The sequence below is a fragment of the Pungitius pungitius genome, chromosome 14 (genome assembly GCF_949316345.1).
Source record: "Pungitius pungitius chromosome 14, fPunPun2.1, whole genome shotgun sequence".
Taxonomy (NCBI): domain Eukaryota; kingdom Metazoa; phylum Chordata; class Actinopteri; order Perciformes; family Gasterosteidae; genus Pungitius; species Pungitius pungitius.
The window spans coordinates 9,889,151-10,025,940 of NC_084913.1; the positions used below are offsets into that span (position 1 = coordinate 9,889,151).

At 41.2% G+C, this 136,790-nt stretch overlaps 16 protein-coding genes across 36 annotated transcripts in view; 6 read left to right on the forward strand and 10 right to left on the reverse strand.

Annotated features, from left to right (window-relative positions):
- The first annotated feature begins 388 nt into the window (after window positions 1-388).
- pttg1ipa (PTTG1 interacting protein a) lies at window positions 389-5,017 on the forward strand. Its single transcript, XM_037487592.2, has 7 exons — window positions 389-666; window positions 1,377-1,429; window positions 1,639-1,747; window positions 2,691-2,793; window positions 3,655-3,720; window positions 4,098-4,144; window positions 4,654-5,017. Exons 1-7 carry the CDS (start codon window positions 582-584, stop codon window positions 4,686-4,688), a joined length of 498 nt encoding a protein of 165 aa, XP_037343489.2. The 5' UTR covers window positions 389-581; the 3' UTR covers window positions 4,689-5,017.
- Window positions 5,018-6,173: 1,156 nt separating this feature from the next.
- Window positions 6,174-9,989, forward strand: sumo3a (small ubiquitin like modifier 3a). The gene is made up of 4 exons (XM_037486647.2): window positions 6,174-6,334; window positions 7,183-7,311; window positions 7,458-7,529; window positions 7,717-9,989. Exons 1-4 carry the CDS (start codon window positions 6,314-6,316, stop codon window positions 7,777-7,779), a joined length of 285 nt encoding a protein of 94 aa, XP_037342544.1. The 5' UTR covers window positions 6,174-6,313; the 3' UTR covers window positions 7,780-9,989.
- A 93-nt stretch (window positions 9,990-10,082) lies between these two features.
- Window positions 10,083-18,157, forward strand: LOC119227654 (thrombospondin-type laminin G domain and EAR repeat-containing protein-like). The gene is made up of 12 exons (XM_062557271.1): window positions 10,083-11,850; window positions 12,834-13,060; window positions 13,398-14,252; window positions 14,360-14,498; window positions 14,576-14,707; window positions 14,791-14,861; window positions 15,030-15,188; window positions 15,264-15,465; window positions 15,558-15,790; window positions 16,445-16,623; window positions 16,729-16,830; window positions 17,068-18,157. The coding sequence occupies exons 3-12, from the start codon at window positions 14,151-14,153 to the stop codon at window positions 17,219-17,221; spliced, it is 1,473 nt and encodes a 490-aa protein (XP_062413255.1). The 5' UTR covers window positions 10,083-11,850; window positions 12,834-13,060; window positions 13,398-14,150; the 3' UTR covers window positions 17,222-18,157.
- Window positions 18,158-18,225: 68 nt separating this feature from the next.
- Window positions 18,226-29,280, forward strand: usp40 (ubiquitin specific peptidase 40). Its single transcript, XM_037486702.2, has 31 exons — window positions 18,226-18,895; window positions 18,973-19,040; window positions 19,134-19,247; window positions 19,596-19,760; window positions 19,965-20,111; window positions 20,317-20,460; window positions 20,639-20,767; window positions 21,016-21,132; window positions 21,254-21,361; window positions 21,544-21,744; window positions 21,892-22,027; window positions 22,244-22,325; window positions 22,478-22,649; window positions 22,744-22,828; window positions 22,910-22,980; window positions 23,079-23,491; window positions 23,581-23,731; window positions 23,857-23,917; window positions 24,406-24,459; window positions 24,697-24,785; window positions 24,970-25,056; window positions 25,142-25,178; window positions 25,329-25,393; window positions 25,665-25,739; window positions 25,826-26,029; window positions 26,287-26,405; window positions 26,517-26,582; window positions 26,701-26,911; window positions 27,144-27,239; window positions 27,330-27,424; window positions 27,567-29,280. Exons 1-31 carry the CDS (start codon window positions 18,697-18,699, stop codon window positions 27,670-27,672), a joined length of 3,867 nt encoding a protein of 1,288 aa, XP_037342599.2. The 5' UTR covers window positions 18,226-18,696; the 3' UTR covers window positions 27,673-29,280.
- Window positions 29,281-29,358: 78 nt separating this feature from the next.
- Window positions 29,359-30,554, forward strand: fabp7a (fatty acid binding protein 7, brain, a). The gene is made up of 4 exons (XM_037486703.2): window positions 29,359-29,513; window positions 29,634-29,806; window positions 29,889-29,990; window positions 30,287-30,554. Exons 1-4 carry the CDS (start codon window positions 29,441-29,443, stop codon window positions 30,335-30,337), a joined length of 399 nt encoding a protein of 132 aa, XP_037342600.1. The 5' UTR covers window positions 29,359-29,440; the 3' UTR covers window positions 30,338-30,554.
- Window positions 30,555-31,885: 1,331 nt separating this feature from the next.
- Window positions 31,886-53,546, reverse strand: si:ch211-266g18.10 (titin). 18 transcript variants are annotated; one of them, XM_062557180.1, is made up of 44 exons: window positions 53,214-53,546; window positions 51,876-52,076; window positions 51,716-51,799; window positions 51,522-51,626; window positions 51,274-51,429; window positions 51,001-51,144; window positions 50,738-50,881; window positions 50,323-50,466; window positions 50,111-50,227; window positions 49,815-49,934; window positions 49,639-49,668; window positions 49,503-49,550; window positions 49,379-49,405; window positions 48,865-48,990; window positions 47,559-48,776; window positions 46,556-46,615; window positions 46,280-46,390; window positions 41,715-46,064; window positions 41,215-41,301; window positions 40,515-40,610; window positions 40,245-40,340; window positions 39,655-39,750; window positions 39,376-39,426; window positions 39,047-39,112; window positions 38,756-38,815; window positions 38,623-38,682; window positions 38,466-38,507; window positions 38,338-38,385; window positions 38,175-38,243; window positions 38,035-38,082; window positions 37,581-37,628; window positions 37,340-37,390; window positions 36,858-36,902; window positions 36,687-36,719; window positions 36,569-36,616; window positions 36,405-36,467; window positions 36,252-36,323; window positions 36,044-36,085; window positions 35,248-35,295; window positions 34,609-34,653; window positions 34,490-34,531; window positions 34,361-34,405; window positions 34,246-34,281; window positions 31,886-34,107 (listed from the first exon to the last, which is right to left on the reverse strand). In XM_062557180.1, exons 1-44 carry the CDS (start codon window positions 53,221-53,223, stop codon window positions 34,022-34,024), a joined length of 8,718 nt encoding a protein of 2,905 aa, XP_062413164.1. In that variant the 5' UTR covers window positions 53,224-53,546; the 3' UTR covers window positions 31,886-34,021. The 18 variants fall into 18 exon arrangements, with proteins under 18 accessions (XP_062413164.1, XP_062413166.1, XP_062413165.1 ...); XM_062557182.1 differs by having other exon boundaries at window positions 38,338-38,382; window positions 38,623-38,673; window positions 41,715-46,067; XM_062557181.1 differs by having other exon boundaries at window positions 38,623-38,673; window positions 41,715-46,067; window positions 53,214-53,545.
- A 990-nt stretch (window positions 53,547-54,536) lies between these two features.
- LOC119227894 (E3 ubiquitin ligase TRAF3IP2-like) lies at window positions 54,537-59,150 on the reverse strand. Its single transcript, XM_037487083.2, has 10 exons — window positions 59,085-59,150; window positions 58,516-58,904; window positions 58,261-58,391; window positions 57,839-57,986; window positions 57,405-57,586; window positions 56,468-56,556; window positions 56,319-56,387; window positions 56,012-56,116; window positions 55,851-55,925; window positions 54,537-55,756 (listed from the first exon to the last, which is right to left on the reverse strand). Exons 2-10 carry the CDS (start codon window positions 58,875-58,877, stop codon window positions 55,565-55,567), a joined length of 1,353 nt encoding a protein of 450 aa, XP_037342980.2. The 5' UTR covers window positions 58,878-58,904; window positions 59,085-59,150; the 3' UTR covers window positions 54,537-55,564.
- Window positions 59,151-59,951: 801 nt separating this feature from the next.
- Window positions 59,952-74,390, reverse strand: fyna (FYN proto-oncogene, Src family tyrosine kinase a). Its single transcript, XM_037487028.2, has 12 exons — window positions 74,160-74,390; window positions 68,406-68,662; window positions 66,407-66,503; window positions 65,393-65,491; window positions 65,090-65,193; window positions 64,793-64,942; window positions 64,468-64,632; window positions 63,962-64,141; window positions 63,697-63,773; window positions 62,962-63,115; window positions 62,467-62,598; window positions 59,952-61,520 (listed from the first exon to the last, which is right to left on the reverse strand). Exons 2-12 carry the CDS (start codon window positions 68,650-68,652, stop codon window positions 61,312-61,314), a joined length of 1,614 nt encoding a protein of 537 aa, XP_037342925.1. The 5' UTR covers window positions 68,653-68,662; window positions 74,160-74,390; the 3' UTR covers window positions 59,952-61,311.
- A 2,325-nt stretch (window positions 74,391-76,715) lies between these two features.
- marcksb (myristoylated alanine-rich protein kinase C substrate b) lies at window positions 76,716-79,427 on the forward strand. The gene is made up of 2 exons (XM_037487286.2): window positions 76,716-77,112; window positions 78,060-79,427. Exons 1-2 carry the CDS (start codon window positions 77,017-77,019, stop codon window positions 78,657-78,659), a joined length of 696 nt encoding a protein of 231 aa, XP_037343183.2. The 5' UTR covers window positions 76,716-77,016; the 3' UTR covers window positions 78,660-79,427.
- A 1,702-nt stretch (window positions 79,428-81,129) lies between these two features.
- Window positions 81,130-85,732, reverse strand: col10a1a (collagen, type X, alpha 1a). The gene is made up of 3 exons (XM_037485678.2): window positions 85,657-85,732; window positions 85,150-85,294; window positions 81,130-83,573 (listed from the first exon to the last, which is right to left on the reverse strand). Exons 2-3 carry the CDS (start codon window positions 85,277-85,279, stop codon window positions 81,739-81,741), a joined length of 1,965 nt encoding a protein of 654 aa, XP_037341575.2. The 5' UTR covers window positions 85,280-85,294; window positions 85,657-85,732; the 3' UTR covers window positions 81,130-81,738.
- Window positions 85,733-99,671: 13,939 nt separating this feature from the next.
- On the reverse strand, window positions 99,672-105,633 carry si:ch211-266g18.9 (transforming growth factor-beta receptor-associated protein 1). 2 transcript variants are annotated; one of them, XM_037487477.2, is made up of 11 exons: window positions 104,792-105,633; window positions 104,421-104,615; window positions 104,143-104,297; window positions 102,996-103,078; window positions 102,529-102,873; window positions 102,324-102,381; window positions 102,099-102,242; window positions 101,858-101,992; window positions 101,627-101,771; window positions 101,139-101,551; window positions 99,672-101,033 (listed from the first exon to the last, which is right to left on the reverse strand). In XM_037487477.2, exons 1-11 carry the CDS (start codon window positions 105,465-105,467, stop codon window positions 100,890-100,892), a joined length of 2,493 nt encoding a protein of 830 aa, XP_037343374.2. In that variant the 5' UTR covers window positions 105,468-105,633; the 3' UTR covers window positions 99,672-100,889. The 2 variants fall into 2 exon arrangements, with proteins under 2 accessions (XP_037343374.2, XP_037343373.2); XM_037487476.2 differs by having other exon boundaries at window positions 101,130-101,551.
- Window positions 105,634-106,431: 798 nt separating this feature from the next.
- fhl5 (four and a half LIM domains 5) lies at window positions 106,432-109,661 on the reverse strand. The gene is made up of 5 exons (XM_037486845.2): window positions 109,309-109,661; window positions 108,976-109,150; window positions 107,634-107,803; window positions 107,281-107,467; window positions 106,432-107,120 (listed from the first exon to the last, which is right to left on the reverse strand). The coding sequence occupies exons 1-5, from the start codon at window positions 109,468-109,470 to the stop codon at window positions 106,969-106,971; spliced, it is 846 nt and encodes a 281-aa protein (XP_037342742.1). The 5' UTR covers window positions 109,471-109,661; the 3' UTR covers window positions 106,432-106,968.
- Window positions 109,662-113,790: 4,129 nt separating this feature from the next.
- Window positions 113,791-120,184, reverse strand: fut9a (fucosyltransferase 9a). The gene is made up of 3 exons (XM_037486844.2): window positions 119,740-120,184; window positions 117,738-117,977; window positions 113,791-117,506 (listed from the first exon to the last, which is right to left on the reverse strand). The coding sequence occupies exon 3, from the start codon at window positions 117,496-117,498 to the stop codon at window positions 116,416-116,418; it is 1,083 nt and encodes a 360-aa protein (XP_037342741.1). The 5' UTR covers window positions 117,499-117,506; window positions 117,738-117,977; window positions 119,740-120,184; the 3' UTR covers window positions 113,791-116,415.
- Window positions 120,185-120,934: 750 nt separating this feature from the next.
- Window positions 120,935-124,534, reverse strand: manea (mannosidase, endo-alpha). 3 transcript variants are annotated; one of them, XM_037487195.2, is made up of 5 exons: window positions 124,258-124,276; window positions 122,943-123,542; window positions 122,484-122,593; window positions 122,290-122,366; window positions 120,935-122,121 (listed from the first exon to the last, which is right to left on the reverse strand). In XM_037487195.2, exons 2-5 carry the CDS (start codon window positions 123,445-123,447, stop codon window positions 121,488-121,490), a joined length of 1,326 nt encoding a protein of 441 aa, XP_037343092.2. In that variant the 5' UTR covers window positions 123,448-123,542; window positions 124,258-124,276; the 3' UTR covers window positions 120,935-121,487. The 3 variants fall into 3 exon arrangements, with proteins under 3 accessions (XP_037343092.2, XP_037343095.2, XP_037343091.2); XM_037487198.2 differs by lacking the exon at window positions 124,258-124,276 and adding an exon at window positions 123,859-124,251; XM_037487194.2 differs by lacking the exon at window positions 124,258-124,276 and adding an exon at window positions 124,336-124,534 and having other exon boundaries at window positions 120,936-122,121.
- Window positions 124,535-124,959: 425 nt separating this feature from the next.
- LOC119227697 (serine/threonine-protein phosphatase PP1-beta catalytic subunit-like) lies at window positions 124,960-134,896 on the reverse strand. Its single transcript, XM_037486709.2, has 8 exons — window positions 134,660-134,896; window positions 132,064-132,195; window positions 127,938-128,168; window positions 127,752-127,856; window positions 127,589-127,660; window positions 127,285-127,436; window positions 126,754-126,888; window positions 124,960-126,625 (listed from the first exon to the last, which is right to left on the reverse strand). Exons 1-8 carry the CDS (start codon window positions 134,877-134,879, stop codon window positions 126,521-126,523), a joined length of 1,152 nt encoding a protein of 383 aa, XP_037342606.2. The 5' UTR covers window positions 134,880-134,896; the 3' UTR covers window positions 124,960-126,520.
- A 296-nt stretch (window positions 134,897-135,192) lies between these two features.
- LOC119228077 (phospholipase B1, membrane-associated-like) overlaps window positions 135,193-136,790 on the reverse strand; it is a 12,215-nt gene continuing 10,617 nt past the window's right edge. Inside the window, exons 42-43 of the mRNA XM_037487377.2 lie at window positions 136,307-136,381; window positions 135,193-136,161 (exon numbers count right to left, since the gene is read on the reverse strand). Of these exons, the coding sequence (XP_037343274.2) occupies window positions 135,964-136,161; window positions 136,307-136,381 (273 nt within the window). The 3' untranslated portion in view covers window positions 135,193-135,963. The remainder of the gene's footprint in view (window positions 136,162-136,306; window positions 136,382-136,790) is intronic.

Here is a 136,790-nt window from a genome sequence, read left to right on the forward strand (position 1 = left end):
CTCAGGCACAAGACAAAGGGAGACGCAGACTATAAGACACATGAGGGTAATGGGAAACAGGTGGACACAATCAGGAATCAGGGGAGACGATTGGACTGGTGACATGAGGAAGGGCAAGTGACCTGAAACGAGAGGAAGGTTACTACTTTCAAAATAAAACGGAAATGACAAGACCAAAACATGCCGACAAAAACCCAACTTGACCTCACCCTGTGACAATTAATACCACAGTTTCTAATATAGACAAACTTTTAACGTGAATGTTATCTCAATGTTTTTTCATATTGTTAGTACAGTTATTCGTTTTTTACATTGCTGACTTGGTACGGTTGAGTATGCATTAGCCTGCTGCCTAAAACAAAAAAGCGGCACCGACGCACACACACGCCTCCCCCCTTTTGTCTTCCGTGCGTAACGGGCGTGCGTCAGGTTTCGAAGTTTGGTTCCTTAAGAAGGATCCCTTTTGCAGGTTCCGCAGCCAAAACATTTCCGGCTTTTGCGCTTACGAGTTTTCCAAATCCTCTCAGACTAAAAGTCCGAGGAATACCTTGTGGAATAATCAGCATCTTCGCGCCGTGGTGATGGATTCGCGGAGTTTAGCTGCTGCTCTCCTGCTTCTTTTCGGTTTGGCGACAGTTTTCGCTCAGACTTCCGCACCTGGCAAAGGTAGGAGGTGGAATGCGTGACTCCGAGGTTACAAAACTCCATTGTTTTTTTGTTTCACAAATCCACCGGAATATGCCATTGATTACTCCTATTTCTTTTTTATTGACTTCATTGTTTTCAGCTGCTTGTTTCTGACACTTTCTGTTGAATAATGGGAGTAAAACATGACGTAAAGCAACCAGACCACGTTCTGCTGCGCACCTGGATTATATTCCATTGTTTGAATGAATCCTCTGTTTTAAACAGTTTTTTCATAACATAATCGAGAAAGTTTGTGCCGCTAAACCTGTCAGGGGGTACAAGGTCCCAACCTTCTTCCTCGGGGGGTTCTGGTTCAGAGTAAGGAAACCTGCACCAACAAACACACCCTGCGCATAAGAATGATACATTGTTTACACTTTATTTGACGGAAACCCGACTACCATTCAACAAAGCAAGCTGTTGCCCCATGAAGTCTGCTGATAATACTGGTTTGTGTTTACTGTTCTGTCTCCATGGAAAATGCCCCAGGAGGATTAACAGTAGTTACCAAAAAAAAAAAACAGTGCGCACAGGCCGCATTCAGCTAATATTTGCGTACTTTCTCTTGTGAAGTGAAATGTTTGGTGCTCCCACAGTAACCATGTTGACTGACTTCCCCTCCCTCGGTTACCTTTTTTGAGGATGGGTTAGGTGTTCTAACTGAATTAACTCTTCCCCCACTCCCACAGCGTGCGAGACGAAGAATGGGACAAGCTGTGAGGAATGTCTGCAGAATGTGACGGTAAATCCTGCTCCGTGTGCGCGTGTGTTTTGGACCTTTAGCCCGTGGCTTCCCCTTCCACACCTGTTAAACTGGTTTGATAAGAACTGATCTGTCATCCATTCCCACCCTTTTCTGCCATTTTGTAATCTTAGTGCGTGTGTGTCCTCTAATTAGCATGGAACTGTTTGTTCAATTAGAGACCATCATGTGTTTTGGTATTTCTACAGTGCCTTTGGTGCATCACGACCAAGATGTGTGTAACGTATCCAGGGAGGACCATCCTTCCTCCCCATGCACTCTGTCCACTGAATAACGCACGCTGGGGCCTCTGCTGGAGTAAGAGGGCAGACACACACTCACACACAGATCCACAATCTCATATACATATGAGGTACCGCAATTATATATTACTTAAATGATTCCATTCAGTGTATGCACCAAAGATCATTCATTTAAAATGATTTTTAAAAAATACAAATGTAAGAGAAAGGCAGATAATTGCATTTGAGAAACAAATGACTTCTACAAGAAAAGCTGTTTATTCATATTCTGTCAATCGATTACTGACCCCACCAACTACTCATTTCTGATGTTCTTCAATGGCTCAAAGACCAATCTGGGCAGAGCTTTTTCCATTGTGTGGCGTATACAGAAAATTGTAGTCAGGCACAGGCCAAGCAATACTAAATGCTACGTTTTTTCCCCACACCAATCAACCTCATATGTGTGAAAATGTTTGGTTTCATCAACGCAACATATTCCTTAAAAAAATCACTACACTAAAAAGAGCAATTAACTTAGTTCAATTTCTTTTAAACGTAATTAGTTAGTTTGTATGTAAGATATTTATAAGTAAAGGCCATTTATACAACATAAAATAAACTGAATAAATGTATTTTAATGGCCACAGAAAATAGTTGCATCTGACGAGGTGGTATTTTTCTGTAATTCCATCCTGTTCTACAGGTAAACATAAGCAGCAACACATATCTGGCATGTAATGGTCAATTGCAAAGAACTACCGAGACAAAGAAATCACCATTGTTCACAATGGTCTAATTCAGTTGAGTATTTTCCCGAATAGTGGTACCAGTAGCCAAATTCAAACTGTACAAGGTAATAACCATACAAGTCTTATCAAGCAGCTGAAGGTCAGTGGTTGAGAATGCTCCGGTCACCTATAGTCACCGTGCAATGTACACACAGAGATTAGAGCCACTGTGCCAGCGAGAAAAGCAAAAGGCGTAGAATTAGTTTGACATTGAGTTCTTGTGTCTAGTGAACTTCCAGACGTTAATAATCACCTTGGCAGTGATTGGTGGGATTATCATCATAGCCTTTCTGGTCTGCCTGTTCTGCTGCTGCAAGTGTGAGAACTTTGGGTAAGTGTTTGAAAGAACGCAACCGCATTGACACAGTACTCGTATGATGACCTTCTGGATAAAGCTCAAACATTATTCCTGAGGTCCCGATGCTAACTGAAACCCGTCTGTTGTAATTTCTGTAATGTTCAACCGTTTAGTCATTAGACAAGCCATGCGTAAAACAATACTAGACACACTTACAATAATGAGAACTGTTATTTTAGTCAAAATTAGTTAGTGGATTTTAATCAGTGACCCCTATCTGCCATTCTGTGAGAAATAAAAACCTATCTACAGTAAATGTTTTATTATTTAGATGTTCATTCAGGTTTTGTGGTTAAGCTGCTTCCTGGGTTTTGCATGTTTAACTCCACATCCCATCTCTCTCACTCCACCCTTTTCAACTCGGTTTCCATAAATATCCGTCTAACCTTCTGAGAGCTGTATCTCGCCTTATCAGTGTAGTTAGCACACAGCAGCTTTAGACTGTGGAATAGGGAAGATCATGGATTCATGGTGATTTGTAGAATATTCTGTTTAATCTGTAGTTTATCAGTTACCCAGTTTAGGCTTCAAGTCACAGATGGTTATGCTCCGGTATACTTGTATTGTCTAGGGTGGTTTGAGGATGGTTTGCTGTGGTTAAGGCGGGAGCAAGAACTCTCTGTGAGATGAATACCTTTGTCCATGTGTCATCCTGCAATGTGATTATGATCGCTGTGTACTATATTGAGACATTTCCCTCTTGTCATGCATACGTAACATGGCCACATTCTGTACATTTCTGTCAGTTTTGGTCAGGCTACCCTTTTTAAGGGTTTCTGCACTCAAAAAACCCAAACTGTGTAATTTTATTGTGGTCTTGTGGTTGTGTGTCAGATCCAAAAGGTCAGAGGCCAAGATGGAGAAACAGGCCAATAAGACGAGAACCAAGCAGGAGGAAAGGTGAACAACAATGAACGCAATACGAGCCTCGAGCCTGTTCTGTTTTTTGTAAAAAAAAATTATTGTGACTGCATCTTTATCTGGAGTTAGCTCGTTTGTTCAGAAACATGTTCCAAGAAATATCGTCCATTTCCACCTAAAACGTCCACTGCTACCGCTCTCATGTCGTCCTCAATCTGTTGAACGGTGTCATGTTACACAATCTTCTGAATACCTGACACACTTCACATGTTCCATGGATCGTCATGGATCGTTTCCTTCATAGCACACCTCAAATTGTTAATATCAGAACTGGTTTGAACTGAACTGGAACTTGGGCATGATCAAAAACTTTGTATGCTCACTGTCACTGAGAAGAGAATGCTTTGTCTTTACAGGAGGGCAGAAATGAAACAGAGACATGAAGAGGTCAGGAAGAAATATGGTGAGAGAAAACTCTGAACTTTTTCATAGAAAATGTTTTTAGAAAATGTGCTTATGATTTCTAGCTAAAGCTTAGATGATAGAAATTACACAAATTTTTTGTAGTAAATATGAAGCTACAGCCAGTGAGCACAGGGAAGCCTGCGCATAGACTGGAAAAAGTGTGTTTGTGGGGGGGGGGGGGGGAAATGCTACCCTGTTTAAAATCTACCTCTAAGATCACATATTAATTCTTACTATATTATTGTGATTTATATAATGCCTTAATAAGTGAACCAAAAATGTGCTGGAAAGCAGTTGATGTCCCCTTCATATAGAGCCAGGCTTGCTGTTTCCAGTATTTGTTCAAAGCTTAGCAACCTCCTTTTGGTAGTTTTATATTTAACTGGCAAACATGAGTGTCACCGTTTCTCTCATCTAACTCCCAGGAAGGAAACAATAATTCCCATAACCTTAGAATACTTTCTTACATTAATGACCCCACTGATTGATTGTGTTTTGTTTCTCCAGGTCTAAGTGGGCCAAATCCATACTCCAAATTCTAAACCACGACCCTTCTGGTTTTTCCTAAACTCTGATCTCTCCTGCACAATACATCAACAATACATCATCGACATGAGAATTTGTGTAAACCATAATTTAAAAAAAGTGACAGTTGGTTTGTATGTATTTATATCTATGTATCTTTATGTAGAGATATAAAGACGGGCTCGCCTGGCTTCCTCCAGCCAATGAACAAGGATGTTGTGTTCAATGTGATGACCTAAGAGGCTATAACCAAAACCTAGAATAGAGCAGTGTTCTTCAATACTACAATAGTCGTTCCTGTTGCTCTCGGTCTAGTTGGACTATTTATTAGGGTTTACTTTATTTAGATTTTGTCTTCTAAAATCTTTTGCACCTGTAAATCCATTTTGCTCTTCTCTGGGAAGCCTATTTTTGTACTTGGATGTAAATTTCCCCCCAAATTTCCTCATTCCTCGTCAAAATCTAGGATGCCCTTTTTATTGTGATACTGCTGTATGTTTCAGTTCAATTCATTTTGGAATTTTTAATTTGTTGATCATATATTTGGATCTTTGAAACTGGAATTGTATTGCTTCCATGTTGTCTGCAATGTGCTTTCATTAAAACTTTATCAAAAGGTGAAAGTTCATTGATTACATTTTTCATGGCCTTATGCCTACCTTTGAGAAGTTTAACACTTTTCACCCATGTTCTTTGGAGGCTAAATGTTGACACCTGATGAGTTAAGATTATTTTTTATCCCAAAAGAAAATTTTGTTTCAATGTATCCTGAAGATAAATGTAATTGTGACATTGAGCAATAATGGGATTGTGGAAAGGAATTAAGTCAACACATTTCAATCTTGTTCATTTAAATAAGTAATGGAAGATCTTTTTGAATTTGGATCCTTCAATGCAACTGTTAAAACATAGCAGCTGTAATTGTTCTTTTAAAATGCCATATGGCATTAAAGCTGTATTTTTATGCTTGTGGTTTTCTTGAAGGTTGTTCAATTAGTCTTGCCCTTTTTGTTATTGGCAGAAATAAATCCACTGTTAATTCAGAAAGGACTAATAAGTATATTAAAATATGGAAGAACAATGTGCAGTCAGTTCAGAAAGGCAAAGGCCCAAATCCATTGTCACTAACATCTGTGGGAAATTCAAGCAGTTGTCCAAACTGCCGATGTCAAGTAAATGGAAAACTTAATTTTTATGTGTGTTTCTGTTACCGCTGATGATCTATTTTTCAAAGCCTCACATTGTTTCAAATTGCACTTTAATGTGAAAATATATTGTTTAAGCTCTTATTTACATAATTACTGCCATATATCTTAATCCCCTTATGTATGCAAATGTTTTTTAACCTAGTTTACCACAAATACATGCTAAATTATGAGTACTCAGAGGTGTTGATACGGTACTGCCATCACAGGTTATTCGGTCCGCGTGCTCGAGATTTTGTTATAGGTGCGCGCCCCCGTTTCCGCGGTCCCGTGTTTTGCTCGTCACGGGGTCCTCGCAGACCAATCGTGTAAGTCTAACTTAGGTCCAAAGCGCGTACCCGTCAGCGGAGGAAAAGAGAGGACAGAAGGCGGCAGAAAGACAAATACTGCTCAATTAACCGATAATTCTGAAAACAGACGCACGAAATACAGCCAAGATGTCAGAGGAAAAGCCAAAGGTAAGACAATGGTTCAGAGAGCTGTACATTGGAAGAGATGGCTGAGTCGAGCTTCTGCAAAACCATTTCTCCAATGTGCAATCTAAAAATGGCCTGGTTTGCACGTTTCTCTGAATCGGCGCAGTGTTTGTTTCGCAAATGAATGAGTGCCCGCACCGCCGTTTCTATGTACCTGCGCGCACACGCTGTAAATAGTAACCGGATTTATTCTGACTAACTCATTTAAGTCTCGAAGACGGTGGGCAAACGTAGAAATCACACCACGGTTGTCATTTGCGGATTTTTTTTTTCTTTGTCAAAACGGGACCACGTTATGTCCGCAACCCCATAAATGCCGCAACTGCAGCGGCGATAAAAGAGCGCCAATGTGGCCGAAGAACGCATGTGAAATGACCACAGTAGCCGTGCTTTTGTGGTCGCGTTTTAACGTCGCAATGTTTGTTTTGCCTCCGCGCAACAAAACAAAAGCGCTAGCATCGTTAGCTCCGCAGCTAAACTTAGCAGTCTTCTTAAAGGGCTGCCGTGTAGACCGACTAGCCCGGAGCTAACATGCTAACGTTAGCATCCGTTACTGAAGTAACGCATTGTGACCTGACTGCATAACTCCGCTCAATGTAAGTTTTGTTTTGGTCCAAATGTTGACAAAAAAGTGGAAACGTGATGACCAGCTCGTTTTTTTTCAGGCATTATGAGCCGTATTATAAAGTTTCAGCCTGAAGTCGTGTAGCTGTTATGGTACTTGGCTGTCTTATGGGCTCTTATTTTTGTTATTGTGTCGTGACTCTTTAATGAGCCCCTGATGTTTTTGCTGGTTTACATGATTTTTAACGCCTTTTTGTTCTCCGCAGGAGGGAGTAAAGACCGAGAACGACCACATCAACCTCAAGGTTGCAGGGCAAGATGGGTCGGTGGTCCAGTTTAAAATCAAAAGGCACACACCGCTCAGCAAGCTAATGAAGGCATACTGTGACCGACAGGTGAGCCTAAAGGAACGAGTTCCTCTCCAACATGCAGCTCTTTTGGATTTGCTGTTACACCTCAATCTGCTTGAGTTGCACACTCTCTACCTTGCTATCTTTGACCCCAAAATCCTCATTCATCATCTCTTTTGCCGCTTCTGCAGGGCCTCGCGATACGGCAGATCAGGTTCAGGTTTGATGGCCAGCCCATCAATGAGACGGATACACCTGCACAGGTAAGATCGTATCATCCTATTCCTCGCTGGAACCAGCATTCTGCATGATGGTAAAACGTTAACATAGCCTGTGACTATTGGGCATAATTCTTTCAATGCTTGTACTTCTGTCTCTGAATCATTTAACCCTTTCAGTTATTGTTTTTATCCATTTACTGGATCTTTTTTTTGCCTCTGCTTCTCTCAGCTGGAGATGGAAGATGAAGACACCATAGATGTTTTCCAGCAGCAGACAGGCGGGCACTGTTAAGCCCTCTCCACCTTGTTGACGGGCCACCCTCAGACCCCTCCCTCAGCCACTTTCACTGTCCCTCTCCATGCCTCCTCCGCCTATCGTCGTCGTTATTATTATTATCATTATAATAATGATAATGATTTTTATTTCTTCAGTTTTGAGATGTCCATGGTTTTTCGTCAGGTGTGTGAGGAGCTCCTCAACTGTTTATGTACCGTCTAAGCCAGGACTGAACTTTTGTGCGTGTCAACAGTCTCTCCGCTGGCCAATCAGGACATTTCCTCCTGGCCACGCAGGCTGTGATTGGACCAACATCATGTCACAGCTGTTCCTGGTTTGTCTCTCACTTCTCATTCATTCTCCAGTGAAAGCTTAGTATCCAGTAGTGTGTCACGGTTTTCATCCATCGTGATCAAATGCGAGGCTCTGCCAGTTTTTGTCAGTGGGCATGAAAATGGTTTGAAGGGAAAGCTCCATCGGAACTTATTACACACGGGCCCTTCCATTTCACTCTGCTCTAATGTGTTTTTTGTCCGAACGGTGGCTCCTGCTCTTCTGTCAAAGGGTATTTTAATTAACATCTCTCATGCTTTTGTATTTTTTTTTTCTTTTAAAAATGAACCAGGGAGCTGGTTGATTTTCCTGTACAGAAGTATCCGAGTGAGCGTTGGATAAGAGTTGAGTTGCTTGGACCGATACTCCAAAGACCAAACTTAGGTTTCATATTTGATGTACTTGGATCACTCGTAAAGCAAATTACAAGGTCGAAACAGTCACATTTTAAGGGAGTTTGTATTTTATTGATGTTATTTGCTTCATTTTTGACTAATTGAGAGAGGTTGTGGGTATCCATGGTACAGACTTTTATTCGCTCATTATGATAAATTCCTAATGGGGTTGGGGTGGGTGGTATTAATTTATCCTTTGAGATGGTAAGGTTCTGGCTGTGTAAGATAGTCTTTTGATGTAGAATACTTTGTTTTCTGATGAAACGGCCAGTGGCCAGTCCTTATGATACACTTACAGGTAGCTCTACTTGTGGGTTTTACAATTTGGAGAATTTAAGTAGTGGGTTGGCGGGACTGACTGGAAAGGTCCTTCCTCAACGCTGTTTTAGGGTCAGCTGTCTCATCTGTATTGTCCTCGTAAATGTAAGCTGATGGGAAATCTGGTTCTACGTATGTTTTGAAGAGAAGCTTTTCCAGGTGAGCAGGGAGTTCCAACAAAAGTCCGGAGGGTTTTTAAAAACGCATTCAGAAGACACTTTTCACTGCTACGTCGACTGCCGAGCTGTTCCCTCGCGTGCACCAGGCCAGAGTTTCAGGTCATTTGTTGAGGAGCCTGACCGCCGTTGTGCAAACAGTGACATCCTTAGTGGTCACAAGTGTCTTCAATATTTTACAGCTCAGGCTAGGATGCATGAAGTTTGTTGTATTTTCTGGGAGGGCAGGGAGGCCAACCAATGGAGTTGGGAGAACAGTGTTCTGTACCCACAGGGCCCCATTCTTTGTACAACAGTTGGCTTTAATTGGATTGATGGACAGACTTAGATTGTTCAATTCAGTCAGGATGTTCCGCTGTCAAAGTAAGTAGTCCTTATGCTCAACTCCTGAAACGGTGTAAAAGTGTTCAGAGTGGGTTGTGTCATGAAAGCCCCATTTTTTTAAAAAGCTTTTTTTCCATGGGCTACGTTTTCGGAGATTTGATATTGTCATCACTGAATAAGGTGTGTGTAAATCAGTTTTACAAAATGAATTTTAAAGGTTAAATTTAATATTCAACATAAATGCTTAAAAATGAACTGTGTTGCCACGTGCTGAAATATTCACTACTGCCCACTCTGTCCCCAATAAATATAAAATGACATTTAAGACTACCCATATCATCATTTCTACAGTTATTAAGTCACAAGGCCAAACTGTTTGGTTTATTGAAATACTAAATCTGGGAGTGATTACTCTGCACAAGCCAAAAGTTAACGACCCTGGTTTCTAGCTTTGCAGTCTAACAAAATAAGAGCACAGTTATCAAGACAGCCTTCCAATTGCATTTGAACAACTTGAGTTGGCTTGACCGAGATCATTAGAGCAAAATAACATGAGCTCAGCCGTGCAATGTACAAAGAACGGAGCCCACATCTTTTCATGTTATTTGTTCTCTACTGATTTGTACATTATTTGTGGTCTTTTACTACTGTATACAATAAATATAGTTTGGTACTCAGATTTGCTTTTGTGAGAATCCTTATTTAGTATTTGTACGTTTGATAGTTTGATTATACTTTAGAAATATCCACTAGAATACTCCTAATTGCCCGAGGTGGTCTCTCCGTCAGTCTTGTTTTTATATTTTCAAGAAGTATTAAGGTTTTTGAAAAGAATACAAGAGTCCAAATGCAATTAGATGCTTATATCATTATGAGCAGAGCAATAATATCAAAGGCGGATGGATATTTATATTTGATTGAACACAATGACTGACACTTCAGAATAGTAACGTTTTATTATTTTTTACAGACTTTAGAGAGCCCCCTTTTCCTACACTGCGTAGTGGTGCGTTTGTCAAGACAAGCTCTCAATTCCCCCCCGAGGCTCTGCCTGCTAAACATGTATGCAGAAGGAAACCACGCGTGTCCTGAAGAAAATGGACAGCTAGGTGGTGCCAGTTAACTATCATAGCCTAGCGTGTCTGTCCTTGTTTATCTACCACACAACACAGTTGCAAAAGACCTCAAAGAATTCTGGAATTTACTTATTTATAAAGGGCCTTGAAATGTATAAATATATTTTAGACCTTACCTTAAGAGACAGAATAACAAAATTGAAAAAACTTGTCTAAAAAGATAATGGTATATAGATCACTTCCAGGAAATCTTGATTTAGAACCTTGAATCCCATCTGACATGCTAATTTAATTGATACACTCAGCACAACTGGAACCGTGATAAGACTAATAGCAGCAGTTGGCGAGTCAAACCAGGAATAAAGAAGAGCATTCACACAAATGGACAATCTACATTCTCTGGCTGGAAGGAAGAGCTATTAATGAATGGATAGAGGAAGAGCTGGCTTTATATTGTGCATCTTGATCTGTGTGCAGTCTGTGCTTTTAATGTGGGCAAGAGGAAGAGAGACTAAGATCATTTGCCTTGTAAATGTGCAAGTCAACAAACCTCAGACAGACTTTAAAGTGATCCAATTGTTTACCATTGACAATAAAACCTGTTTTTAATAGTCACCTGCGATTTCGCCATTGTGCAAAATTGACCCTCTCACTACGTTGCTGTTGCACAGTTTCCTAATATCACTGCCCAAGGACTTGATTATTCCTTCAACTAGTGATATTTACAGAACTTTAAAAAAATACTTTAATATCACGGTCGGGTTCATGCACGTACCTCAGATAACAACTAATCGGACAACTGCTTAAATACATTAGTGGACCAAAGGTCACATACGTCTGTTGTTGCTTTTAAGTAGCCTTTCAATTACATTTTTGTCTGCTTAGGCATCTTTCATGTCATAAATATCTGGAGCAATATGACATTTTGACAGAATGTCAGTTTGTGCATGTAAGTACACATGCATGCAGCTCACCCCTCTGGCAGGTCTGTGTCATCAGAGGCGGTTGAGGGAGGATGAGTGACGGGCTGGTTAGTGATTTGCATGCTCTGGTGTTTAAAAGGATCTGCAGGTGCAGGATTCTCCACACAGATGGTTGGATTCTTCCTCGAAGCACTGAGGCATCACAGCTCTGGGTCTCCTCTTCTTCTATTTGTGAATCTTAGGTAACCTGAATAGTCTTTGATTACTCTAAACAGAGTTTATTCAGTGGGCATTTTTCTTTGGATGTAATAAAAAGGCTCACTTGGATCAATATGAAGAAAACACAGTTGTCTGGTTTGTATCGTCACCGGAGATAGAGACCAAAGGAGCAACATACAGGGAAATATGGAGAAATGTGTACAAGTTATAGCAACTGAACCAAACAGACTCTCTGTGATGACATCGCTCATATTTGTGCACCTCCTCTTCCTGGGCTTAAAGGCCACCGACACCACCTCAGACACATGGAGACGCTGCACAGGTATTGTACCATTTGAATATATTTGACTTCCTTCAACCACAGCTTTCCTGTCTACGACCACAGCTCACTTCAAAGATCTGATCTTCGCTTCATGATTATTCTGTGGATGATGTACGGCTTCATCTGAAAATCTGGGAAACCCCTGCAGCTAAAATTCTTTTGGATAATTCCAACTGTCTGTGTCTACTTACAGTGCAGTGGGAGTGTTTCTGTGTGCAGCATTGCGTGCAATATTAACTTAAATGTACCTCCACAAACAAGTACAGACACTGGATGTGGGTGGGATTCCACAGAAAACATCACAATATCAGGATAAACAAGGTGCATGTTTATAAGATGTCTCATCAATTTCTGAGCAATTCCCTTCCATATTCCTGTTGTTCATAGAGCCTGACCTTTATGTAAACCGATCCTAAAATCTCCTAAGGCTCAAATGCCACACAGGGACGCATCAGGGACAATTTATTGCTTTATTGCCGTTATTCTGAAAACTTTAAAGTTGTTTCTACTACAAATGGTATTTGCAGCTGCAGCCATTTGGCCGTAAGCATTTAAAGCCTGTTTTCGTTCTTATGATATTCCATCAACACCTGGAAGGAATTCCTTCACAAATGGCTTGGACTCTAGGATGCAATTATTTGATTTTAGTAGGCAAAGGTCAAGGTCACTGTGACCTCATAGCATTCCTGTTCTTGTGGTGTCTAAGAAAGATTTTGACACAAACATCCAAACTCAAGAGTTAACTGAGTAAAGTTTACGGGTCAAAGGTCAGGGTTATTGCAACTACACACACGTCCCATTTTATGTGAATATAATATCTCAGAAAGGCCATGAAGAATTTATTCAAATTTATCACACAAGTCAACTTAGACTCTTTAATCACACATAGATGCATATGACAGCTAAACTGTCAATTTTTCATCATGTGATGATCTGAAAACAAACAAACGTTACTGATGTCAGTAATTCCTTGTTTTCTCCAGATTTGGTCCCTCTGGATCTTTTGTCTTTTGTGCTCAAGAAGGACCCCTCCCAACTCCCAATACCAGGGGTGCACATCAAGCAGGCTGAAGGGGTGAGGGGTGTGCATTTCTCGAGCCCTCATACCTCTATGAGCTTTCCCTCTTCCCAGCTGCTGGTGGACTGCGACCTTTTCCCTGAAGAATTCTCCATTGTTGTGACATTAAAAGTTACTAGCTTTTCTCCTAAGGTGAGCATCCAAGTTTGTCGGTCCTAAATACTGTCTCTAATCTCCAATGGTGGATGAAGTACTCAGATCCTCTATTTCTATCTTAAATGCCATCGCAGATGGAGACAACACTCTGTTAACAATTATAGTGCTGTAGTCAAAATAGTACTTAAAGGAAATGTATATAGTACAACAATATCAAATGTAAATCTCATTGTTCTTAAAACAAATACAATGAAAGGTCTCATTTTAAAGAATTACAGAGCAGAGTATAGGTTGGGTGAAGTTTTATTCACTATCTAACAATGCAACCCTGCCGAATACAATGGGGCTGAATGCTTTCTTCATTTTATTTCAGAGAAATGAATACATCTTTTCCTGGATGGGGCCAAAGCGTGTAAAGAAAAAAAGAGTGGGGACAAAAGAAGAAAAGAACAACAAAGAGGACATTTTGGAAAGGACTGCAGAGAGTTCTCACAGGGAAGAAGAACAACGCGGAGAGAGGGAGAAGAAGCGGCGAGTCAAGAGTGAGGAAGAGCGGGGGCGAATCCTTCTGGGACTCAGGTTCTCGAAAAAGCGCCTGCACTTTCTTTATAGAGGTCATGGAGGGGTTGTAGAGCGCTGGATGTTTCGAGGCGCTGGACTGGCCGACAACCACTGGCACACTCTGGTTTTGGGTGTGGGCAGTCATCATGTCCGGCTTACAGTGGACTGCAGCAAAGCCCAGGAAATGCAAGTTCTCTTTTTTTTCTTCTTGTGTAAACTGTGTCTTCAGTTCACTGGGTGGGTGCAATGTCTCTCTCGTGTCATCCTGTTCCCTTTGAATACCTTTGAGGGATTGTAGATCCTTCACAATGCAATGGCGCTACTCCAGGCTGCTCACAGCCTGCAGCTGTATCACAGCGGCCTGACAGTATGTGATAGATGTATTTTAGTGGAAACGGCCTCTGGCGCACAGAATGGGAGAAGTATCAGCTACCGTATGACGCATATATAATGCGATTCTTGTCTCAGTCCTAAGAAGAGAGGAGCCTACTTTAATTCAAGTGTCTTTAAATTACATTAAAGATGAAAAGCAGCTTAATTCAGCTATTAAAAATAATTAGGTTTTATGGCCAACAGTATCCCCTCCAGGCCTTTCCCCTCAGACCTCAACATTCAGGGATCGAAATTCAACGTTGGCAGTCGGGGGAGATGGAAAGGCTTGTATTCAGTAAGCATTATTTTTCCCTTTTATGATAAACAAGCTTCCAGACCACATGATTCATCTTTTTATCCTAAAACAGTCACCTCTTTTGATCATGATTTCTTCGTGCACAGGGTCTGTTGCGCCAGCTGGTTTTGGTGCCAGGTGTGGATGCCACCCATCAAATCTGCCCCTCTTTGAACCCCCAACTAGCAGTTCTCTCAGTACCACCACTTCTGTTCAGGGAGGGTCACGACCATGTGACTTCATATGGTAACCTGCGAACATTTTCCACCTTACATTTCACGCAGTACGATGAAAGCCATGACATACACGTGCTTGTCTCTCAGAAACAAATGAGCGCGTCTCAGTGGGCTTGGAGCGCTCATGCTCCGAGCTGGTACAAGGCCAAATGTGGTTCAATCCGCTCAGGAAAGGCCTCTACCTCTGCGACGGTACCGTGTGGGTCACCGTGCTGGAGGGTGAGAGTCCAACATCCAAACATCCGCTCACAAGCAAGATCTTTTTGACAAATTGACAAGTTTTTATCTCCTTATCAACTCAGATCATAAACGACTTGACTACGTGTTGGAACACCAGGTCCTAACCACCAGCTCAGAGACACAGGATGTAGAGGTATCCTTCATCTTTGTACAATATATATATTTACATATAGTTAAAAATGTGTGCTGTCTTGATTTTTTTGTATTCTGTGATTTGCTTATCATATACATCAGGGCATCAAGGTTGTCCAAAAGGTCGAGTTGTGTATTTCTTTCTTCTTTTTATATTTGTTGAATCTAGGTGTTCCAGATAGCCGGCATGGGTCTGATGGCTGCAATGGCTCATAGGTCAGCTTCTGGATCAGCTGTGTATCTGTGGAGCAAAACAGGTTTTCGCCTTTACCAGAACATCAGCACACATGGAGCTCTGGCTTGGAGACACTTCAGCATGGGCAAGAAGGTATGAGAAAGGAAAACATAGGTTATGTAACATTAATCAAGCTGATATTCTCTGCGTTTTGTTACCTTCATCTAGAGCTTCCTGGTTGTTTCTAACTCTGTCGGCGGGCCAGAAAAACACAAAAGATCAGAGACGGACATTTCTGTGATTTACAAGTGGAGCAAAAGAAGAAAACGCTTTGTGCGTTTCCAGACTCTGCAGACCCACTGTGCTCGGGACTGGGAGGCCTTTATCATCGACCAACAAACCTATCTCGCTGTGGCAAACCACAGACAGGGTAAAAACTTTCAGAAATCTTTGCACGACATTCTCAAAATATCATACCATACCATAGTGTTTCATCCTCTTTCCTTCTTGTTTGTCTTCCAGGTGATAACAATCACACCATAGACAGTGTGATATACAAATGGAACAAGCTAACACAGTCTTTTGAGGTTCACCAGATGCTGCTGACGTCAGGGGCCTACGACTGGGAGTTCTTCACAGTGGGACCGTACCACTTCCTAGTGGTCGCTAACGCCTTCGATGGAGTGACCACCTCTCTGGATTCAGTCATTTATGTTTGGGTCAGCGGAAGCTTCCAGGTGTTTCAGACAATTAAGGTATCATACAAACTGAGAAAGGCAAAAATGATTCTGCTTTCAAAATGCACTGTTTGGAAGCCAGCACAATACATGGAAGCTGAGTGTGGGGGTGAATTGGAGTTAATTGTTCCATACCGTTCATGTTTTCCTTCAGCTGGGCTTTGATTTGTTCTGGTGAGATCTGTGTCTTTGAGATGAGTATGAACGCAACAAAGGGAAGAAAACACAAACAGGGCGAGATTAAAGTGTGATCAAAGAGAAATGGAGAGCAAAGAACGGGTGTGTCCATTTTGCCACTGGGCCTAAAATATTTTTTTGCGGTTTGCCATGATTTGCTTGAGTGAGTGCAATGCTTTGGCATGTCACTGATAGTGAATCACAGAGCCACATTTTGAGGAGAGTGTGTTGACACATTGATAGTCTCACAAGATATCATAAGGACAGGATTTAGGGGAAATCCACACCGGTACCTCGGGGTGGGTGGAAAGGAATCTTGCTAAAGCATCCAGATTTTAAATGAAATTACATTACATACATATTTGCCATTTGTTTTACCTGCATCACTGCGTTTTATTCTTTCCGCTTTGCTGCCTGTATCCTAGCAAGCAAAAGTACAAAGATCTGTTTTCCAAGTAAAAACCCCGGATGCTTTCTCTCTCATTTTCAATCTAGACGTTCTGCGCCACAGACTGGGAAATGTTTCAAATTGGAAATAGAGTTTTTTTAGTCGTCGCCAATGGACACAGACTAAATGGCAATGGACCAAGTCAATATGCCATCAACTCCACCATCTACGAACTGGACATGAATGCCCAGGTGTTCGTCCGCTTCCAGGACATTGTCACCTACAGGTACAGCTATGCAAACACTAGATATCCCAGGTGTATACAGGAAGGACCTGTAATTGCTGTCATTTCAACATATCGTCTTTACCCTATACATGTCCATCTCTCCAGTGCAGTGGACTGGGAATTCTTCAGTCTCGGGGAGGAATATTTTCTGATTGTCGCAAACTCCTTCAACGGAGAAACCTATTCTCTCAACAGCATTCTTTACAGGTACTGACCTTGCCAGAATCACCCCAAGCAGTGTGAAATAATTCATTCTGAATGCCCACTTGTTTAGTGCCGTTAAGTAGATGCTATTTTCTATTATATTCTATCTGAGCCAGAACAGTTAACACCTTGCACTTTAGAAATGTGAGCATGCACCTGGATCTAGCTAATTCTGTGTCGGGAGCCTTTGTTAAGAAGATGAAAATACAACTTTCATTTGATACTTGCTCTCTGTTTTAGGTGGCAGGGATATGAAGGATTTGTTCCTGTTCATTGGCTCCCAACGATCGGGTGCAGTGACTGGGAGTTTTTCAGCTCTAAAGGAGAATCATATCTGATCTACTCTAGTGCCAAAGCCCCTCTCTCCAAAGTGTTTAAGCTGAAAACACACTAGCCAAAAAAAGTGTGCATGTTGTTTTGCTCACTCTTTTTATGTGTGAGTTCCTGTGTAAGACAATGTTTGTAGTAATTATATTGAAATGTGTTTAGATGCTCATGTAGGAAGATAAGAAAACACAGTACATATAATTCAATAGGTAAATATATACATAAAAAGAGAATGATGTTATTTAATTAGAAAAGTTTAGAAAAATAATTTGGTAGGTGGACTATAGTTCAATTTCACCCACATTATCAACAGCGCTAGGTTAATATTGTATTTATCTCATTTTTACACGAATATTACGAGTTCAAGACTTTTACAGGAATATATATATGTCTATATATATACAGTAGAATATGTAGAGTTGTTTTTTTAATTTTCTTTAAACACATTTAATATTGATGATTTTTTTATTGACTGTTGTATGTTGTCAGAACAATTACTGATTATAACTTTATGTATGAATTATATTTAAGATAATTATCCTGAAATGGCAATAAACTAGATTTTATATGTTTATATACAAGGTAGAGTTGTTTATGCATTGGCTAACCTTCAACCACGTTTATTTCGAGCATGTAGGGAGGCAAACTATTCTTCTTCTTCTTCTTTTAACTTTTATTCAAGTCATTTAGTGGCCAATCAAAACCCTGGTGAGGTGTTTGATCGGTATGCAGGCGCTTTGGGCAGCAACTGCCATCCTTTGTAAACACGAACAACTCTAAATATTTTTTTCCTACGGTTGGCTACAGAAGACTAACAGCCCCATAAACTTCATGACTCAACGTGTCGGAGATTTGGTTTTATTGCTACAATTATTGGTGCAATAATAATAAGATAAATATAAATAAAAATGTAAGGCCTATATCATAAGGTCCCAGTAAATCACACAACTGTACATAAACATTGCTAATGATGTTCAAGTAATAAAACTACCATTAGTTATTATTTACAGTGCATGCGTGTAATACTACAAGTACCACAATGCACCGCTTGCTGTTCCGCAGAAAGAAACATGGCTGCCTACAGTTCACCTACGGTATTTGTATGTATGCCTTGTTTGTTATCTGCTTTAAGACAGACAGCGGAGGGAGCAGCGAGTGTCACACGCTGACGGCACATTGTGAAACAGAACAGTTTAATAAGTCGTTAAGGTTTTTGGTAAATGAAGCGTTAACGTTACCAAAAGCCTGTTTTTCTTTCTTTCATTTTTGCTGAGCCGTCAAGCGCTCCTCACTGTCGGACTGCGCTCGGTTTGCCTTTTTTTTCTGTTGCGTTGAGCTAACTAGCGCAGAACTCTGTAATAGCCGCTATGTTTAGCCCCGTGAAGTCTTCTTATTTCAGAGTCAGCCCGGCCATTGTCAACAGAGAACTCGGCAAGACCAAGATGAGATAGCAAGAGGGCAAACCGGAGTGACCACACGTGATTTAACTACAAGGCATAGCTCGAGCAAAACTCACAACACCCAGTACATCACTCAAACGGCATGTTTGGGAATCTTTTCGAGGAAGAGGAGGAGGAGGAAGGCTTCTCTTCGGCTTCCTCCAAGGGGAGAGTTGCCAAGGGGGGAGACGAGCCGCCTCCGCCCCGAGGAAGAAGCAATCTGTGCGGCTTAAAGAACCAAGGAGGGACCTGCTACCTCAACTCTCTGCTCCAGACCCTGCTGTTCACCCCGGAGTTCAGAGGTAAGGCGTGCAGGAAACCGGTAACTACCGGAGGACAGACAGACATTGTGTGTGTGTGTGTCTCTCTCTCTCTACAGAGGCACTGTTCAGTCTGGGAGCTGCAGAATTGGGATGTCTGGAACACAAAGACACCCCAGGGGCCAAAGTAAGTTGCAAAGTGCATTGGTATCTTTAAAAAAAACAATGTAATGTCTGTGTATTTGTGAAGTGTAATGCAGTTTTACTTGCTCCCCCCCAGGTCAGAGTGATCCCACTGGAGTTGCAGAAACTGTTCGCCAGTCTTCTGTTGGTGGACCAGCAGAGCGCCTCCACCGCCAACCTCACCAGCAGTTTTGGCTGGAACAGCGGCGAGGTCTGAGTCCATTGTCCATTCGTCAGTGGAAAAGAGAAAGAGAGGCTAGGGTTAAACTTCTCATGTAACTGACTGACCCACAACATTTGCTAAATGACATACATAACCACCTTTTCCTGGTCAAGGCCGTACATGCAGTTGTGGAATTCTAAACGGGATCTAGAGCTGATGGAAAGCTGATAAAATATTCGTTTATGAAGCAATCCCTTTCTGGATTATCACTGAAAATGTCTTGGAAAAAGATCTCTAAAGAGTGGGAACCCTGTGTTTTAAAAAGTGCCATATTTATGAAACTGGGACACATGAAATGTATTTTGACCCTAACTTTCTTGTCTTCGTTCCTTTCAGGGAACAAATCAGCATGACGTGCAGGAGCTGAACAGGATTCTGTTCAGTGCATTGGACCACTCCCTTGTGGGCACCACTGGTAGTACTTTTATCCACCAGCTGTATCATGGGACCATTGTCAACAGCATTGTCTGCAAGGATTGTGGGAACATCAGCCAGAGACAGGTGTGTCCACATGTACAGGTGTTCTTTGCCTCTTTTACTTTGCTCCATTCACAAAGTTGTATTCTCTCCATTGAACATTGTTGAAAAAAGTTTTTTTTGTCTCAGCTCATTGAGATTTAGCAAAACTGACATTATTAGAGCTTGAACCACTAAACGCTGAGCAAAAGATAACTAACCAGCTCTGTTTTTTTGGGCTTTTGTCAGGAGGACTTCCTGGACCTGACAGTGTGTGTCTGTGGCGTGTCTAGCCTGGAGGAGGCTTTGTGGAACATGTTTGTGGAGGAGGAGTTGTTTCAGGGCAATAACCTGTACCGCTGTGCACAGTGTGACAGGCTGGTCACTGCTGCCAAGGTCAGTGCCAGCCTTCAGACTTTGTCAACAAATTAGCAAAGGTTTAACTGCAGGCAACCCTTACAAGACGATGAATTTCTCTTTTTAAAACTAGCTAAACATGTTAAAAGCTTCTTTGTGTTGACACTTTTTTATTTGTTCATTTAAAAAAGAATGCACTTTGTGCTGTTCTTCACCATCCTTTCCTTATTTTGCTTTCATTCAGTCTGCCAAGCTGAAGAAGCTTCCTCCATTCATGACCATGTCCTTGCTGAGATTTAGCTTTGACTTTGCCAAGTGTGAGCGATACAAGGAGACAGGACGCTACAGTTTTCCCTTATCCATCAACCTACAGCCATTTTGTGAAGAGGTACCTGACAAGGTTTTTATATGGCCTAGATTTTTTTGATCAGGCACATTTACCATGACTTTTTCTAAATCTGATTTTTATTTTCTGGTTGTATTGCTCACTGTTAACATCATCCAGGAAGGCTTTGATACACTCTGTGATCTTGATAAGTTACCTATTATGTCTTCCTCCCCCACAGACCGATGCAGAGGACTCTGATTACTCCTATGAGCTGTTCTCTGTGATCATCCATAAGGGAGGCTGTTATGGTGGCCATTACCATGTTTATATCAGGGACATTGACCAGCTCGGCAAATGGGAGCCACCGGTGAGAAAAGTAGAAGGATAAAGAGATTAAAAAAAACAAATTACACATTTAAAAAAAAAAAAAGTAACATAAGCATACTTATATCAAGAATGAGATGCGAGTAGTGGTCAATGCTGCATTGCCAATTCACCATATACGTAGTGTTTAACTTCTACTCAGACTGGCAGTTTTTTCAACAATGTAATAAATGATCACTTTATCTCTTGAATGTGAGCTTTATGAACAGGTTTCTGTTTTTTTTGTGTCAGGAGGAAGAACGCAAACCCAAAACCCAGAAACAATCCAGAGACGAAGTTGAGCAAATGTGTGAGCCAAAACTACAAGAAGATGACCCTTTGTCTGTCATCACTGCGATCATTGCCCAGGTATAGCAACCGCTTCCTTTGTCTGGACTCTGTGTTCATAGTTATTTATTTGTTCGACCCAGTACGACCCAGTAGGACAGTCAATCAACTAATTAGGTGTTGGTCATATGTTTTCCACCAGGAGCCTTCAAAGAGTGTCCTGACGGACCAGTTGGGACAGAAACTCATGGATAAGATTGGTTCTTCCTGGAGCAAAAAGTTCAGAAAACACTATGGCCCCATAGGAAAGGTATTTTATGTTTCTTTATTTCCATGATACGTATGAATATAATACAATATAATATTCAGGTGTTATTTATGCATCTTATATGAACCCTGGTGTTGGGTTGATATCAATATTGGTTTTATCCCGGAAAATAGTTTCAGTGGGTTTCCAGTGCTTTTCTTAAATTTTGTCCCCTTCTGTTGTAGTTCCTGCAGTCCCACAATGAGGTTTTCATGTTGGTGTCTAATGGAACTCGAGTGGCACTGAAGGCAAACCCGCCAAGCCCCACAACTGAGCCGCCCGGCTCAGCGAAGCAGGCGACTAACCCTGATCCATTAACACCATCAGACCCCGGAGCTGCTGAACAACATCTGGATCTACACCAGAAGCCCGAGCCTGAACAAACGGTATTAGAGCAAAAGTCACATTGTCCAAGAATGTAGGTTCTAAAGTGACTTTGAAGCGTTTCAAATGATGAAATACAGTTTGTCTCGGTTCCCGTTGGCCGCTCCTTACATTACTTCCTCAGATTGTTTCTTCCTGTCTGTCTGCAGGGCAGCCACTGGTTTGACCTGAACGATTCCATGGTGACCTCCATCAGGGAGTCAGACATAGAGAAGCAGTTCCAGGGCAAAGAAAGCGCATACATGTTGTTCTACAGAAAAACACAGCTGCACAGACCCAGTGAAGGTAATGGACACCAGCCTTTGTATTTGTGTTGGAAAGTAAGTTCAAAGAAGGAGAAGGAGACAAAGTTGAGACGGTAACTCTATGACTTGTTTTTAATACGACAACAAATTTCTCTTTGATTTATAGCATTTAGTAATAGTTTTGCCACCAAGTACACGTGTATATATGAAGTAATAAGATGACTAATATGTGTCAAATGTGTTTCTACATCTTCAGCTCTGCACAATCCCCAATATAAAATTCCTCTTAACCTCATCCAGATGGCTCAGGAGGAGAACATCCAAATGCAGAAAATGCGGTAAGCACAAACATTTTACATTATCGCATAAATTTGTTTTTCGAGTCACATTTCAGTGCCAGTTAAAATTACTTATTTACTTATTGTGAAATTGGAGGTCACATTGAAACCGTTTTCTCATAAATTCTTAATCCCTGTTGCTTCTCTTATAGTGAGGAGTTTGAAGCCACGAATAACACCGTGGAGCTACGTCTCCACCTGGCACCGTCGTACAGGCTCGAGGGTGGAGCCCTGCAGCCACTCAGCAAAGAGATGGATGTGAGCACGTCTCTGAGTTTTGACCGTAGAAAGACTGTGGGAGATCTTCGATTAACCATCTATCAGGTAACTTGATTTCCAAAAAGACTCGCTGTTGCGTTTCAAAAAATGCTGATAAAAAGCTAGTAATAAGCGGTGTCTCTTGAATCTGTTAACACAGAAGCAGGAACTCTGGGAAGGGGACATGGCTTTGACTCTAGCCAAGAGTCTTCCCGCAGGTCTCCACCTCTACAACACCTTAACAGGTGAGACACTGAAATGCCCAAAAAATCACCCTAAAGTTCTAAACGTTTGTAACAACGTTCTGGTTGCGGTTGTCTTTGCAGACGACAGCGTCTCCCTGTACAGTGCAGGCGTTTGTACAAACGCTGACCTTTTTGTGTGGAACGGCAGAGAGGTGAGTACAGCACATTCTCTGTTCTACTAAATGTCACCAGGCTCTGACTTGACAACATGCCGAGTGTCCGACTTGTGTCCTGGATTCCATCCCTTCAGGTGCGCGGTGCCACTGTGCTAATCGGAGCGGAGTGGGAGCCAGTGCTGCTGAATGTAGTCCGTCCCAGTTTGGGGGAAGATGGGGATCAGGAGGAGGGGGGGGGCGGGTTGGAGGGTGATGAGGGAAGAGGAGGTTTTGAGAATGGGGGGCCTGGGCTTAAAAGGGAGGCCAGAGGGTTTGCAGGTGCTGCGACTCTCAGGGAGGTTAGGGAGGCCCTGGGGGAGCCCGAGGGGAGTCTGCTGTGCCAGGAGCATATGGGAGGCCCGAGAGGAGAGCAGGCGCCCGGGGAGGGAGGGGGGGCGAGTGGATGGAGGGTGTTCCCCCCCGATGATATGCAACGGACGCTCAAGGAGCTATCGCTGAAAGACGGAGACGCGCTGCTGGTGCTGGAGCCCCAGTCCTTCGACAGCAGGTACAACTCTCGTGTGTGTGTGTTTGTGCGCGCGCGTTTGTTGTTGTTTTCTCGGCCTGCTCTGCTACTGTCCTCTTAACTTCGCTCAGCATGTTTGCCCGAAACGGAGACGTCGTCACTGTGACTACACCGTCAGACTGCCGCTGGCTCCAGGTGGAGTTTGGACCACAAGGGGAGGGAGGAGGCGATGGGGAGAAAGAAGAGGGGAGGAAGATCAAAGTTCCAGCTTCAGGAAATATGGTAATCCTTCTTAGAAATATATATTTTTTAAGTGACCTATCTGGTTGGGTTTGTTTTCTCTCCCTTAAAGCGCTGCATTGATCTTTATTAAAATCATTCATGTTCAATGCATTTCTCTCTCACAGCTGCTGTGTGAGGTGAAGCAAAGGGCCATAGAGGAGCTGCAGCTACAGGAGCAGATCTCAGGCAAGATGCTCAGTGTTGCATAACTCTTTCTGCCAGAGATGTCCTAGTTATCCCCCCATTCACACAGTGTTAACTCTTGTTTCTATAACGCCGCAAATTATGTGTACTTTAACGTTTGTGTATTAAATATGCTTAACAATTTACATGTTATTTTACAGCTTCAATTAGATGTCCTTTTTAGAGTAGATTGCATTTTTGGATGATTAAGTAAACAGTATTTCGTAAATATTTCTTCCAAACGTTAAATCACCGACCATTGAACAAGAACACTGCTTTAGGCTTGGATATAGTAACATTTTACTTGTATGTGTCCTTGGTACTGGATCAAAGGATTTGACTTTAACAGGGGGAATATAGACGATAAATCATTTAAAAAGGTTTCTTGGTAACATTTGTAGTTCTTCACTGTCAGGCATCACTGTTTGAGTTTGGATTCTTATATTTTTATCCTGGTATACTTTCATACTGTTGTTTTTGTGTCTGACCAGGTGCACCGTACTGTCTGAGACATGTGGACTGCACAGGGAAACTCCTTCCTCCAGGTACCATGTCATTTGTTACCTGAGGGCAAATACAACTTTAATGGTGCAGATATCTGAGAGCTGGAAATTCCCCTAATTTTCACAACATATTAAGATAGACTTTCCTTTACACTGCCCCTCATAAAATGTTTTAAAGGTACTCCCCCTATGTGTCATTATTCTTTCATGTGTGTTTTGAAGTTTGAGAACACATTTACTCAGTGCACTTGTGTTGTCCTACCCTGGTTCACCTGACAGTGTGCGAGGAGTTGAGTGTTCGGGATGCAGGGGTGCGACTCATGACCACACTGACTCTCTGTCCGGGAAATGCCCCCAAGGCATCGCAGGTGTGTCTTTTTTATTTGAAACCTTCAATAAATCCTCTTTAACTGCATCTGCACAGGTGATTGTTACAGCTCCTTTAAGTTTCAGTAAGCCTATCCTTTGCTATAGTCACAAGACAAGAGTCACAAGCGTTTTAAAAGTTTGTGGTTTCTGTTTTTGATGAAAGATTTCCTCTTTGCTTTGCAGCTTTTTTTGCACTTCTCTGTGGGCGCAGCGCCCTCTGCTGGAATGGAGATGGATATAATAGTGGAGAAAACAAGTACTGTCAAAGAGGTGCGGAAATATAATTTGTGAAATATTATGTCCTTAAGTTACAGGTATGTGTTCTTACACAAAACATGGTCTTTTGATTTCACAGTGTCTAAAGACAGTGCTGGATGTAGTTGGACTTGAAGGTAAAACTACATCAATTCATTGTGTAGTTTATGTACTTTGAGTGTTGCTGTTGATTTAGCTCATCTCTGCCTCTGTAAAACTAATCAAATTCCTATTGTACTTTGCAGCAATATGTGGCTGTTAATATCATTTGAAATGTGTGTTTGCAGGCACCTGTTGGCACGTGAGGAGGCTCGATTGGTGTGAGGAGGTTGGCGAGCCGATTATGGATGAGGTGAGTGGAAGATTCTGGTTTGCGCAATATATCCTCCCTGAATCCCAAATGGTTTACAGATATAGGATGGATTCAGTCTCCCCTGCTTATCGTGTGCATATTTTCACTTGGATTGTTGATGATATTCAGCACCAGACAAAATGAATAACTAACAAAATGAGTTAAACTTCCTGAAGGCAAAAACCCGACATTACACCAAAGCAATGAGATATATTTGTTAATAATGAATGTATTGTGGTCTATTTCAAAAACTACAACCTGTTTTCCTCAGGACGCTTCTTTGTCAGAGCTGAAGATAAACAATGGAGAAACATTGGTGGTCACAAAAGGGCAACTTCCTCCTAAGGTATAAAAGGTTTTTATTGTGTTTGGAAATTCATAGAATATAAATGTACTTCTCTCTTTAGCCTTTGTCGTTTTCTCTTCCGTCAGGGGTTCCTCAAGCTTTATGTGTGGCTGTGTCTGGATCGCAGACACAATTCGGAGGTTTCCATGGATTTTAATCACATAGGACACACGCAGGTTGAGGCTGCAGAGGAGCTGCCTCCTCTGGCTGCCGGCAACATGGCGGAACCAAGACGTGCAGGACAGGTGGAGATCTCAGACGAGGCCACCCTGGAGGATCTCAAGGCCCAGGTAGCGCACTAACGATACGCATATAGATAGATTGAAGTTGATGGTTGTTTTATGTTGGTAAGGTTTATCCCCAAAGACTCCAAATGAAGTCTCTGGGATGCTAGTGGATCACTTTGGACTAAGAGAGCTGCTTTTGTCCATCGCTAGCACAGCATCTTTTCTTCTTACTGAAGGCTTGTGATGGTCGATGCACTCTGTGCTTCTTTCCAACCGAATGCAAATGAGTCCCTCGATGTCCTCGTCTGTTTCTTTGTCAGGTGTTGACACTGCCTGCCCTTCAGGATGTGTGTGTGCCAACCACTGCGTTCCTGCGTGTGTGGCAGCTTGAAGGGCGGCGGCTGGCTCGCATCCTCAGAGGAGGACAGCTCACACTCAAGTAGAGACGTTTTCCTGTTACGGCCTGGTCGAAAGATTAAAAAAAAAGTATTTTTTTGTTATTGCTGGTTGATATGATTGAGATGTTCTGTTGCGTTTCCCCCCCGATCAGGAAGTTGAAGCTGAGCAGTGGCACAGACCTTTGTTTGCAACAGCTACTTAAGGAAGAAGACCTCGGGTAAAGTTCAGGCTGTCTGCAGTCTTCTGCTTTATACATAATGTAGTCCTACGTCCTCTTTTTCAATTCACTTACCTTATTTTGAGATTAGTTGAATTATTTATGTCCTGTTCCCAAGTCCTAGAGACGTGATGCTGAATGTTAAAATGGGAGTCCCTGGGGAGCGGTGTTTCTACCCTCCAGATGAGCTGGTTTGGGATGCAGCCCGTGACTCCTCGCCCCGCTCCCTACGCACTTGTCTGGCTGCACACTTCGGCCTCTCCCCGGACTCGCTGCTGTTGGCCAAACACCAGCTGGACAAACACACCTGGGAGGAAATCTCAAACTGGGTGAGAGTCATTTGTCACTGTTTTTAGGTGTTTGATACAATCATTATGTATTCTACCAGTCTTGGTCAAGGAAAAAGTAGAAGATAATATCAAAGCTTCAGAGAGTATCACGAGAAATATTTACTGCAGGCAATATAGTAAAGAGTCACGATTGAAGAGTCATGGTGTCTTAAGTGTTTTTTATTCTTAAGCAAACAAAGTATTCTCATATCTCATGCCTTTTTATGTTCAGAGTCACCAAGTTTCTAAAAAGAAAAAAAAGCGGAAGGCTGAATCACTGCTCGGGCCACCATTTCACCTCAAAGATGGCGACACAATCGGCATCAAGGTTTTGATAACCCCCTTTTTTTTCAAACAATGAGTCCATTTGCTTGATTTGTTTTAGAAACACTGAATCCTTTTTTTCTTTTCTCCCCAGAATCTTTTGATTGACAACAAAAGGGAGTTCCTCACTGTGGAGGACGAGCAGGGCCAGCAGAGGCTCAGGCAGCAAGCGGAGCAACGCAGGAAAGGGTGGGACTCCTTCTTTTAATTTACTTTACTCAACCTGACCGTCATTTTGCTGTAATGCCACAGCACCACTTCAATAAGTTGTCACTATGCCTCATACAAAATCCTTTGGTCAAAACCGTTTGTTACCCTTGCTTCTTTGCAGAGGGCCGGTTGCAGGCTCTGAGGGTGTTGGACAACAGAAGACTGGCCTGAGCAAACCCAGGAAACCAGAGGTAGCGCTGTCCATCAACGTTGGGGTATTCAGATAGCACCCTGCTCCTATGGGAGCACGGACAAATCCAACCTACCTATACAACTACATGCACTTACGCACAGGTGCCGCGATGCCATTAGGACAATCCGCTTGATGTCACTCATGTCATTTTCTTTTCTTTATTTCTCCACAAATCTTTAAACGACTAAAATGATATTTTGTTGAAAGGAAGAGAGACATTTTGCTAGGCCTTAATGTGGAGAAGCCTCGATGCAGCTCTGTCCTCCCTACCTCGCTCTCTTCTCTCTCATTCTACCTCTGCTTCCCTGTCTGTTTTCACCCAAATCAACTGCTCTTTTAATACGGTTAAAATCTGTATTTTAGTAACACATTTTGATTTATGTGACATGACACACCAGCTGTCAAAATGTAGATGACTACTTTTGTTTACTTCAACTCATTTTCTGTGACAGGTATAATAACTTTATTTCAGTTTATCATGCACAATCCTCCCTCTTTATCGCCGAGACTTGAAGCAGACTTTCACCTCAATCTATTCATTTAATATTAAAAGGAATAAGCGTGTGGAGCCAAACCTCATGTAGCTATCTGGTGATGGATGAATTTAGCTTTGCAAATATATACTGTAAATCATTTCTGCAACTTTTTTGAGTTTTAAGTGTGGAACGTCTAATGCATAATTTGCATGCACCATATGTGAACTTCAGGAAAGTTAAAAAGCATTTTTATTAATGATTTTGTTTTAAATGGGTTTTTAAACTCATTTGTTTCGTTTCTACCATGAGCCTTGATCTTTGCTTTCTTGACAACATACTCAGCAATAGTGAAAATTAAGTTTTTATTACGGATTTCCAATATTTTTTGGGATATCAATGATTCTACTGTTTTAGTGGGGTAGACATTTGTATATTATATCAACAATAAAGTTTGCTGCTGATGAAACCCGTTGCTTTTGTGACCCATTAAGCCGCATGGCTCTATGAATGGACATTTTGTTCGGTATAGACATTCATGGTGGTGCTCATGATGCTTTCTAATGACTTCGGTGATCCCGATTTTATTCATTTTTATTTTATTTAGCCGCCGCATTGTGGTTGATTTTTATGTTTTTTTTTTGTATCATTGTAGAGCCAAGAATAAAGGTTTGTGTTTTTATAGAAATTTAAAGGAACAGTAAATTATCCAATTAGAAAGGTCTTTTAGGGTTTTAACGAGATAATCCACTTTAGTAATTACACCTTTTCATTAGCACCATTACCAGGGCTTAATGTCCAATTGTTTTTCAAGTGATGTTGTTAACCTTGGCCTTTTTGTCTTATGTTTTTTTAATCATCTATCAACAAATGTTAACAACTTAACACCATATATGATCACACTGTAAGCAGCATGCTGGCTTTAGTAGCATAAGTTACATCTCTCACAAAGCCGGCAGCATGGCTGTACAAAAATAAAAATTGACTTTATTCCCATGTATCAGATAAGTAAACTAGATATTCGAGAAAATAAACGTTTTGCATTATTTGTCTCGGTGTTAACGCTAAACGAATCGTATATATTTTGTATTTTCATGTTCTTTAAAGAGCCGAGATACGCGTGTTTTGTGTGTGTGTTGAGGTTTTGCGACGACCAATCACAATCTAGGAATATCTAGGACAACCAATTAGATTTCCCACTGCCACCCGAGGACCCGCCCTCTCACCCACTATTAATTTGGCAGGCAGACGCGCTGCAGGATCTATTGCACAGAGAACGGACACCGTTTGACAGTCTGATACCGATCTGGACCAATAGTATCTGCAAAAATGGTTGATGCTTTCTGCGCCACATGGAAACTGGTCGACAGCCAGAACTTTGATGAATACATGAAGGCACTAGGTAAGACAGTTCACCTTTTTACTTGAAATGAGATATTATTTAGTGTGGGAAATATTGCATTCTATTGTCTTTATGTACAGCATATTAATGCATTACTACTAAAGGCCCTTTTTTTGACAGGTGTTGGTTTTGCCACTAGACAAGTGGGCAACGTCACCAAACCAACAGTAGAGATCAGCCAGGATGGAGACAAAGTGGTGATTAAAACGCTCAGCACCTTCAGGAACACTGAGATCTCCTCCAAACTTGGAGAGGAGTTTGATGAGACCACAGCTGACGACCGACAGGTCAAAGTAAGCGGAGTAAAAACTGGTTGTAATCTTCACTGCGCTCTATCATACCTTTGGATGGTTTAATTTTGTATTCTGCTTGCAGTCTATCTTCACCATGGAAGGAGACAAACTCGTGCAAGTGCAGAGGTGGGATGAAAAGGAGACCAAATTTGTCAGAGAAATCAAGGATGGGAAGCTGGTGGCGGTAAGATTGAATAACGCACACAATTTAATGTAGTATGAAATGAAACACTACAAGTGAGAAATAACTTTTTACTTGTAAATATGATTACAGTTATCAGTTTAGTGTTCCTTTATCCCTCCATAAAGTACTTGTGTGAAGCATTTTGTATTGCCTTTTATGTAAAAATTGCATTGCTTGTTAAACCTGATTCTATATGAACTGCAAAAAAATGTTTTTGTTGATACTGTGCATTAAAACCACATGTGAGTGTTAACTGGCATCATGTAATTTAGTTTCTCTCTTCTTTGCTCCCCCAGACTTTGACTTTTGAGGGAGTCCAGGCAGTCCGCACATATGAGAAAGCCTAACTTTTCCATCCACCTCCATATGCAAATAATTTATCCACTGCAAACAATCAACCAGGTGTTCTTTTTCATATAGTTATGCCGTAATTTGCACTGGATTTGCTATTGGAACATGAGATAAATATTTTGGAAAATTATTTTATAAGATCTTTTTGTTAGAAATTCCCACTGTGAAGGGCCTAAACATTTTCAAAATGGAAAAATAAACTGGTCGTCTAAACCTTGATGTCTCAGCGTTTTCATTCGGTATTTAAAAGTCGTGAGTTCCATCAGTACCACTTTCAAACCTCTTCAGACTCTACCTTTACTAAAACAGTAACAAACTGTAGCACTAACAAATTGTTGCACTTAAATCATACTTATAATGGCACTATAACATGCTTTAAAACTGCTTATTTTACGAAAACATGTTCTTCTGAGTTTGTATCTACGGTTGAAATGCACTTATTGTAAGTCGCTTTGGATAAAAGCGTCAGCTAAATGACATGTAGTGTAATAACCTAAGTTGTGGGAACAGCACTTTCCCTGTGACGGGCGAGTTGCAGGTGACAGCTGCAGGGTGACGGGGCCGCGGCCGCAGCAGCAGCCAGTGAAACTCACAGGGATGAATGTCCTTTAGTAACTCCCAGATGGTCAGAGACGAGGAGGAGGGGGAGGAGGAGGAGGGGGGGGGGGGTGGGGCTGGTGATGTCACATGCCCCGGGGTAATCCGGTTTTAGTCCTGGTGTCATTGCGTAGAAGGCATCATTCGATGGTGTGTGGACCAACGATTGAACGCTGATGCTGGCGTGACGGATGACAGACAGCGGTAAGAGATTACGCCGTGCCGGATGTAAGCCGCTTGTACCAAGCTCTTATAGTTAAAAATGTACAATTTGAATCTCTCAATACAGTTTCACAGTGATTACACCACTTGTGGATTCGGTTCTGTGTTCATTTTAAAATTCAACCACCTATCCTCTGTCTTTCCCACGTTCTAAGAAGCCAGGCTTTCCTGCCCCGCGTGCTGTGTCCTGCCTACTGAACGCTGAATACAAGTGGCCATTCTTCTTGTCTCAATGCACAGGCCGCTGAGTTTTTGGCCATCTCTGAATAGAGTGTGACACAAAGAAACCGTGGTAACTGGAGTGGAATTCATTTGTCTGTTGCTCACTGAATGAATTTAAAACAATTACTTGTTCATGCTCTAGTTATGGTAAGCCAAAAAATGCCTACATTCCCACATAAGCAGGCAACGTTATCTTAGGTGGGCGAGCCGGTTACAAGACACGTTTGTGTAGCAACTTTCTCAGCAGCACAATCGCACTAAAAGTATAGAAAGGGGAGACATTCTGTGTTGGAGAAACCGTGAGAAATTCCCGTTGAGTGTAGCCTTTTCTGCTCTAAATGCGCTACCCGGGAGAGCCAAGGGAGTTTCCTCTTTGTGTGGAGTGACCAGTGGTAACCCCTCTCCGGCCTCATTAGGGCAATTCAGCACGAGGAACTGACCCTCTCCTTTCAGTTTGTATGGATTTACTCAGTGTGGGAAAGATGACAATTGACAAAAAGAAGCACTTGTACATGTTTTAATGTCACATTGCTACTCTTCACATAGACAAATTCATTTGGTTACGGTAAAATAGGAGTTGCAGAAGTGATGGTTAAGGGGATAAGGCGAACAATCTTGCCACTTATTTAACTATTTACAACAAGATTATTTCAAAGGGGACTCGATAAATTCCAATGTGTTGCTATTCTCAAAGGAGGAAAAAAACGTCACAAAAACATTTGTGAGCATAAAACACAAACAATCACATTTCATGCACATTACATTCGAGGACTATAAGATAAATGTACATTGATCAATCAGAATTGAGAAAATAATTATTTATTGCACATCCTAACAAGTCCTTTTTAGGTCATTAAATTAAAACCATACAAACAATATTCATCTATTGTCCCCTCAAATCAAAACGCCATTTGTCACACTAGCAACAATATCTTTTGCTCAAATTCTTGATCTCAAAATACATATGCAAAGACAGCACATTGCGATTTCGGGAAGAAGGACCTATGCACCATCAACGCATGTACTATTATTCTAATGAAGCAGATGAGGAGATTTCCTTTTGAGTGGACTTGGGCCACAAGCTCCATGAACTGTCTTCCATGCGGCATATGGAGCAGAATTTAAAGAGGCATATGTAAACAACAGCTTGTACAAGCTGAGATTCGACGTAGAAGTTTACATCTGAGATCATCGGCCCAAACATGTGACGCCATCTGCATCCATGTAGAGTGTGATCACATGATGTGCAGATATATTCACATGTGTAAATGATACATCTCAATGTTTCACTTTGGTGTCAACATAACCACAGTAACAACGTTCAAGTTTTCAAAACCTGTAAAGAGCTGATTATTGCAGCTCTTGTCATCATCTTTCATACGATTACTCAGAGATTTCAAATATATAACTTGGATTCAATTTTTCACCAGTAAATGTATTCAAAATCGATCTGAAATCATGTCACCCACTCTGTACAGAACAGGATATTTGTTTGTATGTTGTTTGTAAGGTAATACAAATCCTTTGTATGTAATCAAAGATATGCATTAATAAAATGTTATATGTTAGAAACCTGTTCAAAAGGTTGCTGCAATATAACATGTAGGCTATTTACATATTTGCGCACATTTCTGGTCTTTCAAGTGACCAGTGCAACAGTGCGAGACTATTCTTTACTTGCTCTCTAATTGACTTCAACAAGTTTGATCAAATTCAAATGCCTGAAGTCAAAGAATTGGAACCGAGTGAGCAGTTGGGAAAATCCTTTTCCGACATGTCTTCATTCATTCTGACAGGTACAGGCGATGCAATGCGCCAATGTCCGAATCAGGAGCGTGTGCACATGTCCACAGTTAAATAAGACTTTATAGGTAGTGTTTCATCAGTATGTTTGGGAGCTCTCATATACAGTGCGTGGTCATTCCTTTAGACACATTACAGACAGTAGTCAAGAACAGAAACAAGACATCTGTCTTGACAGAGAAACATGTGTAAAAACAAGATTTCCTTGAAATTAATGAAAATATATATATATAAGAATAATGGAATAATCAACAAACCCTATAAATGCCCAATTGGTTCCAGGGCTTTAAAAGCTTTCAAATACACACTAAAAATCTACCCATATATAATGCAATGAAGGAAAAAGTTGAAATTACACATGGTGCATAAAAATGTTACTGTACAGACCACTTTTCAAGTAAATGCGGGGAATCAGCGCTCTGTCCACCTTGAATCCACAATTGTGGCCATTTTGTACCTTGTTTAAAGCCCTATGTTCCTTCTTTAAAAAACTGCATTTGCTGTGAGGATCTAAATGCATGATCCTCCGAGGTAATACTCTATATAGTTCCATCATTCTCAAGATATCCAACTTTTAAAACCATTGAACACACAAAATAAATAACAAAATGGAAAGGAATGACACTGGCTTCATGTATTCGGTACGAGAGCTCAACCAAATCTGGAAGTGAAAGAAAATCGGACCGTCACATTAAATCCCCCATCATCCTTTGCTGTTCAGGGTTTTCTCATGAGAACCAACAGCAGGGCTGCTCTCAGCAGCGCAGGGTGTGACCTTGTCATTATCAGTAAAATTGTCAAAATTCTAAACCTCAGACTGGATTCAGACTGAAGCTTCAAATATGCATCGGCGAGAAGGCGTGGAAAGGAAATTGGGCCTCGTCCTCGTCCAAAAAGAAACACTGGAAGTAGGGCATCTCTTCTGTGGAGGACAATACGACATGAGGCAGTACAGTTCAGTTCACTTTGACCCTCGCCTCGCTCTGGCAGAAGAACACCGCGCATGCAAGCTACACATTTGAGTGACAATTTGCTAATGAGAGGGGGCTTTTGTACTTACCTTGAATCTGGAAGCTGTCTGATACTGAATGCTCAGCTATCAAAAGAAGAACACAATTGTAATCATAAAACAATAGTGTCACATTACTCAAAAAGACTGCTTTCCGATACAGTACCTTTTATTTCCCCCTCCATGGCAGCTTTCTTCTCGGTAGATCTTTCTACAAAAAAATGAGCATTTTCTTTGTTGAAATAAAGTTAGAATATTATCTTCAATAAAGTTAGGTCTTAACAAACAGCTGTACCTTTCTTTGGTGGCTCCTGTATCTCTTTAAGAACTCTATCAGCTGGAAATAAATAATAATTATCAGTCAAAGATTCAAAATCACTTCCTGCAGAGCAGACAGCAACTGTTGTACTGCACCTTGAGCTTTCTCCTCTTTGCTTGTCCTCTTCTCAAAGTTTTTTTCTAAAATAAATAAATAATGGTTATTTCTGTCCATAAATAAATCCTGTCTCCAGTGTACAGTAGACGAAGAAGACACTTTACGAACTCTGACCGCTGCAATCAATCACAAAGTTTCCATATACAGCATATCGTGGATGTAATGAAAGAATTGGCCACTACATAAAGGTTGTATGTACCTTTCTTTGTTGCAGGAGATTTGACTTTTTCTTTTAGAACCTCGAGTAGTAGTAAAGAAATGGACAATTAAAGGGATTTCCTTTACCTCTTGTATGAGCCAGTGTAGCATAAACACGTTTTCATTCTCGCTCCAGAACAACAATGTTAAACATTACTTAGAATGTATAAGTGGTTGTAAAAGGACATGCCCAAACAGTGAACACATTAGGATTGTTTCACCAGCATGCGTGTTCAGTCAAATAATGGATAATAAACACTCAATTCCACGCCTACGATGCACAATGCATGTTTCATAGAAAATCTGTGGTATTTTGTAAATGATTGTCTATAAACCTATAAGAAAATAGTTAGGGTTTCTTAAATTGATCTAAGTAGTTGTGAGATAAGATGCAAATGTCCTCATACTACACACAGTACCTTTCTTCACTGCAGCCAGTTTGTCCTTTCCTTTAGGAGTCTCCAGTTCTACAAAAGGGAAAGTAAAGTCAGGCTGACATTGGGGACCCAGAACTTGAGAACAAAAGCCACTATTAGCTTGTTCTTCAACTCTGCTTATTGCAGCTGCGGGGCCACAGCATTACAACAACAATATTGGTTTAACCTCTAGAAGCAGCTTGCAGAGGATGAGGCATCTACAACTAGAAAGCAGTTATTAGTTTTAAACAGTGAAACTCAGTTGAACAGATTCATATTATTGATTTGTACCCTATTGTGTACCCTTTTGTACCCTTTTGAAGAGCAAAAACAATGCTCACTTCACAATTAGTGGTTGTTTGTCCGCTTCTAATGCTTCCAGCTCGATGCAATGTCTTTGATAAATTCTCTAAATGTATTATTCTTTTTATTTTATAATCTCCGACATTTACAACACTGAGAATGGTCTTCGCTTTGGAATCTCAGCCCTTTATTGGCTCCATTCCGAATTATAAAAGCATTACATCATCTGTGTGTGCAGTGGTTGTCAGACTACACCTGTTCACGCAGACTATTCCTCAGCATCACTGTGTGAAAACAGCAGTTTCCAGTTTCTGTGGAGCTCCTACAGTGAAATCCTTTCCCAAAATGTTGATTTATTATCGCTCTCATGGACAAAACACTTGTTTCTCTCCTGAGCAATCCAATCAGAGCGTTTACACAACATGACCTACATTGCCTAACTAGATCACTATAATTACAATCTCACATGGATTACTCTCAAACAGCACTAATGTACCTTTCTTCACGTTGGCTGCTTTGGACTTTTTCTTCAATACTTCTGTGAGAAAAGCCCATTAATGCATGTTCATTTGTGACGATACGCTTTAATTAGAGCGCATTAAAGGATAATGTTAAACTGACTTAATAAAAGTAATAATTCAGTACATTCACTAAAAGCACTGTCCCCAAAATCACAGTGTTAGATGTAAATGTTGGATTGGTACCTTTTTGTTTGGCCATGTCCTTTGGTATTGAAGGCTCTGAGTAGATAAGAATGTAATTTCTGTTGATGTCATCTAGTTTGTTTAAGTTGTGGAAGTAGGACAACAGTTAGTGTCTAACTACAAGCCAGTCTAACTTAAATCAGCGCGGGCTACCTTTCGTCCTGAGGAGGGATTTGACATCTCCCTCCTTGGTGTCATCCTCAGTTTTAGAAGGAGCTAATTAATGAATGAAAATGTATTTTCAAATTGTGACTTTTCATCATTTTAAAATAAATTTAAAATACTTTGTCTCGTCTGTTTTTTTTGTTGAAACCTACCTTTCTTTCCACGAGGTGGCTTAGGCGTCTCCTTTGATAACTTTATTGCTGAGCATAATGAAAATGATTTTTGTTAGTTAAACTTTTACCAAATAATGATGGATTGAGTTGGCTTTACCTTTTCTGGCGAGAAGGAGCTTGGTCTCAGGTTCTAAAGAGAAAGAAAAAGAAGTGGCGTGATTAGACTACATCACATTTCTTAGAGATCTGATTTAATATGTCGGATCTGAATATTTTACGGTTTCCTCCTCTGAAAATGAGAAAATGCATCCATACAACTAATGAGCACCTTTCTGTGAGGTTTTAGTCTTTCTTTTTTCTTTTAGAGCAGCTTCTATAATAAAAGAAAGGAGAGGAAATGTCACAATTAGCCTATTTAAATAAACAAGCTTAGAAAACTGATCACAAATGGCAAGTGGCCAAATTGACTGAGAAAATGATAGAAATGAAATGGAATCACTTTTCACGTGACACTAATGTAACACCATATTCATATCAACATTACTGTTTTGAGGCATTACGAGGAATTAAAGCATGAATCTCTAAGAGAATTTCATCAGCGGCCACATCCTTATAAAATAACCATAGAAACACATTCCTGCTGCATTCCTTCTTTTCTTTAGATCAAAATCTTCCTTCAAAATCACATGTAAGAGAAATACACAACACGATTAATTCTAATGTATGAAGTTCATTCAAAATCAACAAAATTAACCAATTAAATAAAACCAAAAGACACATGGATCGTGCACTAAAAGGAGATAAACCAGCCTTTGGTGGGAGTCAGTGGCTCGGCCTTCTTCTCCCCGAGAACCTCAGCTTCTAAAACAAATAACAACAAAAACGGAAGTTGTCCATTTGATTGTAGCCCGTTTAATACTGGCACAGTTTATTTACACACTCAAACCACATAATAACATAAGATTTTATATTTCTTTTATTTCATAATAAATAATATAGTAATTTCGACATAAATTAGGTATGAGTAAATTTGATAAAATTCGGTAACTACCTTTTTTTGTTTGTGCTGGTTTGACTTTCTGTTTTTGAGTTATAGACACTATGAATGAGAAAATATAGATGTGTTAAAAGTAAAAAAAGATGAAAGCTTTGGTTTATTTAAAATTTTGAAACGCATCAATGGATGTTGAGCAGTCGTCCCTTTAAATATCAAAATACATAATGGTCAACCTATGAAAAGAATAAAAGGGTAAAACCAAAAGATACTGTATACCTTTCTTTAGTTTCACAATCTCCACTTTATCCTTTGCTATTGATACATTTTTGTGCAGTACTTTTGCCGCTGTTAGAAAATATTTAAAGCACAAACAAACTACAAGGACTAGTTTTGTCTTAATTGGAGCAGGTCCTTCATTCCAGAAAGTTAAATACAACCAAATGTCATTTTCCAAACCAAACCTAATACCATGATTTAAATCTTATGTAATGTTTAAAATGTACCTTACCTTTTTTTGCAGAAACTGCTTTGACTTCCTTTTTTGGCACTTTGACCTCTGAAATAGTGAATAAGTGTAGGTTTAGGCTCATCGACAACCATCTGAAACATGGAAGAATCTGATATTATGTAAAAAAACCAAAGCCGTACCTTTTTTCACAGGCACTATTTTGACTGTGAGTTTGACCAGAGACGCATTTCTGGGAGCGACTTCTCGTTCTGCAAGCAGCCAAAACATCAAAATCAAATGACACACACAGTATGTTGTTCCAATTTATTATTATAATATTATTATAACATTTACAAATGATACCTCTTTTCATGTCAACTGCTTTGGCCTTTTCTTTTAGAGCAACAGCTTCTGTGCGTCAAACACGTAACCGGTTTAATCTCCATTCTAACAATCATTTTCCTTTTTGCTAATTGAATTGTTTGTGTTACCTTTCTTAGCAGGAGCTGCTTTCGCTTTGTCCTTTGAAACGTCTTTGTGACAAAATAGGATAGAGAGGTAGGTTAAACTTTATTTTAGTTAAATATGCATTGTGAAATCCTTAACTTAACTTTTACAATTTTTACAAAATTACAAGCATCCTTTTACCTTTCTTCGTGGGTTCTGGTTTGGCCTTCAAGTCAGAATGTTTAGGAATCTCTATTATTGCTAAACATAAAAGATATATTCAGAAAGGGTAAAATATCACAGTTGAGATTTTTTTTATGGTCTATTATCTCACCTGGTTTTGTAACATTGAGAAGTACTTTAATCCTCTGTGCAGCCTTCTTAGGTTCATCATCTGAATTAAAAAGGCAAAGCTGATCAGTGAACAGTTTCACACAAAAAATACTGCAGAAAGAGATAAAGCGACATATTAATCTTTCCTTCATCCGGGTCCAGTCAGGACTCTCTGTAACGTTCTATGATTATTCACTTCTAAAGTTCGACTGATAATTTACCATTATTAATTGCTAATATCGTGATACTATTATGAGCTTTGTTACAGGCTTCATGGATGGTTTTCCATTACCTTGTTTTACACGCGTAGGTTTGATGTTTTCCTTTGGTTCCTTTACGGGCTCTTTATGAGCTGCCCCTGGAAAAAGAATTCAAAACCTTTAAGATTACGTTTATATAAAGATCCGTTTTTATGATGTTGCACTTTCTTTGGATATGTAACGTGTGTGCATCTGTTGTACCGATGAAATGTTTTTGACCAAAAATGTGTATTGTATCTAACTGAAATATGGCTTATTTGTAATGTTTAATTGTTGTGTTGGTTGGTTTCATTATTGAAATAAGACATTATTGAGCAACTAAACTAAAAGCATCAGCATCAAATAAAAACATTCCTCATACCTTTCTTTGCAGATTCTTGTTTGGCTTTCACTTTAGGAGCTTCAGGAACCTCTATTATTGGGAATAATTTGAAAAATGTAATTATTTACTCATTTTATTTTCCGTTGAACGTGTATTTTATAGGACTTTATGCACACAGTAATTCTAACAGACGGTTTGAGTCAAGGAAAACATTCAGATTCTTGACATGTCCTATTGATACACATCAAGCGGTTTGTTGATGACCCCACTGTAGGTAGAAGTTACCATGTGGTGACAGTGAGTTAGTGAGTTACTTACTTGTCTTTGTGACATCCATGTGCTCCTTTTTCAGTTTAGGAACTGACTGCTTCTTTGCAGTTCTTAAGCCATCCACTGCCCCCTCGGGTTCATCAGCTGAAATGAACAGCAGTACTGCTTCATTACATTTCTACTAATATTGGGTGTCAAATTGTACCTTCCAATGTTCTTGGAAAAAAATTACAGATGATGGAATTTTAATGTGATTTTTGTGGATGACTATAGGAGACACAGAGCAATTGTGAGCAATTGACCAGTAATATTGTTTTCGTGTGACGTTCTCTCTTTAAGTCCTTTTCATCAACTGGGCTTATGGAAAAAAATCTACCAAACACAAGAATGAACCACCACTGTCAAATCTAAGGACAACACAACCGAAGATGCTGGAGTTTAACAGTTACTTGATATTGCTATGAACTTCTTAAATGCTTTGTTAATATCCCATTTCCATAATAAAACCGTCCATAGTGCGATTCACTTTTTAAGAATGTGTGATAAAATAGTTTTAAATACTGCTCCTCTATTAATTCATGATATTTTAAAGATTGACTGTTGATTGCCACCGTAGCTTTAAGTTCACATTAGGTTACCTGTCTTTGTAACAATCTTGTGGTCCTTTTTCGGGATAAGAACTGTCTGCTTTTTTGGAGCTTTCAGGACCTTGACTGCCCTCTTGGGTCCATCAACTGAAATGAACAGCAGAAAGTGACCAACAAGGACATTTTCAGGTTAGGACAGGCTCTCGTTTTGTTTTTATTTAACCAACTTGGTTGGACCGTATCACCGAAAAATTCATCAATTACTAACACTAATATAAAATATCACTGTGATCAGAACTTTTACAAAGTGTATTATCTCACCTTCTTTTGTGACATTACGGTGTTCCTTCTTCAGAACAGATGCAACCTCTTTCAAGACTACTTTAATCCTCCTTGAAAGCTTTTTGGGTCGAACGCCTGTAAAAAAACAAATGAAAAAAAAAGTTTATTATTAATTATACTGAGGAAATTTGCTTGAACAAAAGTAACATACAAATCCATTTAGCTTTCTTTAAGGTCAAGTTAGGCTTCGCTTTGGGACTAATATTTGCAAACCTTTTGTTGTCTTGTATGATAAGAGTTTTGAGCAAGAATTTGATATATGACACTTTCTTAGATTGTTTAACGTTTTATCTGGGAAACAAATACAAAGTTTTATGTTTTATTTTCATCATAACATTAGTGTGCATTTTCATCCTTGAGAGGTCTGATAAAAGATTGGCAAGATTTTGGAGCATCCACACATCTAAATAAGAACTGGTTCATTTTACACATAAACTGACAATTGACAAAGAAAAAAAAGGCATGTTCTTAGCTTTATAAAAAGGGAAAATTCAAAAATTATTTAATTTGCTCATGTTAAACTTTAAATTTGTGTTTGTAGCACTTCTTGTAATACCTTATGTTAATAACGACATAACTGTAATCTAGGACTGTATCACTAAAAATCATCAATTACTAATACTTATACTAATACATAACATCACCGTGATCAGAACTTTTGCATAGTGTATTATCTCACCTGCTTTTGTGACATTAAGGTGTTCCTTCTCCAGAACCTCTTCCTTGACTACTTTAATCCTCCTCGCAGCCTTTTTGGTTGCAGCGTCTGAATAGAAATGTAAAGCTTTTTGACCAGTTTAACGTAGAGAGGAAGTATACAGTAATTGAAAAAATTACTAAATTAATTTACACTTCTTTAGGCTCAATTCAATATGCTGTATGCTGTATGCTATCGTTCCTGTAACAATAGTATAACTCTCATCAGCCATATTTGTACTATGTGTTTAGTTTTACTTAATTGTTGCTATGTTAATCCACTAAACTAAAATGGTGAACATGCCGGTACTCCCTACACTCCCAGGCCCCTTTGTTCCGTGGGATCTTTTATTCATTATACACGCACAACATCAGTATGCAAGAGTAGCCATAGAGAGATGTTAGCACGATGTGAGCGTTTCTGTCAATTGTTCAATCAGCTGCACCATCGTGTGTTACACGGAGACGTTGGCATGTGCCTACCTTTGGTAGTATCACCAGTCTGGACAGGTTCTTTGTCTTTATGGGTCTTTTTAATATTTTTCTCATTGGAGGGTTTTGTTTGTTCTACGTTTTCAATAGATATTTTCTTTGATTCCTTTTGCTCTTTGGGCATCACGTCTTTCTGGTCTTTGGAGGGTTTCTCTTGGTCTTTTTTCTCTTTTTCTTTTGTAGGTCTCATTATTTTTTTATCCTCCTTTGGTGGCTCATTTTCTTCCTTCTCCTTTGAATGTTTATTCAATTCTTTCTTTTCCTTGGAAGGCTCCCTTGGTTCCTTCAGTTCATTGGGTTTCATTACTTTCTCTATTATTTGATCTTGAGTTTTTTTCAGTTTCAATTGTAGCCCCTCTTTGAGTGATTTATTTTCATCTTTGTGAGACTTGATTTCAACTTTTTCTTCTTTGAGAGGTTTTATCTCTTCTTTCTTTTCTTTGAGAGGTTTAATCGCCTTTATTTGTTCTTGAGATGTTTTTTGTACTTCTTTATCTTCCTTAAGTTGTGTCTTGGCTTCTTTTTTAGTTGGTTTATTATTTTCTCTTTCTTCTAAAAAAGATGTATTGACTTCCCTCTCTGCGCTTGAGGGTTTATATACATTTCGATGTACTTTCAATGGTTTCTCTGCTTCTTTATCTTCTTTTGGTGTTTTCTTTAATCCTTTTCGTTGCATTGATAGTATCTTGACTCCTTCTTTTGTGTTAAATGGTTTATTGACCTCTTTCACTTCTTCAAATGGTTTATTCACCTTCTCGTCCTCTTTGGACTGTTTCTTGACTTCTTTCATTTCTGTAAATTGTGTCTCACCTGCCTTTTCTCTGGATGGAGTCCTGACTTCTTTCACTTCTCTAGAAGATTTTTTCACCTCCTTCTTCTCCGTAGATGTCTGGACTGTTTTCTCTTTTTTGGATGGTGTCTTGATGTCTTTTTCCTCCTTAGGTGGTGTCTTGGCTTCTATCTTTTGTCTGGATGGAGTCTTGACTTCTTTTTCTTCTTTGGGTGGTGTCTTGACTTGTCTCTTTTCTTTGGGTGGTGTCTTGACTTCTTTCTCCTCTTTGGATGGAGTCTTGACTTCTTTCTTTTCTTTAGGTGGTGTCTTGACTTCTTTCTCCTCTTTGGGTGGTGTCTTGACTTCTTTCTTTTCTTTGGGTGGTGTCTTGACTTCTTTCTCCTCTGGAGATGGAGTCTTGACTTCTTTCTTTTCTTTAGGTGGTGTCTTGACTTCTTTTTCTTCTTTGGGTGGTGTCTTGACTTGTCTCTTTTCTTTGGGTGGTGTCTTGACTTCTTTCTCCTCTTTGGATGGAGTCTTGAAGTCTTTCTTTTCTTTAGGTGGTGTCTTGACCTCTTTCTCCTCTTTGGTTGGTGTCTTGACTTCTTTCTCCTCTGGGGATGGAGTCTTGACTTCTTTCTTTTCTTTAGGTGGTGTCTTGACTTCTTTTTCTTCTTTGGGTGGTGTCTTGACTTGTCTCTTTTCTTTGGGTGGTGTCTTGACTTCTTTCTCCTCTTTGGATGGAGTCTTGACTTCTTTCCTTTCTTTCGGTGGTGTCTTGACTTCTTTCTCCTCTTTGGGTGGTGTCTTGACTTCTTTCTCCTCTTTGGTTGGTGTCTTGACTTCTTTCTTTTCTTTGGGTGGTGTCTTGACTTCTTTCTCCTCTTTGGATGGAGTCTTTACTTCTTTCTCCTCTTTGGGTGGTGTCTTGACTTCTTTCTTTTCTTTGGGTGGTGTCTTGACTTCTTTCTCCTCTTTGGTTGGAGTCTTGACTTCTTTCTCCTCTTTGGTTGGAGTCTTGACTTCTTTCTCCTCTTTGGGTGGAGTCTTGCCTTCTTTCACCCCTTTGGGTGGTGTCTTGACTTCTTTTTCTTCTTTGGGTGGTGTTTTGACTTCTTTCTTTTCTTTGGGTGGTGTCTTGACTTCCTTCTCTTCTTTGGGTGGTGTCTTGACTTCTTTCTCCTCTTTGGGTGGTGTCTTGACTTCTTTTTCTTCTTTGGGTGGTGTCTTGACTTCTTTCTCCTCTTTGGGTGGTGTCTTGACTTCTTTCTCCTCTTTGGTTGGAGTCTTGACTTCTTTCTCCTCTTTGGATGGAGTCTTACCTTCTTTTTCCTCTTTGGGTGATGTCTTGACTTCTTTCTGTTCTTTGGGTGGAGTCTTGACTTCTTTCTCTTCTTTGGGTGGTGTTTTGACTTCTTTCTTTTCTTTGGGTGGTGTCTTGACTTCTTTTTCTTCTTTGGGTGGTGTCTTGACTTCTTTCTGCTCTTTGGGTGGAGTCTTGCCTTCTTTCACCCCTTTGGGTGGTGTCTTGACTTCTTTTTCTTCTTTGGGTGGTGTCTTGACTTCTTTCTCCTCTTTGGGTGGTGTCTTGACTTCTTTCTCCTCTTTGGGTGGTGTTTTGACTTCTTTCTTTTCTTTGGATGGAGTCTTGCTTTCTTTCACCCCTTTGGGTGGTGTCTTGACTTCTTTTTCTTCCTTGGGTGGTGTCTTGACTTCTTTCTCCTCTTTGGTTGGAGTCTTGACTTCTTTCTCCTCTTTGGATGGAGTCTTACCTTCTTTTTCCTCTTTGGGTGATGTCTTGACTTCTTTCTTTTCTTTGGGTGGAGTCTTGACTTCTTTCTCTTCTTTGGGTGGTGTTTTGACTTCTTTCTTTTCTTTGGATGGAGTCTTGACTTCTTTTTCTCCTTTGGGTGGTGTCTTGACTTCTTTCTGCTTTTTGGGTGGTGTCTTGACTTCTTTCTCTTCTTTGGATGGAGTCTTGACTTCTTTCTCCTCTTTGGGTGGAGTTTTGACCTCTTTCTTTTCTTTGGGTGGAGTCTTGACTTCTTTCTCCTCTTTGGATGCAGTCTCACCTTCTTTCTGCTCTCTGGGTGGTGTCTTGACTTCTTTCTTTTCTTTGGGTGCTGTCTTGACTTCTTTATCCTCTTTGGATTGAGTCTTACCTTCTTTCTTTTCTTTGGGTGCTGTCTTGACTTCTTTCTTTTCTTTGGGTGGTGTCTTGACTTCTTTCTTTTCTTTGGGTGGTGTCTTGACTTCTTTCTCCTGTTTGGATGGTGTCTTGTCTTCTTTCTGCTCTCTGGGTGGTGTCTTGACTTCTTTCTTTTCTTTGGGTGGTGTCTTGACTTCTTTATCCTCTTTGGATTGAGTCTTACCTTCTTTCTGCTCTTTAGGTGGTGTCTTGACTTCTTTCTTTTCTTTGGGTGGTGTCTTACCTTCTTTCTGCTCTTTGGGTGCTGTTTTGACTTCTTTCTGTTCTTTGGGTTGTATCTTGACTTCTTTCTTTTCTTTGGATGGAGTCTTGACTTCTTTCTCCTCTTTGGGTGGTGTCTTGACTTCTTGAAGTCGTCTTGTTACCTTTGTCCCATTGTTTAGTTGAACTCTGACTTCTTTCTGTTCTTCAAGTGTTTTCTTGAAGTCTCTCTTATCTTCTGATGGTTTCTTGACCTCTTTTGTTTCTGAAGTTGGTTTCTTGACATCTTTCTCTTTAATTGGTGGTTTCTTTTCCACTTTCTCCTCTACAGAATGTTTCTTGACTTCTTTCTGTTCTTTAGATGGTTTCTTGTCTTTTTTCTCTGCATGAGTTGGTTTTTGAAGTTCCTTCTCTCCTTCAGATGATTTATTTACCTCTTTCTTTTCTGGAATTGTTTTCCTGACTTGTTTCTCTTGTCCAACGGATTTTCGGACTTCTTTTTTGTCTTGAGATGGTTTCTCGACTTTTTTATGTTTAATTGATAATCTCTTCACTTCTCTCTCTTCCTCAAATGGTTTTGTGACGTCTTTCTCCTTTTTACGTGGTTTACCAACTTGTTTCTTGTATTGTTTCTCTTGTCCAGTGGGTTTCCTGAACTCTGTCTGTTCTTCAGATGGTTCCTGGATCTCTTTCTCCTCTACAGGTGGTTTCTTCACTTCTTTTTCTGCTTGAGTTACGTTCTGGACTTCTTTCACTTCGTGACATGATTTCTTTACCGCTTCCTCTTCTTGAATTTGTTTCCTTACTTCTTTTTTGACATCCCTTTCTTTTTTATATTGTTTCTTGACCTCTCTTTCTTTTTGAGGTATTTTTTGGACTTTTGATAATTTCTTTATCTCTTTCTCTGCATCAGTCACTTTCTGAATCTCTTTCTCTTGTCGAGATGGTTTCTTGACTACTTTGTCTTCTTTAGATGGTTTCTTGTGACCCTTTTCTGTTTCAGATGCTTTCATAACTTCTTTACTTCTTAGTGGTTTCTTTGCTTCTGTTTTTACTTGAGTAGGTTCTGTCACTTGTTTTGTTTCTTTATCTTCTTTGTGCTTCTTCACTTTTTTCTCTTCTTTGGGTGGTTTATTAAGTTCTTCCTTTTTAGTCTCTTCTTCTAAAAGTAATCATCAAATTGTCAGTTTTTAAAGCATTCAAAGTTAACAGTTACAGACTTGTAACGTCTAAACAATGTTAGCACTAACTTCTTTTATGTTATTTTGAAATATGTTACAAACAAACACATGATCTGATCTCAATGTTTTGTGTGCATTATAATTTATATTTATTTATTTTTTATCTATAGTATTTTTGTATTTTTGACCTTACCAGTATTTTTTAGCTTCAGTGGTTTGGCCTCTTCCTTAAGTTTTTCTTCTTTCAGTTTTATCTCAATGATTTCCTCAAGTTTGGCTCCCTCTTTTTTCTCCTCCTCGAGGTCTGTAATCAACAATACATCTTCTTTCATGTATCAGGTATTTGTATACATGTGTTACATTCTTGTTTTTACTAGATATGCTACCAAATTAATGCATTATATGAAAACTTTATATAAAATGTTGGGAATTAGTAAGAAAAGAAAGTGCAAAATACCAATAGAATTACCTTTGACAAAAGCGTCTTTAACTTCTTTTTTTGCAAGTCTTTCCTTTGCCTCTTTGAGAACTAAATTACATCATGAAAAGATATATAAAAGTGAACAGAACATTTGACAGTGTATTCTGACCAGTAATTACTCTGCATATTCTTAGCCCAGGCGTATTCGTAGTCACATGACAGGTAATCCTCACACAATAGTTAGTTATTCAGTCATATATTTTTGATACATAATTCAAGATCATATCATAAATCCCAATGTTATTTAGTGTCCAAATCTAGAAACCCATGGCTGCTTCCTCAGCCTGTTAGCTCCATCTAGCTGCCGCCTGTACTACTGGCTCAATGCCCAAGGCAGCGGCTGTTTGGTCTAAAGCACTGTTAGCACCTTTGAAAATAGATCTTTTCATGAGTCATGAAAAAAACAAAATCCAATCTGAAGGAGCCCTGTACTGTTAGTCCCGAGATTCTCTTTCGGTCCTGCTATTCACACCTGTCATGACAAGTATATTTATCGAGTGCTATAATTTGTGTCTTAAAGAAACACACCATCTTATTGTGAAATATGCTCCTCTTTCCTGTTGTCAGATGAGGAGAAGAAGGATGGAATGTGATACTTGTGTGTACAGAAAGTACAAAGATTTACAGAGAAATCAACATTTTCTAGAATGAGTCTAGACGCTAGAGATATAAACGGCAAAGGCAACGCTGTTTCTCAGATGAAGGAGGAGCCTACCACCTAAATGTTCACATTGATTGTTGTTAAAGTTTAGTTAGTATAGCTATTTAACTTTGTTACACTCAACATACTTACATGCAAGTATTAAAACGATTAAATTCAGTCAATTGGTCATTCAACAAACATCTTATTGGTTCCGTATAACTTTTGTCACATTGCAAAGACGATAACGAGAAAATAAATACCCACACTCACTGTCCAGAAACATTTGCATTACTTGATAATGAAAAAAAGGATGAAATAGATGAGATGATAATGTTAAAAGCGTTGTACCTTTCCCATGTTTGTCAAGGTGTTCCTCTTTGTGAGCAGCTCTGGATCCGACTCTTCTCAGTCTCTCAAAGCGAAGATGAACCTTCCTTTTTTGTTTAAGTCCAGATCTCATGCTTTCAATCTCGTCACTGTTTTCATCACGTTCGTTGATGATGTCGGAGTTTTCGTCTCGGTGGTGAACTGTTGTTTCCTCTTCTTTAACGTTGTTGGATTCAGGTATGACACCTGTATTATTTAGCCTTTTAGATGATATCATTTCAAAATCAAGACGTTGGGTAAGACGTTCTTCATCTCCTTCGTCCACTTCCACCGTCTCCACTTTGAACAGATCTTCTGCTTCCTCCTCTTCTAAATGCTCGTTATCTTCCAGATATTCAACTGCATCTTTAGTTTTTGTCTCCTTCTCTTCCTCCTCCTCCTCCTCTAATTCTGCCACAAGTTCTATATTTGTCTCCTCCTCATCCTCTCCTGCATGTTCCTCCATTTCCACTTCAATTTTACTGTCCTCTTCTTCCTCACCATCTAATACTAAAATCTCTTTTTGTTCCTCCTTGTCCTCAATCTCTTCCTCCTGCACCACCAACACCACCACGTCCTCCTCCTCCTCCTGTTTTTCCTCCTCTACCACAAGTCCTGTTTTTGTCTCCTCCTCCTCTTCTATGGCGTGTTCTTCAATGTAAGTATCCTCCATCTCCTCAACTTCCACTTCAGTTTTTATGTCATCTTCTTCTTCACCATTGTCTACGAAAACATCTTCAGATTTTTTCTTCTCGTCCTCCACTTTGTCCTCCCCCCTCGTTTTTACCAAAATGTCTTCAGATCGGGTCTCTTCCTCCACCTCCACTACCAAATCTTCCATTTTGGTTTCCTCTTCTTTTAATGCATCCTCTTCTGTATGTGTTTCTTTCTCCCCTTTTCCCAAAACATCTTCAGCTTTGGTCTCCGCTTCCTGCTCCTCACTTGGTTCCTCTACTTGTTCTTCTTCAATAGCTTTTTTAATAATATCTCCACCTTCTTCTCCTTCAGCATTCACTGCTTTTAAGGCATCCTCCTCTTCTGTACCAGCACCTTCCTCCTCTTCCTCCTCTGTCTCTTCCTCATAAACCGCATCGTCCTCTGTTTGAATCTCCTCATGTTCCTCCTCCTCTCTGTCCACCTCGTCTCCTTCATTGATGGCTGGTGGTTCATGTCCTGTTTCTTCAAGGTTGATATGTTTCACTAGTGATGTGATAGTAACAAATTTAGTGCCTAATATCGACCTTGTATCAGACTAATGAATGTGACTAGAGAAAAAAATGATGAATACCATCCTCCTCCTCCACGTCTACTTCACGAGTAACTTCAGTGGAAACGTCTGCATACTCCTCCTGAATCTTTGAGTCTCGGGCTTCAGCAGCAGCAGCATCTTTGGCAGCTTGCATGATCTCTGTAACTGTACCATCAACCCATGAGACCGGGTCTTATCTGACCTTCACCGTTGCAAAAGCAGTTCCAAACTTTTTTTCAAGCGCAGAAGATGGGGTGAAATGATTGGAACAATGGCCATTCATAACATTTTATTGTACACACCATATGCTGCAGTTAATTACGTTTCTTTTAAACTTTTAAATTAGCTTACTTTCACACATTGTGAGAAGTGTGGTCCATTTGTCAATACGTTTTAACATTTGACATGTTTCTCTACATTTGTGAACATACTTTGGCTTCAGGCAAAACTGTTTTTTTGTATTTTTATTGGATTTGTTAAAGAAAAAAAAAGAAAAAATCTAGATTATAACTTCTTCCAAAAAACATTGTAGGGCATGGTTGTATTTTCTTACCTTTTTCAAAAGATGGCAGAAATACCCCTATATTTCAAAGAAAATATGGTAATTAATGAAAATTGCTTAGTTTTGAAGAAGTTAGTTTAGTGAGAAAAAGGATAAATCTTCTATCCTCACTCACCTTTTCGTCTTAACATTTTCACATCAGATGGGCGAGATACAGCTTCATCTAAACAAAGAGAACAAATAGACATGTTGTGCTAGTAGTATTTAGTAAAATACTTGTAAGTAGGTGAATAACAACAAAAAAGTGAAACCTTTTTCAGATACTACATTGACGGGTTCACCTAAAAAAAGAAAGAAGAACAAGATAAAGTCAAGGTGTCACTAGATTTTGTATTGATATATGTAATAAATACTTGTCACTATACGTATATGTGTAACTGAACCTTTTGTTAAGTTATTAAAGTATTTATTATTATAGGAAGTGTACCTCGATCAGCAACAAGCATGCTCGACATGTAAGCCACGAACAAATCTTTCTTGTCCGAGGCATCCAACAATGCATCTTCAACCACTTTCATGGGATCAATGGAAACTTCCGGCATGATGCCTGAAATATCAGCACAGTCAGTTAAACATGCTCATTGCAACACTATAAAAATCCATCTTTTGATTATTTGATATTAATTACCATACGCATACATGTGCGAATTCGAGTAATAAAATGAAATGCAAAAGAAGTGAACAACCAGCAATAGTCGCCATGTGTTAAAAATGTTAAAAGACCTTGTTGACCGATCAGCGTGGAGACGTAGCTCACAAGGCTGTTTATCTGCTCTGTGGTGATTTCTGCTGTCCTCTTTAGAGCTGACATTGGGCTGAATCCCACAGCATGCTGGAGATCTGATCAACAGAAAGGTGAAAAGTTAGCAAACTACAGTAGAGTGCATTGTAGAGGCAAACAGACATAGGGTAGATTATAAGATCAAATACTGAACCTTTTACTGTGTCCAGTATCACGTCAAGGACGGCACAGAGCACATCCTGGACGTAGCCCGTTATTCCACTCAGAACGTCATTAGAAACACTGAAGATATTTCTGCCAACAACCACAGGGTCCATGAAGCTTATGTCGGTGGTTCCTGAGAACAACAAAAACACATTCAAGCCGTTCAGTAATTCAAACACTGTTTGTTACACGGACAGTCAAAGAACAATGGGAAAAGATTGTTCTATCGACTGATGAACAATTATTAAGACAAAAATAAAAATAGTACACATCCCCCAAAAGTTACTGTGAGGTAATATTGATTAATAAGGAATTTAGGCAACAAATAGGAATTCAACATTACAGACATTGTGTTCGATATGAAAGTTATGCATGAAAAAACATTTAAAATATAATAGAAGTACCTTTTGTTATATCCAGCACACTGTCTACGATGGCACAGAGTATGTCCTGGATGTAGCCCACTATTCTACTCACGGTGTCATTTGTAACACTGAAGACATTCCTGCCAACTACAACCGGGTCCATCGAGGGAGTGTCCACGGTTCCTGAGGAAAATCAATGGAAATCGCATGAAGACAAATACGTATGCTGTTTGAAAATGTTGTCTTCATGATCATCTGAGATGTTACATGTTAGAGGGATGGTAAACGAGGAGAGTAAATACCTTTCACTACATCCAGAATTGTGTCCAGAAGGGTACACAGCACATCCCGGATGTAGCCCCCCACTCCACACACAAACCCATTAGTAACATTGAAGACACCTCTGCCTACGACCACAGGGTCAACGCAGCTAAGGTCAACTTCTCCTGAGAAAAACATGCGAGGGGAAAAATTTATTTATGATTAGTTTATTATCATGTTATTTGTTGTGAATAAAGCAGGGAAGACATACACATTCCTCGGTCACAAGTATGCATTAAATATGGAATACGCACCTTTATTAATACCCGATATAGTATTTGATGCGGTGTCTACAATGGCGCACAATGTGTCCTTGAAGGTGTCCACGACTCCACGCATGAAGTCATTGGTTGAATGGAAAGCTAGTCTGCCGATGATCACAGGGTCAACGTAGCTGAGGTAGAAGTTCCCTGGGGGGTAAATTATTACAGCTATTGTCACAGCACATGTGTACCATAATGGAAGAATCTTTGATACTTTGAGTCTGACGGTATTTTCCTACCTTCCTCATCGGAAAAGTAGCGAACAAATCCATCTTTTGCATCAGATATTTCTTCAGCTGCGTAGGTGGCAGCGGACATGGGGTCACTTAAATCAGGCGCACATTCTAGGGATTTAAGAAGTCAAACATTTCACTCGTTGCTTCTACACTGTGGAAAATGAGTGCCGTGCATACGCGCTGTCTCTCTTATGCACCTTGAAACTTATTGAGCAGACTGGAGACTTCCTCGACAGCGTCGTTCACAGCTTGCAGGGGGTCCGAAACGATTTGCTGAATGTCTGAGATTAATGACAGGATTAATGATGATTAACGTGTTTGATTATTGAAAGCTAAAAAGACGCACGGGTGACTTACCAGGGATCGCCTTGTGCTCCACAAAGTCAAACATCACCACTCCAACCACCACCCAGGACAGGAGAGCAGCCAGAGCCACCAGCAGCTCCGCGGACACTTTCAGCTTCCCGAGGAGGCCCAGACCTTTGGACTTGACGGAGCTCGTCTGTGGTGGAGCTGCTCCACTGGACCCACTGGCTGTGGAGGAGGAGGAGGCAGCTCCTTCATTTGGAAAAAAAAAGCAAAGAGATACTTCAGTCATTCTGAGACATCATCAATGCAGTGATGTTGTTCACAACTTTTGCCGCTTGGTCCTCTGCTAGATGGGACCAAGGAACCTTATTGGTAATTTATTCAATTTGTAATGTTTTCTTATAGGGTAAAAGCCATTAACAAATAACAAATGAACAGTGGCATGCAGCTGGTGTTGCATGCAGGTATTTCAACAATATAAAAATAAAATGAAAGACAAAGACACAGTCACAGGTCAATCTGGGACATCATATGTTATCTGATTATTTTTTATTTTTTAAATCAACATAGTAGTACTAATACACATACTAGTCAGTTTACTAGTCAGTTTACTGAAATATATGGATCTTATTTCAATTATTTTTCAAGTTGGGGATTTGACACATTACTCAGTATTGAATTTGCATGAATGAATCACTAAATATGATAGTTTAACAGTAATTGATGATAATTAATAACAGTAAAACTTTGTTTGTGTTTATGTCATTATTGTAGAACATTGGATGAATAACCACATTGCTCATAGAAATACATTGATCTACAAAATAGATTTTTCAGGCCTATTATTAAGGGCATGGTTCAGTAATTAGTGAAGTTTTGATGGGAATCTAAAAAAAAAAAATATATATATATATACATATTAGCAGTTCTTGGTGTACTTTTTACTTTGAATAGTACCGTGTATCAAAATAGGAAGTCCCTGTGGCATCTTCACTATTATAATGTCCCTCCATAGCCACCTTTCCAGTTTCATTTCTACAAACTGCAGCGAAACCATGATACGTGACGGGTATCTCCTCTGTGATCAAATGACATGCACCGCCTTTGCATTGCAAGTATTAGCCTATTAATTAAATGGCAAAAACGAAGTTGGAAACGAGAGGTCAGCCCCAGCAGCAGTCACGTCTGTCATAGGAGAGGACCGCTAATTCTCTGGCTACATGATATCCTGTATTTATAGCAACCGACTTTCAACACATTTCCCCAAGACGACACAACCTCCCCGCATCGCCCTTTATTTATTCCACAGCTCAAAGATGCTTTCAGTTGAGTAATATAATAATAAGTATGTGTTGATCATTTCTGTGCTAATGTGGGTAGACATACCTTCAGCCATGGTATTATAGTGACAATTTCAGCTGTAATCCTTTATGTTTGGAGCAAAGCCTCCTCGTGCAAAAGTGAACGGAAAATCACAGCTTCAGTTGGAGTCCAATCAGCATCCAGTTATTACGTGGCAAAGTCAATTATTCCATTTCCACTCGGCGACCAAAATCTTCTTTCCTGATGTGTGTAATATACAGGTTGAACTTCTCCAAAATAAAAATAAAAAGAGAATCACGCTTGAATTGTTAGATTTTGGAGCTGCCCGTGTGGCAGCATTGCAGAGGGGGCTGTGACAGAATACCCCCCAGTGTTATTGGTGCCTCACATGGGTATACTGTAGGTCAGAGCACAGCACAGGGAGGCTTCGAGGTAACTGTATCCACAAGAAGGTTCCGGGTTATTCTTAGCTGGGGCTCTGCACACCAGTTGCTGCGACGGCCCTTTTTTGGCGGTTGAAGTGTTGTGTGAGTGTGATCAGTTAGCTAAAGCGGGCTCCCTTATGACGGACTATGCTGTGACTTTTTATGACATTTTAATGGCATAATACAGGCTCTGTTTATTATATCATCATACGATCATTTACCATTCATACAATTAGGTTTTATTCACAATAAAATGGGATACTTTGACGTTTTGACATTTGAATGATGCTATAGAATTACTTTGAAGTACATTTGTGGTATACTTTACTATGACTTCTTAATGACACTCAGTATTGTGATTTCTTATGACGCACTCTACTATGTCTTTTTTTTATCCCTTATCATTTTTTATTGATTTATTGACTTTTTATTCAGTTGAGGACTTACCACCTTATGTCACTTTTTGACAATGTTACCACCATTGTACCATTTACAAACTATAAGTCATTGTATATATTGTTTTACATACTATAATAGTACTTTTAAAGGAACACTTCAACATACTACACCATGTCTATTTGATACTTTCATTTTGTTTTCCATATATATTATATTTGACATACTTTTAAAAAACTTTTTAACAGATATTATATGTTGACATTTTTCAACATATTATACCATCATTATTTTGACATACTATACAATGTATGTTTTAATGACATTTTAGACGACATACTGAACAATTACTTTGTAAAGTAAAGTTTGTGCAATGTTTTTATCATTAAACATTTTTATCAATAAATTCTTAATGACAGACTGTACTATATTTTCACAAAGTCTTCAATGATACTACTCAGTTACATTTTTGTGACATTGTTTATGACATACAACCCCAATTTATTTTGTTTATATTTACATAATAGACTATGTAACATACTCTACTATCTCTACTCTACTATTTATTCCTTTACTAAATATGTATTTTTGTGCAATTTTGTTGACAGACAATGCAAAACTTTAAAATAAAACATTCCATTTAAAATTACTATTGATTGAAATTATTTGATTTTGTTTCCATTGAAAATGGTCTTGCGGTATCCTAGTTCAAAACCTTGTCCATAGCAAAAGTTTAATACGCAAGTTGCACAATACACAACATAAAAAACTCATCAAAACAGGGCAAGTGTGTCTTTACAGTGTAGCTGTGGCCAGTGTTGTGCCTGAACGCGTTCATTGAACGATAGTTCATGAACTCGTTCATATTTTGGGCGAACATGAACTTAACGTACTGTATTAACGCCCGATGAACGTCACTGTGAACTCGTTCATTCTGGTGCCTGTCTTTCAGGTTAACATCGTTCAATAGGGTGCCAGATTTCTATAGAAAACACACCGTAAACGCGCCTTAAAAAGTAGCGGAAAAAACACCCAATCTAGCAACACCAGCCTCCAGTGTCGCACTGTGCGTCATCAAAAAAAAAGAAATGCATGGAGGCGACAGCTGCGAGTAGAAAAGAGGCGGCGTATAATAATTGAAATGAGTTTTATGAAGTTACTGACAAGGTCGGTGAGGATGGGGGGAATCTGACCTTTCTTTGCAAACATTTGCACCTTAATGATAACTGTCGTGTTTTTATTCCTTATTTAAAAAAGACCATTCAAGCAGCATGTGTTTGAGAATGTACTGTAGGGATGAACGCTGCAGCTGCTGCTAGTGTGGAGTGAATGGACAGCAACATTAAAGCAACAAAAGGGAAATGCTGTCCCCTCAATGCTAATGTAAACCCTGGTTGGATAAGGATTCAAAATTGGATATGAAGATTAAATCTGATTCATAGCTTCAGTGTTAAAACTGATACAATAATTGCTGTCTGTGGTTCTGGGCTTTGGCAATAATTTTGAAAAATAATAGCTTGCAGCAACATATGGGAAAAAAGAACTGAACTAGTTGGAACGGTGAACTTAGTTCAAATATTCACATGAACTAGTTCATGTAGAAAGTGAACTTTCCCAACACTGGGCTGTGGCACTGGGGGTCAAAGGTCGGATGCTGAGGGTGAGCTCCAGGGGGACAGGAGGAGGAATGAATCTCTCCTCGTTGAGCAGCCGCAGTAACAAATCCTCAGAGTCCTGCGGCCAGCGGTAAACACGCGTGTTCTGAAGCCAACATGGAACATGCTCCTGTGTGAGGAACACATGCAGGTTATAAGAAAGGTTCGTTGGACATCAATGGTGTAACGATAAAGTAACCGTTGAGATGAAATTATTTTCTGACCTGGGAGGCGTTGGGGAAGAGAAGAGGTATGAATCTAAAATTCAAGCTGCCCTGGTGGATGAATTCATGCTGCATCTGTAAAAATTAGATAAAACATTTTCGCACATGGACAAAATAGCAATTAGTCAGAGTCGTTTCTAGTTAAAAAAGTATGTTCTCACCATGGAGTGAATATATTTAGTGTGTAAACCATGGCTATCCACTACGGATCCTTCGATGTCTGCCTTGTACTTTGGACTGATGGCGATGATAATCATGGCAGATGGCTGTTAAAAACACACACACACACACACACACACACACAAACTCACATTTTGGACAAAATCCCTGTCTATAAGAAGAATATATGAAAATAAAACAGACCAAAAACATTTTGTCATATCCTGTATTCTTAGTCATTGATTAAGTGGTAATATTGCTTTTTGACAGTGTAGCAACAACAATAGAAAAATGAATATCAAAACTTACATGTTTCAAGTAACCATCCATCCACCAGTTGATATCCACTTGTCCGATGTGGTCGTCAAAAATGTAAATCTGTAAAATTGATGTCACATATTTAAGTGAGCTGTCGAGTGTTGTTTCACTGACTTTTGAAAGAAGAGATATGAACTCACTGCTGGTCGAAAACCCTGTTTTGTGAGGAAGTTTCCAAAGGGGACGATCTCTGATGAAAGGTCCAAAGAATACGTCACAAAAACGTTTCCTGAGAAGAGAGGAGATCATAAAATAGAAATGAATCTCTTTTAGTTAATTAGTAACCTGTTTGCCTTAATGACAGGCAATAGGAGAGCCCTGGTTCATTTACTATAAAAGCTAAACTAAAAGCATACTATATGTCATTATGATACACGCATTACTAGTTTTGTCCATATACTGAGATTTACTGTGGAATAAACATCTTTATGCAGCAAAATAAATTGTGCTACAGGCAAGATTAGTGTTGTATTGTTTAGTCTTTCAGCGAGATGCCAAACAAGGCAGACAGGTTTCTAAAGGCAACATGCATCTACTTGCAGTTACTAAAGTCCACTGATACCTGCAAATACAAGTCCTGCACAATAATCTCTTCGCAATAATCAGGACATGATCCCACTCATTCTTTAGTGACTTTACTTTGCCATGTTTGGTGACATGCTAAAGTACATCACGCATTTTTATGAATTGCTTTACCATTCTTTTCTGTCATTTTTCTGACTATACTGTAATTTGAATGAGTTCATTAATTACATACTATACTATGACTTTTAGCTACATATTATGCATTGACATTCTCATGATACAGTTTTAAAAGATGGAATTGTTTTGTAGGTACATTTTACATGGGACCTGATTTAAAGTAGCGTCACTCCCTCAATCGCTTTGAAGAAAACAGACACAGAGGCAGCAGATTACTTGTAATTTTAATAATATGTCATTATTTTATAGAACCAAACTTAAATAACTTTAAAAAAGGAGAATAAAAAAAGAAATAACAGTAGTTTATTGTCTTTATTCGTTCTGCACGTATTGTGTGTTAAATGGCGGTTAAGTGAGAGCATAAGAGGGACTCACGGCACTCATCGGGCAGACTGATGGGTCTTCTTCTCTCGTAGGGATGTGAGAAAGACGCCTCCGGCTTCATCACGTTGACTTGTGACACGCCCTCCAGTGGGGGGGCGGAATACTGGGGCACGTTGACTGAAACATTTCCCGGAGCCATGCTGTCAATCATAAAGTTGCCACGACGTCCGAGCCTAAAGCCATGTCAAAGAAAAAAAGAGACAAAAGGCTCCTTGTTTAAACCGTGCTGACGTGTAGCCTGCGTGACGTGCAACGTGGTTGGAGTTCCTGGTCCCACGCATTTCTCACAAACGTTTAATACTGAGCTTTAGAAATTGTGTTCTAAGTAAGGTTACAAAAGGACCGCACAGGTGAGTTCCTTTTGAACCGATTGTTTAACTGGAACAAGGTCTAGTCTGCATTTCAAGTTAAACACTTGTCACTACCAGGTATGTGTGTCATCCCTGTGTCTCCTGGGCGGACAGGAAGCACAGTGGCGATGTGCCTGAGGAGGGTACGTGTTGAGGGGACCGGGGTTGTACTGCATATCTCCTGCAGAGTGATAATACCTGGCATCCATAACGCAACGGGGGTCTGTGGGCAGAGTTTAACCACACGATGAAGGCAGAGAACGAGGTCGACCAGCTCTAATACATGTCAACTCGGCAAAATGAAAAAATAAATAAATCATACAACTGCTGTTGATTAAAGTTTCTGAGACAAAGCCATTTTGGGTACTTGTATTTAATGTGATCACTCTCCAGCCTTTATGGTGACCTAGTTTTGCTCGAGCACAACAGTTGTTAACAGATTTGAAACATACAGCTTTGTTATAGATTGAAAATCCACGTAATATATTTTTTCTTACCGCAGTTTTTCAGGTAATGGTGAGGAGGTAGAAGGGGTCTGTATTTTGGCACCTCATCAACAGATATCAGAGGCAAGGGAGGCTCAAGATCCTCCTCATCACTTTGAAGATGAGAACTGCTCAAGTCAGCCCTCAAAATAAAAGAAGGAAAACAGATGAATGATTTAATCCCTAATTGATTCAGGTTATATTCTGTGCTTCCACTGAGACGAGCCTTATGTTGTATTTCTGTTTGCAGGCTCCGTAGTTACACACCGGTCAGGTCCACCGTCCCAACAGGAACTCTTTCCTCTTGTGTTTCTCTCCGATGTCTCTGCAAGACGAGGGTGATGATCGAGATTCACAGCGGCGGAAGTATCTTCTCTGTCTCCTGGCTGCCTGTGCTGCATTAGCTCCACATGCAGTGCATCAGCAGCTGGCTGACTCCGACACTCTTGGTTCACTTGTCCACCTCTACATGGTATTTCTTGGCAGAAATAATCTGCATTCATGTAACAGGTCGGTAGGGATCTATCAAAAGGCAGATTAGCATCAAATATTTGGTTTACTGTAACTTGATTGGAGTTATTCATGGTGAAAAACCATTTTAGTTCTGGTCCTTTTTCAGATTCCTCCATCTTGACCAGGTTAGCTCCAATAAAGTCCTGCAAGTAACAGAAAAAGAAATAATTTCGTTACAGGTAAAACAAAATTGCAGGTACATTAGCACTAATAATTTCAGATGTAGTCGATTAGTAAAGAATATGGCATGAAAACATATTCTTGCATACATTGTCTGTTGTATGCACAAGGAATCTGAAAAGAGCAGAGTAACAATGACATACCTGCCTTCTGCTGGATTCTTCACACTCCTGCGCCTGCAAGGGCGTCGATGTGCACAGCCTGCTATATGCAAATTCTCCACTGCTTAGCTGCATCCAATCAGAGGCAAGGATGTAATGTGGTGTTTGTGTTGCTCAGACATATTGGCTGGGAAGGATTATCTGGGGATACGGTTCAAAAGTGGAGGCTTGTTCCTTAGAATTCTCTGTTCCACAAAAAGGTTTGTTAAAATATTGCTCAGTTAGAGAAATAGCAAGGAAACAAGCAACAATAAAGCTATATTCTCAAATGACTAACAAGGCTATATTCAAACAATTCCTCAAACCAAGATAAAAAAATTAAACCTCTTACACCTGCTGCTGCTGCTATCATCATCATCATTACTTTAAACATGATTCATATTACTGTCATCATAAACCAACATGACCCTTTCCTAAAGTCTTTGTGCTTTCCCTCCCAACAGAAGCCTCTGTGGATGGTGGTAGTATCTGATGGTGGTTGTATCTGATGGTGGTTGTATCTGATGGTGGTAGACTTGTTCTGCTACTTGCAATCATTTGTATCATTTCTGTTAGAGGATTTGAATGTATTGTACATCTTTTACATTGTTGATTCTGTACATATGGCATCCATTGCAGTCAGTCCATCACGGGAGAGGGATCCCTGCTCTGATGTTCTCCCTAAGGTTTCTTCCCTTTTTCCCCCATGAAAGGGTTTTCCACTTTTTGGGGAGTTTTTCCTGTGCTGATGTGAGGGTTTTGGAACAGAGGATGTCTCATGTGTACAGGCTGTAAAGCCCTTTTGGGCTATAAAAAATTTAATTAATAGAATTGTGTTCAGTGTCAATTCTCTAAAGTGAGTAAACAGGATGGTGGGGGAAAGATTGTTTATTTCAAAACTAAACCAAGATGTGTACAATAACAGACAGACAATAAATAATGTAGAGACCAAAACATGTTCTGTTTATCTACTGAATCAAGGGGAAAAAAATTATACAAAAACTTTTTTGCTCACTTTTCCACAAGTAAAAAGCAACTTAAATACGCGTAGAAATAGCGTATCGTCCTGGAATGCACACAGTGGGAAGTTTGACGCTTGAGGATGATGTATCATCTAGAGCTGCAGATTTCTCTGTAAAAAAAAGAAAAAAAAGAAAAAGGAATCACAGAATTCTGTATTCTTAACAAGAAGTTTAGAAATGTTTAGCAAAATAATATGTTTGGTCTCGTAAACATTTTATTTCCAGATACACATTATTGAGGGACAAACACAGATAACTTCCTTCTTCCTGTCAAGTGGCAGTTTGTTTGTTGTTTGGCTGCTCAAGAGAAAAGACACAAATTCTTACACAGCCGGCTGCCTTACAATAATGCAACACACATTTTAAAATACTGCCAGTATAATAAGCAATCAGCCGAACAATAACTGCAATTGAAGAGAGCGGAAGCCTGCTTTTCAACTACAAGGCGCTGAACTAAAAGTCACTTTAAGCCGATCTAGGACTCATTGGCAGCAGCTGAAATGGGATGAGTGCACCTAGTATTAGTGCAGATGCCATACATGTTTGGGTGGAAGAGTCCATGAAGCACTAAGTTAGAGTTAGATAGCATGAAGGCATTCCCTAACAGTATAAGAATATTAATAAACATTAAAAGGCAAGAACAGGTGTTATAGTACATCTAAGTTCCTTGAGAAAGGGAGAGCAGAATCCTCATGGTCACCTTGTAAAAAAGGTTAGTGGACACCCAGAAAGATTTCTGAGATGCTTCGTTTCTAGATGTATTTAACTCTTACCTTTCCTACAATTATTATGTCACGGTTATCTGTGAGCCTCACGTTTCTCTACCAGTAAATCTGAAATTACTTTGACCTCGGAATTCAAAAAAAGAGGGAAATGCACACGTTTTCAAAATATCAAAAGTAATATAAAATGAAACAAATAAAAGATAAGTAGACAAGCAATTGTATTTACACTACATACAAGTTACACCACGTTCATCTTTAACCCCTCCGTTGTCTCAGCGCCCCGTCCCACTTCCAAATCATCCTTTGATTTGATAGTCCGTACACTGTCAAAACAGCAGTTGTCCCAGTTTGTAAGAAGCTTGGAAGTCGAGAAGCCAGTCAATGAGCTTTAAATTGTTACAGCCGCGGGATGAGAGCGATTAGGTGGAGATTGGCTCCCTCTGGTGGTAGGTAGAGGAAACAACATGAGGTGAGGGCAGCGGTTTAGAGGTTATCCCCCGGCTGGTACTGAGGCTCGGTGGCGGTGAAGTAGTCCTCCAAAAAGGCCTGCAGGTACTCAAAGGTAGGCCTCTCCTCCGGGTCCTTCTTCCAGCACTGCACCATCAGCTCATGCAGGGACGGGGGGCAGTCCTGCGGGCACGGCATTCGGTAGCCTCGCTCCACCTGCTCCAGCACCTCGCGGTTGTTCATACCTGGAGCGAAGAAGACGGAGAAATGATTGCAAATGAGTCTGAAAACTCAAGAACCTCACAGCCCTTTGTCTCTTTGACCGCTTTCCTCATGAGCTTCATCATTTAAAATAATCAGTGCAATGAAGAAGTGGACCTTTGAGTTTAGATTGTTTTGGTATGAAACCTTATACTGTAATAGAAAGCACTGGGAACTAGACCCCCATAACAATAGATCAGAGTTTAAAACGTTTTTTCTTACAAATGCACAATTGAAACCCCTGACTCCACATTGTATACGATATGTATATATGCTACCAGTTAAAAAAAAATTGTTTTAATCTACCATTATGATGTTTCATCATTGCAATGATGCATATCTCTGAAATGTATTGCGCTCATTGTTTCTCTAGTAAAATATTACATTCTTTAGTATTCCATTTGTTTGTTGCTTTTTGGAGTCGGGTACCAAAGAAATTCACTAAACGTTTGAGTATGCGACAAATAAACACAATTGAAGTTCGATTTACTTTCATCCATTATCGCTCATTTAACCTTAGTACACACTGTTTGTTGGATTCACACATTTGCTGCTTAAACAGAAGAAGTTTGTGAAAAAACATAATCAGAAATAGGAGTATAACTATATTAAAATAATTTAAATGGTTAAAGAATTTAACTTTTTTTTTCTATTCTGATGTTCTGTAACTGTTTGCAATGCCTAACATATCATATCAAAATGTGTATAGCACGTAATCAATTTCACATGTTTATAGTCTTCTGTGAACAATGCTCTGCATGTTGCGTGATGGAACATACATCATGCAACATGCCGTGCTTTTTTTAGCTTACATACCCTTTGCTAGTGTCTCGGCACACTCAAAACACTCTCACGCACTCGACATTAATGAAATATAAGCAATCCTGTGGTTGAGAGGAGGTTATATAATCCTCAGAGCTGCTCACTCGCCTGGATAGGGCACTCTGCCCTTGGTCACCAGCTCTGTCAGCAGGATGCCAAACGACCACACATCAGACTTGATGGTGAATTTCCCGTAGAGAGCAGCCTCAGGAGCAGTCCACTTTATCGGAAACTTTGCACCTTGTGAGAAATACGACGTTGTGTTTTTTGATTTTCAAATAAAGAGAATTAATGCAACAGCATTTACCAAAACGAGTAAGTAGGTCAGGCTCCTCTGCGTGAACATTTTCCTTCATCTGTGATTTCATTTGGGGCATAAGTAATAACGTCCCACTAGGGGAACAAAACTGAACAACGCCATTATCTCTCTCAAAGTCAGTTTGCAGAGGACCCAAGATGAAACATTACATATTTACAATGCTAACAGATGAGTGTCTGAACACGTTAACACAGTCTAGAAGTCCTCCTGGTGTACAATCATTTTACACAAAAACCCAGATGGATTTACCAAAGAGCCAACTCGACTCGACCAAGTACTCCTACCTTGTCTTGCTGTGTATTCGTTGTCCTCGATGAGCCTGGCCAGACCAAAGTCGGCTATCTTACACACCAGACTTTCTCCCACCAGGATGTTGGCAGAGCGCAGGTCTCGGTGGATGTAGTTCATCCTCTCGATGTACGCCATGCCCGCAGCCACCTGGGAAATTTAGTTATTTTTTCCAAGTTCAAACAATACTCAATGACCAGTACCGAGGTGAATTAATCAGGGCGAAGCAATATTTGGACATAGATTAACAACCATTTAATGAGCCCTAAAAAATGGCCCCACAATAGGGAGCATATCTCTTAAACAAAAACTCATTGATTTTTCATCTCTGCAGTATAATTACTTATCGACCCACAGGAGTGATGAATTACATCTTCAGAATAAAACAACTGTAGTGATTTGAGTGCTCTAAAGCGAATTCTAAATCACTAATTTAAGATTATTTGTTGTCCATATTGTCATTAAATTAATTGATTGCAGGCCAGCCAGACTGGTGAGTTTAATCTTTTAAAATACTCCCATTTCGGCGTGCTACAATTAGTGGTTGCCTAATGAAACTGTAAAGCTTTACTTAAGTTCAACATGGAAATGGCAGTAAATGTGGCACACGTCGCTTAAATGAATGAATTGGTAACAGCTGGAGATGATTACAGTTAATAAACCTCAGATCTCTCTGGGAACAAATCCACAGTGTACAGCATCAACATTTAACACCACCTTCTGCAGCCTACCTGAGCTGCCATGTCCACTAGATTTGGCAGTTTGAGGCCTCGTCCTTCTCCATCTTTAAGGAACTCAAGCAAACTCCCTAAAACACAAATTGAGAAGGAGTTGGGCAATGCATTCTCAGACTGTCATCTGCTATGAAGTAGGACGCACCCCTGACTGTCCATGCAGAAGTATAAATAATGTACCCGCTGTGTAGGCTGGAGCACAAGTGCATGTATGTAATATTCATAGTGTCTTTTTGTAGTGTCAGTTCAAAATAGCCTCTACCTTTGCACATGTACTCAGTGACGATGTAAATGGGCTCTTCGGACACCACCGCATAGAGCTGCACCAGCTTATCGTGTCGAAGCTTCTTCATGATCTGAGCCTCCTCCAGGAAGGACTCCGGGGACATGGTGCCGGGCTTCAGGGTCTTAACCGCCACCTTGGTGGTGCCGTTCCACGTGCCTTAAAAGAAATAGAAAAATTCACCATTTGAAAAATATGTCCCACTGTCTGACAAAGTGATGCGAGGAAGAAGAAGATGGGAAGAAGAACATGAAAGTAATGAATCACCTGTTTTAGTTTAGCTGACATCATATGAAGTTCTATCACCTTATTGTAGTCCAAATAGATAGAGATGAAAGCTCCTAAAGGAAACGACTAAAGGCAGACGCTCCTCCCTCTGGGTTACATTAACTGGCCCTTAGTTTGAAGTGCTCTGAACAAGCAGTATGGTTCACAACACTGTCCACAGCCACTGTGGCAAAAGAGGACACCAAAAAGATACGCACCCATCCAGACTTCTCCAAACTGGCCGTTGCCGAGTCGCTTGATGAGCTGCAGTGACTCCCGCGGGATCTCCCACACGTCTTTGGTTTTGACAGACAGGTCAGTCAGACGAGGCATGCCTTTGTGACACGGTACGATCAGTCGGCAGCACAGCCCCGCAGCCCTGGCTGGATCGAAAGCACGCCAGTTCACGTTTTAAATCATGTTAAAACAGTACAAAACCACATGGCAATGCCATTTTAAGGGAGAGGCGAGCAGACACTGATACACCGTCTGGTGACAGAGAGTTTTTTTCCCATCCAGCACAGAACTGTGGCAGAGCCTTACCAGAATAGTGCTGCACGAGCTGCTGGAGTGTCTCAAACTGGGCTCTGGTGGTGATGTAGTAGCCTCCGCTGTCCAGCTTGCGAATCTTGTAGTGTTTGACGTGGTCTCCCTTGACGTCATCCCAGTCCTGGATGGAGAGAGAGTAGGCCCCTGCAACAGACGCAACACAATGATTAGTATTGCATGCAGCATATTTAGGGCAATGAACATGGAGAAACTGCAAAGTTAACAACATTTTCAACTTTGCGTATGAATAGAATGCGTGTCAGCGTGTTGGATGCAGCTCGGGCAGAGAACCTTTGGTCGTTTCACTCTCACGGATGAGGAAGGTGCCTCTGGCGTTGCTGTTAGAGAGCAGTTGCCTCTCTGCATCCTTTCGGCCTAATTTACCAAAGTACCAGCTGCAGGAAAAAAAACAGGAATCAAAATATGTAGTGAAATATTTGTTTTTAAATATTGTATTTGTTACTTTACTGTACGTGTGTCTATGCCACGGTTTGCAAGACGGGTGAGATGAGCTCCCACGTGTTCAAGACCTCCGCTCTTGAGGCTAATGAGGCTGCGTTGTGTGCTCATTTAAAAAAAAGAAGAAAAACTCACTCCTCAGCTTGAATCGAGTCCACCGGAGCCACATAATTGCTGGGAATATAACCAGTCCCACCCGTAGTGAGAGAACGGGCCTCCCACCAGTCGCCCTCGCTGAGGAGAGAAGGGTAAAGAGATGGAGGCAGGTCATCCTTTTACACATTATGCACACAGGCACAAAAGAGCACTCAGCGGCAGATCAGATTCATTGTCTGTCTTGTCTCTGAGTGGAGAGGACATAAAAACAAACTACAAAACAGTTAGTTTTTCTAGTGCGTGGGCCCCTAAAGCTTTAGTGAATCATCACCACCTGAAATCATACGTACAATTATGAAGGCACATATCTTTTTTTTTTTTTATATCATTTTAAAAAAGGGAGAAAAAAGGGGTGTGGAAGGTTGGTCTGGTTAAAAATGGTATTTGTGTAAGGGGAAAAACAAATCAGTATGGAAACACTCTTAAACACAACATCAGCACCCAGATGTCCGTCCACTGCTGCCACAACCTCAAAGAGCAAAAATTACACAATGGTGGCAGAATAATTGCAATTTATGTCAACAAACACAGAAAGTGAGGATCAGTTAAATTGAACTTTGACTCTAAAGGGATTGGATGAGTACAATGTTGCCTTCAATAAATGTACTGACACACCACATACGTATTGTGTAGAAGCAGGGGAATCCTGTCACTATTTAACAGGACACTTAAGTTACACTATGCAGATGTGCTGTATGTCGGAAGGTCTTAGAGTTCCATGGAAATAATGAGTGTACGGCTGATTATATGAGACTTGGATAGTTTTGCCACAGTTAAACATGGCTCCCATTTAATCCCCTTGATAGAAGTATAAATTCTTTTAAATACATCATTAGCCGGGGCAGGTCTGTGACAAAAAGACCCGCATTCTCGGTTTGTGTAATTTCAGTCCAAATTTCAGCATTTAGTCATCCTCGAAAAAAACAAAAGGCAGAGAGTGGGAGATAACAACCGCCACCCTCAATGCTGTCATGCAGATGTTTTCACACTTACGTGCTGTTGAGGATCTGGAACCTCTCCCCCTTTCTGAAGCTGAGGTCATCCTCAGTCCTGGCTTCATAGTCGTAAAGAGCCACAAACAGAGTCACCCCTGCAGGGAAAGCACAAGTGACATGTTCTGGTTAAGAGTAAGAAGAGCTGAAATGAGTGAATGCATTATTATGTTGGGCTTTTTATTGTGGATCGAAAGTTTGTGTAGTCCCTCTGTCTGGCACATGGATTGCTGCCCTGATCATTTGTTTCCTGCACTAGTCTAACTGCTAGTCCAACAGAGCATGCCTGAAAACGACTCCAGCTTAGGTTTAATGATCTTATAACAGGCTTTCTGCAAAATTTTAAACAATCGCATTACCTAATTCATTTGGTAGAAATGCATTTTTGCAGTAACAAATACACAGAGAGAGTTATCACCAACTACAGTTCTCCTCCACTCTACGAAGCATTTTAGCAAATGCCTCAGCAGGCAGCTGTTGTTGTTGTTAACAGAAGCTCAGAAACCTAGTGCACTCTACCTGCACAACACCACATGGCAAACACACACGGTTACTGACGAGCTGGTTAACAAGCTGCAGCATTTACCAGATGAAGAGATTCATATTTCCCTTTGGAATAGGGTGAAAATGAATACAGTTAAAAAATGTAAAAAATAGAACTTAAACCTATATTTGTCAGCAAGATGAATTAGTCAGCTTGGGTGTAGAGTGCTTATCCAACGTTGTGTTCCACATTAGTTTAAGACCCATGTCTGCTGCATTGTGTTGGTCATTTTAAATTCGTATTGTCGGGTAAAAAAAAGTTTTTTTTAAATTGACTCAGACTATTCTTTTCAAGGAAACCTTTAAAGTTTAAATCTTGTTCAGACCATAGAAAAGATTAAGTCCGGCTTAAAGCATTATCAAACAGAGCACTTTGAGGAACAGTTTTGGCTGCCAACACACAATCAGATGCATCGGCTGTGATCTGGAACGACACCGGAGTGCCTTTATCTCTCAATAAGCCTGAGACAATAAACTGATTTTCTGATTTGATCTGAAATGTTCCTGGACAGCGACGGTGCTGTAATAAAGTCCAGCTTGGCTGTCAGTGCAGTGACCTCTGAGGCACCGTACAATGACCAAAGTCCTCCCTGTCAATGGGGTCAGTGGAGGATTTTAGCTCCACTTCATCCTGTTTGGAGGGTGTTTCTTCTGCAGTCTCAGATGTGAATGTTGTATACTGCTGCCCTCCAGGAGGAATTTTGTTTTCATGTGAGCTGAGGATGCTGACTCTACATATGCAGAGCAGTGTTTATCTGTGCTGGGGAAATAAATAAGTAATAAGTAATCTACATCAAAGTAAGGGATGCTTTTGATTTGTAAATCACACTTCAAATGGGTCTTTAAAATCCTAACTGAAAAAACTGTAGTCCATTTCCACATTATTCAGCCAGATATTTGATTTGGAAATGTGCTTCTCTGAGAAAGCAGTGATGGTTTAGTCCACTCTGTTTAACTTCCAGGCAGTTGACATACATCTTCTGCTGGAACATGGATTTATCTCAGCATCAGACTCTCAAAGCATATAAAAATAATCCCTTAATTAAAAAAAAAAGAGTGCAACCTTATTTGAGTTCATATGAGAGTGAAAACAAATCATGCGTGCTGGTCGGTTAACATCGAAGACATTTTTAATGAATATTGGACGAGGGCCAGTCAGAGAGTGGTCTTCAGAGAAGTTTACAGCTTTGCAACTTAAGACAGACATTTTATTTCCCTTTTAATTGTCATCCTGTACGGCAGCTACATATATCAGAGTTACGATGTCACCCTGTCTTAAAGGAACCCTTTGACATTTTGGGAAATGAGCTTAGTTGCTTTCTTTCGGAGGGACGGAAGAAAGGTTCAACGCTCACTTTACAAAGTTAAAGACCAGAAGGCTCGACGCCGAAAGAAGTGTCATGAAAGGTTTTCGTGTTACACCTCACAGAGGAACGCGAGGTGGCGAGACTCCTCACCTGTTCCGCCGCGCGACCGAAGCGTCCCGGACTGCGAGGAGGTGTGGACTCCTCCGAACACGGCCACCCCCTGTGTGGCGCCGCTGTGGAAGTTGTTGTAGTTGGGGATGGTGGTGACCCCGAAGCTGGGGTAGTGCTGCGGCGTGGGGTCGGAGCCATAGCGGTACCCCGAGTTGTGCGAGACGCTCGTCTCTCGGTCATCGGTAAGTTTTGCTGCTTCTTTATCCTTACATTGGACACAGCCCATTCTCTACTTTCTGTGGGTGCAGAGAGGAAGACACGGATGAAATCAGTACGTGGGTGAAATAATAGCTCAAAAGCCGTCTCCGTTGGGGAAATTATGATTCAATGTTCCATTTTTTCAGAGCTTCCTCTGAGAGTTACAGTGTCTTCTTTCAATTAGGCTGAAATTAAACACGATACTTTAAACTCCATTTCTAGTCATACTTGGGAACGTAGTGTGCTTTACTCGGTCACTGTTGTATATGTGCACAGATAACTTACTCAACACTGTAAAAGCCTTTCATAGCATTACTTATCATGGTTTACTTTTGCATCTTGTTGCACCACCACACTTGTGAGAAGGTTGTACGCCCAGCCATTGCATTTACAAGTTGGTATGCACTTTATTTATGTTTTTCTTTACAAGGAGCCACACACACACACACACATCTACATATTCAGTTAAAATGCAAAGAGAGGCCCTTTACTGCAAACCGCTGCCTGGCTCTCCACCGAGTCTCATGAGGAGGAGCGGCCGGCCTCACTAAAGTAGAGATAAACCAGTTTCTGCAAGAAGTGAGGCAATCGGCTTTGCCAATTAAAAAAAAGAAAAAATAAGAGCCTTACCGTCTTTAAAAGACCTAGTTTAAACTAATGCCCACTTCGGCTCACCGTGCCCCCCCCCCACCACCTCCTTTTAAGCCCTGCGAGCTCACGAAGCCACGGCTAAGAAGGGAGCGCTGACAGCGCTGTTGTCTTTCATCACTACTAGTGGCCGGCCCTCTTTGGAGACTAATTAGAAACACACTTGTTTACAGTCGCTGTGGATGGAGAGGGGAGGAGCTATAGGGCGAGCGCCAGTGCCGCAGAAGACAGAAGGGGAAACTATCGCACTGCTCTTAAACCTCGGCTAAAAGATTTAGATCCACATTAACAATACAGAGTGTTCGCTCCTTGGGCTGTGCTTCTTTTCTGCCAAGAACAAAGGCCATAATGAAAAATAAAAAGTTTATTTACTGGTTTTAGCTTTTAAATGACCTGGATTTCTTAGTTTTCCAAGAGAGCAAACTAAATAGTTTGAGTTGGACAATTGAAAAGATATTTCAAGATGTCAGATGGGAGAGGTGTAAAGTTTTTGTGTTTGGAAATCTAGTTTCCAGCCCTTCGTGAGCTGCTGAAGAGCATCAGAGCTTAATGCTTGAAAAGGAAAGCTACAGAGGATATGACCGAACGGCTTCAGGCCTGTTTTACATTTACCAGCCAGAAACCCAAAGGCCTACATAAAAAAAAAGTGCAAACAGATGCGTCAGCTGGCCCAAGCACCTCCTCTCTGCTAGCACTGACACAGGGTATGGGCAAAGTACACCACGTAGTTGAAGTCCAAAATATTCTATTAGGACTTTTTTTAATTAAAAACTAACAGAAACAGAAGTGCTTGGATGTCAAAAAGGTCCATGATGCTATTTCATCATCCGTGGAATTAATGCTTAAGAAATAACGTCATTGCAATGGGGAAAACCACAGAACATCTTCAGTCAACAGGTACCTGAAAGTATGGAAAACACTCCAGTACAGAGCATTTTCAATTCCTCCAGTGCTATATTTTCTGCACACTTTTAAACTAACAAAAAAACACAGCCCCTGCAGAGTGAAGGAGACTCACTGTGATCCATTACTGCCAATAACACCCCATGGCATACCCAGAAGAAGGAACGAGCCCGGCGGTAGCATTTCAGTGAAAGCCCAAAGAGCAAAGAGACCGCAGACTGAAATACGAGGAGGACTCCGACTGAGTCTCTGCTAATCCTTAAAATAACAATCTTCATGGACATTTATTTTTGCAGCTTCTATTTTCTGGTATTTACAGCAAATGTCACTACGGTATGGCAGGTATATTAAAATAAATTAAACACATGCTAAGCCTAAAACCTCCATTTAGGGGGAAGGCAAAACGAGAGAGTGTGTTTACTATGTAACATGAATGCAAAAAAACGGGTGGGATCCGAGTAAAAAAAGGGGAGATCTCAGGCCATTGTGCAGCAGGTGAGAATCATGACGTTCTTCCTGCTCTTGAGCCAAAAAGACCACAGCTTTAACAGATCTGTAAGTTACCTTCTGCCCTGAAACTTGACTATTCTGAATTGTGCACACACATATGTTCACTTTGTGGTATGGTATAGTATTATTTATATTTTTTGCACAGTATTTACATATAAAACACATGGTATATAAATCGTACTTGTGTGCATCTTCTGATGTAACTCAAGTTTCTAGATGAGTGCTATAAAAAAACGTTTAGCAGATTATTGCATCACATCTGCAGGCCTTGGTCCTTGTCTGTGTATCACATGACCACCTCAGCCACGGCGCACTATTGACAAGCCCAAATGAATGCCTCGCCTCCGAGAGGTCCAAACTGGTGACATATTGTAGCCACATGTTGTCTTGTAAAAAGCAAACATGTGGAAGAGTTGAGAGGATCAAATTAAAAGTCCACATCGTAAATGGCTCAAGATGCACTTTGAAATTTGATTTCTGGCCAAATCCGTTGAAGTGTATTAATCAACTAACCGCATGATTCCTCACATGAGGCAGTGAAGACTGGAAAGAAGTGTACACCCACTATCAGCTTAACACAAAGCAAGAGGAGAGGGTGAGTGTCACTACGCCCATCACAGCTGATGAGATCAGCTAGAAATTCATTTTAAGAAACAGCGCCTTTATTTTGATGCTGTGCGGTGTGTCAATAATCTCCAGTCACACCGAGAGCTATAGACATAATGAGATATTCTGCCAGTGATAGTACATCTAAGAGATCAATATAGTGAATTAAAAGCACAGACAGGTCAGGGTCACACAGCGTGACTAATGGATTACACACATAGTCAGGCCTGAAAAACAGACAGTTGTCTGAAAATACAACGTGTGGACGGCTATAGAATTAAAAGAACATGTTAATACATTATAGAGGTGCAATAGTCTTAAATTATAAAAATAAATAAATGAACAAAACGGACGACTAAACAGCGATTTTCAAAAGATGCCCTCATACTTTTAATTGAAATACAAACACCAAATGAATGACCAGGAAAAGCAAATTTAAGAAGAGGGAGCGGTGGAATATGCAGTCATTGTAAGTCGCTTCAGATAAAAGCATCAGCTTAATGAAATGTAATGTAATGAATACTTGACATTTCTGCTTGAAAAAAGACTAAATAAAAGGCTAGTGGTGTCACCTCCAGTGAGAACACATTAAACATCTAAAATTGGACTTCCAAATTGTGCTCAATGGGTAAGAATTCCTTTATTATCAAACCCAGATAAACTTGCACATCTCTACAAAATGAAATCCTTTTGCATTCACACGGAGCCTTTAACAAGGCAGCTGTGTATTTTTTGAAGTATGAGGTCCCTTTACATCAGATCATTGACATGCAGTATAACAAGGTCAAACGTACCACACCCAGCCCACTGATGCAACACTCGCAAAGACCTTGTTCAACAATGAAACACAACTTTCTGTTCAGTCAGTCAGAGAAAAGACGTCAAACAGGATCATTTTCCATTTGAATACTTATCAAACTCACTCCTGTGTTTGCTGGATTTGGTACAACGGTGACAATCTCTCCTTATGGCTGCCATTCTCTGAATAGTTACAATATTTGCTTGTGTTGGACAAATGAGTTCATTCAGTGTATCAACAACAAGAAAATGACCACATTTCACTCTGCTACAAGATTATCAGCACAATGAGACGCAGTGTTGGGGCTCTCAAAGCATTCTCCTCGTTCTGAATGAACAGAGCTGGTTACAGAACCCACAGCTGACTTTCATACAGTACGTGTGGGCTTAAAGCCTCCACTGTGTTTTGGTGTCACAATGTTCACAGTTAAGTATGTTGAGTCATGTTGTTAAATCACTGAGCTCATTGTAAATGCCCATTCAGTCAGTGAGATTTGTGCCTTGTAGATTAATATTATCCAAATGGGAAAAAGGGGATATTAGATTAGGTTTTTTTTTTATTGTTTTTCTAACAAACGAAGAAGATTCTTGCTGCTTCTGTTTGTCAATCTGAAATGTGTTTTATTAAATGGTTCTTTCCAGATCTTGTGCCAGTATGAGGCAATAGTCGATGTAAGAATCTGCTGTAAGTAATCACGTGGTGGGTCTACAGCATAACAGGTTTTCTGGTAAACTGAAAAGATGTTAAAAAAACTGAAGCAACAACCAGAAGAGAGCTGCAACCATTGATTGAATCAATTAAGTTTTCTGAATAATAACAATAAAATGTTGGTGTCAGATTTGACAATGTGAGGATTTGCGTCTGTTCTCTGTTTAAAGTGAATAAATGTGTATTTTGGAATGCTGAATGCTTGAATATGGCAGGTCTCTGGGACACTTTTAACCAAATGTTTATTAGATCAATACATTAAAAAAAGCCTATCACAACCACAAGGCCAAGGTGCTATCCTTAAAGTATTTCTTTTGTCTGATCCACAGTCCAAACCTTAAAAATATTTACCGAAGATGTTCATATTACCATCATGTACACTGACTGTTGCAGCTCTTGGTTCAAATAATCATTAGTTGCAGCTTTTCAGAGGCCGTGTGACAGAAAAACGACCAAACAACGTGTAAATGAACACATTTTTACTTTAACCTGAACTAGTCACCTCTGCGATGTTTGGACCTTCAATTCTAACGTCACGAGTAGTAGCTTATGTGACAGTGTGCTTTAGGATTGGGTTAAACTGTATGGAGAGAGCCTGAAGGGGAATGTGCATGCTCCATAAACCTTAATATGCTCCTGTCATACAACAATTCATACACATCACGCAGGCCGGTTGTGTAGTCACTAGTGGAGCAACGACATGATGCACACCCAAAGCTGCTGGTGCAAACCAACACACAACTACTGCCTAAGTAAATCCACATGGATCAAACTGGGGCTTGGGCTGCACGCACAGTGCGTGCATCATCCTCCGGGTGTCTGCCAGCAAGATGGATGGCTGCCCCTCCAGACACATGCGATAACCCAATTAGGACAGTTTTAATTGGATATTTAACAGCGCGGCAATGCAATTAAGCTGAAATCACACGACAATTATTTGGGGTGAAATGTCCGCGGGCCATTGAGCTGTTCATCGGGTCTGTGTGTCTGTGTGTGTGTGTGAGTGTGAACGGCCTCAATGGTCAGCTCTTCTATGCGGCGCATCCATCCCTGTTACTGCTGCAACACAGAGCCCCCTCTCCACAATCACAGCACTGCAAAACATCACCCACACTACCGGGACCGCCGCTACTCCATCCCTTTCTCTCTCCTGTGATTTTACCCCCATCGGAGGGCAAAGTTACCCGTCAAATACACGCACGTCTGCAGGATGACCGGCTGGGATGCAGCGACCCACTCCGCGCTATTCATCCCCTCCGCTCCCACTAGAACCGAGAGGAATTCATCTTGCAGCCCACGGCGCAGGGAAAAGGGACGAGGCGGTTGCACCAATTGAAATTCAACACAGGGAGGGTACTTACCGCAGGAAAAATAAAAAAAAAAACAGATTAATCCATCGGAGTTTCCAGGGGGACTTTAGTGTGGGGAACCGCGGATATTTGTCTGCTCCCTGTGACTGTTTCTCCGTCGCATGAAGGGAGAATAGCGGCGGGATTTCCGTCCCTGCCGATTCGGGAGCTGCTGTCGCCGCCGTGCGTACAGATGATGACGAGCGCGATCAGAGCCAAGTTCACAACAATAGTACGTGGCTTTCTGGTCGACCCTGTCAAAATAAAGCTGCTCGTCTCGCGTGATTTTCAGGTGAAAACAAGAGTCAAGTGTATTTTCTTTTGTCAAGCTATTAAAAAACAGAACGTATACTGTGTTAATTCCACTTCCACGACACTACTAGCATCATGTGAACCACGCTCAATTGACTATTTCTAAAGGATTTAACTTGTGTGCTTTTATTTCGACCTTAAAAAACGGCTTTATTTTCCGGTTTATATCTTGACGTCACGGCGCAGACGAGGTGGCTGATTGGCACCACCTTCCTCCAATAACAGGGGAGAACGGGTAGGAGGACTCCTCCCCGTTTTTGGGCAGACTGAAAAACGTAGCATAATTTGCTCATTGTCCGTTTAGTTCAAGTGAGTAAAGTCGCCTTCACACTAATAAAATGCTCAATTCAATAAGAAACACAGAGAAAACACCTTAATGGACCAAAACCTCTCTGCATAAAGGATAATCTTTAGCTGGAATAGAATGAACAGTAAAATACAATGATAATCAATCTGATAAAATAAAAAAAGTCACTTGGTCTTTTTTTTAAGGTGATATTCAGGGGAAACCTCTCAGTGGACACTTCAGTTATTCTTATAAAACAGTCAAGCCAATGACAATTCCAAACATATTATTTTTTCAATATTTCACAAGGTTTACAGTTAATATAAATCATCACATCTTGTAGTTGTTCAAGCACTGGTTCGACCTCAATAACATTGATCTATTTATCTTTTGAATATTAGAACATTTTGATTATTTTCATCACACTATGAAGGGGAATGTTTGTTTTTTTTGGCCATTGTTAATTACCTAAATATATTTAATATATAAAACTGAAAAAGTTAGAATCAATGGACCTGTTTACAATTAGAAATTAATGGACATCTCCAATATTTGGTAGGGTCTCATGATTAAAATGAAAATGTAGGATGGCTGAATTGAAAAAAAAAGATTTTTCTTTGTTGTGGTTAGCAAGCACAGAAAAATACATATAACTACTCCTTCAGATGTGTGTTCAAACAAGATGGGAGCAGCAAAGGGTTCAATTTGACATGACATGCAGAGAGATGTCCAAACCTTGAGCATGTTTAAGATGTTGTGTGGATTTGTAGCTCTTCAGAAGTCTATTGCTGACACAGACACACTGCCCCCTCCCTATGGGATCCTGACATGACTCAGTATTATCCTGACGGGTGAAGTCTTTATGTCTAAACGTCTGGACTGCACGGTGCTTGTTGAAAACATTGCATGCCCTGCTTTGTCCTCTGGTTTACATATTCATGGCAGCTCACCATAACAATTACAGCTTTGCATGTAATCAGAATATCACAACAATGAGCGTGGCCTAGTTAGCCCGAGGAAGAGAGGCTGAGTGAAAGACATCACCCTAATCCTCAAACCGTTGTCTGCACCTCTCCCTCATGAACTGCCTCTCACCCTACTTCTCTAAAACCAGAAGTCGTGGTCTAAAAAGGCCTCGCTGCTTTGCCTCTCCCTTGGAGCCATTTTGGAACGGTAACCATGGAGATGTGGGTCATGCAGCGACGGCAGGGAGGGGAGACTTGTGGCTGGTGGTGGAGTCAGAACACTGCAGGCTGCTGGAGCAGAGGGCCATAAACCCTCATTATATCTGGGTCACTGGGATGCTCCAGCTGCAACAAGCAGACAAGATGCTATTATGCAAGAAGTGGGATGAGGGAGGCTGTGGGCACAGGGGCTTATAGTTCCAGGGGGACGCCTGTGCACTGAGCGAAGCATATGTCAGGAGTGTGTGATGATTCAACACAAGACCAGCTGAGTTTAGCTTTTCAAAACATGGGGTTGCTTTGGCCTTTCAATTGAACATTTGTGATAAGCAAATCCAGCTGTCTTGTTGCAGCATTGTATATTGAGAGATACATGTAATTTAATCTAACATAGGAAAAAATGTAGGCTATACTATTGCAAATTATACTGTTCAATATAGTACATAGAATTAGAAAACATAAATTAAAAAAAACATGGATTATTTCGGTGTTGGATTACCAGATAAATCCTTGGAAACCAGCATAGCTGTTTGCTATACCCCATGTAGCTCGTTTTTAAAAATCTGATTCGTTATTTGTGGGAAATAAAATCAAGTTCTTTTTCCTGCACTCTAAAATGGATATAAAGACAAGTAGTTGGCCATGTTGTTGTGTCTCTCCCATTGTCCATGCCCTCCCCTCCCGCTGCATGACCCCCTCTTCGTGACCCCCCCCCCCCGCACTCCCACTCGTTAGATTCCGGACTTGTGATTGGTGGAGACGGGGTGGCTTTGTCGTCATAGCCCCAGTGCCCATTCATCAGTGGACTTGGGCGTTGTACTCCGCATCTCATTTGCGGCAGGGCCAATTTCTCCATTTACAAACTCCGCTCGAGAAAAAATTGAAAGAATTCGTTTTCCTATCCGCCCTTGCCACATTTTTGCAAGTTCTCGCACATCCATTTGCGGTCATTTCGATTTCGAGCTGATTCCTCGGCTTCGTTCGGAGAAGTAGGCGCCGGTGCTTGACTTGCCTTTTTTTGGGGAGGAAGCTTGCGGTCTTTGTTCATTCATTTGATCGGTTGGGTTCCTTTGTTGCACCAAAAAGCATGGGAGCACAAACCTCCAAAACCGCTGGAAAAGAGGAAGCCGCCGTAGAAAATCCAACAGAAGGCGAAGCTGTTGCAGCAAAGGCGAACGGACAGGTAAATTACGTTTAATGATTTGATGCTTAATTGCTCAAGGGGAATTCGTGCGGCTTTCAGAAATGCGTTGGCTCGATGGCGTGCTCCATGTTCCATGCAGCGCACCGGCACACAGGGAAAGTGGCCGCATGTAAGGTTGTCCGCAACGATGATATTCCTAATTTAAAGTAGAGCCTCGGAGTAGCTGCATTGTTTCAAATCCACGCATTTTATTGTGAAATTCCTCAAATGAATACGGGCATCGCCTTTAATTGATTTTCAATATGAATATCATACTACACAACTAATCTGTCGAATTGCTTTTGAATTTTGCACATTTCTCTGCGGCGGTAAACTGATTATCGAAACATGGCAGTTTTTTTTATTCATTTGGTCGAAATCGGGTTTGTGGGTGCTCTGACTGGCATGGCCATTTTAAAAAACTACCACGCCTTTGTTGCCAGATTCACGAAAGCAGCCACGTTGTGGTTCACACATCGCCGACAAAATGAACAATTTATTTAATAATGGCATAGGTTAGGATACGGGGAAGTATATACCAATAGACTTAAAACCCATTGGTTTACTATTTGGGCCATTAAAAGAAGGGGAAAAAATATCAAAATTCATATGTTCTATCAACCGGCTCCTCGCCGAATGCCACCTGGCGGATCCCGGCGGAACTGCAGTCTAAGCGACCAGCCTACTGCTGAGAGCCACAGATCTGTCGTCACTCTCCTAGTAACAGATGTTGCTGCAGTTGTAGGGCTATTTTCCCATTGGTTAGTGATAGTCGATGCATTTTGATTAAATTCCAAAGCACGCCAGATTTGGCAGGCAGACACCATGCGCACACCTTCATGTATTTGCCTCTGATGCATGAACACAGAATCGAGAGTGAACCATGTTTCTGAACCTAACACACCGCTATATACATTTTAACATTTTGCTTTTATTTATTTTTTCAGGAGAATGGCCATGCCAAGACCAATGGGGATGCCTCTCCAACTGCAGAGGAGGCCAAAAAAGGTGATGTGCCGGCCAACGGCAGCACTCCTACTGAGGAGGCGCCAAAAGCAGAAGGCGAGAAAGTAGAGGTTGCTGAGGCCAACGGTGAGAAGGAGCCCGCGGCTACCAACGGAGAGGCTTCTGCCAAGCCGGAGGAAGGCACTCCATCCACCAGCGAGGATGGAAAGCAAAAGAAGAAGCGTTTCTCCTTCAAGAAACCCTCCTTTAAGCTAAGCGGCTTCTCATTGAAGAAGGCCAAGAAAGAGTCTGATGAGGCAGCAGAGGACGGCGCAGCAGCAGCAGCAGCAGGAGGAGAGAAAGCGGCGGCAGAGGAGGACGCAGCCACTGAGAAGGCCAAACCAGATGAGGTTGCCGAGGAGGGAGCCAAGGAGGCCGAAGCTGAAAAGCCAAAGGCTGAGGAGGAGGAGGAGGAGAAGAAGGAGGTGGTGAAGGCAGAGGAGCCACCTGCAGCAGCAGCGGCCGACGGAGAGGAGAAACCAGCCGACGCTTCACCTGCCGAACCAGAGACGGCAGCCGCTCCAGAGGCCACCGCTGAGTAATCCTGCTGATCCAGACACCGGAATGAAGGAAGGAGGAGCCCGTCTGAAAGAATGCAAGGACTTGTCTAAAACCAGGGATTTTTTTTGATCATTATTTTTTTTTTTTGTTGGTGTTTGTTTACTATTCTGCAACCATCTCATCCATAATGACTGCAAGATCCATGGCAGTGATGGGCAGGAGGTGTACTGGAGAGTGTGCTGCTTCCTCACTGCCCGTTGATGCTTGCATGTGTGACATTGGCTGAGTGTTAAAGTATGACTGTGAGTGGGACTGTTAATTCTTTCTTTTTTTCCCCTTTCTTTTTCTTACATGAAACCATGACTGTGTTGACACGTTGCTGAATTTGACGTATTTTATCAAAGTATTTGGTGCTGGGCATTTGGATGTAGCAGCTAAAGCTGTGTCTGCAAGATTTGACACATTGTGATATTTAAAGGGAAAGACCTAAACCAAGTCGTAAATGTTGTCTTTGCAGTGCACAGTTGTTTACAACGCTTAAACTCGACGCTCCTGTGGACACAACCATTCCTGAATGAAGTAGATTTAGTTAACTGTCAAAACAGTAGGTGCTCATCACTTCCCATTAGAGGCCACCATTTCAAAACTCTGTAGTAATGCACGTTGTATAGACTTTGATATTACTGGTTTTATGACTGAGATGTACCTAAATGACTGAAGTTTTTAACAGATTACCCATTGTAAATGAAGTTTTTCTTGTTTTTCACCATTTGTAAGATTGAATAAAATTGGGAGATGTTTTAAGCAAATTTTGTATCCAGCTTTGATTATGCCACCAGAGGGCACACACATGGTCTTCACCTTTTGGTCAATATGGAATGTCACATTGCCTACAGCTTTGTTTTAGGTGTTTAATTTTCCGTATGCACTGATTAAGAATAAAGGACGGTAAATAAAGGAAGATCTGTGGAAGTTTGTAGTGTGACTGATCAGCTGCTAGAAGTTCAAATGGTCATCAGAGGTGAATTTTCAATGATCCTATAAAGAGCAAGTTTGAAAACTAGTGAGCATTTTGAAATTGACATGTAATTGTATGAAAATAAAATGCATCTTTTTCAGCAATGGTTCCATATTCACTTAAGCTGCCCTACAAATTCAGTGATTGTATTAGGAGGGAAGGGCAATGACAAAATGGAGGTGAATTCCACACTGAGGCCCCTTGTTTGCAACAAACCTTAGTGTAGTTTTACTGCACTGCTCAAAAATGATTGTTTACCATTTGTTCGTGGGTCTGGGGAGGCATATCCACAGAGGGACGCACAGCCCTCTACAGGCTAGAGAAAGGCAGCCGGACTGGTATCGGGATGAAATCCAGACCCTATGCTGGCACAGTGGGTCCTGGGTTCCTGATGCACGACAATGCCCGCCTCATGTGGCTATGCAGGCAGCACCTGGAGGATGAAGGATTTGATAGAATTGAATGGCCCTCACGATCACCTGACCTAAACCAGATAGATTTTTGGCAAAATGGACTATTCTGCCACATCAGTTAATTCACTTGGATTTTTTGATGTCTACGCCACCCATGGACGGGTTGGGATTCAAACCCCAAACACGCAGAATAATTTAACAGGAGAAATTGCTGCAATCTCCTCCAGGGTGTTTTAGTCACCCACATCTGCAGTCATGGTCATTTTCATAGCCACTATTTCCTTTGCACCCAGTTTAACCCAGTGTATTACAGCTCAGACGACCACAAACAGGGTGTGTTTTACACATAATAATTCTATGTTTGCTTCCTGGTCTAAATGTCCATCTTGGTCATGTTGTTGAGGGCTTCGCTGCCTATTTTGGCCTCTAATGTGCCTCATATGCAGTATTCCATAATTCCACAAACCACTCTTCATTCTCCATTTTAAGCGTTTCATGTTCTCCCTGGACAAATTATTACATTAAAAACTATAGAAGCATAAAAATAAATGCAAACAGGTGTGCATGCTAAAAAACTAAATTATACCAACAGATCATCTTGGGATGTGGCTTGTGGATTTGTCCAGAGGCAGCTCTCCATCTGCGTTCTTGTCTGTCCCACCTCATGTGCCAACCGCAGACCGTTTCTGATCAATGGTGATGATGAGTATGAAAAACCAGATAATCCCCTGGTGTCTTGATGGATATTTCATTCACAGTTGTAAAGCAAGGCTTCTAGGTTTTAAACTTATATGATACTGCAACTATAAGTGACACATAAAGCATACCTATATCAGACTCATTTTGAGAATCCTATGTTAGAAAGCATCAACCCAAGTGTTCTTGATACAGACACTAAATTTCAACCTTCCCAAATGATAATTATTCCGTGGTTGACCTACAACCCCAATGCATTAGGATGCATTTGAAGTTTTAATGATGGTGGATTAACAATGTTCTTTTGTGTAGTACCTACATGACATAAAAAGTCAAACTACTTAAAAAAGTGTTTCTGAGACAAAACATTTTTTAGACATCTTTTATTTTGGTCATTATGCTTTACAGGACATAATGCATATTCAGGGATACATCGTTGTTGTTGGTACTTTGTGTTCGTATGGCAGTAATCCGGTGACTCATTTCATCATAATGGTCAATTTGACCATTATCATTTCACAATATTCAAGTCACCCACAAGGATAACACTTACAACATGGTGGACCAAAAGTATTTGTGTACTTTGACTAAGATTATTGGTCACCCAACCAAAATAACAGTTACAAAAAACAACAAAAAAAGAAAAAACAGACAAACAATGAATTAAGAATCCCAAGGTTGAAGTCAATATTAAAGGAACAGAGTGACAGAAGAAAAATTCAGGACACAACACAGTTCTAATGCTTCACTTTCACATGTTGTTTCCGATAATAAAGCAAACTTTGTGGATTGCCTCCCCCACCCCTGATACCTGTTTTCATAAATTAGTTTTCTTTCTTCTAAGCACCTATTTCTTGTAGTTTTCAAGTCGAGATGATACTATTCCTCAAAGAAGGGTGAACTGCCTGTCGGTTTGAGGAAAAGTGACCAGGGAGTTTACTTAAATTTGAGAAATTTGGTTGGTTGGCTTTTGGGAACTACTGTATCAACGTATCACGTTGAAGCAATGAGGAACCCAGAGAAAGAGCAGTGGACGTTCTCAGCGGCAAAGACACCGATGGCGTCTACATCAGGGATCTGTACATAGACTGTGTCCTGCTCATCGAGCAAGAGGACAGTGCTACCGGACATCTGGTCCACGAAGCCCTTGCTGTACTCATCATAAGTGAACATAACAGGCTGGCCATTCTTGTACAAAGCCACCAAGGCATTAGCTCCATTAACATGGAAGCTGTAGGAGAAATAGTAAACTCCGGGAACTTGGCAAGTGAAGATGCCAGTCTCAGGGTCATAGTGGTTCTCAGCATTGTACACAATCTGGTCAAACTTAATAGGGGTGCCATCAGCGGGGAAGGGGGTGATCAGAGATGCAGTGAAAGCAGACATGGGGGACTTGACCATAACCTCACCCATCCCCATGCCCTTCTCAAACATAACCTCACCAGGAGGACCAGGGGGACCGGGAGGGCCAGCTGGGCCCATGGCTCCATCAACACCATTGTCACCGGGCTGACCGGGAGGACCCTGAGGTCCGGGGAGACCCTTAGCAGCCAAACCAGCAGGGCCAGAAGGACCAGGGAGACCTGGGTGTCCTTTCAGGCCGGGGGCACCAGCAGGACCTTGGGGTCCTGAAGGCCCCCTGGAACCTGGAGCACCATTAGAACCAGAGGCACCTGGCTCTCCTGCGCGGCCGGGATGACCCTTTGGTCCAGCAGGGCCTGGGATACCTGGGGAACCTGGGGTACCAGGGGCACCAACATGACCTTTGTCCCCTGTTGATCCAGTGGCACCTCTGGGTCCAGGAGGACCAGCTGCGCCTGGATAACCCTGCTTGCCTGCAAATCCCTGTGCTCCCTGATCTCCCTTGTTTCCCTTAGGTCCCTGAGCTCCAGTGGCACCAGTGTCACCTTTAGAACCAGTAGCGCCAGTTTCACCTGTGAAACCTGTTGGCCCCTGAGGTCCAGCAGGACCAGTGGGGCCAGTTGCACCTGTAGCGCCAGTATATCCTGTTGGACCTTGCTCTCCCTTTGCACCTGTTGCACCTGTGGCACCTGTATGTCCCCTCTCTCCCTTCTCCCCATTTGCACCTGGCTTTCCAAATCCTGGGACTCCAGGGGCACCAGTGGCTCCAGTTGGTCCTTGGTGGCCTTTAGGGCCAGCTCCACCAGGCAGACCTGGGGCACCATTCTCACCTGGTTTACCAGGCATACCTACACCTGGGGCACCTGTGTGTCCCTTAAGTCCCTGTGGTCCCATGGGACCTGTGGCACCATCCCTACCTGGGGTTCCTGACTTGCCTGGCTCACCGGGCATACCTGCTGGTCCTGGCTTTCCAACTCCAGGCTCACCTGGCTGTCCAGGTGCGCCCATGGCTCCTTCTGGCCCTGTCTCACCCTGAGGTCCTTGAATTCCCACCCCTCTATCACCCTTAGCGCCTGGAAGTCCAGGTACACCTGGATGTCCTTTAAGACCAGACTCTCCTCTAGATCCCCTTGGGCCAGGAAGACCTGAAGGTCCAGGCTTGCCAGTAGCAGAGAGGCCTGCAGGTCCCGGGCTTCCAGAAGGTCCAGGGGCTCCCCTTGGTCCCTGAGAGCCAGGGGCTCCAGTGTCTCCCTTCTCTCCAGTTGCTCCATGGCTGCCAGGTTTGCCAGGTCCACCTGGGGAACCAGGTTTGCCAGCGATGGAGCGTCCAGGAGCTCCGGGAGGTCCAGGAGGTCCTTGGGGTCCAGGCAGACCTTCAGCGTTCTCACCTGCGGGGCCAGGAGGGCCGGGAGGCCCCTCAGGGCCAGGCTCACCTGGGGCACCAGGCTCACCTGCCACAGACACCACTGAGAACAGGAGAACAGGAGTTGTCCATCAGTATCACTATATACAAGAACCAAATTGTGTTCCAAAGAAAAATAACTAGTAGTTAGAGCTTAGGACAAGTAAAGAAGAGTACATTTTAAGTTATCTGATTTTTATAAAAAATATTCATTTCTTTTTTTGGATATTATAAATTAATTCACAATTTATGAATTTTATTTTCATACAATTATATCCTAGAATACAGATCTGGTATTTCTGGTACCTTTCATCCCTAGTGTCAAAAAGTGCAACAGCATGGATGTACTATTGAGCTGTGAGGTTTGAGTGTCGGTGAGCTTGAATGAGATCACATCTTGTGTTCAGTCAACATCAAATATGAGATGAAAAATAGAAATGTTCTTATGAATCTTGCCGTCATTCATGAAAAATAAATGTATAAACTGGCCTTGGCTTTCTTTTAGATGTTTTTATGGTTTGCTTTAAATAAAATGTTTGATCTATTTTCCTTGCTGTGCTGGTCAAAGAGCTTCAAGAGGTAGTACCCTGCTCGTCAAACAGCGTTCTCTTTATTTGCTGCCTCGATGTGGTCACAAGTGTTTAAAGCTCAGTCGTTAGCAAACTGTAGCTGAGTTTAGATATAGCCAAACAGATGTTTCTAGTTCTGTGTGAAGCAGGCACACCCAAACAAACCACATTTCTGGGTGACTGGACTGTAATTGACAGTGTCAAACTAAAAATAATTCACTAACAGCTACTTTCTCAAATAACAATAGCATGCTGTTTCACACAAAAGAAAGGCTTCATATTTCATATTGGCCAACACTCCAACACTCAAGCCATGCCATATTTCCCAAATTTGAACTGAAGTAAACTTGTGTTTAACATTAACTGAAATGGCCATTAGATAGCATGACTATCTGGAAGGAAAATAACAGATGAACAAACTTTGAAAGATATATTTCAAATCTAACACACTCCATGTATTGAAAATAACAACAGTCTACTCCAGACTACCAGAGTGGTTACTCCAAATTGATGCTCATACAGAAAAGAAAAGGCCATTTTCCAGAAAGCTTTTCGATTGTGCATATTGCATTAGCAATCTTGTCCCAAAATCCTTTACTTTAGAAAATGTAGCCTAGAAAATGTATTGTGCCTTGGTTGAATAAAATAATTCCCCCACTTCTAGGATCATGAATCCAATCCTATGACTGCTAGTAAGAGAGAATTGCAAAGCTCTGCAATGAATAAATAAACCTTGATATTACAATACTACATCTACACAAAACTTTGTGATTGGTGAAGCATACATATTGTGGCAGCCAATTAGAAAGTCCAGCAGAAGCTCCGGTTCAGATTTCAAACTAAAGTGCAGCTTGCTGTGGCCAACATCTGTCTGGCTGCTTATGCTGCTCCTATTTGCCACAACCGGCTAGACTGTCACCAATTGCCTTTTGAGAAAGAGAGAAAATCTGACTCAAGAGGCAAATTTTGTGAGGAATAGCTTTACAAAAAGAGGGAAATGCTAGCATGTCGTGTTGGCAAAACCATGTCAAAAACGCATTGCAAAGAGAGCAGGAGGCTGTGTTCACTTACCCTGGCTCTTCACAGAGTAGGGCTGGTACTGAGGGGCGGCCTTCACCAGCTTCTTCACAACGTACCGGTCCCCATGGGCGGATGTGAAGGCCACCATGATGACGAAGATGCTTGCTACTCGTACATCCATCTTGCACGGTAAAATCTTCAAAGAAAGGAAGGAGACGGTGAGCAGAAACAATTATTTTGGTAAAAAAGTTTCAACAAGCTTTAGTTGGAAGTTATGTTACAGAGATAAGAATCTTTCACAGCTAATTGTACACACTTGGAATCTTTACAAAAACTTAATCAGCAACAAACAAAATAACATGATAAGTTAGAGTGATTGGTGTGCATTTAATTATTTTATTTAATCTAGAGCATCCTTCTTGACTTTTTGAATATCAGCCGGGATGCTCCCAGCGAGCCCAAATCTGCCTCCTTTCACTAACCTGCCAAGCACCCAAGGCCTTGACGAAGCCTAGATGTTGACTAACACATTTTGAGAGTAACAGAAAATACACATACCAGGATTCCAAGGGGGAAAAACAATCTCCTCAGCACCAGTGAGCTTCTGGTACTGCTGTATATCCTTAGGGTAGGAGCACAACTGAGGATATGCTGCCTTCCAGTACAATGATGAGGGTATTTATACTATATCTGCCCTTTGCATCATAAAAAAAGCCCCCACCATGCAAGTACCTCCCTCCTAGAGCGAGGCTGTAATTAGAAGACAGATCTGCCCAAAGCGGGCATGTCACATCAGGGTGCCGCCATGTCTTGAATATCCAGACACATGATTATCACTTATTTCCGTCTTCTTCTGAACTAGGAAATAATCATGTACAATGCAAAAATAACCAAATACTTAAACAAAGAGAACAAACATGCTATGAAGAACAGATTAACCTCATGTAATTTCCCCCCTTCTTTAAAAAAAAATCTAAATACACTTCACAGTTTTCTAGCAAACCTTTTACTTTTAGTATTTTTAAAGCATGTTTATAATATTGAATTCTTATGAAACCCAGTGTTTACACGCTACAACATCAAAAATAGTCGAAGCACTCTTATGAAAACAACACCAGATTTGCAGGGGCACCTGTGTGGGTTCACAAAGCTTGCATTGAAGATGTACCGCAGCAGCCACATCTGCAAATTTACATCTTGCGCAGCCGGCTGGCGGAAACTCGCCTTTACCGTTTCTGACTTTCTGGGCACCTCCACGCCAGGTAAACATTTACATTTTACCATAAGTGCATTCGACCAAGAAGGTACAGACCCACAACAACAAAAATTAAGAATGTACAATTCCTTCAAGAAAACTGCTTGAAAAGTGTTTTATATAAGTGCCTTCCCAAGTGCTAATGAAGTGCTACCTAGTTGAGGTATGTGTGTTTTTAGTTTGTGTTGGAAGCCCTACAGGCTTCCTGCTGTCCTGATGTCATTGGGGAGCTTATTCTACCATTAAGGAGCCAGGACATTTGAGAAGTTGTTAATTGTTTGAACCAGTGGTGGGGAAAGGTTGTCCAGAGTGCCGTAAAGGTAATAGAGATGTTTGTTAGCCTTAGATTTAAAGCAAAGTATTCTGTTTATTTCTGATGTGTGATTCAAGGATTTCACACTTTTAGTTTTTGTACATAGTCTGGGTAATATTTAGTCAGCTTGTCATTATGGCTTGGCTTATAAATGACAGGCCTTGATTACGGCTTCTATTTCAGGATGAACATTTATTCTTAACTTGTGTATTTTTGCAAGTGTGTCCCTCTCAAAACAGCTAATAAAAGTATATAAGGAGCCACTGGAAAAGAGATTTAGGCTTGTTTCTGCAGTCTTGTGAATGCTGCCCAGTGTGCGACAGTACAAATGTTTGGCCACCAGAGGACAGGTTTTCCTCTTCTACAGCAGCCTCCCATGTGTAAGGTGCTGCTGCTGTAGTGAAGGGGCCATGGGCCTGTGGTCTCTTGTTATTTTTGGTCCCCTCACTGCAAATACATCACCAGAGGTTTCAGGACTATTCCTACAATTACTGATGTTGTATTTCCTCCATCAGCACCATCCTCCAATAATACCCACCCTCCATCTTACCCTGCTTACTTTGAGATCCTCCAACTGTAATTTCTCAATTTAAGGTTGGCCACATAGGAACTGTATACACCCAAATAATCACATGTTCTCAAACACACAAGTGGTCCATGTGTAGGGTACTCTGTCCCACCCCTAGAACACTGAGCTGTTTATGGTACATAAACTGTGTTCTTCTTATAAAGTATAAATTTACATATTGCTGACAACATGTGTGTGTTTGCAGAATGATGATGACTGATTGAGGCCTTCACCGTGTTTCTATTTAAGGCGCCTACACAACACGTGACAGCGATTGGGCGAATTTCAACACGTTTGCAATTAAATATTCTTACACATGGAGCTTGTTTGAACATTTTTTTCCTGTAAATTAGACCCAATTATCAGCAATCTTCCAAAGTGCTACCTTTGCCGGCTTGTAGCACTTAATCGTGTCTGGCATGCATTGTTTAAGTTTGCTTTCCTGTCATGTAATTTGCATTCTTCTTTTCCAAATTCTTTTCAGAACTAAGTCACAAAGGACAGCTCACAGCAGACTGATAGATGAGAGACTTATGTCACTTTACATGTGCACATATCATATTTTCATTTTGTCTGTACATGTTTGGTCTTGCTCTTCCAGCCCAGCATGTTTATTTTCTGGTTATAATATGTAATGTTATTCCAAAATCTTTTCATGCTTCTGTCCAGCTATACCAGCTGTTGTAAGATTCAGATGAAATCATAGAAAAAGAGTGTGTGGAGTTAAGACTTTGTGTTTATAGGTTCAGATAATTCCAGTTTATTTATGTTTGTCAAACACGAGTGTCTATAACACTGCAGGAGAGCTCTCTGTTTTTAGTCCCCCGAGAGGATAATGTTTAATCTCTTTATGCATGAAAACGACACAAACAACAACATGCATCCTCATCTGAACCTACAAAGAGGCAGAAACATTCATGCTGAGCGTTGGAAGCGGAGTATACTTTGGCTTGAGCAAGACTTGAATTAACAGTGTAATTTGGATGTTGTTTATATCCGTACAGGCTCCTTTTATTTTCTAAACACTGCATTCGTTTTATGAACTCTGTGTCCTTGTGCTAGTGGTGAAGTGAAAGGCTGTGAAAGAGCACAGTAGAAGCCTCTCTCTGCTCATGTCATTACTGTACCGCAGCAGCTTGATGTGGTCGCCAGGCTTCATTGTAATAACCATTAGAAATTAGATTCAGGTCTTCAAGCTGAAGGCGATGACGTTGCTTTGCTCTTATATTGTGGAGAGACCCTCACTGTAAAATACGCTTTCAGTTTCATGTCACTTTATAGACTTGATGACACACCCAGAGCCACCGAGAGCACATGCAAGCTGAATGGTCTCTTGTTTTACAATCGCGTTGATTTGATATTTTGTTTTACATATTTTTTTCAATGGCGGAAAGTTACTTACTACATTTACTGCATTTGCAGTACAATTTTGTGTTACTTTCATCAAGTGTTTCTGTTTTAAGCCCCTTTTTACATTCATAGGAAAATATTGTACTCTATATCCCACAACATTCATCTGACGGCGTTTGTTATTCTCTCAATTTTCTGGTTCAAATGATTAATTTATCAAATATAATCAACTTACAAATTATAGTTGGTAATACAGATTAAGCAGTAAATAAAGTCCTAAAACGGGCACCACCATTACCAGCTGCATTGATGCTCACACATTAATGCATCATAATTAGCAGGATTGGATTTAATCAGTCTATTGCTTACAAAATGTATTTGTGTAACTTTCACGTCTGATTCCTTGAGCATAAATAGATTGAACAATAAAAACAAGCATCAGCATTTGTGACAGGGCAAAATGTTTTCTTCTGATTGCTCCGCAGAGAACATAATTTGGCATTCTGGCGTCCGTCTTGTTCTGCAGGCCTTTGTTGGCATCGTAAATAAAACCTTGTAGATTTCACTTAACTCCCCGGGGGAGCACTGCTGGACAGTGTTACGGGCAATGTTTCTGATGTTTGTGCTTATTAACTTCAATGATAACAGTCTTTAAAAGAAAAGTTTTTTAATTTTGTCTGTTTTTGTTCGCTCTACTGGCCGGGAATTGATGTTTCTGGTTTCATCGCCATGCTGACCGAGGCTCAACCCACACCCAAGAGGAAAACATAATTGGCGGTTGATGTAAGGGGACCGGGCCGCACACGTGAGTCAAGCAGGGCTAAAGATACACCATCACGGCCGGGATACAAATTTAATGTTTCAATAAACTTCACGGACCACTAAGAGCTAGTTTTAACTTTATGAATGGCAGACTTGCCGGGGGCCCTTGTGAATGATTGGTGGAGAAATTACAGGGTCGTGAAAGACAAACATGGACACAAAAGGAGCGGAAATGTAAAAGTAACTGAAAATGGGGGTGGTGGTAACCTTAAAGAGTGCTGATGTCTGGCAGTTAACTGGTTTGAAACCCCTTGATGCCGGAAAAATGAGGGGATGGATGAAAAAGAAACAGTTGGATGTCCTCCAGAACTCCAGAGGTGTGAATGCAGGTACCTGCGTGAATGGGATGCAGCGTGTTGCCAAGCAAACCTTCCTGAGGTTTAACAAACAGCAGGGGACAACTTGTAAAAACCTTACTTCAGGGTGTTTTATTTTGGAAACACTTGAAATTAACTATGTAATTACTTTGATGAGGTGGAAATCAAGAAAAATGAAAGCTTAGTGCTGCTTTATCTCGACTGTGGGATTTGATTGTTTCCATAGTTCGTTTGCCAAAAGCCTATTTCTGCAACGGCCTGACTCAGCTGCTGGTTTGAAGCAATGTTCTCAGTCTTTCTTTGGTTGAGGAGGTTGTAGCAGCCAAAAAGTAATTCAACTTGAACTATTCAGCCAGACAGGTCATGAGGAGCTGCAAAAAAGCTCAAAAAAGGTCAGAACAACATATATAGATATTATGTAGAGGCTATTCATGACATTAAAACATGCCACTTTTATCCATCATCTTGCCTTGTTCCAAATCCCATCAAATTAAAAGAAAAGAAAAACGATGACACCCTGCGTAAGGTACCTGCTTGCTGTGGGATCAACAATATCAAAGTGAAATCAAACCACCTTAATGGATTTTCAGCTCTTAAGTGTATAGGTGGGCGAGTCCTGTAATTAGGGATAATGACTAATCTGCTATATAGAGGCCGCGACAATTTCAGATTTCACTGTCTTTGTCAGGTAGCGTCAGCCATTTCACAACAAATTCCCCCCAAAACGTTCAGTGTGTGAAGAACTCTTTGGGAAAGACATTAGGATGAAAACGCCCAGCTCTCATGATGCAGAGTAAACTACATTAGAGCAGAGGTGGATTTATATTTGACTTATAATTACATTGACGCACGTACTGAACTAAGAACGCACGGGGTGTGCTTACTGTGCTTAAAATGCAAAGTGACAACCGAGGAACAATATTTATACACAATGTCACCTTCTGGAGCAGATGGTTAGCACTGCAACATAATGACTCGCCAAGAGACAAGACAAGTGTTGTTTCCTTACACTACATTTAGTTCCAGCCACGTCTGTCCCTAAATAGGTGTTGGAGCTAAACTGTCAGTTCTTTCCCACAGAATTCCCATTTTTTTTCGCCTGATGTTTGTGCATAAATACAACAACACAGGAAGTTAGCTGGTGCTTAACGTACAGTATGTCGATGACAATGCCGGGCGTGAGTGCCGTTTGTGAGGTTTGTTTTGCTAGCTGACAGCGTGTGGGCTGTTAGTCTGGCCGGAGTCAGAAGCATTGGCCATTAAACGGGAAACATTCCACATTATACTGCATAATATACACAAACAGTATCATCCTGTCTGCCCTCTGTAAAAACATCCGTCCATTAGCTCCACGCGCTTTTTGGAGGGTTGCTGGAGGCGAGCGCAACGTTGAAGTGAGTTTGTTTCTGCAACCTCCGAATGGTCAAAGAAAGGATTGTTTCTGGGCTTTTCTGTTGTTGACTCAGAAGAGTGGCTCCCTGCAGATGTTCTGAAGTTTGACACAAGACACAAGAACGTCCCGAAATAAATTGTTATGAGAAACGCACAAAGTGAAGGTTCATTCCATATAGTTTGCCCTGGGTCGGCTGGTTTCTTGTTGTGTTTACTTTAGGGGTTTTTAGGGGACCAGACTATTTGCATTATATTAAGAGACGTGCCAAAGATGGATCCTGAATGTAAAAAAGCTCACGTTGTGAGTTTGTGCAGGGCCTCACCTGGCTGGGCACTGTGGACCCAGGGAAGCTGTCTGACACAGTGTGTGTCCAGGGTATTTCTTGCCTTCAGTGTATCTTCTGAACACCCACCTGTAAGGCAAACCATAGAGTTTTAAACATGTAACCACAGGTCATTTGAATCTGTCCCTGACATTTAGACAAAACAAATCCAGAGTGCTAAAGTGTAAAAAAGCTCGGCATAAGGCTACATTTGGCTTTTGGTGGAAATACAACAGAATCACAGGGATTTAACTTTGGTGTTAGCAGTTCTAGAGTCCGGTGTTTATATGAGATGAGCTGTAAAACATTCTCTCATTTTAGCAGCTAACTCCAGCGTTCAGGATGATGCACAGTAAATGTTTGTAACGTTTGTATTCCCCTTAGCCGCCATTTGTTAAGAAGGCAGAGGCAACAAATGGTCTGAATCCTGGCTGCATTTTGTTAAATGATGTATTACATGGATGAAAGCAATGGAAATGTAATTAAAGAACACAAATCAGAAGTATTATCTTGGGGGGCTCTGAAAGAATTCACTTTTTTTTAACAACTTCATAAATATATCAGTGGTGTGTCTCCTCCTGTGTGCAAACCTCACGAGTCACATTCTTCTTAGAGTTTATCAACATCAAATTACAAAAAAAGGAAAGGCTTCCAGGTGGTCTGCAGGGCAAATGTTGCAAAGCAGAACAAGGCGTTAGTTTTTTCTGAATGAGCCAACCGTTTCCCTGCAGTGAGCCTGTTTCACTGACCCGTCAGTACCAGGGCCCAGGGGTCTGAAACACGGAAAGAGTGAGAGTCATTGTGCACACTCCAGCGCTCATAAGTCACCACCACATCAGACCTGCTAACCCGACCAATCCACATGTAAAAACCATTGCATCCTTTTAGCATAATAACTATAATGTCACTTCCCAGAGCTCTCCTGCTAAATTGCAGTACGTATAGGTTTTACTGGAATGCCAGCTTTCTGGAAGATCTTTCTAGGGCAGGCCTGATGACTATTATAGGACTCTGACCTTCTTTTTCCGACAAAGAGCTTCTGTTAATCTCTTCTATAATTCCTGCACCGAATCCCTTTTTTTCTCCCTGGATAATGCACCTACTGTAAATACCATTTTCCAAGGCTACAGGATTTGCTTCTAAGGCGCATCTCAAACCTGTAAATATATGTGTGTGTCTATGCTGACGGATTTGGAGGTGGACTGTCGTGTCTGGATGGCACGAGGTGAACTCCTCTGTCCAATGGTTCATTCAAGACTTTGAAGAGTTTTTAACTGGTGTTTTTCTCAGCTATTTACAGTTCTGTATTTCAAACAAAATCTCCAAATGGGGAGTTTTGAGGTCCTGCGGCAAAGGACGAGAGCATTACAGTCCTAATACTGGTGGAAGCTTTCTGCTGCTGTGTTTACATCTGGTCTAGTCACATTCTGGTCAGATTGCAAATGGCTCGTGGTCGAATAAAACCGCTGCTTGAATCCCATCTCATGCCAGACAGACAGGTGTCTGGAAACTAGTAGCATTTTAATGGTAGAAGCCTTCTCAAGTGGCTGTCTACTGAAGGGACAGAACATTTGATCAAACATGTTTTTCTAGATGGAAACAGGCCCCACTCAGACTGGGATGCTTCATGCATCGTATTTGGTGAGCCAAACCAGCCTTTTTTAGGAGGTTGTTACCACTTTGGTTGCTGGAGTACAACATCCAAAGCCATCTGTTTCTATTCAGAGTAATGCACCGGTTCCCTTCTCTTCTTAATGTCATATACAGCATCTTTATGTGCATCTTTATTTACAGCATCTTTGTTTTTTGTTTTCTTGGATATACTAGGCTACATGATGCTTTACATTGATCTCAGTTTTAATGGAAATGGAGGTAGGTGGGTAGCAAGGTGTATTGCTTTAAGGTGCTACAATTTTGTTTAAACTTAATACCAGTAGCAGTTTTTGGTACTTCCAAAACGTGCAAGCTGAAAAAAAAACTATAATTGGTACGGTACATTTGGCTTAAATGTCTTAACAGTTGCGTTTTTACACACAAGATCTTGTCACATTAGCATTCATGTAGAGTTGTGTTCCCTGATAATGACTAATGTAATGGTCATTTTCCCTTTTGCTCTACCAGCTCTTGAGGGAAATATCTGGTTCTTGAACTGCTGAAGGCTCCACTTTGATCTCAAGACGTTTGCTAACTTTGTTTGCTTGTGGCTTTATTCTAGCAGCCATCTGCAACAATGCAAATGAACGCTGTGAGACTGAAGCAAAACAATAAAGTAGCAGGCTATGTAAACGAAAAGAAATGAGCTCAAAGAAGGGGAAATGCAGAGCGAGGCGAGCCAGGAGGTTGTACGAAAAAAAAACACAGAATAAAACCTACTTTCGCATGATCCAAAAACACACAAAACTAGCAATGGCCACTGAAATGTATTATTTTTAATTGAATCCAGCCTTCTATACTATACTATTGTATGCCTAGAGGATTGTTTGCACTTCCTATTGTACAATCCATTTCGGCCGTGCATGTAAAAATATCGTTGATGTCTCCACCCTGTGGATGAATTGGGATACTGCATTCATCTTAAAGCCATTCCAAATTCAAAAAGATTTCACCTTAACCTCTTTTAATATCTAACTTTTCTCAGACACATTTCAGTTAAGACGTGCAATGTCTTCCAGTGAATGTCACACAATAATTCTTTGTTTCAATGAAAGGCCGCGGTCACGTACTAAGCATTCCTAAAAAAGTAAGGAATCTTAAACTACACAGTACATGATTAATATGAGATTTCACTCATGCAAAATGTTTGAAGTCAGGTATTTGATGCATTCACCGACAAATGCAAAATCTAAGATTTGGAACATGAGTTTCATGGTCTTACTCTTCTCTCAAAGCTTTTCACTTTCACCGTTACATAGCGTGGAGCCCCTCTGGTGATTGCAGAGTTTGATCTAATCTATACTGTACAAAGTGGTTAGCTTCATTGAAATTAAGCCAATTATACTCCACGCCTGCACACACGCTATACTTTCACCAGCATTATCTCACTAAAGTTTTGTGACTGTGAAACACCCCCTCCAAAATTAAAGGTCGGAAATGTGCCAAAACCTGACATTATAAGTAGGGAAGCCGTTATTGGGAGTAAAAAGCTAACCAGTGTTTCCAGTCTGCAAAGTTTGACATCAACTGAGAGCTCATGGGCTCCAACTTGTGGAAATCAAGCTTTTTCTCCTGCCTGCGAGCTGAGGAGAGCTTCTCCAGACATTAAGGCGTTCTGCTGCGATGAAATGCAGTTAACTGTCAATGACAGCAATCACTTCAGGATTAGAAAAGAGACGGAAGAGTTTGTGGACTCACACAGACTCATCGTGTCAAACAATCCCATAACAGACATCATAAAGGTATTTTCAGCTTCTGAAAGATAATCAAATCAAATGAGAGGCACATGAGTTTGATTTGAAAGGGAACAGTAAAGGGTCTGAATTCATCCAAGATTTAAAAATGAAGGTATTTTTACTTCAGTATTGCAACACACTGTGCTTTCCACAGATTTTATGGGTTTAACAAACATGCTTATTCTGGTTTACTCCTACACGATGGTTGCCATGGTTTTGTTGCTTCATTACGCAACATATAAAGCACACAAATGTTATGTTATAGAGCTGGGAGTTGGGTTGGGTGTTTAGACAATGGAAAGCTAGAGAGCTTTATTTAGGACGCTGTGATTCACTCTGCTGTCACCACAACGACGGCTGCTCTTTGATTCACTGCTGTACCCGGTCCCACGGGGTAGGGCCATATGCTGAAAGCTGACCAAACACATCATTCAGAAAATTATCCATCATAGATAGAGCTGGTGGTGCCTCAGCAGCAGGCAAAGCCAAGTGTCGATGCAAGGAGTATTCAGATCTTTTTTAAGTTAAAACTTGTTCCGTGATAAAACGTTACATGTGATTGAATTCATTATTAAAATGGATGCATCAATGTGTATGTGGCCTTTTACTCTTCAACTGGTTGAGGTGAAGCTTGGAGGCACTTTATGTACAATGAGGTAGTTCCGGCAATTGGTTCCAATTGCTGAACTGACGGTTTAAATAAATGATAAAAATCAATGCAGGAGAATCAGACATATAAGGATTTATTTCCCATAGTTCTCCTCTTTATCACCACCTGTCCCCTGCATTACTAACAAGGCAATTTACTTCTTAGCGTTTGTATGACACACCTAAATTCAGAATGAAATGTGTCATATTCAAAGTAGTCGTTTCAAACTGTAATCCCTAGCGGAGATGAGGAAAAGTTTACAGAGGTCTAGATACCATTTTTTTCCCTTTTAAAACGTGAAGTTTGCAGCTTCAACCGTTGCTGACTCAAGTGACATCACTGGAGGAAATGTATCAAACCGTAAACTGAGTTACCAGCAAGAATAAAAGACACAAATGAATTTAATTTAGGACAAATGTGAGCTTTTTTTGTTTACTTCGTGGTCAGAGAACATCCTGCATTCTTTTGAAAACCTTTTTTAAATTCATAGGGATGCTTGGTGGGTCTTGAAATACCTTCAAGCTCGGGTAGGTGTTGGTGCTCGAAACCACAAAGTGCAGAGATTTCGTGCTGCTTCTTGTCAGCTGAGAATCACTCCATTCTTCTACACTCCTTTGCAGTTTTGTCGAGAATGACTCGATGAAAGGCTTGGAATATCCTTTGTTCGATGCTTCCAAAGAGATTTCATCATTTCAAATAGAATTGTAATTATATTCTAAAGCACAGCGTACCTCTTATCTGTCTGAGCTCGGATGCAGCGTTGATTGCTATGTACAAGTTTATGATAGGTCATGGGATTTGTTTCAGCTCTAAAACACAGATTACTATAGATTCCTGCTGCAGTAGCTTTTGGTTCGCAGATTGAATGAGGCCTTTTGCAACCTTCAAGGTCAGTGGGGTTAGTGTATTTCATTCCTTTAATGTGTAGATTACTGTGAGTTCAGTCCTAGATAGCAGAGGAGGGCGTTTTTGACTCCTGCGGTCGTTATCACGGGGGCGCTGGGACATTTTTAACTCTCCGGCGTATCTGTTGTGGTCAAAGGGTGTGTTCATCTGTGGGAAGGATGGGCGCTATATGTCTAATTATGCGTCCGCCCACGTTCTCAACTTTCCCAGGGTAGAGAAACACTAACGTAATGCCGCACATGCTCTGTAATCAGTGATGTCCAACTACGCATGAGGCACGGTCTCACACATGAAGCTGGGGAAACTTTGGGGACCCTGGAATGTGGAACGCATGCCCCTCCTGTGGTTAGAGCTTTAATTATGTTTGTTCTACACAGCAGAGACCATGAAGCCACTTATGTGTTGTCATATGGATCACCTGCAGATTGCTAGAGAGCCGTCTTTTTAATCAACAAGGTAATTTATATTAAAATGTACAGGAGCAATAATCTAGACCCGCTTGTAGTGGGTTTATTGCCTTATGTGCTTTCACTCACTGTTGTGGAAGATGATATGATCTTTTTTTACTTCAGGTCCTGTTGTGAAACCAAAAACTTTACATCCTATATATTAAGGAGTTTAAATGTAGTAATAGGTGTGGAACAGTGAAGCAATACACTTCCAGATTGCCATTATTCCTCCCAAGCCCTTGGATTGCTCAGCAGGTCTGTGTGCTTCTGTTCTCAGGAATCCAAAAGGTCGATGAGATGAAAGGTGCAAGATCTGGAAATGCGACACAATGTTCCAGATTAAGAAAAACCCAGGTGGACGACCACGACTAAATCGCTTGAGCCGAGGGATTACCCTTCACCTGAAATTCCCTCACTGGAAAAGAGCAGCGTCAGCACGTTGAGACGCCAAAAAGCCTTAAACTTTTCAGCCTTTTCTTCATCTAAAATTGAGTCAAAAAATCGCACGCATGATTAAGCTAATGCAACTTAAGTTGTTTAAAAATATATATATTCACGGTTGACTTCAGGTTGTAGAAAGAAGTGCTTCCATATATACATGTATATTCGTTTATATATATTTCAAATTTACAACATCAGCCCTTCAGGCTCGGTGACACCTCCCTCTATAACATAGGATGTATATAACCCATGGCTCCGTGCAACAGGGGAAAGTGGGTGTCTCTGTGGTCTCCGTCTTCGCCCTCTGTGTCTCCTGTGGGCCAATTCAGTGACATTCTGCCAAACCCCAAGGTAGCAAGCCTTGAAAATGAGAGTGTTGCCCTGGGAGTTAAAAAAAGATATGTTTTGATCCATCCTCTTCAACTATTCATTCCCATGCTTGTTCTCCTATCTACAGAATTAGTTCTGTGGGGTAGAGTGGAAATTAAAGTTCAATCACTTAGGTTTTCTGCTACCTTACCATTATTGCCACCAAAAGGGTTGCAAATTAAGATTCTCCTTGTCTCTCTGCAACCACTTAGAGACTGAAAAATGTGTCACAAGGGACATGATGCAGTAATTTGTGGTTTACATAAATATGATAAATTATACAGAGAGAAGCTTTGTGTATTCATTTTTCCCATAGGCTTTCTTTAGTTATATCTCCGATGCAATTATTCTAATCCTGCAACAACATTTTCTTCACTTTTTTGAACTTGGTACCAACATTTGGAGTATATCTCCATGTGTTTCTATGATGTTGAAGTAAGTGAGTAAGGCTTTAAATGCTTTGCTACAAACTTGTTCTGCACATATGATGAAGGTGATACATAAATATAAAACAATTACTGCGTAAAAATGTCTTTCTCTGATACATTTTATGAAATAAAAATTATGTTAATAAGAAAATTTCAGAAAAATAACAATAGTAATAATCTACTACCTAAACATTGGATTCTTTTCTTCAAGTTGTATGGTTTCCAGGACCCTATAAGAGCATTAGGATAAATGTTAACGCAAAAAAAGTCTCATCATTATCTTTCTAGTCCAAAGAAAAAAAACTTGAGCCCAGACAGTCCACATTTTGTCTTAAATTTAGAAAAGAACTGGAATAAAATGTTCTTGTTTCCTCTCTGCGGTGGCATGGATATTTATAATAGGAGACCAATGTCTGGATAACCCACCATTCTTTCTTTCATAACTGTCCTTTTGTGCACCGTATCCACTCCCTCTCACGTGAAAAATGCAGTGACTTACCACCCTGCAGTGACCTGTAGCACCTACCGCTCATTCACTGTGAGTGTTACATTCCTATCAATGTGAGCAATGGATATCCACTTGGTATATTTTTACCTTTTGGTTGCTGATGATTGATGGTCAACATCAAAGACAAGCAAAACATGTTTGAGGCACAGCATAACTGCAAAATGTACCAAACAACATGAATGCTCCCTGAGGATGTCCTGGCTTCGGGTCGGCCCAGCGGTCACTGGTCATCAGGCACGGCCCAAAGATCAGCCAGTCACAGAGCAGCAGCCCCCACAGCCCGTCTATATAAACTGGGAGAGGCTCCTTCAAACCTCAAAATGTTAGAAGGAGGTTTTCTCTGTGCTGATACATGTCGGCTGTTCACCCAGCAGGGCTTACAATTATTTATAAGTAGATCAAATAAAATGCACATATTATCAAAATTACATGGTTAAGATAAGAAAGAGTGAAGGTGGCAATTTTTCATGCAAAGACATAAAAGACAAAAGATTAGGAATGTGGGTTTTGGGGGTTTTCTGGAATATGAGCCTGTTCATGTGATATGAGTCAGATGTTATATGTATATACACTTCAAATGAAAAATCCTACTTAGCACAGTATGAAAGATAAAATGCGCACAACTCTGAGACCTATGTGGTAACAATGAAAAGGTACCACAAAAACCTCATTAGAATAAAGAAACTGGAGAAATCTCAAAGACATAATAATTCCTAACAGCAGCTTGTGCCGAGGAGCGAACTTCACTGCTCTGACCAATCCTGCTTCAGACAGAGGTTAGGACCGCCCACCTCATTAGCATTTTAGTTCTTCATTTCTTTGTGCAAATGTGGAAATGTAGGCGAACAGAAATGTAGAAATAATATATGATACAGACCCATAAATATTTACATGAAAAAATGTAGGAAAACAGAAATGTAGAAATGAATAAATGGTATGTATTTGTTTATGACCTGTTTTATTATCAACTTTTATTAATTTATTCATACATTTATTAATTTATTTTCACATTTATTTACGCATTTAATTACACATTTATTCATTTATGTACACATTTATTTATTTATTCCTGTATTTATTTATACATTTATTTATTTATTTATACTAATTTTTTGTCCTCCATACTCCGATGTCCGATCAACTTGAAAGTTGGCACACAGGTGCTCTACAAAAAAGTCAATCATGGTATGCAAATGCGCCTAACTAGATTTTCCGCCTTTTTGAATTTTGTGAAAAACACATTTTTGGCAATTTCTCCTAAACGCTAAGTTTGAGTGTCACTAAACCTTCGGTGGATCATTATTAGTTCAATGTGCCCATGTTATATCAGAATAGTGCTGATAACTCATTGTTTTGATGAGATATGGGTTAGTTAACTTCACATGGGGTGTGGCTTAATCTTGCAGATGTTTAACTTCCAAATGACTTGGCCTGCCCTCACCAAAAATATAGCATGTGTAGACATTGAAGCTCTGAACACACCCTAATTTTTGAAGAATAGGGGGCGCTCCAAATAATGTTTTAAAATCTGCCTTTTTGGCCTGGTTTTGGCTTTTTTTCATGATTTCATGAACGATTAAACCGGATTCTTTTCAAATCCATGCAGTGTACTCTACTAGACCTTAGGCTCTAAAAATTGCATTTTGCAGGAAGAAATATTAAACCATGTGCGTAGAGAGCAATTAAAAAAAAACACCTTTTGAAAGATTTTGAAGGAAGTTGGGTCATGTATGGTATTTTGAGAGGTTGGAGCATGAATGTACATCAATGCGCAGGCTGAATAAAAAAAGTCCCTCACGTGCAACTTCTCAGTTGTTGACTTTCTATTTCCAGTTTTACGCAGGCAAATATACACAGTCTGTGGAAACCATGATGCATATATATACAGCCATGTAGGATGGGTGAATTCCTTTTGGTCATCACATTGACCACCGGTGGTTTTCATGTTAAACACCACTGTCTGATCAGTGAATAGATGCCCGTTAGTGTCTTCCCCTTTATAGCTTTTGCTGTGTACAGCGTCTCGAGGAAATGGTTCAGACATGCTGCCCTGAAAAAGGGCACAGCTTGCTTTTTTGTATCATGAAACCAGTTATTTAAACAATCTATTTTGTTTTAATTTTTTTATTTAGGTCCATGAATTACAACCTTGTGCAAAATTTGTCAAAATTAAAACAGTAAACGAGAAGAAACATCTGGTATAAGATGCAGATACCTATTCGGCTAGAAATGAACGTGACCTCCAACACTGCACAGAATCACATATTTATATTACATAAACATACAACATTTTGAATTATCCATCGGTATCTTTACGTTGAGGGAAAACCACGACAGCTTGTGTGCGTCAGCTCACCAGTGAGGTTACAGGCAAACTCTGGCTCTGCAAGGTCTTTCTGACAAACCTTACACTTCTGTCCCTTATCCAGTCTGAACTTTGTTTTTAAGGTTTGCATCTGCAGAAGGGACAGAGCAGAAATAATCATTGGAAAAATAAGAAGGAAACTAGAAATCAATGTTAATGAAATACACCCATAAAATAAAAAACTAACCCAAATGACCTTGTGTCTCGTGAGCTCCACCTGGGCCATGGCTTTTTGCAGCTGCGCCATTCGCCTCTGATGGCATGTCGCTCTGAGGGATCCAACTAAGAACTGGGAGACCAGTTGAACAGACCAGGCTTCAGGCAGGAGCTGTATGACCTTCTCTGCTGCAAGGACCCGAGGGTGGTTGTTGAGCAGATCCACGGCCGCGCTGCCGAGGTCCTCGGAGCTCAGGTATATTTGGAGCAGGGTGAGCAGCAGGGTCTGCCTGAACACAGCGTCCTTGCCCCGCCCGGCCCTGCAGCAGTAGGCCTCGGCAGCCTTGAGGTCCCCCTCCTGGTGAACAAGCACCTGCAGAGCCTGCGAGTGTCCACCGGTCCTACCCAGCAGGATGGCTTTCTCCAGCCTGAGAGCGGTCGACTCGACTCTCTCTGCAATGACAATGGTGCAGTACTATTTAGTCAAAATACTGTAATGAATTATTCATTTGTAGGGAATCCACACACCGTATACAGTGGAGACGTCATAAAATCTGGATTCCCATAGAAGCTGCTGCAACTTCCCCCTGGTCTCCCGCGAATCGGATTCCTCTTCATCTCGCAGCGACTGAGTAACATACGCCAGGGCCAGGCGGTTATGATGGCGCTCATCCTGGGTTCAGATTAAACTGTTAATGTCTCGGTGCATTCAATCAAAGAGTCGGGGATATTAGATTAGGTAGCTGCTGCTGTGCCCACCTCACTGTTCAAATCATAGATTAAGAACTCAAGATGATAAAGCATCGCCAGTGGGTACTTCTCCAGGAGAGCAAGGACATCTTGTGTCTCAAATTGAACATCTGGTGGACGCTTGTTGAAAATCTGCACAGCAATCTTTTTAAAATAAAGAACAACTGTTACTGTGTCATTTTTTGCATCTAGATTTGGATTGTTCAACTCAACCTTCTGCAGTTGAGAGTATGAAGTAGGAAAAACGCACCTCCTGGTTTCTTTGAAGAGTCCATTCTGCAAATTTCCACACAACATCTGTGTCTTGCAGTTGGCTGAGAGTCTGCACTATGTGGCCATACACATCTGAGCAGAACGGGTCTTCGTGGAGGCCATCTTCAATTTTCACCCAAGTCTGGAAGAATATAAAAGACTAAAAATAACATTTTTAAACATCTACTTTCTAATACATATGTTGTTTTTGGGGAATTGATACCTTAATTGCATCAATGTAATTTCCATGGCTTTGATAGAGGGAACCTATGGCAAAATATCTGTAAATAAAGACAGATCACACAGGAAATTGTCCATCAGAATTTGAGACCATTTTGAATACATGACTTTTCTTTTAGGATTAACTTGCAATTTTACATATTTGCGATTACATATGAGTTACTCAACAAATGATAATGTACTTAAACCTTCTGTGTTGCTCCAAAACAGGAACGCAGTAGTCCAGACTGCACAAGTTGGGAAATGCTACAAGCTGCTGCAGATTTTGAGTGTCTCCCAGTTCTACGTACAGCCTCAGGAGGGCGTAGTCCACCTCCTTACTGCACTTTAGGCCTTGCTCCGTCCCCCTGACTGCTCTGAGAAAATCTCCCAGGAAGGCCAGGTAATGATGAAATGTGTTCCTGTTGTCTCGGCAGAGCACCTGGATATGCCTGCCCTTGTTCAAATGATCGAGCTGGGATTGAAATTCCTCGCTGTGACACAACAAGTCAGGGTAGAGGCGCATGATTTCCCTCGGGTCCAGCTCACCTGTACTGTTAAAATGGGTAACGATCATTGATTTGTTTTAGAATTAAGTGTGGAATTCAGCATAAAACTCCCACAGTTCACAAAATGAAACGTAGCATGCTGAATTGAATGGGCTTTTTACTCTCACATGAATAGATCTCTGGCCTTAGAAAAATCCTTTTGGTAAAAATGGACAAATCCAGCGAGGCAAGTGATGGCCTTCTGTAGCTCCTGCCATTAAAACAGAACAGAATATGAACACATTCAAAGCACCAATGTGTGAGGCTGACTCTATGAGGCAGAGGACTCTGTGACTACCCTCAAATCTCCAGGGTGATGTGGCACACTTTAAGAAAATTAAAAAACAAGAAATAAGAAAAAAAAAGGAGGGACTCATCTGCGTTTAGGTTCTAACACCCTCACCTTTGACCTGTAACCCAAGATATGGCGCAGATTACACTAAATCTCAGACACCATCTGCTGTCCTCGTTGAATTCATCCAACTGGAATACACCTACAGGAACAGCTTGCAACAATGTCGTGCATCCACGCCTCGACAGCCTGCTTCATCTGTTCTATGCTGTTTTTTTCTGTTTAAAGGCTTCTCAGCCGAAATGTGTAAAACTGCAATTATTTAAAAAGGAGAAAGTATTTTTTCAGATGCATTTCTCACAGCTGCCTTATGAAATATCTCAATAAGTACTAGATATAGTTGGTGCAGACATTAACAAATGTTGTAAATGTAAATGTTGACTTTCTCTTGGACCACCAGCTTAGGCACTCTAACATCCAGGACCTCACAGGCCGACTGCCGTGGTTGCTGGCGTTTACGTCTCTTTGGTAATCCCATGACTTTTCTTTAAGCACCACATCCAAGTCAAGATTTCTGGTGGAATGTTTTTTCATCCGCATTTTAGCATTGTCCTTTTAAGAATATTAGTCCCATGAACTGTAAATAACAAGTCCAGTGCAGTACGGAGCGGCCCCTCTGTTTTTTTGGAGCTGGAGGTTGCCATCTGCTTATCATGCTGACATTTACGTCATTCTCAACACACTAGTACTACTAGAACCAGTATAGCACGTGTATTTTTCAGAATTTTCACATTTTTCTGGCACAATAATTCCCAAGGGGTAAAAGAGCCGTTTTTAAAAAGGAATTAGTTAATTTAATAAAATAGGCAGATACTGCAGAAGAAATACAATGAATGTTTCTGTCAGCTATCCTCAGGAATTGTTTTGTAACCCTTGAGAATAAGAATGTTAAAAACGTAGATTTCAATGGAGAGTTTTTTTACCTTGAATGAGTCAAGTGGAAGTTGATCCTGAACTGCATCCAACAGCAATAAGGCCTCCTCAAACCTCTCATGCATTACAAGTGTCTGGATCTGCTCTTCTGGTGGCACCAGGCGCAGGCTGAAAATGTCTCTCTCTGTGAACACTAACACGCCATCTGAGGGGAGATTTGTTTTGGGTTCTCAGAAGCACTGTTTTATCGAGTGAGAACAGTAGGTGAAATGATGATAGGCCGAGTCAGAGCAAACTGAGGCAGACACACACATGTTGACTGCTTCACCTGATGTGCAGAGGAGACCCTTCGCTCCGCTGAGACTCACGGTCTGTTTGCACTGCTGATCCACAGCGCTGTAGACAGACAGCACTCGGGGCTGCAGGGTTAGGATGTAAGGGAAACACACTCCGGCTGCCAGCACCTCCTGAGGCCACTGCAGGGGAGGGCGCTGGCACATCCCTGTCTTCATCACAAACACGCCTAAGGGAGGAGGATGGAGTAATGATATATCGGAAAAACAAATGTCCTCTGGCAACAAGGTAATATGGGGGAGGGATATGAGATCATTAGCTGTATCAGGGAGCATATTGTGTAACATGAGGATGTCGGTGCTGGATAATCTGTAGAACAACATGTATAATTTAGGCAGTTCTTACCCAAAGATTCAGGCCCGTTTAGGAGAAATTCCCCTCGTCCCATTGAGGTTACAATGACACGCTGCCTGCTGTGATTGTGAGGAAAAAGCTCATCACTGCCTCCAGTCCGAAGATCACAGAGCAGATACCTGTCGCTGGTACCTACACACACACAGCCACCGTCCACTGCCAAGGCCACGGGGTCCTGGAGCAGAGGGACTTCTTTGACAACGTCCCACCTATCCACTCCCACCACATGGATCCGGATCACTTTCCTGCGACTGGAGGAAGTCACCATCTCCACACATTCTGCTTGTGCTGCGAGCAATGAGTTGCACACCTCAAATAAATTCACATGCTGGATCTTCTTGAGAGCGGGAACAGGCTCTAAGGAGAACATGTTGAGGGCGGCGACGCTCCGGTCCCACAGGATCAGCAGATGGTTGAAAAGTGGGACCACCCTCAGGTGAGCTACAGGGTGGCTTGAGCCTAGTTTTCTCACCCTACACTCTCTGATTTTGCTCTGGTCTCCGTCTGTGCCACTGGGAAGGATGAGATGCAGGACTGTTGCATCTTTGGTCCCTAAATACACATTTTGGTCATAGCGCTCAACGCACTGGATGCTGGACTTGTCCTTTTCTTTTGAGGTCGATTGCTTTTCATAGACGTGTGTGTGTGTAAATGCTTTAAAAGCCATTGCAGATTTTTAAGGATGTTCAAATACAAAAAGTTAAATGTGATTCAAATAAAGCTCCAGATCTTTTTGTCAAATGAGACGTCCCTACCTCTCGGCTGTTCTTCTTTCCTCTCTGATTCCTTTACAAGTTTATGAAGTGTAAAGTAGTTTCACCTCCCCATGTGACCATTTCCTGTCTGTAAATCTGCGTCAGCATTTTTTCACAACTCATCCTGTCATGTGAGGACACTTACACAACTCACACAGTGGCCTCAAACCAAGTATACTAATGCAGTTAATGATATTAAATGTAAAGTGTCAGCATTTATAGTAGCTTGAATTGAGTTAGTGGTTAATGGACAAGTAGAAGAGAAAGTTATTTGCAGCATGAAGGCATATGGCGTATGGTCACTCAGTTTGTTGTCAAGTAAGTGAGCTGAGCGTAATGAGGTCAAAGGGCAAAAGAGGTTTGTTTTACAGCAATGATTGTCTAAAGAGGGAGGTCATAAAAGGATGTGGAATTTTAAACCTACAGGAACAGCTATATTTGTTACGCTGAACTTAGTGTCAACCCTAAACTGACAGAAGATGTCCCCATTCTTTCAGCAGAAGAAGACATATTAGGATGAGTAACAGATCCTCCAATGATCTTTAGTGAAACAACCTTCATGTATAACCAATTAGACAGCATAACTCATCATTATCATGTATACTAAGCTTAGACCAGAAATGAATGTGTAAAAAAGAGATATATGTTTTGGTGCCATCTAATATTTTAGATTTAGTTACTAATTATTAACTTGATAATCATTTATTCATAATGTTGATCCTCAAAAATACATTTTTTAATTTTTTTTTGTTCAGTCCTGATTTTAAAAATATTTAGTTTACTGTCATATAAGAGTACGTCTGAAAAATTAAACCAATTGAAAAATATTAAGAAAATTGCAACAAAACTTGTCACGACCGGGGGAGGCAGAGGCAGGACCCAAACGCAGAGATGCAAAACAAAAAGTACTTTAATAACTGCTCCAGGGATCTGTAACTCACAAACAACATTCAAGCAGAACATACAATGACGCCACGAGGGACAAAAGACACACAGGGCATAAATACACTGGGAAGGTGCAGGTGATTGGACACAGGAGGAAACAATCAGGGACACGGCAGACGATCACAGGGGAAGACAGGCAGGAAGTGAAGTCAACCCAGGGACACAAGAGGCAGGAAACTACAAAGTAAAGCAGGAAATAAACCCAAACCGTGACAATTCTATGTAAAAAAAGGTTTGTGAGAAGTTTCTTATTTTAAATTTTAACAACATAAGAATGGCAACTTGACAGTTTATAGTGTGTGGCCATTGTGAGGAATCTATTGGTTATTTACAACAACAAAATAAGCACTATGATATTCAGTGTTTTTTTTATATAACAGGTTTGCAAATTATATATTGCCATGCATAAACCAGGACAGAAGCCCTCTTTGTCATTGGGATTAAACATGTGACCCCTTCATGGGAACATCACTTCTCTCTGCCGCAGTCGGTGCACAAGATGTTGTCGCGCTCGGTGAGGAAGCCGCGTCCAACCAGCGACACGGAGCACTGAATGCACGTGAAACACTCGCTGTGCCACTGGCGTTCCTCAAAGGAGATGTACTTGGCCCCTGCCAGACCTGCACACATCAAGCAAAAGATCCGTGCATTTACATCATGAGCAAGATCTTAACCTTGTTAATCAGGCAGGTCCAAAACAAATGAAAACAAAGGCCTTGAATTAAAGCAAGCGCGCTGTATGTCAGAGGGATTGGCAATACGTGAGCATCAGGGACTCACTGGTGATGGGCTTGGTGCAGCCCACACACTTCTTTGCATACAGGTTGCTGAAGCATTCGAGGCAGTACGGGTAGTTTTCCTTGGAGGTGAAGCGCTGACCCGAAAGCTGCTTCCTGCAGCTGATGCATAGAAAGCACTCGCGGTGCCAAGGCTTGTCTTGGTAGGTAACTCCACCCGTTGTGATGGCCTAGAGGTAAAACACATCCATGGGAGGGGAAAGTCAAAGAAGGAGAAACATTCTCTTACTATGCAGCCTTTTGTTAAGCCCCCCCCCCCCCCCCCTCCTCCCTGTGAGTAATATTAAAAACACCCGAGTCAGTGGGATTTAGTGCTTACACACACAGAAACCCTACCTTCTTACAAGTACAGCACTGGTAGGCAAACTGCTTCTCGAAGCAGGGCACACAGAAGTAGCCGGTGTCTTTTGGGATGAAGGACTTGGTTCCTATTGGCTGCTGGCAGCGGTGGCACAGGAAGCAGGTCTCATGCCAGCTGTTCCCCTTGTATTCCATTTTGCGGGATCCTGGCACACGGGACAAGAGCAGCTTAATCAGCATATGGTACCTCCATGATAGAAACACGCTGCAGCCCAAAGGAGTCTTGCCTTTTCTGAAGGCCGGGGACGAGGAACAAATCACATCGCTGTGTTAGTGTTTTAATTGTTACTTTGTTATCTGTATGTGTTTTTTCTGACTAAATCCCTTGTGTGATGAGGTTGCTTTGTCAACGTCTGTTTCCAAGGTCAAGAATAGATTTTCATTCTCAATTTTTGGAATAGATTTATTTTTTGTAAAACGAACCAACCGTAACCAATGTTATCATCGTATTTGCATGACAAAAAAAAAGAATTAATTGGATTGAGGATATGGATTATTCATCCAACTAATTACATTTATAGTAGGTGTCAAATTTAAATGAATTGTCCAAATACTAGAACAAGTAAATTGAAACAACAACTAATTATTTCTGACCAAATGTCAAACCCACTAATCAGCTCACATTTTAGTCAAAATGGCTTTGCTCATTAACTGGTCATACTATAGATAAAGGAATAGTTTGGTATTTTGGGAAACATTCATTTGCCTCAGGGAGCTTTAGAGGTGCTGAGAAGTGGATTTTGTCACCAGTGAACAGAGACCAGTTGCTTCATCTTTACGGTACCAATGTGAGAGTTGTACTTTACGACAAAAAGTTAAGAAATATAAGATAGAAAAGGAATTTCATGTCTTCTGGTGGATCAGTAAAGCTACTAAAAGGCTGCTTTGAACAGCAGCTGGATTGTAGGGATATCCTGAGATTGCAAGATCACAAAATCATGAACTAACAAACTCGTGAATTATCCAATGAGCATCTTGATACAAAGGCACATGGAGGCACTTGTTCATTCAAACAACAATGGCAGCTCCAAGAGGTTAGAGTAGCTGCAATAACATGAGTTACATCAGAAGTGGAATATATATAGCACAAAACTCTTTTTTTGTGCAAATTTAGTCAAACTTTTCCAAAGCATTTTCAATGGCTGCTTCTCAGATGGTTCTATGTTAACACAATTTAAATTAAGTTGAGTAATGTAAACTACTGTTTTAAATTTTTTTCTCCTCATGTTATTATTAAATTTAATGTATGTTCTGTAAATTTATCACTATACAGGAAAAAAATATTTAAAGGCGCCATCATCCTCCTAACACATCATACCTGGCATGACGGTTTTCTTGCAAGTGGTGCACTTGGAGGAATAATCGTGGGCGTGGCATTCGGTGCAAAGTAACAGATCATCCTTGGCGGCAAAGGCCTTTTCCACCAAAGAGCGGCTGCACTTTGCACACTTGAAACACTCCTCGTGCCAGTGGCGATCCTTATGAGACAAGTCCTGAAGAATTAAAAAAAAAAACATTTAGAATGTGCATGTGACTAGTTTGTGTTTTTACAAAGGTAAAAATGGGATCAAAATATCATTTTATTTAGTCTGTTTTTAGAAGTTACTTGATATAAAAGCAATTGCAAAGGGCAACATTGGGGCTTTCTTACCTTGCAGTTGCAGCCAATTGCTAAAGAGCAGCCCTCGCAGTTATTAGCAAACAGGTTCTCATAGCACTTGGTGCAGTACTGTTTGTCCTCTTTCATTATGTACTTCTTCCCCAGCAGGGAGTCTTTGCAGTAATGACAGTCGAATCGCTCGCTGATGGACATTGTTGTTTGGTTTTCCAAACTGAAGGTCAAAAAGAGCAAGAGGAGTAAAATTGAATAGTAAAGAAGATTAAGGAATATGAGGAAAAAGCAGTGTTGTATTAAAGAAGTCTCTCCTTGCGTCAATATGGGGCGAGGGTGAGGCTGCAGCTGAGGTCTGCAGGAAGCAAACAGTCCAGGCAGAGGGAGGAAAAGGGGTGAGGCAGGATTAGAGGTGTCCACTGGGGGGGATCTTCTATAAATACGGTCCCTCTTATTAGTAGTGATCTCTGGGGAGAATGGACATGCTCCACTGCATCATTCTGCACCTTTTAAGGGAACATAGATCGCCAAGCTTTTAAACTGAAACAATCATTGCGTTTTTATTCCAGCAATGTGTACAAAGTAACAAGTAATACAGCTAATAACCGAAAAAGAGTTATTGTTGTGAAACATAAAAACCTATGATGGAATTAGTGGTAAGAACCACCGATAAGATTTGCCTGTTCCCGCACATAAATAAGTTTGCATAATGGCGCCAAAACAAAGACGGATGGCCATTTGGATTCCGAATTCTTCATCGGTGCCACAAACACGAGCAGTTGCCGATGCCTTTGGAAAGGACCCCTCTAGGTGCTCTGGGATTGCCAGGTATTGAACTATATATTGCCACAACATCTCAGAAGCTACTGAGAGAGCCTTGGCACCACTTCAAAGGGGAAGCCGAGGGCCTGCAGATGTCAAGTCCATCCACGGCAAAATAAAACAGGAGGAGCAGATATTACGGTCTGATGGTGGTCATCGTGCTGGTAACTCTGTACTCCTGTCACTTCATTAAAAAACAATATGTTGTGTGTTGCTCTTGAACAAGAGATAACACACACAATAAAAAAGCAATGGCAGATGTGACAATATAGATCAAATGTAAAACTGTACAAATTAATGGATTTTGGTGCTGTGTTGACCCACATGTTATACATTTTGACCCAGCTAGTGTTATGCAGATTATTACATATAATTAAGATTTAAATGCCGCCAATTTTTCGGTATGTATGTTTGTTCCAGTCACCAATTCCAGATGAAAGCACTGTTGCCTGAAACATTAAAAATCTTCTTCATCCAACTTTTCAGATCAAAATGATCCCAGTTCATCAGCATCTTTGACTGACAGCTGACTAATTAAATCTTGGAACATATGCTGATATCAGTTTTCCAAAAGGATCACAGGGAGGACATCTCCATAAAAATAGCCCGAGGAGACCACCACAGGCCTAATCCCTCTCACACACACACACACACACACACACACACAGACACACACACACACACACACACACACACACACACACACACACACACACACAGACATCCACAGGAAGGTCAGTAACAGGGATGAGGCTGGGAGGAATGCAACTCTGTCTTTTCTCTACATTAACTTCAGTGCTACTCCTTGTAAAGCAATTCACCCCTTGTGAATATATAAAAATATGATCCAGTTTTAGATCCGCCGAGCCTGCGTTGTATGTAGGAGGTATCCACGAACCTCCGAGGAATAATTTAAGTCTTGGTTATTTTTCAGCTACAAACTGGGCGTTGTGAAAGGCCTTTAGCACAAAATAACCGTATCATTTCAGGAATTCAGGGGATGGGGATATTTCTGATTTTGAAGTCATGCCACCCATCAGGTTTTACATATATGTAAGTAGGTGGATCCACCGGATTACAGAGAGTCATCTGCGGATCTGGATTAAATTACCACTGTATTTTACCCCTGCTCCCTGCTGGGGTCCAGATCAGCGGCTGCAAATCTTAAAGCCAAGCAGACCTCAAATTAACCCAGTGACAACTGTTGGGCAAATATAGTCATTGCTTCTCAAAAAGCTTCTAATTTTTGTTGCATTGGTGGCTGATGGACATCATGTGTGGTGACCTATATTCATCGGCAAGCAAAAAATCTCATCTCAAATTGTGAAATATGTTTTTTTTGGTCAAATGAGGGCAATATTCACTAGATATTTAAAAAGGAGATAACTGTCTTCTGTAGTGTTGACTTGCAATTTGTGCATGCATGTTTGTAACTGCTCGAATTTGCATCTGAGATTCCAGGTGCTTCTCTTTGTCTCTCGGATTATTAACTTCTACACCACACACTGCCTACTCTGCGGAGCAAAACGCCTGCTGATCGAGCATTTTCCTTTTTCCCTGCTAAATCCTCTGGAGTCAACTAGTGAGCAGCTGCCAACCGATTTTGTATGCGGCCTGTCCAGCCTCAATAAATAGGCCTTTATTTGACCTGGACTCGGGTGTCCTCTTATCTTGACGCATTCAGTCTTTACAATAAGGTGGCAGTGGCTGATCTCTCCCCCTCTTAATCAAATGATCTCAGAGAAGAAGAGAAGCATTTACTTTTGGGGGCTCCTTTGAGGTGGTCGCTTGTTGTCGACTGAGACAGATCAACACGACACAGTTGGACGACAAAGCCTCGCCGCCCCAGAGTTGACAGCTGGTTGGCATGGTGATGACAGCATAAGTGGGATCCATTAGATTGAGATGAGGGGCGGCTCTTGTAGTTAATGAGAGGACTCACACAAAACTGGCCCTTTGAGTCGGCCTGCACACTCTACTGCCACATGGAAGGCGCTTTCAACGCTGCTTTTTCATCAGAACAGGATAGCCACATAGGGGGGGGGGCTGCAGGGGGCGAGGAGACACAATCCACGAAAGTCTGCAAAAACCTTACACCCCATCAGGGACACCTTGTGAGCCTCCACAGCCCCCCCCCCCCCCCCCACCTCTCCTAGTTCTCACCAAAATGGGTTATGGCATGAGCGGGCGATTAGATCTGTCACATACCCCCGGACATATGATCTCTGCTGCTAAAGTGGAGGAAAAGTTGTCTACTCCTTGGAATGCACAACCCATTTAAATGCTCTCAAGTTCACACCATTATGCACACCATACTTCCTCAGTGAGCCCATCACAAATGGACAAATTCACTGTAAATGTCCCAGATTGTTAGATGGATCCAAAATGCCCCGCAGTCATTGGCATCTAACCTGGGCATCTAACCTTTCTTTTTGGTATTATTACAGCACAAATGTGGATATTTTGGGGGGGGGGGATAACTGACATTTTGTAAACCTGGATGCAACATGAACAATTGCAAGTTTTGTCCAATATCTATTGCCTCTTAGCTCTTTTTTGGTCGCATTTTCTCCTGAGGGCAATATCAGTCAGAGAAACCCTGGAGTGGAGGCAGCAGGTGCTATTAAGTGATTAAATGATGAATTAATTTACTGGATCCAGTCCAAACCACGGCAGGCAACAGCAGAACAACTAAAAATATACCACGAGCACTAGAACAGAAAACTAGCAGGTAAAAGGCTGGGTTCTTTTTTGTACTAGAGCTGACAAGGAAACAGGAGAAGCACACTCACTAAATACACAATGTGAGCAGGGTGATGAGTACAGGTGATGAGCAGGCTATCAACATTTGTTGACAGACCGCCGAAGCCAATTGAAGTTTCATTTGTATTCTTTGTTGACATTTGATAGCTTGACAAGCCATCTCTAGCCTTTGCAGGGTCCGTTTACGATTACCTGTGGCTTCGTCCCTACAAGAAAGACCTTAGACGTTACAACATCTGCGGCACTGTCTTAAGTTCTTAAAACTGGATGCACAGTACCCCCCCCCCGCCACCTGAACTTTAACAATAATCCCAAACTGACATCAATGGATTATTTGCGCTGCCGATCCCGCCAACACACACATTTGTCACACCCGCTGACACGGCAGCGTTAAGCAGGGGCAGTTAACAAAGATGCGTCATCTTTGTGTGGTGGAGGAGATGACTCCGAATACCAGAGTGCTAGCGCGGGTATTGGGTAACCAACAACAACCAGAGGATTGAGGCGTAACCAAAGCAACACACTCATCAATCACTTATCAAGGCTTTTGGATAGCTATTTATACCTCTGTATGCATTACATGGCAATGGAGTACAGTGTAGGTAACATCTGTGGAAAGTACATTTGGTATAGATGCAAAAATACTATTCTCAAAGAACTCAAATCTTGATGTAAAAAGACGTGTAGAAGTATTCAAATTTAAAGAAAGTTGTCTAAATTGACCAGAGTAGTTTTGAATTAGATTAGAAGATTAATACCATTAAGGCAAACTTGTTGCAAAGGGTGTAAAACTTGTCATGTAACTCTTGGCTAGAAGGAAAATATACAGATATCCCAAAATGTCTGACTCTTTTTTTTAAGGCAACAACGGATGCTGGATTTGTTTTTAACATATTATTTTGAAAAGTTAACATTTCTTCAGTCAGCTCTCTCTTTTTTAAAATAAAAACATTTGTATGCCCAACACGTTTTCGCATATGTCCATACCTTTATTTTCTTTGACACTATCAGACATCTACAGTTAAAACACAACATTTGGCAAAATACAACAATTTGGCAAAAAATGTGTACTGATTGAATCACTGGTTATTTCCGTGAACTGGCAGAAAATGATCATTTCTGAAGATATTGTCATGTTTCGGCCACACAAAGAATTCATCCCACTAGGTATACAGTGTTTTTTAAGGACAGAATCCGGAGATATCCTGATTCATGGTGCTGTGACACACTCACAGACTCAGACGGGACAGAGAAGCCACAGCTCCTGCTATTTGTTTTTGTGCAAAAAAGAGAAAGGGGAGAGAGGAGAATAAAGACGAACAACACAAAGAAAATTGTTCATTTAAGTCACCAACCACATTGGACAAGAAATCTTTGTTTTCGTACATGAGATCTGACTGTACAACACGAAACCATGAGTTATGGTTTCATTGTTAATCAGTAGGATAACTGAGTTCATAGTTGACAGTTTCTGAACTCACAACCATCTAGAGAAAAGCCACCAGCACAGTGAGTCACACACCTCTATGTGAATAAATGTGCATATCTCTGCTGCAATATGGCATGACTCTTTTAATTAGGTCATGCCGAGAGTGTAATCGCCTAATAAAGAAAAATAAAATTTTCACTTTAACACTAAAACAAATGTCTCACATGGGTAAACCTTTTCAAGTGCCACTCTCCTTTCACTTTCATTCACAGCCTTTAAAAGCACAAACATTTCCTCAAGTAGGCCTGGCACGATCCCATTTCCTGCCTGACAACACTCGAATCTCATAAAGAGATCTTTACAACATTGAAAATATGTACAACATGTTGTTTCTCTGCCCCATGAATACAAATAAAAATGTTTGAGCTCCCTCAGTCCTTTGCACAAACAGGAATGATCCTTGTTGGTGGGGTTTTTTTTTTATCCAGATGATGATTCAGTTCACCTTTAAGTTTATATACAGGCTTTGCTATGGTGTTTGGAACCATGTTCCATAAGAAAAATAATTCAATTAATCCTTATTTACATCGATGGTCCCTTTGACAGTGAAGAAATATCAAAATGATAATAACCTGAAAAATGCTGGAGTACTTAGACCAAAAAGACGCAGTTTCATTTTGCATAAAATGTTGACTTGGTTTTTCACTCTTCTTTCTCTAAAAGCAAAACCATGACGTCAATAGCTGCTGAGTGCTGTTGAGATGCATTTCTCGGTAGATTGATGTTTAGAACATTTAAAGTGATGCAGTATGTACAGATGCTGATCCTTTTTGTAGCTTGATCTACAGTGGTGTAAACAGGAAGAAACTAATTAAAAATCCAGAAAACAAAACTTTCACATGAATAATCTTAGTAGTCTTGACAATTTTAACATTTTTCAGTTTTTTGTTTACGGGAACCAAACACGTGAGCAGATCTCACCTGATCGTATTGCATCCTGATTCACACATCTTATTTGAAATAGTCAAAGACGTGTCACATTGTAAGATGTATGCACAGCAAAATAGTTTCAGTAATATCTTGTGTTTGTGCTATTTCCACTGCACACTGTATTCAATTCAATTGACAGATCAAATTAGAATGCAACATGATAAGGTGTCTTGGCGTTTCATACTGCAGTACGGTGGCTCTGTACTGTACGATAACATATGCGGATTCCAACTGCACTTTGACACATCACATGTTACAATGAACAATTCACGACATGATGAAAATAGTAACCTCCCTCACACAGAGCAGTCACGTCGCCTAGTGGAAACCGCAGGGGCAATGATCACCATATGGCATCCATGACTGACTGTCTTACTCTACATATATGTCTATATTTTTACTGTAAATACATGTATATATACATATATGTACTGTATATATATATATATATATATATATATATATATATATATAAGATAGGTAGCAGTTAGATTAGCAGTGCAAATGACAGCTACATACAGTAATTCCCAAAAAACTTAATATGTATATGACACAATTAACTACTTTCACATTCAGTTGAGTTTAGTATGCAGAGGTGACCGCATGAGTAGCACAGATGAGATTGTTTGTCTTATCACTTAGGAAAAGAGAGTTACTTGAATATATATTACCTAAATATTAGCATTCTTTTAACATCAATCTCCTTCTGCAGCCAAAACCCGTTGTAGTGTGCTTTATGGAATGGGAATAATTAAAGAAAGAAAACACCTTATTCCACCGTGAATGTTATCTGTGATACAGGAACAAAAATATTAAAAGAATAGCAGCAAATGTTATCATGTTAAGCAAAACATGGATTGAAAAAACAAGAACAAATGTAGTGCATTTTAAACTTATAAATAATAAAAATGTATAAATGATTATCACAAAAGGCAAATTAAGGCTTGGCAAAATTGACTTGCAAATAACAATAATTAAAAAAACAAGATGGATGTCTCACAGGGCTGCTGAATCAATAAAAAAAGATTAGTTCTGGAGCTTTGAACGCAACAATAATGAACCTTCATATTGACCAAAAGACCAGAATGACTTAAAGCGCAGCCTTTAACAACCAAACAAGCACTGCATAGCCCTTCAAATTACTATCCGCCCCAGTACCACTTGTCCAGGTTATTGAAGGACTTGTATTCCTTGTGCCTACGCAGGTAATCACAAGCCAGGCATGTGTGCTCTGCCCAGAAATAGGCCTTCTTCACTTTAAAGTGCCGCCTCCATTCAAAGTACCTGAGGTACATTTCCTCGTTCTTGTCCAAGAGCAGCAGGTATTCGGCCAGCTCCTTGGGCGAAGTGAAGTCGTCCACGTGGATGAAGGCGTCTCCCTGGATAAAGTTCTCGTAGTTTTGCCTGGGCGGTCCGAGAACCACTGGCACTGAACCCACAGACAGCGGGTTGTACAGTTTTTCAGTGATGTAGTCCTTGTGAATGGAGTTCTCAAAAGCCAGGTAGAACTTGCAGCTGGCGATGGTGGGAAAGTAGTCTTGGTCCGAGATGTACTCCCCGAAGGCTTGTCCATACGCATGCACCTCGATGTGTTTGTACAACTCATTGTAGTACTTCACCCGCACGTGGTCCTGGTTCCAGTTGCTCACAATCCAGCAGATGAGCTTGTTTTTGCTGGGTGCGACAAAGTCCTCCTCGCCCTCCGCTGCTACAATTGACCCATAAGGCACTTCAATGTCAGCATCCTGACGGTAATTGAGAGTAAGATTGAACATGTTTTCAATCCCAGGCAGCTGGGAGGAGTGCGACGGAGACTCCAGGTTCATCCATACCCACTTCTGGAAGGACGGTCGCTGGAGCGGCGGCAGGTTGGACAAGTCCGTGCAGATGTCTCGGTGATGGATGACGACCCCATCCGACTTGTTGTAGAAGTTCCGGTCCGCTGTGATGAAGCAGCCTTCGATGTTGAAGAGAGAGCTGCACACGCCCAGGTCATAGGTCTGTCCGAACGGCCAGAGCCAGATCAGCACCGTGGTCACGTTTTTATCACTCTTGGTGGAGAAGAGGTTCTTCACCCGGTCTGTGGATACTGTTGACTCTACAGGGCCTGATAACCAGCTGGTGGATGGTTTAAAATACATCAAAAACAGAGTCACAAAGCATCCCAGTACGAACGTGCCGAGCAGAAGGGGTCGTAGGATTCTGTGAAAAGGTGCAGATGGCATACTCTGTCCTGGAACACAAGAAGAAAAAGCTAGATTTAAGTCTTGACCAAGAATATTCAAAATCCAAACTAATCCGTGATCATGCACAGGTACAGCATGCTACCGGCATGGGTGGATGATAACTATTACAATGGATCAAAGACTCGCTTGTGCCTCAAATGAATGGTTTGTACATGTTGATTCGGATCAATATTCATATGAAAAGTGTATCGCCTCCTCAGGCTCATTCTAATACAAACCTGGTGGATTTGACTGAATGCTGAAATCCAAGCAAGAGTAGAGGTTGTGGGAATCTTAGGGAGACGTTTCTACATCGGGCCGACGATGGGATCAAGCTTCTTTGTGATTCAGTGCTCATAGACCAAAAAACAAGGTCGCAGCTAAGAGCCCTTTTCCTCTCACGCAGATTAACAATGATCCTTAATGATCTAATGAGGTGCGTTTGATCTTGAATGCACAGGTCTTCTTAATGACGCCTCCTATACGTGAGCAGGGAGAGAGAAGAGAGAATAAATTGGAGCTAAAGAAACTAAACAACGACAAAAAGCACACATGGGAGGTCAAACGCAATCAGCATGCAGAGCAGAGGTTCTTCTTTGCAAACAAATCTTTTAGATTATCTTGAAAATGAAATGAAAACACCAAGGTTATTGAAAAATTGCAAATTGAAATCATGAATGTTATTTCAAAAGTGTTAGTTAAGCATAGATTTAGGCGTCCAGCTGGTATGAGTTCTTGGGATGGTATGGTAAGAGAATGCTGCCATCTTAAGGCTGAGGAGAGTAGAAAGCCCCCCCCCCCCCTACTCTCCAGTTCTTTGGGGCTCAACACACATGCATGTTGCATCAAGAGGGAGAAAGAGACCTTGTTCCATACCTCACTGAAACACGTTTAAATCCATAACACATACTCCAACACTCATTTTAATCACCATTCGTCCAATAGGACATATGGGTAATGGGATCAGGTATCACAGCACTCCTTCATCTCTCCATCTGTGACTTATACAGAGATCTGCCTCTAATGGCCACATAAACCAGAGCCAGATGAGTATATTCCTTTTAAAGACGTGCAGTATCAATACATTTTTATGAAGGCAAATCCTCTTACATAGATGTATCAAGCTCGTGATAAGCTCTTTGCTTTTCTGAGGTTGCAGCCCATGCATACTTCATGCAGTGTGGATTTGGAAAGGCTAAAGTGTGCAGTTGTTTTGAGTTCAAATAATCAGGCCTATTAAATATGCATTGTGTGTTAAAGTTAGTGTCTCCATGGTGATGGATCGTGCTGCAGTCATTGTAGGGTAACATCGCTCTCACGGCCCTTATTTTCCTCTCTTCTTTCCATCTCTGCAGAAACAATATAGACCCGAGTGAGACGTGTGCAGCTTGAGCATCCATCAGACTTTAAATAACATAACTTGGGTTTTCTTAAATGCATTGTGATGTATTTGGGACAGAGCACCGCATGGGTGAGTCTGCAGGAGGGATATGTTAGAATGACTGGAGACCACAGATTTATGCATTCAATTCGAGACGTAAGGGCAACCCTTGTCCCGCATGATTACATTTACTATATTTTTACTTTGATTTATGTGTATCCTGTCATGAAAGTCACAGCACTGATTATAAAAGGACATCCATCCCAGGTGAGAATTAATTTCCAGCCACAGAGCACTGAAGGTCATTTTAAATGATGTGATGCTATAGTCGAGCCGCCGTTTAAAATGGTTGTCTTTAGGCGTTGACTGTGCATCGATGCCGGTGAGACTATTCAAAGATTCATGTTCACATTTCATGTGCTGCCTAAACACGGCGCGCCTGTGCGCACCAAAAACGCGCACAATATAAATAATAGTGTGGAGGATGCTGCTGAAAAACGGAGCCTGTACTGTATGTGCTATGCAGACACAGCTGGGAGTGCAGTGATTTGGAAATGGGGGATCACATTCACACACAGCATACACTGTCCAATGCATTGAAAATGTATACAACAAAAATCTACACACACAAAAAAAAGAGACACACCAAGGACAACGGCAAAGCGCCGGTCAGTGAGAGTCCGCTTCTAATTAGCTGGTGAGGATTTGCCGTCAAAACCAGGTACCACTGCTCAGCCATGGGTTGCAGAGAGGGGATGGTGGATGGGTGCGGGTGGGGTTGGGTGGAGGACGGGGTAGGTTGTGGTGGTAGTGGTGGTGGTGGTGGTGGGGGGGGGTTGACAGCCATGCATTCCACTCACCATCTCGACAGGCGTGAGTCAAAATAGACCTTTCTTCTCATTTCCTCCAGAGGCCCGTGCGCCGTTCAGAGACACCTTGCAACGTACGGGAGATGCGGGTGCGTCTGGAATAAAAAGTCGCGCCCGTCCGCCGTGTTTGCAAGAATGGATCCGGGTGAGCCTACATCCATCGTCTCGATCCAGGAAAAAAAGACCTACTGTGGCAATGTGCGCTGAATCTTCCCCGCTGCCGCTGTACACCGACGCGCAGAACGAACAAAAACAAGAGAGAAGAATTGGCTGCTACCTCGTCAGCCCGCACACCAAATGCATGGCTCTGTGTGTGTGGACTCCATGTACGCCCGGTGATGTGATGAGGAATAATTCCCTGCTGGCTGCCCATGCGCTACCTTCTCTGTTTACCGTCAATGCAGCTGCAGGCTGTGGCTGAGATCCAGTGTGTGTGTGCGTGTGTGTGTGTGTGTGTGTGTGTGTGTGTGTGTGTGTGTGTGTGTGTGTGTAGGGGGGATTCAGCGTTAGTGCATATTACACTACAGCCATCTCCTTTGAAAAAACTGGTGATTCATTGCTGCCGTGAATCGAAAGGTCCCCTCTCTCTTTGGTATAATAACACTATGATGGGAGGTGTGGGTGAAAGTGGCTTAAGCCAAATGCTGAACTATTATCGCCTGCTTTTATGTAATTTAATGGATGTTTTTCAATGTCTCAGCACATAAGGGGACCTTTAACATCACAGTTTATGCCTGTTGACTAATTGTTTCAGGCAGCAGTCCTGTAACCTAATGGTACTCTTCCATAAACTAGTGAGACATCATTAAAATAGGAGGCTGCTTTGTGTCCCCTTCTGTGGGTCAAGCTCCAAAAACACAGGAACTTCAAATACCCATAATGCAACTGAAATACTGTCTTTCATTTGACCTACTCTCTCCCTGGTAATGCCCACGGCTTCCCAACTAAAAGCTCTAAAACCCACTTTACATTAACTACTCAGCACCAAACGGAGCGGACGGACAGACACTGTAGCTGGTGAACACAGTGGAGCATTTAGCAGCTCAAGAGCCAGATGTTTCCCTCATTGTTCATGTACCAGAATCCAAACTGTAAGGGGAACATTGGAATTTGCTTGGTGACCTTATTATGCAGACGGTTGGGAAAAGAGACAATGAACTTGTTGAAGTGCCACATAGACTCCATCACATCATACACTAGGCTATGTTCCATGGCGTCAGACGTTTATTATGAAACACAGGCTATTTCACAGAGACACTGCGTGTCTCTGGGGATCCGTTTTGTTTGGTAGGCTGCAGATTTTAGGTTCCCCCGAATATCCAGATCTAGCTGTGCCTTTCTTTTTTGTATTTTTTTTGAAGAGTGAGCGTTATACCAGCAGCTTTGTTTACTTTCCCTCCTCTCCAGGGTGCAATTTATTTATTGAGGTTTAATACAGGCATTGATTTGAACAGTTTTAGTTGGATACTTTTGTGGGTAAAAAAAACATGCTCATTATATTACAATAAGGATCAAGGATGTGAAAACACAAATAATAAAACCTCAGTTAAATTAATAATTCATCCAAGTGTAAAGAAATCACATAAATTATTGCAGCCAGAACGAAGATATTTTAGTTGCCTGTGGCTCTAAAAATCATTTGGCTCAGAAAATGTTCCAGCATTTACATTTTGTAGCGAGAACTTCATATGGTTTTCATGTAATCATTTTATACAACCATGAACAAACATTTATACAGCTCAATCCTGCCATTTTTGTCGCTCACCACCAAAGATTGTTGCCCATTTGCGAGTTATCTCCAGGTAGATTGCAGGTTTATTGGGCAGGTAGTCCAGATACGCAGTCTGGCCTGTTTTTGGAACTGCCATTTCAATCTGGGACCCCTCGTGCCATTCATTAAAAGACGTAATAGAGATGAAATCAGGCCTGGCTTGTAATGCAGCACTCAGCGAGGTTTCGTAGTATTTGCCGTTGATGCGGTTGCGAGTGTTTTGGAAGTTCCAGGGTCGAATGCTTGTGTCGATATACCCGGGGCCCACACTCGGGATGAAGATCAAGTTGTTATCTTCGCAAAAAGCTTTAATGGACTCCCAGTTCCTCTGAGTGGACCCATAAGAAAACCCATTCGTGGCAAAGTAGGTGTACAGACCATCGAAACCGGCAGTCAAAATATCTCTCTTATGTTTCTCCTCAACCAGCAGGGCGATGAAGATGGCGTCATACGGGGTATTCCTGATGCTGTTACTCTCTGTGTGTTTGAGAAGTTTGGCCCACTGCTCCGAGTTGATCAGATACGAGTCGTACACATAGAAGAGGGGAAGAAGCTTGCCGGTGTTTGTCCGGTACTTGAAGAAGGCAGGGTGCTCCCCGTATCTAAGGAGGAGATAAACAACACGAGGTGAACGAGCCAACAAGGGGAAGTGGCACAGGAATAAAAAAAAAAAACTGACAATGGCTATATATAAATCTGAGTGATTTCCAGAGGCAGTGTTAGATTACGGTGCTGGTGTTTTACTAACAACAGCGAAGACACCCACTCACTTATCAATGATGTGCTTGACATTAGCGAACATGTTGACTTCATCTCTGTCTTTGTATGGTTCAATGTGAAACGCCACCTGCAAACACAGAAACAAAAGCAACGCAAAACCTTTTTTATAGATAAGAAGAATCTCCTTTCAGAATATCGGTCTTGCGCTAAATACACAACAAAAGGCTACGATCTTGTTACGGACCTTAATGTGGTACTTATGAGCCACTTCCAACAGCAAAGGCACAATGTCATCCATTGGCTCACCGTTATCGTCACTCATGTTAGGAGGATACCATGAAACACCAAGGACACCTGAGTGTAAACACACTATCAGTTTGAACATGAAATAAAAAGGATTTAATTGATACTAGATGACAGTTCATGAATATAAAATGTTACTCCTATAGTGTAATCACACTGCAATGAGATTACATCAGTAGAAGTAATACATCTTTCTCTGATATTATTCAAAAATAATAAGTTGTTAAATCACAACATAACTTTCAATTTGTCTCAACCAATTTAAATCCCTCAAATTTTATGAAGTCAAGGTCATTTGAATGACCGCGGTCAGAATCGAACCATAGCATAGAATCACAGAAATGGTTTCATTGGAAAGTGAGAACGTTAAATGTCCACTTTAGAGAAATTTCGGTCTCACCAATGGCTGCTGTGCGCAGCTGCTGCATATGAGACTCTATGATGGAGGGATCCCTGGAGCTGTAGGCCCCTAGAGAGGGGTAGAAATTGGCCCCGATGTCATCAGGTGGGATGTGTCTGCCTTGCGGGTAGCCCTGAGCCACCTTCAAGTCCCAGTGCGGCAGCTGCGGGTGGTTCCAGTGGATGTACTGGCCATCAAACTTGGGGTTCCCGTACCAGACGTAGTAGAAAGCATGGAGATAGTAGTTTGGAGGCGGGAACTTCCTCAGCGCAGCCTCCAGTTTGTCCGACTGGTCCGACTCGCCCGTTTTGGACCGGTCAGGTGTATTGTTGTGTTCCTCACTGATCGGACTGTGGCTCTTTTTGTCCGGGAACAGCTCCACACCAACAGGGCTGCTGAGCGCGGAGTCCTCTGGTGTCAGCGCCTTCAACACTACCGTCACTAGGAGCACAAGCAACACCAAGACAACTAGCGTGATGCACGTTTTGCGCCTAAACCTTGCCATTGTTCAGTGGGTGCTTGAGGCTTTCCACGGGTCATTGTTGGGACAGCAGATCGGGATTGTTGTTGTGCAGGATGCCATTGAAGTGTTGGTTTCGCCTGGAGGGGAGGAATGTTACAAAAGAACATTAGGGCTGCATTTGGCAATTATTTTCCAATTAATTAACACATCACACGCTGAGGATATGCCAATCATAATTTTCCATCACTCAAAAGTGACCTTTTCCACTTCCTTGTTTGTCTGACCAACAGCCCGAGACACAAAGATGTCCAGTTTAAGGGTGTGGATAAGGAGTACTTTCCTAATCACTTTCTTGATTTGGAGCCGTATTACTTAGGGTTCAAGGCAATGCCTCAAACGACTCGTTTTGTTTGAACGCAAAAGATGCAAATGACAAAGATGTTTATAGCTTACATGAGTAACAGTTAGGTTAGGTTAGGTTTTCTGGGGGGGCGACTAGTTCAGTCAACTATAAATCAGCAAATTATCCCATTTATGAGTCTGCAATAATCACAATACGGCCTGTTTGGTTGGATACATATATTAACAATTTCGTTGCCAAATTATCTATTATATTATTATTTAAAGAGTCAGGTGTAACCTTACAGTAACGTTAACTCCAACAGACAGCTAGCTAAATGTGTCAACGTTCAATGATGCAGAGCAACTAGCTAACGCACTCAGAAGAAACAATTAGCAAGCTAATAAGGTTAGCTAACGCTCCTTGTGCTCTGCCTGTAGTGATGGACTTCAGACTGGTCTACAGCGGCCAAACATAACAGTGGTGACACAATATTAGTTCTAGCATCCAACCGTCCAACACGTCACTCATTTCCGGATTAAAACCGGATTCGTGGAAGTACGATACACGACTTAAGAGTTAAACAAAACCTCTCTCCACAGCTCGGACGACTCTTGATAAACGATAACCGCTGAATGGGATTCAGAGGACGGGACACGAGCTGCACTTCTGGTTCGTAGCTTGCTGCCGGAAACGTCGCAGACGTGCAAGTGTTCCCACTGCGGCTGCGCAGCGGCTGTGACCCATCCGCATGGTGTCGGAATCTGATGTCACGCGCCGCGTCCCGTCCACACAACAACGGTCGAGGGAGCAGTTTAACTGGGAGCAAAGGGATACGTGTCGCCCACAATCGTTCGGAAAGATGTGTTGTCAGCAATTAATTGGGATAAATATGCATACAAAAACATGTATAGGCTTCCACTAAATAATAGGAAAAAAAGACGTTCCCTCTTTGCTTCTAAATTGACTCGTAATTCTGAGTTAGTGTATATGATGAAAGGATTTGTTGTCTGTTCATTGTTGTTTTTCTTGTTCAAATCTTTTACCCATTAACATGTAATTGAGCTCTGGCAAGCCCCAAACTGGACCAAGAAATAATTGTGGGACCCAATCACTTACATCAATAAGACATCCACCTTTTTCACTGAATGTTGAGATATACTGTAAATGTGTAAAGAATAGTAACGTTGCAATGTCACATCGGTAAACAACAATTTTGGTTTTCATCCATTTTATTGAATTTACAGACTTTCAAACAAACTTGTACAAATTGCAAAACAGCTTTTGGTAACACCTCATTGTTTCCTTATTATCAGTTTTAGGAAATACATTAAGTGAGTAAAAAGTAAGCAATGTGAATAGAGATCATAGAAATACAACAGAAATAACACAAAAAGCAGAAAAAAAGTTCAACTGCATCTAATTTGCAATAGACTGTAGATACCTCCCCATGGTGAAAGACAACATTTTATACCAGCGATGTAATGGAGAGCCACATTATGAGCTGTTTGAAATTCACATCCGATTTGTACTGTACTACTGTATTTACACACCAGGTGGCATCACATCACACAGCAAATCTTGTCCACCCACACTCAACTCCTCCAGTTTCCATTCTCCAGAAGGGATTTGGGTGATGAGACAGGAAGATACCATTCATTTTACTTCACGGCTTCCAAAAGAAACCTTTTATTATGTACTCTATAATCACAGCACTAAACAATTCAAATACTGTGGAGCATTATGTCAAGCTAGATTTTTGGAATATTTGGTTGTTTTTACACTGTACGGCCTACTTAGATACGTTAAACACTACTAAATTTAAGCAGTGCTGTTAGATACTTTGTATCCTTCTTCATACAAACACTAGGAAAGGACAATTTCTTAAGGACTTTAAGTACACCATATATCCAGAGGATAATACTGGGGAAATGATCTTGCTGAGAACTAATGATGAATTTAACCTGGAAAATGTCAATACCAGCTCTGTGGGGAGCGGCACGCTTTTGTGATGTTGAGGCACAGGGAGGCATAACAGAGCGGAGGAATCAATGCCTAGTGGGCGTTAAGTTTCGGGGAGAGTCCACTGCCAGCAGCATCCGAATTATCCTCTATGCTTCATTCAAGCCGGTCTCTTCACATTCTTTGCTTCTCATTGGGGAGGTGCAATTTTTTCGGGGTGTAAATACATCAAATGTGTCCCTGCACAACCACCGCAAGTGCACCACATATGCTGTAATGTGTTTGAACTGTTAAACCCGGATATAAGAAATCTTATTTGTGTCAACAGATATAGCACGGATATCTCCGTATCATTCAAATAAATTGGGAGGATTCGTTCTGCTTTTTTGAGAGGTCAAAGCAAAAGAACGTTCAATCTGTTAAACTGAAAAACAATTCCTCTCACTCAGTCACTTTGCCCCTCTAAACCAACATGACACAGATCCTCAGAAAACCTCCAATAGCAGTTGGAATCTATTAGAGAATCTATTAATGATATTAGAAAAACACCGACACACAAGCAAACAGTAAAACAGATTGGTCACGGCAAATTTATGTACACATACACATTAAGAAAAGAGCTGTCAGTGGAATTGTGGATGCGGTGGGTAAGTTGGGAGAAAGGGGGTAGAACGATTTGGGCAATTAGATAAGCCCTGTATCTTCGCTATACAAGGGAGTTACAGGGGTTGCCGCGGTCGCAGAACAGGAATGAACAGGGGGAGGGGCCGCAGAGGTGGGGGCGAGAAGGGATGGGGGCGCAAGGCTGCACGTTCACCTCTTCTTGGGGGCTTGGGTGGTACGGGGCGGGGTGACAGGCCGACCAGAATTCACACCACCGTACTGGTACTTGGCCTTCTTCTCTGAAGGCTTCAGGATCTTTAAATGACGACAAGAGAGCACACACAGAGAGAGAGAGAGAGAGAGAGAGAGAGAGAGATGAACACGTGAGTGTCTCTGAGAGAAGTCAATGTGCATTAACGTGCACGTGTGAAGCTTTGGACTACCTGGAAGGAGCACATGAGGGATTCATCAACGCTCATCATGCCGCCGGCGTTGTCAAACTCCCCGCAGTAGTTTGGAGCGGAGAAAAGTGTGACCAGTTGGCGTTTGGCAAAGAACTCATAGCCATCCTCCACAACCTGTTAGAAGAAAACATGACATTATTCCACCGCCTACAGCAATCAATGCCAAGGAACAGATCTTCAGCTGGTTTCAGAATCCATATTTGCTATCATGGTTGAGTGTTCATTACTACCCACACTTGAATCAATATTAAGCTGTTGTGTAACTAAAAAAATGATCCATCCCAGTTAACTGCATTTGGGTATAAATCCTTCAGGTCTATAAACCAGATGCTTGGTGTCTCAGATGTAAACAGTAGCTTGTCATCCTCTATTTTATAACATTTTAATAAAATAAAAAGTCACTTTTGGATGGAAAATCAATCTCTTAGAAAAGGAAAAAACAACAATGTCAATATGCTCGAGTGAAGTTGCTGCATCCAAGCTGTCTACTTTCATTTCCTTCATAATTACTTGGTGGGCTCTGCAGATGAGGTCCAGGTCGTGGCGGTTTAGGAACTTGCTGACCACATCTGCTCCGAAGGTGAAGGAGACCCCGCGGTCGTTCTCTCCCCAACCTTGGACATCCTTATCTGGGTCGGACCACAAAAGGTCACACAGCAGGCCTGCGACACACGATGGGGGGAGAGATGGAGACTTGTTATTTTAACAAAAGGAAGGAGAAAAGAATGTGCTAAAGACCCAGCTGACCTTGCTGAGGAAACACAGCCAATGTACTGACGTTAGAGTCTAATTATCATTAAGGAACACACAGTACCTGTGTCTGGCACGTCCGTTGGCCTCATGATCCTTCGAATCTGCTCCATCGACTGCAAATCAGGCGATAGCCCTAAAACAGAAAATAAAAGGTTACTTTAGTTTCTGCAATTGACAGGTTTGGTTTCCAAACTGGGGACAATGAGTGCAAACAGTTCTATCACCTCCATGGCAGCAGAAGATCTTCTCATCAATGATAGCAGCAATGGGGAGGCAGTTGAAGCAGTCAGTGAAGGTCTTCCACAACTTAATGTTGAACCTGCGCTTGCCTGGTGAAACAGACAAAACACACATTGTTTGTGTGCACGTGTGTGTTTAGGGTTCAGTTGGTTTGGTTTATTTCAACTCACACTCATCGTAGAAGCCGTAGATGCGGTTGATGGATGCACACTCGTGGTTGCCCCTGAGCAGGAAAAAGTTCTCTGGGTATTTGATTTTGTAGGCCAGCAGAAGGCAGATGGTTTCCAGGGACTGTTTCCCTCGGTCCACGTAGTCGCCCAGGAACAGGTAGTTGGCCTCTGGAGGGAAACCGCCATACTCAAACAGCCTCAGGAGATCTGTGTATTGGCCGTGGATGTCACCTGAAGAAGGAGGGCGAGGCGTTAGTTCAGACCTTTTTTTGTGCAGTCACAAGTACAGGCTGCTAAACGTGAGTGTGTTACAGATAGTGGGAACCACTTAGAAAGAAAGAAAAAAAAATAGAAGATAGCAAAGCGATGAGATACAGTTGTGATGAGCTGTTGGAAGAAAAGAAAAAGATGAGGAAAATGACACACACTAGCTCCAATCTCTCTGAATCCATTTTGATATTCAGAGCACACACATGCAGGTTGGTGATATTTGGGACTACAGCAGCAGATCTACACACGCCAACATGGGCCATTACAACTCCCACCAAGTGAAGAGCCGCTCCAGTTTGGGCCAAGTGCTCCAGACGGAGACGACTGCCGTGAGCTTCACCAAAAGGACTGGAGCAATAATAACGGGCTTTATTTTGGACCAAAAGGGGAAGCCAGTTTACACGCCACTCTCTTTTCATTCAAAGGTGGCACCAGATGAAATAATAGGGCTCGTTGTGATTTGCTGTCGTCTCTGTCTGGAGATTAAAATGACCAACAGAAATGACAACTTTCTATCAGCCAAAGCGTTTGGCAGGATTCTTTTGTGTTCCCTGGTGCCCAAACTACGACTGGCATACAACCTACACAGCAGAAGAACGTTTTTACCCGTGCAAATGAATGATTAAAAGAACAGTTCAGATAGGTCTTATGCCCAGTGGTCGGCTCGTTTGTTTGTGTTGCCATAAATCATTTTCTTTGACACACACACACACACACGATGCAAGTACTTCTTCATATGGAATAATACAATCAAGAAAGCTTGAGGGAAACATCTGAGGAAATTGTGGTGTGAATGCTGATTGGTAAAAACACAGAGTAATCAATGAGTTTTAAAAAAAAAAAATTGTAGCAAAAAGTGAAGGTTTCTTTTAATCGTCCGGCAGAATCGCAGAAACAGACCGTCGGATTCTAAAGAGCGGATTCTTTAGGAAGTATGATAAGAAAAGGCCTGTTCACTTCTTTTCATCACTTTGGGGACAGATAGGACCCTGATTGGTTTAAGGAGATCGAGCAGGCGGGAAGGGTTGTGTCCAAGTACAAGGACATGGACATGGACAGGTAGTTGATGACAGTAACAATAAGCTTTTTTTCACAGCAGTCGCTTGACATGTGACAGCCATGCAGGCTGTTAGTATTGGTATCTTTTAAAAGATTAAACATACCAATAACGCATGAAACGTTTTAGATGTAGTTTTGTGCAGAAATAAGTGGGAAAAAGCCTGAACATGTGCTGCACTAATTAGTTAGAAAACAGGTACCGTTTGTCCTACAGTAATGTTCAGTACAGTAATCCTGTGAGTGGAAGTATGAATGAGTACATAATGCACGAAAATGTGTTTCTGAAAGCCAGGGCAGAAATTAAGACTGTACATTGTGATGTTGAAATTAAATATCTATGAAGAGGGCGGAAGGAGAAGAGCGGCTAAACATGTAGCTGAACAATAATCAACGTAAGCATTTTGTAGGAGAGCAAATGTTGTGGATGCAGCAATTTTTTAATTACTATTTTAGTTGGCGCTTCAGATCCTATTTTGAGCTGAATTCACTGAATATTCCTACCCGCCATTTAACTTAAATTTGGTCTGCTACTTAAAAGCTGCAACCGCTAAGTAGAAATATGGAAAACGTCATGGAACATAAAATCGCTGACCATTTCTAATTTGTGGAAATTATGTTTAAAAACAATATTTCTGGGTATAAGTAAACGTCTGTCTGCATGGGGACATGAAAATGCATCCCGCATTGACCCTGTATTTGGCGGGACACAACTTCACAATTGCAAAATGAGTCTCCATTGTGCTAATCTAAGTAAAGCTGAAGGCTGCAAATACTACAAAAAATGATGGCAGGTTAAAAGCGTCGCACACACACTGGACCACAGAGTAAATACACAGGACAACAGGACAACAACACCTGCTTGCGCCAAACCAAAACCTTTCTACAGAGGCAGGCAGCCCCCAACACTGCCCCCCCACACCCACCCGCCCACCGTCTCAAAAGAGATTGTAGGACGAGAGTGAATAATTTACTCAGCACTGACTGCAGTGGTAAGAACGTCCGAGAGACGCAGCTCCGAGATGTAAGGTGTAAAAAGCGAAGCAAAAAGGCTGAAAGTTGAAAGAAAATGAAAAAAGAAAGAGGAGCACAGTGTGATACATGAATGTGATGCTTCTGAAAACAACACAAAATAGAAATACTGGTGACAATGGAACTTTAAAGTAATACACGTTATGACTTCAATGTGTGGTTCAGGAATGTTGACTTCCATGATGACGTGCTCCTGTGCAACGACAGATTCGGCCAAATGATAATAATAACAAATAACAAACAATAAGTCTGTGCATTATGAAAGTAATGGCCATCATATGATTAATTTACCATCAGCACACTTATGCCAAAGGAACAAAGATGAATAAGATGATGTGTTTCTGCCTGACATTGTCTAGCCAAATAATAAACAGGTTCCAAAGCAGTTGCATAAAAATGAATCACAGATGGGAGGAAAACTGAATATAAATGCTGCTCACAGCACATTCAAAGACGAAAAAACACAATGTACAGGTTAAATAAGCGATCCTTAATTCCTTTTGGCATTTAAAAGTGTTGTCGTGCAGATTGTAAACCGTTTATGGCACCCTTCAGTCGGACTGCGTGTGAAAATATTTCGAGGGACAGCAGAATGCAAACCTACACATAAACAGCACATCCCCGTCACAAGGCCATTGTCAACAACATTGTGCATAAAATAAATTGTAACATGTGTGAATAAAAGATGAAGCGGAACAGAGTCAACCCGAACGTATAAGAGCGGGTAAGCGTTGAACCCGATCCATGCGGCCCTGGTAAATCATTTAGGCTACTTGCTGTTTGGTCTTTATATTCAGTGATGGGGTTCGGTAAGGCACACCGTCACAGCCGTGGGGGGGTAAGGCAGGCGATCAGTGGGGGTAGGGGCACAGCAACAAAGCAAATTAAAAGGAACCCCACTCAGTGTCATAATAACAGCTCCTCCAACGCGTGCCTGTTTTAGTTATACTTGATATGCCAGCGGTGTGTCTACATGGATGAAGCCTTTAAGTATTTTTTTTCATAGAAAATAAATAGGTAACATCATAACCTCGATACAATATTTGAGAGGAAGCATTATCAAACCAGATCGAATTACTGCTTCCTGTTATCATGTTTACAACTTGAAATCCAAATACTGCCGTCTGAGGCTGACACAGAATTGGGTCTGCACAACAACAATCTCAAAGTAAGTGTGTGTGGGAGGAAACTGGTATGAGAATAGCCACAAATGAACTGTGTGTAGGATTGAGCCAATGTGTGTGCTTGTTTACTGTGTTTTCAAGGAACGACACATATAGTAGACAGTTCAGACTTGTTTTGCAGTTGCCACACGGCACTGGAGGAATAAGATAAAGCTGTGTGTGTGTGTGTGTGTGTGTGTGTGTGTGTGTGTGTGTGTGTGTGCGCAGAGATGTGCTGCAGCCAGCTAGAGATAGTGGGGACGTTTTGACAGATGAGGATGAGTCTACATTTCCATATTATGCACATAAAATAGCAGTAGGCCTTAATGTTTAAATCTGTGCATTTCCCTTATGTATCCTTTGATATCATGGTAGTCAGGTTAAGACAATGACTTAGTATGACCCGAGGTGAGCTGAGGCAGTCCTGTTCAGCTCGGTTACTTTGAAATCTTTCGGTTGAGGAGCAATTGAGTGGAAATGTCCCAGTAGAGTGTGTTATACAGTAGAGAGGGTTACAAGAGAGTGAAAGACGTGAGAGCAGGGAAAAGCATGAGATTGGGAGACAATCACCAAACCATAGGGCCACAGATGTGCAACACACTGACCACAGATCTTCAGGGGCGCCTCCAGCTCCAGCAGGATGGGCTGGCTGAGGAAGATCTCCCTGGATTTAATGCAGAGGCCGCGAACCTCTGCCTCGGTCATCTGCACGATCTTCCCCGGGCGACATCCCCGTACTGGAGAGGAGAGAAAGAGGTTAGTCATCGGCAGTGGTAACAGCTGCTCCAGCGTCCCCCAACATCACAAACTTCCTCAGAATGATACCGCGATACAATCACGTTTGACCAAAGGTAGAAAAAAGAAAACACCTTTCAGGAGAATCCTGAGGCAACCTTAAAATGCGATGAGCTGTGGCTGTGATGGTTGTGTAGCTCATAGCTGCTAAATCTCATCCATACTTAAGAAACCCAGTGCTTAGACTACGAGAGCAGTGGGCTTATGAGCCTGTGGGCTTATTGGCTGTGAATGTTGCACCGTTAGCTAAAGACTGCTTTCTGGTAGCGTGCCTCCAATCTTACTACGAAGAATGGAAGAGCAAGAATTTACAACATGGGCTCCAGTCGGCAGTTGAAATAATCAGAGATATAAAATTGAGATTATATATAAAAACTACTTCCTTGCTATAGTACTTTGTGGCTTGTATAAGAAGCAAGTTCCATCTAGTTCCTAAAAGTTTGCATTTTCCCATATTTTCAAACAGCCTGATTAGCTAAATGTTACTTAAGGATGGCAACAAAAAGTAGCATGCGATGAACATATCCACAACTTGGAAACTATGCAATAGTCAATCTTTTTGTATTGCCTTAAATCTAGGCGCCCACTAAACATTCCAATAAAAGACAACAGAGCCTTGTGAGACTTCAGTCAGAGAGGAAGATTCTGCTAACGTTTCCTATTCACCTCTTTGTTTCCTTAAAGACTGACACATTAGCATGGAGTGACCAAAAAAGGACAGTGAGGTTAAAAATGGATTAACTGATACATTGGCGAGTAATTCCCAAAGCTTTTAGCATGCTTTTATTGCACGCTGGCACAAGAATGCAAACGCCCGCATCCACGTGTCATTTATACAATGTGATCCTACCAAATCTGAGAGAAGTGAGCAGACCAGAGCAAGACACACCTTCACAGATAGTGAATCCAAGTGCCAAAAAACTAATTCTCGGGCGTCACCAACCTCACTATCCAAAATCAATCAGAAAATTGCAGAAGTGGGGCTCTTCACTCAACTAACCAGCCTCATCATAGCGGAGATAGTTAAGCTCGGAAGCTTACTCTGCCTGGCTTTAACACAGAACCTTTCCCTGTTCGCTCCTCTGCAGCTTGGCATTTTTAAAAGAGATTACGTTCCTAAGAACATTGAGGGGCAAAAATACTAAAATGAAGCAATGGCAAGGATTTGCAACCATCGTTAACCAAATCACTAGATTCTGTGTGTGTGTGTGTGTGAGAGAGAGAGAGAGACTGTACAGGAGTCTGGAGAAGGTGACAGTGTGAATATGAATAGGCTCTCTTACTGAGAGTTGGCTTTTTCTCAAGACTGCAAAACAAACAGTAAACTATTATGCGATGTTGGGATGCAAAATAAGGTTTTAAGAGTAAGACCTTTCAAATGATCTGGTTTAGAGATTGAGCAGAGGGAATTTTTAAGTTTCTTGTAATGGTAACTACGTGCTAAACAATTACATGTGCATGTGTGAAAAACCAAAACAGGTTTTGTTATGTTTTAGGCAATTATGTCCAATAAAAAAGAAATTGAAGCAAACATGTGCAGCAAATAGAAAAAGTACTTCATCAAAAACTGAAACACAAACCTATAACTGGATAATTAATGAAGTGAAATACCTAACTTATAGAAGGGTGGGCCCCTCCAAACCTTGTTTAACAAACAGCAATACAAAAAGGGGCTAATTTAGTGACACATCATTTTTTACAGGACCTTAAATGCAACGCTGAACTATTATGTGAGAACCCCACGAAATGATAACATCTTCTGAACTAGTCATGTGTGATCACTTGTTGGAAAAGCCATCTTGCACCGACAACATCTCAGCAAAAACCGATCACTTATGAGAGAGATGCCAAGTCCAAATCCCATTCCAAATGCGAGCAACACAACCAACAAGTCACTGCGGTCCAAGCTGAGAAACAGAATGAACAGCGTGTGAAGGATTAAAAAGCTTCCCAGCTGAAGAGTTTCACCAGCAGAAGGCCAACACAAAGTTGATTGTGGTTTCTGAATTAATTCCAGTCATTTGGTAGCAATGTAAACATATAAGGAGACAACACGAGGCATCTGCAGTGTGACGGCTGAAAAAATGTAGATAAAAACTTTTTGTGGAGACGCCAGAGTAACACGCAGTACTTTCTTCCGGCTCTAATCATTTTCTGAACCGCGTAGGCGTTCGCCCGCTGGCTGTGTTAGTAAACACGGCCGGTTAGCCGGAGCTAGCCGTGGGGAGGGGGGGCACCAGTTTACCGCGGTTCAGATGGGCTGGCGTTAGCCCCGCTAGCTAACACGTTAGCCTCCGAGTTCCGAGAGGCCACCGCGGCAGTTACACAGGACAAAACGGAGCGGCCGCGATGGACGTCAAACAGACGAACCCGTGTGACACAAGAGACCGGAAAGAAATGATTCACCTTCCAGGAGCCGAGAGATGAGGCTGTCCACGTTCAATTCACCCTCCGCCATCTTCAAACTGATTAGGTGGTGCTGGCCGGTTAGGTTCCCCTCGCGGGAAACAGGGGGCGCTGTTGTCGTGGGAACAGTAACGCGGGGAATGACGTTAATGCTACAGTTAAAAAAGAGGTAGCACCATTCCACTCGCTTTAAAACACCGTTATACATCAATCCATCCATCCATCTTCAAACCGCTTATCCTGCACACAGGGTCGCGGGGGGGGGGGGGGGGGGGGGGGGGGGCTGGAGTCTATCCCAGCTGACTTCGGGCGAGAGACGGGGTGCACCCTGGATCAGTCGCCAGCCAATCGCAGGGCGATAAAACACCTTTGTATTCAATTCAATTTAAAATTGAAATGCCGTCCAGCACAGATTATAGTACAACTGAAAGAAAAAGTATTTAGATCCTGCAGAGGACGAATCTAAATGTAATAGTTAAAAGCGTGAGTTTAGAACAAATTATTAGATGTCTTTTTTGTGAAATCTTCTTTAATTATGACAAGCATGAGCAGTATAATCCGCTCTGTAAGAGTTACAGGCTAAGCGTTTATTTATTATTATTAGAGATGCATAAATGTGTAATGTACCATTGTATATGTTGGGGATAATATTAATTATTTGTCCGACTGTCTGAATGTCGCTTCAACAATCATGACTGATCCCAGTTTATATGAATGATTGCAAATAATTTATTCCCAAATACAATAAAAAACTTTCAGTATTAAAGGTATTATAAAAAAAAGAAATCATAAAGGATTACATTACATAAAGGATTACATTACCCATTTCCAAGAATTGAGCAAGGCAAAAATCCGCACACTAGTCATAATACTCATCTTTCCATCCATGAAGTGCACTCCACAACTCTGAATATTCTGGCTGAAAGTATGACAGCACTTTCAAATACGTTTTCATCTTAAATGTCAACTGTATTTAACTGTAAGTCCAATTTCATTTGCCTAAATGGGCTTTACTGTCTATCAGTCTATCCTTAGACCGTTTAATACAATTATAACAGCACTATTAAGTCAAGGTGTAGCCAATCATTTCAGCCTTTACTTTTTCACATAACATCTACTGTTTGATTTGTGTCTAGTTTTAAGACCAGCTAAAACATTGGTCACTTGGTCAAGGCTTAACGTTTAATTGCGAGAAAACGGCCTCATTATTACCGGAATCATTTTGAATATTGAAATGTTGTTTTGTTAGTTATCGTCTTGGTTTGTCCAGTGCAACAAAAAACAAACAATATGTTGCACCTTCATTAAAAAACGGTGCCCTTCATCTCTTCTGCCGACGACATGGCCTGCTTCCTTCTCTTGGCGCTGCAGGAGAGGAAGAGCCAGGTGACAGCCCAGCCAATCAGAAGACCTGTTACGGCCAGCACAGCAGCGAGCCACACTGGCACATTTTCATTGCAAATGACCACGCTGTTAACTTTTGTGAAGATGTAAGGATGCTCCTGGATTGCACATGGGAAAAAAGGTTTTCTTTTTAATCACACCCATTTTAAGAACCTTTATTGCAAATATGCACGAAAAGTACGGATAAATCTCAAGTGGGTCAGTTGCAGCAGGTGAAAAGTGCTTGTGTGGCTGCTTTCTCACCTCAGTGGGACACTTTATGCTATTTCTGGTATTTGTGAAGTTGTTGTATGTCTGTTTTTTACCCACTGGTTCCAACTACAGGGAAAAACAGAGGACATTTGTGCTCAGACCATGACTAAATTGCAGAGAGATGTAGACATGGATGAATTACTAAATGGCCCTCGCAGGCACAGGCCCAGGGGCAACAAGTGTTGCAAAATGTCCCTCAAAATGAGACATTTCAACCAGGAAAAGATGACCACAAACACACATAAACAACCATAAAAACACACAAAAAGAAAGAACTCAACAATCACATAGAGACACAAACAGACTCACAATGACTATGGTAACGTGCAAAACAAATACAAATACAAATCAAAATGACCACAAGATGAAACACAACAACACAACAGGGATTTAGAACACGATAAAGGCACCAACAAAAATAGACTAAACAACCATTAAGTTGTTGTCTTACTCCTGTGCAGGGGAGGCCATGGGG

Excerpts from the sequence above, each read along its gene's own strand:
- pttg1ipa (XM_037487592.2), top strand. The coding sequence starts at position 582 with ATGGATTCGCGGAGTTTAGCTGCTGCTCTCCTGCTTCTTTTCGGTTTG. Across the intron at positions 667-1,376 it reads GACTTCCGCACCTGGCAAAG|CGTGCGAGACGAAGAATGGG; the intron begins GTAGGAGGTGGA and ends CCACTCCCACAG. Across the intron at positions 3,721-4,097 it reads AGAACCAAGCAGGAGGAAAG|GAGGGCAGAAATGAAACAGA; the intron begins GTGAACAACAAT and ends TTGTCTTTACAG.
- sumo3a (XM_037486647.2), top strand. The coding sequence starts at position 6,314 with ATGTCAGAGGAAAAGCCAAAG. Across the intron at positions 6,335-7,182 it reads TGTCAGAGGAAAAGCCAAAG|GAGGGAGTAAAGACCGAGAA; the intron begins GTAAGACAATGG and ends TGTTCTCCGCAG. Across the intron at positions 7,312-7,457 it reads AGGCATACTGTGACCGACAG|GGCCTCGCGATACGGCAGAT; the intron begins GTGAGCCTAAAG and ends CCGCTTCTGCAG.
- LOC119227654 (XM_062557271.1), top strand. The coding sequence starts at position 14,151 with ATGGCCAACAGTATCCCCTCCAGGCCTTTCCCCTCAGACCTCAACATT. Across the intron at positions 15,189-15,263 it reads ACTTCAGCATGGGCAAGAAG|AGCTTCCTGGTTGTTTCTAA; the intron begins GTATGAGAAAGG and ends ACCTTCATCTAG. Across the intron at positions 15,466-15,557 it reads TGTGGCAAACCACAGACAGG|GTGATAACAATCACACCATA; the intron begins GTAAAAACTTTC and ends TTTGTCTTCCAG.
- usp40 (XM_037486702.2), top strand. The coding sequence starts at position 18,697 with ATGTTTGGGAATCTTTTCGAGGAAGAGGAGGAGGAGGAAGGCTTCTCT. Across the intron at positions 21,133-21,253 it reads TCACTGCGATCATTGCCCAG|GAGCCTTCAAAGAGTGTCCT; the intron begins GTATAGCAACCG and ends GTTTTCCACCAG. Across the intron at positions 23,918-24,405 it reads GCTACAGGAGCAGATCTCAG|GTGCACCGTACTGTCTGAGA; the intron begins GCAAGATGCTCA and ends GTGTCTGACCAG.
- fabp7a (XM_037486703.2), top strand. The coding sequence starts at position 29,441 with ATGGTTGATGCTTTCTGCGCCACATGGAAACTGGTCGACAGCCAGAAC. Across the intron at positions 29,514-29,633 it reads TGAATACATGAAGGCACTAG|GTGTTGGTTTTGCCACTAGA; the intron begins GTAAGACAGTTC and ends TTTTTTTGACAG. Across the intron at positions 29,991-30,286 it reads AGGATGGGAAGCTGGTGGCG|ACTTTGACTTTTGAGGGAGT; the intron begins GTAAGATTGAAT and ends TTGCTCCCCCAG.
- si:ch211-266g18.10 (XM_062557178.1), bottom strand. Across the intron at positions 49,669-49,814 it reads CATGCTTGTTGCTGATCGAG|GTGAACCCGTCAATGTAGTA; the intron begins GTACACTTCCTA and ends TTCTTTTTTTAG. Across the intron at positions 36,617-36,686 it reads GCTCCTTCTCGCCAGAAAAG|CAATAAAGTTATCAAAGGAG; the intron begins GTAAAGCCAACT and ends CATTATGCTCAG.
- LOC119227894 (XM_037487083.2), bottom strand. The coding sequence starts at position 58,877 with ATGGAGGAATCTGAAAAAGGACCAGAACTAAAATGGTTTTTCACCATG. Across the intron at positions 56,388-56,467 it reads AACAGGGTTTTCGACCAGCA|ATTTACATTTTTGACGACCA; the intron begins GTGAGTTCATAT and ends TCAATTTTACAG. Across the intron at positions 55,757-55,850 it reads TCTTCCCCAACGCCTCCCAG|GAGCATGTTCCATGTTGGCT; the intron begins GTCAGAAAATAA and ends TTCCTCACACAG.
- fyna (XM_037487028.2), bottom strand. The coding sequence starts at position 68,652 with ATGGGCTGTGTCCAATGTAAGGATAAAGAAGCAGCAAAACTTACCGAT. Across the intron at positions 64,142-64,467 it reads GTTTGGAGAAGTCTGGATGG|GCACGTGGAACGGCACCACC; the intron begins GTGCGTATCTTT and ends ATTTCTTTTAAG. Across the intron at positions 63,774-63,961 it reads CACTGAGTACATGTGCAAAG|GGAGTTTGCTTGAGTTCCTT; the intron begins GTAGAGGCTATT and ends TTTGTGTTTTAG.
- marcksb (XM_037487286.2), top strand. The coding sequence starts at position 77,017 with ATGGGAGCACAAACCTCCAAAACCGCTGGAAAAGAGGAAGCCGCCGTA. Across the intron at positions 77,113-78,059 it reads CAGCAAAGGCGAACGGACAG|GAGAATGGCCATGCCAAGAC; the intron begins GTAAATTACGTT and ends TTATTTTTTCAG.
- col10a1a (XM_037485678.2), bottom strand. The coding sequence starts at position 85,279 with ATGGATGTACGAGTAGCAAGCATCTTCGTCATCATGGTGGCCTTCACA. Across the intron at positions 83,574-85,149 it reads CTACTCTGTGAAGAGCCAGG|TGGTGTCTGTGGCAGGTGAG; the intron begins GTAAGTGAACAC and ends TCCTGTTCTCAG.
- si:ch211-266g18.9 (XM_037487476.2), bottom strand. The coding sequence starts at position 105,467 with ATGGCTTTTAAAGCATTTACACACACACACGTCTATGAAAAGCAATCG. Across the intron at positions 101,993-102,098 it reads CTCTTCAAAGAAACCAGGAG|ATTGCTGTGCAGATTTTCAA; the intron begins GTGCGTTTTTCC and ends TATTTTAAAAAG. Across the intron at positions 101,034-101,129 it reads CGAGACACAAGGTCATTTGG|ATGCAAACCTTAAAAACAAA; the intron begins GTTAGTTTTTTA and ends TCCCTTCTGCAG.
- fhl5 (XM_037486845.2), bottom strand. The coding sequence starts at position 109,470 with ATGTCCATCAGCGAGCGATTCGACTGTCATTACTGCAAAGACTCCCTG. Across the intron at positions 107,468-107,633 it reads AGTGCTGTACTTGTAAGAAG|GCCATCACAACGGGTGGAGT; the intron begins GTAGGGTTTCTG and ends TTTTACCTCTAG. Across the intron at positions 107,121-107,280 it reads CTGCACCAAGCCCATCACCA|GTCTGGCAGGGGCCAAGTAC; the intron begins GTGAGTCCCTGA and ends TGATGTGTGCAG.
- fut9a (XM_037486844.2), bottom strand. The coding sequence starts at position 117,498 with ATGCCATCTGCACCTTTTCACAGAATCCTACGACCCCTTCTGCTCGGC.
- manea (XM_037487195.2), bottom strand. The coding sequence starts at position 123,447 with ATGGCAAGGTTTAGGCGCAAAACGTGCATCACGCTAGTTGTCTTGGTG. Across the intron at positions 122,367-122,483 it reads CTCATAAGTACCACATTAAG|GTGGCGTTTCACATTGAACC; the intron begins GTCCGTAACAAG and ends CTGTGTTTGCAG. Across the intron at positions 122,122-122,289 it reads GTCAAGCACATCATTGATAA|ATACGGGGAGCACCCTGCCT; the intron begins GTGAGTGGGTGT and ends TCTCCTCCTTAG.
- LOC119227697 (XM_037486709.2), bottom strand. The coding sequence starts at position 134,879 with ATGGATGGATTGATGTATAACGGTGTTTTAAAGCGAGTGGAATGGTGC. Across the intron at positions 127,857-127,937 it reads CTACGGCTTCTACGATGAGT|GCAAGCGCAGGTTCAACATT; the intron begins GTGAGTTGAAAT and ends CTGTTTCACCAG. Across the intron at positions 126,626-126,753 it reads CCCTCATGTGCTCCTTCCAG|ATCCTGAAGCCTTCAGAGAA; the intron begins GTAGTCCAAAGC and ends CGTCATTTAAAG.